Source organism: Thermobia domestica, chromosome 15 (assembly GCF_964235325.1).
Source record: "Thermobia domestica chromosome 15, izTheDome1.hap1.1, whole genome shotgun sequence".
NCBI classification, from domain to species: Eukaryota; Metazoa; Arthropoda; class Insecta; order Zygentoma; family Lepismatidae; genus Thermobia; species Thermobia domestica.
In genome coordinates this window covers 88,897,181-89,041,359 of record NC_137468.1, presented here as the reverse complement: position 1 = coordinate 89,041,359, position 144,179 = coordinate 88,897,181, and the positions used below count along the sequence as shown (strand labels likewise).

Sequence of the window (144,179 nt, the reverse complement as noted above, 5' to 3'; positions counted from 1 at the left end):
CCTGTCAAATTACCGCGGTTGTCCGGTATTTAAATCTTACTCCGAGGCTCTAAAATTGCCGGCACAGCAGTCGAAGAAACACTCAGATAAAACCAAGGAAAGTTTCGACAATCTATTAGCAGAGACAATTTCCATTCCCACTACTGCCAATACCCAATCTGTGGCTACGGATGGTGAAGACGCTGAAGTTCCCACTTCTTTCCACATCAAATCAGTTTCTGCTCAAGAACAAGAGAGCCCTACAGAATACCTGGACATAAAGTCCGTTCTCTCATTCCTCAAGGGCATACATTTCCGCAAAATAATAACACATATCAAACGTGATATTACCCGTTTTCGACAATCAGTCGCTTCAGCTTCCAAGGCTGCATCAGTCATAGAAGCAATTGCTGAAATGGTTGACGATGGCTGTTTCTAAATCCAGCGTCCTACATCACACACTTGTCTTCGCTACGTGGAATGCAGATGGTCTCGAGGCGCAGAAACAAATGTTTATTAGATTTCTAACACAACATAAAGTTGATGTCATGTTTATACAAGAAACACATTTTACTGGTCGGTTCACTACTTGGCGACTACCCAATTACATTGTGTATCGACAGGATAGAGTGGGCAGACAGAAAAGAGGATTACTACTTATAATCAAAAAGGCATTCCCATTGAGGTTGATTACAATACCACCCCTACTTACTTTGGAGGCAATTGCTGGTCAACTAATAACTCCAGGCGTTTCATTAATATGGTTACCGGGTACAGGTACCCGGCCGCACAACTAGAGCTCACAGACTTCGATGTCATTGCTAACTTAGGGTCAAGAATCATCTTAGCTGGAGATCTTAATGCTAAATATGGAGAATGAAACTCTATTACTCCAAACACTGCTGGAGATGCTTTACATCTATATCTACTTACCTTCAACTTCATCATCAGTACACCACCTGATCCAACCCATCATCCAAAATTCAGCGGACAACCCGATGTGCTTGACGTCGCTCTTTGCAAAGATGTATCATTTACTGTCCATCCTTATGTCATTTCGGATTTAGATTCTGATCACGATCCAGTCATTTTACACGTCTTGCACCGCAGCATCGCTTATTCTGCCCCTATCTTCAAGAACATAGATACTGACTGGCATCTTTTTAAACAAGAACTAAACCTAAAATTCTTTTTAGGTGACTTGAACCATGTGGCTTCAGTGTTGCCAGCTAGAAAAAATCATGAAATTCGGCTAGGGAATTTTTTTTTAAAAAATTTCACTCCTACATTTATTCAATAATCCCTCCCGTTAGCAACACTGCAATCTAACTTACACCAAAAAATAGCCATGTCCCTCTTCTAAAATACAAGACGTAAACGATATCAATCGGGCTAACAGTGTTTGGGCAATAAATCATTAACTGAAAGTCTACGAAAACCCCAAAATCGATTTTGTCCCGAAAGGGTTAATGAGATATGCGCGCCAAAGATTTCGGACTCTAATTTAACGTGAGCAGCCCCCCCCCCAAGTTTCTGGGCCGGTCCAGAGAATGAATGGCCTACATAGTACTGTCTAAGGGCTGGATGGGCTACCAAATTTCAGCTTTCGTTCCCCTATAGTTAATGTGATATAGGCGCCGAAAATGTGGGGGCTAACTTCACCAGAGCCTCCCAACTTTCTGGGCTAGTCGAGATAAAGATCGACGGGCTAACAAATTTCATCTTTTGGGCCAATATAGTTAATAAGGTGTGAAAACCAAAGTTTTGGGGCGTTAACTTAACGTGAGCCCTTAACTTTTTGGGCAAGTTGAGATAATGGGTGTACCAGGTACTAAACTTCATGGGCCTTCCAATCCATTATTATTTAGCATTTGGGGCACTCAAGGAACACAGATACAGGGTCTCCAAATGTGAAAATGAAAATGCAATCTTTAAGTTTTATGTCCGACTGTCATCCTGGGTAGACTAAAGAAGACGCAGATGATGAGAATAAATGGAATGGTGAAATGATAGAGTTGTGGGAAAGGGAAACTCCGAGAAAATCCTCACATATGGTGTTTGTTCACCACAAACCCCACTTTGCGCAAGTTGGTATAGAACCAGGGCCCCGCATCATGTGTGAACCCTCTGCCACTAAGCTACCGCGGCCCAGAAGTCCTCGAGACGAGACACATAGGCGTATACCTAACGTGTAATTTGTTCGTAGCGGGAATTTCTGTTGTGGTATAGTTAATTACAAACAATGAAAAACCGAAAATGTGATGTGGACAATCGCGACTGAAAATGTAATGTGGACAATCTCGAACAAGCAATAAACAATCTGCGTGATTTGTTTTAGATTTCGGAAAATAGGTTCTGCCAGATTTACGCTTATCGACTGTAATCGTTTATTTATTTATTTATTTATTCATTTGGGAGGGAAGCAAAGTATAATACATTTCAGTCATTACACATGTAAAGAGATGTTTTATGGTAATTGTTTTTGCTGAAATATATCTTCGGTATCTTTTATACGTGTTTAGGAGCTGAGATTATTATCTAATAATTATAAGGAAGATACAAGTTTTTTTTCTTTTTTTTAGGAAGATACAAGTTTTTCACCTTCGTACAACAATTCATGTTTAATAGGCGTATAGAAGGGGCTCATGCCCAAAACATTGGGACTCCATTTCTGGGACCCCATGGTGGGGGCCCGGTTCCTGACCACCACTGTGCTGAGGGGAATCGGATCTTTCCAACGTCACCATCTGTATGCAACAACTCCATGCTTAAACGAGAAATAGAGTGGACTCGAGCCCAACATTTCGGAACCACATTTTCTGGAGCTTCGAGGCCAGGGCCCAATTTCTGACATTACCGCTTTCGTTAATCGACCCCAACCTTTCAAACGCTAACACTATAGTACAACACCATGTTAAATAGGCAAATAAAAGAGACCTGAACCCAAACTTTTGGGATCTCATTTCTGGAGTCTCAGGTCCCGGAGCTTTCCAACACCATAATACCTATCCAATAACTCCATGCTTAAAAGAAAAATATAATGAAGCCAAGCTCAAAATTTCCGGACACCATTTTTGGACCTTTGAGACAAGGGCCCAATTTCTGACGTTAACACTGTGCTCAGACGACCCGAACATTTCCAACTTCACCACCCACATACAATTCCATGTTTAATAGGCGTATAGAAAGAACCCGCACCCAAAACTTCGGGACTCCATTTTTCTGGAGCCTCATGGCTGGGGCCCGGTTTCTGATATCACCACTGTGCTCGGGAGACCCGGACTTTTCCAATGCCACCATCTGCATCCACTAACTCCATGTCTAACACGGCTTCCCCATTGTAGGAGGATTTTCATGAATTTTCTCCAGATTCTTTACAACTATTTACAACGTTTCAAACTATTCATAAGAAATGAAATTTCAATACATTAGAAACTATGTTATTATAAATTTTTCAAAATGGATGACAGCATTGATTTCCAGTAATAATTGTAAACTTTCGTAATTTTATTCTTTATTTGAATACTAGTTAAATTTCGAATCTTTTACGGTTAAAAATATTTTTGTGAAATGTAACGGAATACATTGAAATGCTCCTACTCCCACGGGTACGTGTTCCAATTATAAATCGATTTGAGGTTCAGTGTACAAATGAGAAACTCCCAAAGCGAAGAACAATATTGTTACGTTGTTGACATACATATGAATAACTAGTGATTAGGTCGTTAAGCTGTACATAAAATCATATAAATTTTCATTCATATTACGCAGACAAGTACACACAGAACAGCATAGGAATCTTTATCTGACTTTTGTTTCTCTAACTTTCTGACAGCCTTTACGAAATAATATCTTTACAATCGAAATATTCGTTAAACATTATTATTATTCTTATCCTTCAATATTCATCATACATCATATTCTTCATTACTTTAAATTCTTCATATTACATAACTATTTTAAATTATATTCCGTCGAAGCTGTTTCAAAATTAGTATTACACTTCTGACATAGTCATCATTACAAATCATAATTGATTCTCAATCCATACGCCTGTAACTTGTCATTCCTACCTGCAGTGTGGATCCTACGCAGTTTGGATTCTACGCAGTTTCGATTCTATGCAGTTTCGATCGTACGCAGTTTCGACCGTACGCAGTTTGGATTCTACGCAGTTTCGATCGTACGCAGTTTCGATCCTACGCAGTGTGGATCCTACGCAGTTTCGACCGTACGCAGTTTCGATCGTACGCAGTTTCGCTCCTACGCAGTGTGGATCCTACGCAGTTTCGTTCGTATACAGTTTTGATCCTACTCCGGTTTTTCCCTATATAACTTCAAAAAAATACTGTTACTTAATACTCTGTGATTATAAAATAATGGTTTTTTATTGTTCGATCATATGACCTTATCTGTTTTCGATCCTACGCCAGTTTTAGTTTCGATCGTACGCAGTGTTGATGCTACGCAGTGTCAATCCTACGCATGTAACCCTGTGCACTCTCTTCACCGTTGGTGTATCATTTTGCAGATGGTCTTCTGCACTGAATTGTATCATATTGAACGCACTTCCTCAGAGTTTTGATGCCCAAAGTTCTTTCTTTCAAATACTTATAACTTAGAAGCATAACCAACTGATAGCCTTTATTACTTACAGTATATTCCATCTTTGTTCAAATTGATCTTGAACCTTTAAGCTGTTGATTAACTTCTCAATTTGCAATTAAAATATACGTAACACCTTTTTTCCTTCTTTCAATTCACTCTAATGAATAAATCAGACTAGTTCAGTTTCTTAGCCTAATACCGTACTGTATATAATTGCAATAATTCGTGTTCAAATTGCATTGCAGTAATATATAGAGGTGCTGAAAGGAGGGACAATGACAGAGAGAGTTTAGATGAATACCTAATTTCTGTTTGAGGTAAAACAGATTCACGAGTATAAAGGACACGTTATAATTAAGCCCCGGATTTTTATGATTTACACATTTTTCCTTCGTATGTACGTTGGTGAAAATCAGAAATGTTGGAAAATTACAATGTGCGAAACCACACAAGTCAAAATTACGTTACACACACACATATATATATATATACATATGTGTGTGTGTGTGTGTGTGAAGTCTGTTGCATATTTTCCGTCTACTGTACATATTTTTACATTTTGCTGATACACTAAATAATTTTTAATTAACTCCAAATAAAGAGGTGGCATAAAGGAAACATTATACTTTTATTATAATTTATGCGTAGAGAAAGGATGTCATTTTGCATTTTTATTTAAGGTAGAAACAAGTAGTTAAGAGTTAAATTCTACTTAAAAGCAACTGAAAAACTGACTGCTGATGGTAGGAAAAAAGTAACATACTATTATTATTTGGGAATATATATAAGTTCTGCAAAGTTAGCAATGAAATAAAATTTTTTTTCGTTCTCATGATGTTTTTTCCCCTGGTTTCACTCAGTCTTACAAGGCAAATGGTGCCTTGTTGAGTCTAGGGCAAATTTCTTCCCATATCCTTTGCTGACCAGTCATTAAAAGCCTCGTTGATATATGGAGTTAATTCATCTACAACTACCAAACAAATTCAATTTCAGGTAGAGTTTAGCTAAGAATTTAAGTATGTGTTTCATTCGTTGTATTGAGCCTAATGTGTTTATTTATTTATTTATTTCGTATACTTTGGGCTATGAACCCTTTGTACTTACATTTGACGAGCCAAACAGGAATGGAGGAAAAAAATTTACGTGAATAAAACGTTACACTGGTAATATGCTAAATTAGATGAAGATTTCTGCAATTTCTTATTCTTTAGATAGATGTTCCTTCTAATTTCCTTAACCTCCTAGTTATTGGAACAATTCGTTCTTGCAGTTTATGGTATTAGTATTAGTTCAAAAGCACATAGCTTAAAATACAATATACATATTCTAAAATATGTCCAGAATTACAAAAATAGTGTATTGAAAGCAATAAATTGTCAGATCATCAGCGGAACAAAACAATCGAATATAAACAAAATATGTGACATGGAAAAATGAAATGAAATCTTTGAGTTTTACGTCCCACGGTTATGCCAGTTAGGCTAAAGGAGACGGTGATGATGAGTAATGAACGAAATGGTGGAATGAAGAAAGTGGGAGGAAACGGGAGAACCCCGAGAAAACCCACGCACACGGTGTTTGTCCACCACAAAGTTCACTTGGCGGGGGCTGGGATCGAACCCGGGACATATGTGACAGGGAATATATAAAAATTAATCATACATTTACTATATAGACACTACATGTTGTATAACAGCATTAAGTCGATCTCAAACTGAGTGAGACTTTTCCACATTGCGAAGGTTGCACTAAATATGGTATTCCTTGTGTTACAAAACCTGCTTTATAATATATCCACCATATTCTTATTACCATATAAACTGTTTTCCTCAGTCAAGTTAAATTTTGTTGTAATGGAAATGGTATTTTGTAGAATCAAAAAATATTTATCACCATATCATGGATTTTGAAAATGTTTAACTGAAATAGTTTCAAACAGTAGAGGATGAAAAACTGAATAGTCATTGATGTGCATGAAATGAAAGTAATGCTTAACCTATTACCTCCCGGAAAAACTTGCCAGTTTGCAATTCATTTACTATGTTATAATTATATTCTTCCTTTATTTACTTGGTTTTTATGGAATCAAGCAAAAATTTTCTGAATCGAATTGTTCCTTTAATGGGTAACATTGTGAATACTTAAAGAAATTGGAATTCAATTAGTTCTGCCTGGTATTATTAACTAAAATCATACTAAATTGAATATAAAATGTATATATTGAATAATTTTTGATGCTTAATACGGGTTAACTATCTGAGATGGAAGCCCGAAATACAAAATTTACGAAGAAATGAACAGAGTCGAACGAAACGTCAGAAGAGAGTAACAAAAAAGTAATGAAGGTCTTCAATGTACGATGATTAATTAAGAAGAAAAACGAAGTTAAATTCTGCACAATATGAGTTCACGTATTGGTTAGCCCTTAATTCTATCACAGTAGATTTTATCTCAAAATTTCCAAAATAATAATCGGTTATTTTTAATAAATAAATATATTTTAGCGATATTTGTGATTGCCCCTAGTACTCTTGTGGTAAAACATAAAAAATCTAAATGATGTAGATATTTTATATTACTAGGTTTCAAACCTAATTTATGTATTCTACGATAGCAGTTTGTAATGTTTCAAATTCTGGCAAAGCGGAAAGATACATGATTTCCATTTTTGTTTTGTAGCTTAATTAGTGTTATGATTGTGATCATACAACCTACATCCACATCTTCTGTTTATGAAATTGGAGTAGTTAGATTGATTTGTAAGTTGCATCGTTAAATATATCTCGATCAATTTAGTCCTTAAACATAATAATATATTAGTTTCAGCCACATACATAGTGGGCGAGAATTAACTTAATATTTAACATTGCGTATTACTTTATAATACTTAACCAATTTTCGTGATACAGAAAGCATTTTGTTGGTTACAATAGTAAAATTGTTATGCATTTCTAGAATTCCTCTAAAAACGCCACCATTATCAACCAGTTTTCATAAGCGTTTTGTGATGCTCGCAAAAGACTTTTGTAGGTACTCCAGCGGTACGTTTGAAAGAACTTGGTGATTATCCTCTTCCAATTCATCAAGAAGTTTTGGTTTTGTGTGATAAAATTCCTCTTCTGCCCACCCCCAGAAGTAGAAGTCGAAGAATATTAGATCAGAATTGTTTGCTTGGTATTCACGACGTAATAAACAACGCACTGGAAAATGGGTATACAGGATATGTGAAATGAGATAGGGTTCCACCTTGCATAAAGAAAAGGTCATCATAATTGTTCCGCGAAGATATAATACCTTTAACATAATCTTCAAGCATAGTAAGGTACCGTTCTGCAGTCATTGTGTTCTAAATACCCGTGGAACCACAACTTTCGTGGATGTCATGCTGCTTACGATATTTGGGCGAATTTTTTCAGCAATCAACCTCTGATTCCCCTGCACAATAGAAACAAATGTGACGATTAAGAAACTTCAAACATGAAACAAGGCTTCATCTGGTCACAAGATATTACCAAAAGACTGGACCAGTGTTCATACAAAGCGAGCATCACCTCTTCATTCCCAAATCGATTATCACAATTATTCCTGGCAGTAATGTGGTTTCCACGGATGAAAAGTCTTCCTTCTGAAGAGTTCGGATTATGTGTTGGGTTAAACCATTTTCTCAAGATGCCTGTCTTTGAATGTTCTTATGGCGCGGGACTCATCGGGTGGAAGAGCGTTAACTATAATGTCTAGCAGTTCGGCCTGAGAGGGATGTTCAGCTATCAGAATTCAATTATCTTCCAAGCATAGTCCAAGAGGGACCCATACTTGGAGCGATCATATCGGAGTGATTGCAAGTTTCTCTTTTGGAGCCGCTCGATGTGCTCATTACAATACTCTTCTTTGAAAAGGATCAAAAAATCACTAAAGGTTCGAATTTGATATTTGACGGAGGCAAACCATACACCTGAAGCAGCGATTAAACACTTTTCGACTATTTGCAAACGTTCCCCATCAGTGAGTTTATACATGTCGAGATATTGCTGCAATCTTTGCAGGAAAACTCGGGGTAACCCGTTAGCAACGTTTCCATCAAAAGTGGGAAAACGTTTAATATCCCGAGGGAAACCTTAGAGCTCATACTATACGGGGTAGAAAAAGAATCTATTGGAATCAACGCGTTATCCTGAGCGGTTGGGGTTGTCACCGGATTTGCCACCGACGGAGTAGTCACCGAACTGAACGCTCCCATATGACCAAAAGAGGTTTTATAATTAGTATCGACCATCTGAGGTTCGAACTTAGGACCCACCATGGCACATCTCTCTCCGCCTTTCCTGGCAGCACGCTGTAAGATTGTACCATTCAAAGGTAGGCCTAGAGTGAACATTTACGCTAGTGACTGTTGTAGTCACAACACTTGACTGCATCGGTACATTGAAATTTCTCAACCATGATTTCGAGGTTGGCTGGTGCGGGGGACAATACATTGCTGTGTCCCGTGCATCAGGCAACACTTTACTCTTTACCGGTTGAATGTTACTCGTTTCTGGGAAAATTTTCCCTGGGGAATCGTTACCAGGAAAAGGATAGAGATATCAGACTTGACTAGTTCCAATTTAGTAATATTCCCCTTAAGACTGTCTACTTCAGTTTGAATTTGACTAATCCTTTGATCAACCGATTCTAGTTTGGTTTCTATTGATAGGTTGGATATTGTAACATTTAATTTATTTACTTCAGCCTGTTGCTGTTCAGTCTTTTGTTCCATGTCACAGAATCTTGTATTTGTGTTCTCAAACTTTACATCCACTTCACGTAATTTTGCATTTGTTTCCTCTCTGAGCTGCTCGGTAGAATGTTGGGCCTGATATCAAACCTGGTCTAGTTCAGTGGACGTTAGCTCTTTCAATTTGCTAATTGAAGAAGCAAAGTCTAAACAGATCTGATCAACTTTGTTGTTTAGTACCTCGAATCGAGCGTCGGTCTCTCGTTTCGAGGTATCAAACTTTTCATTTATCTCACGCCTTAAGTCTTCACTATTCTGATCTAACTTTTCATTTATCTCACGCCTCATTTCTGTATTCTCACGTCTATTCCATATTATTTTGTTCCGTGTTAGAAAATTTTTCATTTATCATTTGCATCATCTGGCGAATTAATGCAGACGTGTTAGACCCTCCAGATGACATTCCGTCCTTCGGGTTTACCGTCTGATCCCGAGAATCACTGTGATCTCCATTCTTTTCATCATCGAGGTCAGATATCTCCGCTGGAGATATTTGGCCTCGGTCTTTTTTACAATCATCACAGTATTTTACTATTTCGCCGGTTTGGACTTTTTCTGCATTTTCAGCAGTATCATCCAGATTGGTGCAAGCAAAGTGGATCCATTTTAGTCCACAACCGGTGCATCTTATTAATCTCCGCGGGGCGCGAGATCTTTTAGCGTTATCATCTAACGTGCATTGAGTGCACTTGACTTCACATTCGTCCTGTGACACAATAACTTTTCTATTTGTTGCCATAGTTTTGAAACACTACACAAAAGACAAGATATATATATCATAAATACACATATACAATACACATATACTATGAAATACTTATTCACTATCAAGACAGGTATTATTCATGAATTAAAGGACTCCCATTCTCTTTCCTTCCTTGACACCCTTTTAGCGTTTAGTTCTAATTTAGAAAAAAAATTTGACATTCCTTCCATTTTTCCCCTTAGGAAAGGAAACAAAAATGACAGAGTAGCTAACGACTCTAGTTGTCCCACTTGAGTATAAAATTTCTCTTATTAATTTCCATGTCGTAATCACTTCAACATGCCTTCAACCTCACTCTTTGACATTTTTAGAAAAAATTTCAGATCTACCGGTCGCCATTTAAACTGAGATCCGTTGCCATGGGAACAAACGTTGCCATGGCAACCATCCTTGTCGCGGTTCGCCAATCTAAAACTGAAAAGTCCGTTGCCATACAAACCACCGTTTCCATAACAACATATCCTGTCACGGTTCGCCAATCTAAAACTGAAAAGGAAAAAAAGAAAGAGAAAAAAGAAAGAAATTAAGAATACTCCACTCGCTCTGTAACAAATGAGATGCATGGAATAAGTCGTGAGTGGGAACCCTTCACCCCTGATGGGGATATTCATGAAGCTATCGGCTTATGTCTAATTATATAGGAATATATTATCCATTTCTTACTTTCGAACATACAAGGTTAAACCAAAATGAGAAAACTTTTATATCGGACTTCCGAAGAAAAATAAAATAAAATAAAATAAATACATGGCCGTGTTTATTATATATAGAATTCCCAGTCACGACCCCCTTTTTAGTTTTATTCACAATAGGAGAAGAAGAAGTTGAAGAAAGGAAAAGGAGGATATGATAGGAGGAGAGAAAAGAGGTAAAGTAAGAAGGTGAGAAAGAGGGAAACTGTTACTGGATATTTTGAGAAATATGATAAACGAATGTGAATAATTATTAAATTGGGATCATTTCCAATAGCTATTGGGTGAGTATTTGGTATTAAGGTGATCAAAGGTAGACACATGTTAACCCATACCCCCAGACCTAGATCCATGTAACCCCAACTACCGAATTATCCCAATCTAGCTCTGAGATAGATGAGAAAGTTTAATTTAACAGTATATTCAATAGTTTCGAAAGTTCTTGACTAGTATCCAGTACTTGAAGTATAAATGATGAAGTTAACGGCATGCTATAATAGAATTTGACCACAGAGAAAAACCAAATAAAAAAAGGTAACACACAAGTTTGTCGAATATTTTGACTTTCAAAGCTCTCCCATGATAATCATTCGTTCAGGCTATTTCCGTCCTTTTTGCTTCCTTTATAGAGTCAACTTAAATTGAGTTAGTATTGACTTTCAACGACTTTAATTGTCAACTACCATTAATTATAGTAAGTCACACATATATGTTAAAAGAATTGGTGCACTTAATACTAAACCTACATTTCACTCACACACACACACATTCATACAGGACAATGTATACTTCACGTTGCATTTAGTTGAATTAAACTAACCTAACTACATTTCTATAGACATTTTTTACATTTCAAGAAAACTTAATTCGACAGCACAGGAGAAATTTTGATACATGGAAAGAAAATAATACTGGTAATAACAATATGGTTTATAAACATGCATAGAAATTTGTTATTTTTCAATATCTAATAACACATTTCTCTTTGTAGATATATTAAAAGTTGGATTACGTTTTAAAAAAATCGACAAAACGAAAGACGAAGAGAGAAAAAAAATCAATAGTTAACATTAAACATATTTAAGATTCAGTACAAAACGAGTACATATCAATGCGAAAGAAGAAAGAAAAAACATTGGTTAATCATTTAAAAAAAGCACTTTGGTAGCATTTTTATTGAGTCTCTGTCCCAAGAGGAGAAATTTCGACATTTTATGAGTCCTTTTCTCACGTCTATAATAACTCCTTTATCAACTCTCTTTATGCACTAGATTGGTGTCCATGAAAGTAGTTAGTCGTTTTTCTTAACTACAGACAAAATAGTTGCTTCACATTATATATATATATATATATATATATATATATTATTTCGTCACTTGATGCACTTGGTATGAAAATTCAAAATTTCAAGAGATTTAAAATATCGAATCCAGTCCCAAACATTGGTAACATATTTCCATTCTACTATACGATATCTCAATGGAGCTAGGTCTTTGGACCTATCTAGGTCCTGTATTCACATTACTAAATTATTAACCACATATCAGTTCAAATTAAGATGACTGAAATTAACAATTTTATTTCTGGTTTATATCGTGGAGTCAGAGATTCGAGTCACTGAACTGACGAATGACAAATAGTTTTGTTTCCAGTCGTAGGGGGAGGATTTGGGGCACACTTTTATAATTCACTGATTTCGCTATGGTCTCGCAAATTTAAACTTTGGAATACGGAATTAGGGTCATTTTTACGACCTGTTACTCTGTTCTATTTACATGGCAACATTTAACATAGTATTAAAAGTTTAATAGTTACGAACATTAAACTCAGTAAGGTGTTATTTATTACAAGTTACGCGGTAATACTCTACCAAAAAAAAATAATTGGTCAATATCGGGTGTCAAAAATCTATGACAACCTAAACAACCAGGGTAAATTACTGAGCCCTTTACATACATACTCGCATACACACATATTATTCATATTACTCAATATAATAAATTTTATTCTAATATCAATCTTAGTATTTCATCGACACTTAATTCTCTACATAACCTTTTCATATTTAATAAGTATTCCACATTTCTGGCTCAAAATAACAAAAACCTGACTAACAAAATTATTTTTAATAAGGTTGCAACATTGAAATGTATATACAAACCCGATAATCAATAATAATTCAATTTACTAAAATCCGCGTATAAAAAAATAGTTGATATTAAATAAGTCGATACAAGAAGTGGAAATACAGCAAGTAGAACAGGCACGTAACTTTTCAAACTATGTAAGCATACATATATAAATGTATATACAGAGAAAGAAAAAATCAAGATTATTTGAAATTAGTGGGTCCAAACTACTAATACATACACACCATATAACCAATCAATAGAAAGAAACCAGAAGTCAGTAATCAATGGGTATAGTTTGTACGATGGATGATCAACAATCAAGTTTCTGGGAATCTGAAATCGTAGTGTACCTTCTCGTCAGTCCCTCCCATGGTGGGTTGAGTATCGTGAAAAACGGTAGTAAGTTGTTCTGAAATACCTCCACGAATTGTATCCCTCGATGCCTCAGTTAGTACATACGATCGAAATAAGTGATATGAACATTGTATGTTTTCATTAGTTTCAGAACCGGGGGGAAGGTTGAAATTTAAAAAAAAAATCTTTAGAGAAGGAGTAGAAGAAAGAATAGGTAAAAAGAGAAGAGACAGAACACTACAACTACTAAAGATAATTGGTCGAATTTACGTATACAACATACTATAACCAAATATTTTCTTGTATGCCAAAAGGAGTTCAGCTTACCAAATAAATAGCCGAAAAACAAATATCTTCAACAACGAGACGAGTCTGCCCTCGATGGGATTTTCGGAAAGACAAAGGCTTTAGGGAAATCCCACCACTCACCGTATCCGGTCAACGCCATTGAAGACCCCGGGATTAACGGGAGGTTAGAGTTGGCTCTAATTTAGAATTTCAAAAAGAAAAAGAATCATCCGACCTCTCAGAAACTAAGAAAGTCCAGAATAGTAATGAAACTAGAGTAATAGCTAAGATATCCCTAACGAGTAATTTGCCAAAATAAAAAAAATAAAATAAACTAAATTTAGGATCAGTGATTTCAGTGACCAAACAAGACCGATGGCTACCCTGCGCAGACATGCCAAGGTCTGGGATGTCGTTAATTTCCATCATCTAATTAAACTAAGAAAAGGAACGAAAATACTTAAGAGGGTCAGGGGTCGACATCCGGGTACGTAATGGACCTAGATATTAATTTAGTAGCGGTTGATTTAGTTGCATAGCCCGATCTGAGCTGTTAGCTATATGAACACTGCACAGTAAATAAGGTAAGCAACGAAGAAGAAATCTCGGAGAGTCAATGAATGTTAAAGGTACAATTGACCAAACTTGTACTTTCCGATGATACTAGGATATAGCAGTTATTCTTCTTAATTATCATTTTCTGTAAACCTTCAAAAGTAATTCCTACATGATGCTACCCTATCTGATGAAATTCTTAAGAACCGGAGCTGTTAAAAAAGATTTACTTAAATGTGAACATATAATTCCCAACTACACATTACTATCCAATAGCAAACTCGGTTGGATGAATGTATCGGTGTAAAAGTCAAAACGCGAGAGATTTTCAGTAAACGTATTCATATTCTCAATATATATTATATACTGGGCCTATTCATTTAAGTACAGGAGTCCTATCATCTCATTCATTTCGTATTATAATTGTATTATTACTATATCGTTATATTTATTCATTATTTACTCATTTCCACGCGAAGTAATATTTTACAGACACCCTATTACATACATTTACACGCAGGCCATACACAAATTACATTATGCACTAATAAATCTATAATTATCACAACCCATCACGCTTAAACTGCTACACGATAACATTCATCGACCACGGACTCTTTTTTCCGAAACACCAAAATTATATTTACTTCGCAGTTTTAAAAAAAATCATACGTGTATTCACTGAAAGTTCAATTGTCAACGATTATTTTATTTCTGATTTGCTGATTAAACTAGAGCAACAATGAAATCTCTCTACAGCATCGGGAAAAGAGAATTCAATATTGCATTTTGAAACAAACAGTAACATCATGTAGGCTTACTTCTATTAAGAAAATAGGCATTCTTGTTTTCAGTGGATATTTCGGTTTCTAGTTGACATAACAATCTGTAATTTACAGAACAGTAAGATCTCATGCTATTTCATTGAAACGTACACTCATATGAACCGAAAACCATGTCCACGGGATGTAATTTAAGAATAAGGGGCCAAAATCAAACAATCTAGATCACTAACTCATGCAATGACGTAATGTCAACAAACAATTTTTACCGAAAACGGACACGATGGCGCTGTAGTAAGGAATAATCTACTGTGTACTAAAATACACCCTTACACTTATTAATCAAACCTATAATATTTATTCTGGTTTAGTTATTTTAGTTAGGAAAATGGTATTGAGTTCACATACGTACATACACTGTCCTCACACAGTAACGTCACACATTCACACAACACAACACACATAACAATATATATACTAAAGTACTAAACCAAACAAGCACCATTTAATTACATGCATGTTGAAGAAAGTAACCTAACATATTAGATTTAAAACACATTACTCCCTTGTCGGTATATAAATTTGGCTCTATTGAACTTTAGGGGGACAAAATGAGAAGAGTAAACCCTAGGTCCAATTGTCCTGGCCAATTGTTTTAAAAAATGTTTACTGGAGTTTGAAGCCCCGGGGGCTCCTTAACAACGTTTATTGAGGGACCTTTCCCCTGAGAGGGGAAAAGGCCCTAAAACAAACAATAACTAACCCATCCCCCGCTAGAAATGGTTCAATTTGGAGAGAGAATAGGAGTCCTTTTAGTTAGCTTAAGCTGCCATCGTGATGATTAATGTTACAGCTATGAAACCTACTATGTACATGCAGTTATTGATTAATTAAAACAAAATCACATTTATCAAATACACGAACGAAACACACAGAATAGGTCGTATTTTCCCTAACCCCTAATTGGATTTGAAACGATCAAAAATCACTCTCCTTTCTGTCCATCCTATCTGGGCAGCAACATGGCGTCCTGTAAACCGGATTTTTCCTTGGTTTTACAGTTCTTTCAATAAAAGTATAGGTTTTCTGGCTCCTAAATGATCATATGGCGTTTACTACGGCATTTAATCTGATTTTTACTTGATATTCACTAGAAATTTAAGTCCTTACCAGCAAATATAGAGTAGTTGATATCCCCGGCTGTGCTTGTAGAATCGTCTGTGTTGAGAATAATAACATTGCGCCGAAAACGACAGGGGTAGGAGGATTCCTCCAATCAAGGCGAAATCTTTCAGCCGCGGAAATTACAAAGCAAATAGAAATTGGTGAAATCCAGATATAACCGGATCTGAAGGTGACTATGGACTAGTGAAAGGCGGTGAGGGAGGATTTAGTTACCTGGTCAAATTCTACATTGGTCTGAAATTAAGAAATTTTATATCCAATGACGGAACTATGTTTCGGTATGATGTCAGCATGGTAAACTTTGTTACTACTCAACTTTTATATGCGAAAATGGGATTTACAATTAATCAAAATATAAATAAATATGTTATTCAGTGAAAATATGATTCCTAATGAGACCTTTCGATTCATTACATCCATTTGAAGTAAAGAGGATAAATAAATTGTGTAATTAAACCGAAATCGAATTTTTTTTTAAAAAAAAATTTCACTAGGGACAGAATGACAAAAAAAGTTGCCATTACTCTCAACTGTAATGGTACATTACATTCTGAAGGTTTCGAGTGAACGTTTCCTGAATCACTTTAACATTTTTCTTCCGTCCTGGATGTTGAGGAGCGACTGTGTCTCCTAATATACGCTACTGAACCTGTGTCCAGTACCTTCAAACAGCATTTCTATGATTTTCGCATCTACCAAAGCACGTGGTCCTTTCGTACTTCAACACTATTCTTGTACTTGCACCAGAGGCAGCCATACTTCGTACCAATTGAGCCCGCGCACTCACCCATTCGTACTTGGAATAACATAAATGAAATAACTTATTATAAATTGTACCGTTCCAGGAAACAAAGTGCTTTCTGGTCCATAAAAATTGTTTAAGTATTTAAAAAGTAATAAACAATTTTCAATAGGGAGTTAATTATCCCCACCGTGTATTGCAAACAAATGATAGCTTTGAAGTATGATGAGTGTTGAGTATTACATATTATATATGAGTTTGTCTTTATAAACAATATTCTCTTCAGCCGACCTTATTTATTCTTACGAGTGCATGTGTATTGATCAACTTATAGAATACAAAGATAAATTACGTCAGATTTGCTGTACAAACAACAACAATATAGATTTTCGTGTAGGTTTTAGCCTAGCTTTTACATTAGAATAATGTATTTTATTATGTTTATTATATATTGACTCACAAAAGGAGCAACCATAGATTGTATTAAGCAATGTCATCTAAACTTGACCTTTCTAGGAATGGCTTTGGACCATTTTGAACCAATGTTAACGTACTTATTGTCCTATTTCAGTGAATAGGTAATCTTGATCAGAAATTATAAAAACGATGGAGTACATTTTGATCATGTTGATTATCATCATAAATATCCTGCCACTGCTGGCTAATCATTCCCGGCAACTGAGACCATGATCATAAAAAAAAAAAAACTCTTCGTCATGACGGAGGAATTTCCTTTTTTAACATTGTAAATTAATTGAGACCTCATTCGAGAATTCATTTTCTTTTTGTACCACACCATCTATCACGTCCCTCAGGTCAAAGATAATTATTTATCAGTATTTTTATCAATATTTTTCTCTATTTTTATATTAGAATCTTATCGGTGCTGAGGTTGTCGCCTGACCGTTTGCAACCCAGATAATTTACCTGCTTCACTTCAGATATTTCAATTGAGCCCATAGATATAACACGTGACAATATTAATAGTTTGCAACTATTTTACTCACAGAAGAGGATAAATAATAAATTTACAGTGGTATATATTTGACCTCTTCATCAAATTTTATTTTCCACAATCTCCAAATTTAAGGGATAGACCAATATACCCCTCCAAAACTTTGAAAGGGGTGTTCCAATATACCCATATCTTATGAAAGGGAATTGATTTCCATATTTATTTATATAATCATATAATATAAACTCACTTCATACTGGATAAATTAGATCAAAATCCTCCAAATTTGGAATTTTTGTAATTTTATACGCATGGTAGGAAACAAGATGGGCCAAAAAAATTTACAGAGGTACGTACCTCGGTCTTATACAACTATATCAATTTTTAATTTGATAATCAATATATATAATAAAAGTAAATGTGGTTTGTCCGTGCGTGCCACAAAGGCTCCAAAACCAAGCCCCGTGGAAGTTATATGGTATTGTAGCCCTGTATCTTCCATCCATGAAGAAGGTTTCGGTTTGGACCAGCAGGGGCCCTAGAGGGAGAAAACGCCCAAGCAACGGTGTTGCTGTGCTAAAAAAAAAAAAGGATTAAATTTTAACAATGCGTGCATTTTTTAAGCTTCAATTTCAATGTTGCTCTTCTTTCTACACAAATCATTATTGATCAAATATTCCAGAATGTTCTAGAATTATCAAGAACCTTGGAAAAGGTTACAGACTGTTATAGAAGTTTCCCAATGGTTCCAGAATATTCTAGAATTTTCAGGATGCTTTAGAACCTTCTAGAATGATCCAGGTTGTTCTAGAATTTTCCACAATGTTCGAAATTGTTGTAGAATGTGCCAGCATGTTATATTATTTTCCTATAGGTTCGTAAATGCTCTACAATGTGCACCACTAGGAAGGTACACATTAAGAATACGGGATGATTTTTATTAGCGTTTACAGGTATCATTATCATTATGCTCAGTTTGTTCTTAACCTATTTAATGTTTTGAAAGGAAAATGGTGGGATTATGTCTAGATGATGGGAACCAGACAACAGAACCTATCTTAACCTAAATTAACCGAATCCGAGCTACTACTACTATTTGTACTACTACTAGCACTACTAACTACTACTACTACTACTACTACTGTTTGTACTACTACCATTTGTTATACTAATACTACTGCTACAACTATTACTACCAACTACTACTATTACCATTTGTACTACTACTACTACTACTACTTCTACTAAAGGCTGCCTCCCATATCTAAACACAATTATCTCTGTGGCGCCCCTGAAGTTGATCTGTTCGAGGTTGAGTATCGCCATTCGCCAACACAAGGAGAGTCTATATACACAGTAGCGACACGATTTCCACAAGAAACGTGTTTTAGAGTTACGGTAAGAATTAATCATTCAGACGCACAATTAACTACAGAAAGTTAAATACATGCCAGTTTCATCTTCAAATTACTTAATGCTCTTGACACCAGTGTGCTCAAATAGCACCAATGAAAGTTAACAGGCAAGGATGGACCTGAGTCTGAGCCATTATATTTATTTACTGATGGTTTCAGAATGATCACAAAGTACCTAAAATGCAAGTTTTTCACACAATGAAAATACATTTATAGGAAATGAATTACTCTCTATAAGTTGGGAATTAAATATATGCTAGGGAAACTTTTATAATATGAGATCGGATCGATACGACGATATTAATTTAAAAATTCAAAACAAGATTTCTGGCGAGGAACGAATATGTAAATCAATTGAATCTATGGTTGATGAAAATGAAAGTGTTAACTTTCCCACCGAAATTTTGAATTCAATGCAAGTGCCAGGAATGCCTTTGCATTGTTTAAGATTAAAAATAGGATCTCCCATAATTTTGTTGAGAAATTTGTATTCACCAACATTATGTAATGGAACAAGAATGACCGTGAAACAGTTATCAAACAATATAGTTGAAGCAAAAATAATGTCAGGAAAGGAAAAAAAGAAAAACAATAGGCCTATCTATTCCAAGGATTCCGCTTATATCTACCGAACTGCCGTTTTAATTCAAAAGTCTGCAATTTCCAGTAAGATTAGCGTTCAGCATCACTATAAATAAGGCACAAAGACAAACGTTAACATATTGTGGTATTAATTTAAAAGTATCATGCTTTTCTCACGGTTAGTTATATGTAGCTTGCTCTAGAGTGGGAAACCCAAAGAATTTTTATATCTACTCACCGGACAGTAAGATAACAAATGTAGTTTATAAGCAAGTATTGTAATAAAACAACTTAGTTAAGTATGAAATAAAATGAAAATAACATTAAATACAAACCAGACTTTTCTTTCACTACAATTTTCTTCATCTGAATTCAATAGCATTATTGTTGCTTTTCTTTTTAAATGAATTTCCGTTCACCAAATTTTCCATTCTTCCATAACCGTGCACTTCATACATAAAAGTACGAAACTTATTAAATAGTCACAAATCATTTTATAGCGAGTCACCTATCCCCTATAAACATATTTCCCCCGTGCGATGAACGGGCATTTCAGCTAGTCTCTAAAATTTAAAAGGGTGGTCTTATGTACCCTTCCCAAAATTCAGGAGTGTACCAAGGCACCCTTGCCAGAATCAAAATGGCATTAACCCCTATGACGTCATATCGTGTGGTGAGGTCACGTGATGTCTCTCAGCCAATCAGAGAAAAGAAAGATATTCAAGAGCAGTGGTTCTCAACATAATTCCAATCACGACCCCCATTTTATTACATCCTCTTCCCAGCGACCTTCTTATAATTTCTGGTTTGTAATAAGCTTGTGTGGGATTTTTAATATACCTATTGCAGATATCTCACGATATCCACCTATTTCTATAATAGTAGAATCCATTTCTTGTATATATGGGATACAGTAACAGTAATATATTCCCTATGATGAAAATGCTAGGGCATCAACGCAGCTGATCTAAGCCTACAACTTCTTGACCAACTAATAGAATTATCGTGCCACTAGTCCTTGCAACTGGTTTTCTGTAACGAAGACTTGACAAGTTCTGGCTGAAGAGGAGAGAAGAATATCCTAATCTGGTATCTGCTGCTCTAAAAGTAATAATTTCATTTGCTACATCGTACACATGCGAAAGTGGTTTTCCTTCCATGGGAAGTATTAAAACAAAGACAAGAAATCTCTTTTTAGTTGAAAATGGTTTGATAATGTACATCACGAAGATTGAACTAGACATTGCCGCACTATGAAATCATACCATGCTCAGGTATCTCATTAGCTTTCGATTTTTAATTGTATTTCAATATGCAGGTTTTCTTGCATTTCTATTTCTCTGGTATTTCAATATGGAGTTCTGATTAGTTTCATATCGATCTTCTCTCATTTAAATTGATTTTAAACAACTCTGTACCTGTTGAAATTGTTAAGTACACCTACTTTTTGTTGTTCTTAACAGTAGATATAAAAATATGCCTATCAGAACTAAATTCAAAATAATATTTTAAAATATTTTCCGGTATTAGATTCTAATTATATTTATTTCTTCCGCTTCTCTTAGCGACCTCCATGAAACCCTCTCACGACGCCCTAAGGGGTCAATATCCCCGGGTTGAAAAATCCTGGTCTAGTGTTTTTTTAAAATCTAAACGGGAAAGTCTTAATACACAATATATTTAGAATATAAAACTTAAACAATATCTGGGAGGAAACTAATTTATGGTCCAATTTAGTTTCGTAACAAAAATGAATATTAATTATGCAATAACACTGTATATCCAATGGTTTGTATTTATGAGAATAGAAAAATGATATTGACTTTTTGTTGTATTGTAATACTCGGCCTTCGATTTACTTCAGTTCCCCACGCAAAGGTATGCTAGCTTCAGATTCCTGGAATAGATAAATATTGTTTTTAAAGCGTCAGAATAATCCGTCAGATGTATAGAGAACATCGAAATTGTGTGGTGAGTATTATAAATTATTCATGAGTTTTCCTCAATTACGACGTTATCTTCAGCTTATGTTACACAATTATGTTATACTGTTGGATTTATAAGACAGAAAAATATATTACATCTGGTTAGTTGTGAGCAGTAGAATATTAGAGTTTCTTGTACACTGAAGACGGTGAGTTTAACTTTTAGATTAGTTCCTGAGTATTATTTACGTATCATATTCTACATACGTTGTTTCACAAAACTAATTAACACTTTCAGGATTTTTGGTAACTTTTGTTACCAAGGCGTAATTCGTCTTTGACCGTTTATTTAGGTTCTATAACAGGTATTTAAGCTGTTTTTTATTGGTCAAGTCAAGCATGGACCAAAGAACACTCCAGATGCATTTTGGAACCGGATGGTGAAGTTGGCGGCGCCAAGTGGGGGCGTGATTTGTTTACTTTTTCTTAAGGCAAATTTCAAAACTTTTTCACGCCTTTAGTTTTCAAGATGTCAGATTGAAACTTTGTATACCGACTGTGTTTATCTTTGGATATTTCTGAAAATTTTTGAGATCCCTACGTGAAACCAGACCGGGCCCCAGGGTCGCATGTGTTTCGAGGGTATTATTTTTTCAGGAAAATTTCCGGTCTTTCCCGTTTTTTTTCCCTTTCTGGTGTATGATACGGGCATGCGAGTGGTACCGTGGAAAAGGGCTTGTTATGATGAAGAAAATGACATTTGACTCTACGCCAAGTAGTAATGACGCAGTAATTTTTTTATATGTATATGTATGTGTATATTTACATATATAGGGCCTAAAGTCAGATTTTCAACAATTATTTCCGCCCTTTGTTTTCAAGATACAAGATTGAACTTTTGCATATGTATTATTTACATAGCAACGTTTTTTTTTTTTTTTTTAAATAATCAGATCCCTACTTCAGCTCAAGCCTGAGTCAGAGGGTAAAGTGTTCGGGCAGGGTTTTCAAAAAAATCCGAATTTTTCCCAAATTTTCCGGTTCAGGATATATATATAAGGAAAAATGGGTCACCTTCACACTTTAAAAAAATTTCTCCCGTTCTCAGTTTTCAAGATACAAGATACAAGAAATTTTCCACACATATTATATACATAATAACGTATTTTTTAAAGAAAAATTCAGATCCCCACGTGAATCCAAGTCTGGGCCAGAAGGGCTCAAACATTTCGATTTTTTTTCGAAAAATCTAACGGTTTTTCCCAATTTTCCAGTTTCTGGTGTATAATACGGCCAAGCGAGTATTATACCGTTGGAAAGTATGTTTTATCATGAAGAAAAAACGAGGTATGAACCATGATCCTACGATAAATAGTAAGGATGCAGTAGCTGTTTGAGTGAAAGTGTAAAATTTACCTCAAAATGTGGAAATCCTAAAAGGGTTAAGAGAGACCTTCTTTAATTCCTCCTATACAAACTTTCTGTTTCTCAGAAAAAAGATTTGAGAAAATTTCATCAAAATTTAATGTCAGCGTAGTTATAAGCCTACTTCGATGAATAAGATCAACTGTCCCGAGTTGAGTTTAGTTGCTTTTGAGTTTAACGTTCCGTTCAGCAGCGATGTCATATGAGACGGGACATACTGATTAACTTGGAATCCGAACCACATGAGCTACGGGAATCGAACCCGCGTCTCCTACACCAAAGTCGCGCACGCTAACCACTTATCCACTAAGGAACTTATCAATTGTTCCGATTCCGAGTAGGCCTACACAGCAACTAAGCTAACGGAAGAAATGTTAGGTTTATCATAATCAAAAGTACTACGTCGTTACTATCTAAGCACTTGCTGAAATCTAAAAGCATTGTACCTCGCTAACCCTTACCTCTTGAAATTATTATTATCGTGAAAGCACTATGAATACCATTCATTGGTAATAACTAATGTCTGAACCAGTTGCCATTACTATTTTTGTAATTTAACATAAATTTATTCTTATTCTCTCTACTACTATTCCCAGTAATTTGTAATTGATTTTATGTTCATAATAACAAATGTTCTCTATTTTCCTCTCCACGCAATTCAAAATATTTTATTAATATTTCTCCGCTTTTACACAATATTTGTATTTCTTTCTCATCGATATTCCAAAACAAATTAATATGTTTTTTCGTTAACTATTTATTTAAAGACATCTTTCTTCAACCTAAATTCCTATTCCCCCAAAACACCGGAACAAGACAGAAAATGAAAAATGTCTGCACGTAACCTGATACCTACGGGAGAAGGACATGTGCCCAAGAACACCCCAGTAGTGTCACACAAAGCAGTATTGTCATCCCAGCACGAACCTATAGAATTCCAATAGAACGTATACCATTTTATGGCACTAAAACAATTTGCGTAAAATGTGAAAGAAAATAAGCAAAGTTTGGGTTATCAGTGTTGTCAAATAAGGGAGATATGAGTCTCAACTGTAGCAAGAAGAAGTCCCATGTGACATAATGCTGAAATGTAAACACTAAGTCTTCCTGTAGCTCAGCAATTCGAATGGCTTTTGTGTGGAATCGATATCTCTAATCGATAACGAGAGCTATAAAACAAACTGTCTTAGGGTTACAAAATTGTATAAAGTCCTGCATGCCTTCCAAAGCACAGAAACGACGGTATAGCGCCAGAAAAGAGTACAGAAAAACAGTAACACGAAAGGTAACAAATCTGTGATTAGAAAATACGTCAGAATCGATTCGCAAAGATTAATGACCTGTGATAGGTGACAGAGGAGAATATAGGAAACGTTAGCATGTGAGACAACTTCGAAGACAAAACATACTCCATTCAGGTTCAGTAAAATACAGACGCAAAATATTTTAACATAATGCACCATTACATACAACAAAAAAGGCATTGATAGTATGGTAAAATACATACATTTCTCGCCCTAGCCGCACGCTCGATATGACTATCAAGCCAATTAGTAACTGGATTCAGTGCAAGCTGTGTCGCTACTATACATTTGTTCCTCCTGCAATCTTTCTGCTGTTTTACATTTGTTCGTTTCAATGTACGGATCCCATAATTTCTCAACTTTAGAGCATCGTGTCTCTCTCATTTGGCAACACCGATAACCCACCTTTTCCTTATTTTCTTTCACATTTTATGCAAACAGTTTTAATGCAATGAATTCTATAGGTTTGTGTTGGGATGACAACACTGCTTGTGTGACACTACTGGGGTGTTCTCGGGCACGTGTCCTCCTCCCGTACGCTTCAGGTTATGTGTACACATTTTTCATTTTCTGTCTTTTTCCGGCGTTTTGGGGAAATAACTCGGGACAGTCTCACCGCTATGCTCTGTATACGTATTATACGTAGCGGGTAAACAAGGCATTTCCGCACTCACTGACTATCATCACTATGATTAGCGATTTATAGTTAGTCAGGGAACCAATTTTCATAAATATCTAACTATCACGGTTCGCATACGTTCCTTGTTAGTAATAATATTAGCATCAATTACCCGCTTCGCTGGGTTTAAAAATATATAAACAGTAATATGTTTCGCTAGTCAGTTACTATTTACAATTAATAAAGCGTTCTCTGATATCAGTCATTTCCGATTACTTTTATATTTCTCTCCCCACCTTCTCCCCATGTTGCGTGGATGAATTTCTGTTTAAACTGCATCACAAGCATCACTGTTCATCTCAACGACCCCGAAAACTATGGTTTTGGCACTAATATCTGTCATTTTCGATGCTCCTCCCATCCTCATGTTGTGGGGCATGGCAGGGAAGTGTCACTGTTCATCTCAGCGACCCCGAAAACTATGGATTCGACACTCATATTGGGCATTTTAGATCAAGATTTCAAAGTGATATAATAAAATCCATGTTGTCCGAACCTCATCCATGTTGAAAATTTGATCGAAATCGATCGGGTGGGTTCAGAGTAATGAAGTCACAAAAACACTTACTTTCATTTTCATTATGTATATATACCTTATAATGCCGAAAGTTTTTAGCTCTGACCACAAGAAGCATCGAACTGGAACAAAACATTTACAGTTTTTCAAAGTACTCTCGACGCACACGAATACACTTTTGCATCCTTTCAAACCACTTAGAAAACTGTTCATTCCACACACTTTCGTCTTCTGTCCACAGACTCCGAATAAGCACCAATCACATCATCATCCGATGAAAAGCGACGTCCACGCAAGTGTTCCTTCACTTTGGAAAACACAAGAAAACCTCACAAGGCTAAGTCCGGCGAATAGGGTGGATGTGGCAGCACTCTGACTCCTTCCTGGTTCAAAAAGTCTACAGCTCTTGCAGCACTGTGGGCGCTTGCATTGTCATGATGCAACAGAAGATGGACGAGTTTTGATCTTGGAAGTTGGACTTTCCATTTCTTGAACACAGTGGGAAGACAACAAGTACCACTCAGCATTCACCGTACGCCGATTGTCAAGTACAACAGTCGCAACATGTCCTTTCCGTGGGAAAAAAGACGCAACCATTTTCTTTCCAACACTCCGAGGACTCTTCACTTTGGTTAGGGGATCTTCATTCTCGAAGCACCACACTTGCGACTGCTCCTTCGTAAGCGGATCATAATGATAAATCCACGTTTCGTCACCCGTGACGATGTTTTAAACATCACGACTTGCCCCTTAGTTGAATTTATTCAACATAAATTCACACCATCCCACCTACCCTTTTTTCCTTTTCCGTGAGTAAATGAGGGACCCAACGACAGCACCTTTTCCTGAGACGCAAGTGTTTATGCATAATTGTCTGCGCTGCTGTTGACCCAATGTTGAGAGTCGCTTCGATCTCCAGGGAAGATTCATGGAGGTGATGTTTCACCATTTGCTCACAGCTTCGATGTTTTCGGGAGTCACTGCAGTGTTTGGCCGTCCGGAACAAGGTTCATCTTCAAGTGAAGTGCGTCCCCTTTTAAATTCCCGAAACCAATTTCCAGCACTGGTTCGCGAAGGAGTAGATTCCCCAAAAGTATTCACCAAAGTTTCAAGGAACTGTTCCGCGGTTAAGCCCTTCTTGTAATCGCAGAAAATCATAGCGAGAAAGTCACGTCTTGACAGCTCCATGGCTAACTAGACAATGGGTCACGCGCGCTTCCTTATCTCTCTTATCTTTGACCATGCTATCACAGATTCATTGTTGCCTTTGATGGCTAAAAGTCACAAAATATCAGAGTGTCGAATGCAATAAGCAAAATGTTGCTGTGATGTTAGATTATTGCGCTGCTAAAAACTTTCGGTATGACCCTCGTATATGTTGAAAGTTTTATCTAGATCGGTCGGTTGGTTCAAGAGTTATCAAGTTTTATTCATTTTTATATATTTCCCCTCCTCCCTTCCCTTTCCCCTAAGTACTAAGTACTACTGTCAAAGTGAATGATAAGAAAAACTCCCTAGGTTTGAACATCATCCATGTTGAAAATTTGATTGAGATCGGTCGGTCGGTTCAAGATTTATTAACTCACGAACATAGTCACTTTTATTTTTATATATATAGATTTTCTTATATCTCCCTTCCTCCCCCTCCCGTACGATGCTCCGTCAAAGTGAAATGATAAAAAAAACATCCAAGACACGAACCTTATTAATGCGGAAAATTTGATCGCGATCGGTCGGGCAGTTCAAGAGATTAAGAGTCACAAGTTTTATAATATAGATTAAAAATAAATATAAAACGCAAAGAAATTTTCGGCCAACATTTTACTAAAATATTTTTGAAAACAATAATAATTACAATAATGATTAACTACCGGTGAGCAATTAGCACTCTCCCACATGGAAGCATTATTTATCAAAATTGGACTAGATCTTTTGATCGCGATTGATCGCAAACAATTATCGATTGATCGCCACGCGTCGTGATATAATACGCATAATTCGTAGAAAGTTAACAAGTTAACCTGTTCGGCCCGAGAAAAGCAAAATTGATTGAATTTCTGCCAAATCGTTTGGTCGTCGCTTGATCTCAATTCAGTATCCACAAAAATCCTTTGATCGCCATGCATAGTGGCTTCATAAGCATATGTATTTTGTAAAGGGGGAAATAAGTTAAACGGTTCGCCCCATGTAATCAAAATCGATCGGAATTGAGTCAAGTCGTTTGATCGCCAGCAACAAGCATTTGATCGCCACATATTGTGACATAGTACAAACCATTTTTGAAAGTTGACCTGTGAGCCCACCATGTAATCGTAATTGATTGAAAATGAACCAGATTGATTGCACTCATATGCAAGGTGTAGTTGTTTTCAAGTGAAGAGGTGTACCGGAATCGATTTTTTTTGCAGATTACGAAAATGACCTTCAAAATTGTGTATCACGTCAGGTGTTTTCACAAATCACGAAAATGTCAAAATTTGAAGAAGAAAAATACGTATTTTTTAACCTGTAGATGCGTGCCAGGGAATTCATATCTTGACGTTGTCATCCTCGGTGCCTCTCCTAATCGTTGCAGAGACATGAACGACCCCTTGTTGGAAAGCTAATAGACCAAATAATGCAACGAGCTATATTTGGTGTATCTGAGCTCACGTCATTTTTTGAATTTCCGGCCACGCTGGCAACACTATAAGTTATTCTACATTGGTAAAAAAAAAAAAAAAAAATAATAATAACACAAGTTTCTTACATAGTCATATCAACCATATAGAAAAATGAAAGCCGTAGCTACAATAGGAAGCGAGGGAAAAAAATCAAAGTGCAACCACCTTTTATAACATTTTTTGGTTCGTAAACATCCACGTTATTACCCCTGGCGCCTCCTAATTGTCACAGAGATGATCGACACCTTGTTGGAAAGGTAATAGAGCAGGAAATCCAACGAGGTATGTTTGGTGCCCCTGAGCTCCCATTTGTAGGAGAAAAAGAAATTCGAAATATTTGTAAAAAAAAATGAATTTCCGGTCCGCTGACAACACTGTTAGTAATCCCACACTGATCAAGAAAATTAATACGAGTGCCTTACATAGTAATACGAACCATATAGAAAATGAAAGCCGTAGCTACAATAGGAAGGGAGAAACAAAACTAAGTTCAATCACCTGTATAAAATTTATAATTTGGTTTATACGCATTCACATTGGCAACCCTGGCGTCTCCCCCACTCCTAATTGTCACAGCGAAGATAAGAATGACATCTTGGTTGGAAAGCTCATGAAATAGGGAATACAACGAGGTATGCGTCGCACCCATAGTCTAATAGTCATAGAAGAACGGTAAGAAGAAAGAGAAAGAAAGAAGATAAACATAAATGCATAGTTTAAAACATACATACCTAACATTCGTAACCGGGCTTCCCTTGAAACTTCTTCTTTTGGGATTTTCGTTGGTGTTCTTTCGTACAGTCTCTTTTTAACATCCAACAATAGTCGGCCATCATATGGACAGTCCACCTCCTTGGTATATATCTTTTCCATCACTTTAATGTCCTGATGGAAACGCTCGCCATGTTCTTCCATAAAATCACCAAGATGGACAGGAAAGTAATTGAGATGAGCATAAAGAAAGTGAACTTTGACGCTCATGTTGCAGCCAAGCAGTTTAAAAGATTCCAACATCTCGTTGATTAAAACACTGTAATTTGCAGCCTTCTTGTTCCCCAAAAAGTTTTGTACCATATTTCTGATCGCAGCTCATGCTTGTAATTCTATCTTACTCCTACTTTCCTCAAATGTTTTGTCCGCCATCAATTTTCGGATTTGTACGTCTGTGAAAATTCCAACTTTGATTTTTTCTGAAGCGATAGATGGAAATTTACTTGCAAGGTACTGAAAGCATTTACTATCTCTGCTTAAAGCTGTCACGAATTGTTTCATTTAACCTAGTTTTATATGTAACGGTGGCGACAGTATTTTAGAGGGATCAATCAGTGGAAGTGAAACAATGATCTTTTTGCCAGGTATGAAAGTACTTCTGAATGACCACTGCTTTCGAACCCAATGTTCAGTTCTTGTTCTGGAGTCCCACTCACACAAAAAGCAAGGAAATATTTTGTAGTTCCAATGATTTTGAAATCCCCTCCCCCCACACCACTCATAACGCTTGTATTACACTTTTTCCAGCAGAAATCGAAGGCTTTCGTATGTCTCTTTAATAACCACTGAATATGCTATTGGAATGGACGGGTGGACGTCAGTGTTGTAATAAAACACCTTTTAAGCTGGATTTGCTGGGATCAACGAACAGCCTCCATTCTCCTGAATTACCATTGATATAGAATTTCATGACTACTGGAATGTCTTGACAATATACCAAAACATTTTCCTCTGCAAAAGCGGAACTAATTCTGCCTCTTGGTGTCTGTACCAGGAGAATCTCGTATTCGGACCCAATAAATTGTTTTCATGAAGTCGCGATCCTAACAATTCTGCTGCGTCTCTAGGTAAATTAAGGTCACGAACCAAATCATTAAGTTCATGCTGGGTAAGTACTTTTGATTTTCTTTTTATCAGTGTAGGATTACTAACAGTGTTACCAGCGTGGCCGGAAATTCAAAAAAAATTAATATATTTTTACAAATTTTTCGACTTTCATCTTTCTTTTCTCCTACGACCGGGAGCCAGGGTTACCAAACATATCTCGTTGGATTCCCTGTTCTATTATTATTATTATTATTATTATTTTGCTAGCCGAGGCTGGCTACCCGCCCGAGGGTTACACCCTCCATGGGGAAAGAGAAGTTTGAGAATTGGGAGGAAAGGACTGGGAGATGGTCTAAGGGAATTTTCATTATTTTATTATCACTTTATTTCAGAAAATTTATTGTTATTCAGCAGGTGGATATTGCTATCTTTGCGATAGCAATCATGAGGTAGGGGAATGTCGGTATTGCATGATTGATTGTAAGATTGGACAATACCTCCTATATGGGAGAAGAGAAGAATGAGATGACTATGAAATGAGGTGCACTAGACAACACAACACGAGGGTGATTGTTAGAGGACAGCCCTATTCTATTAACTTTCAAACCTTTCAAACAAGGTGTCGATCATGTCTCTGTGAGAATTAGGAGGTGCCAGGGGTAACAACGTGAATGTTTACGAATCAATATATATATATATATATATAAACGGTGGTTGCACTTTGATTCTTTTCCTCCCTTCCTATTGTAGTACGGCTTTCATTTTTCTATATGGTTGGTATGACTATGTAAGGAACTCGTATTATTTTTTTTTACTAACGTAGAATAACTAACAGTGTTGTCAGCGTGGGCGGAAATTCAAAAAATGACATTTTCTACAAATATTTCGAATTTCTTCTTCTTCTTCTACGAATGGGAGCTCAGATTCACCAAACATAGCTCGTTGCATTACTTGTTTTATTAGCTTTCAAACAAGGGGTCGTTCATGTCTCTGCAACGATTAGAAGAGGCGGCAGGGATGACAAACGTCAGGATATGAATTCCCTGGCAGGCATCTACACGTTAAAAAAATTCGTTTTTTTTTTTAAATTTTGACATTTTCTTGATTTGTGAAAAAAAAACCTGACATGTTACAAAACTTTGAAGGTGATTTTCGTAATCTTCAGAAAAAAATCGATTCGGATACACTATTTTATTTCAAAACAACAGAAAAAATTTGAAAATTTGCAGATCAGTGTTATCGTTTGGTCGCGTTCTGTCGCCGAGAATCACTGTTTGATTACCACCCATAGTGACCTAATAAGCAAAAATTTGCCGGGGAATTAAGAAGTTAACCAGTAATTTCCAATTGAATCAAAATTCATCGGAATTAGATAAGATCGCTTGATTGTCGTTTTATAGTCAACAACAATCGTTTCATAGCCAAGCGTAGTAACGTAATAGGAACAATTGAGTAAGAGGCTAATACTTTAACCTCTTAGCCCTCCACCATAATAGAAGAGAATTTTATCAAATATTGCTCAGATATTCCCATTGTCGATTAGTTGAGTTTGATCGGCAAAAATCAGCGTTTGATCGGCGCGTACAATTACGTAATACGCTATTTTTTTGTAGAAATTAACCCATTCAATACATGAAAGCAATATTGAACGGAATTCAGCAAAATCGTTTGATCGTCGTTTGATTGCGTTTAATCGCCAACAGTCGGCATTTGATCACTACGCATAGTGATGTAATATGCATGGTCTGTAGAAAGTTAACAAGTTAACGTGTTCAGATTCATGGAAGAGAAATTCAATGTAAGTTGCAAAGATCGTTTAGTCGTTACTTGTTTGCTAACGACATCATTTGATCGTCACATACTTTGTAGGAGGAGTCAACAAGTTAATTTGTTATCCTCGCATGAAAGAACAATTGATCGTAATTGAGAATGATCGTTCAGTCGTCTTTTGATGGCGTTTATTCATCAATAATCAGCGTTCTATAGGCACGCATGGTGACGTAATATACACAACGGAAAGTTAAACAAGTTACCCTATTGGAAATTAATGCAAGCATAATATTGATCGGAATTGAACCAAATTGCTTGATTGTTGTTAGATCGCATTCAATCGCCGAGAAACGTCGTTTGATTAAGAAGCATGTTTATGTTATAAGCAAAAATTTATAGAGGGTTAACAAATTAACCTGTACGACTTAATGATACGAAATGGACTGGAATACGGAAAGATCGCTTCATGTTTCTGATCGCGTTTGATAGTCTAGAACTATCGTTTGATCACTGTGTGTAGTGGCGTAATGTGAATAATTTTATAGGGGAAGTCTATAAAAGTTATCCTATCATTCTCCCGCTATAGAAGCAAAATCTATCTGAATTGAGCCACATCATTTGATTGTCGTTCGCGTGCGTTTGATCACCACGTGTAGAGACAAAATAAGCATAAATTGTAGAAAGTTAATAAGTTAACCTCTTTGACCCCATGCAAGCAAAATTGATTGAAATTGGATCACATTGTTTGATCGTCGTTTTATAGCAATTGATAGTAAACAACCATCGTTTGATCGCGTAGCGACTTAATACCATATTTTGTAAGAGCAGCTAAAATTGATGATCGGATTTGATCGCCGATGATCTACTAATCCTCCATGTAAGCGTAATTGATTGAAGTTGAACTAGATTGTTAGATCGCGTTCGACTGCCGAGAATCACTGTTATATGACCACGCATAGCGATATAATAAGGATATATTTTTAGAAGGATTATCAAGTTAACAAGTAAGTCCCAATTGAATCAAAATTCATCGGAATTAGGCAGGATGGCTCACCTGTTCACCCTATAAAAGCGAAAGTTTTCGGAACTGGACTAGATCGTTTAATCGTCATTTGATCGCCTTTGACAGACAACAATCAGCTTTCGATCCACACTCATAGTGAGGTAATACGCATAATTTGTAGAGAGTAAACAAATTAACTTATTAGTGTCCATGTAAGCATAAATGATCGGAATTAAGACTGAGTGTTTGATTGTTATTCGATCCGCTAACAATCTACCTTTAATCATCATACCTAACAAAGTAAAAAAGCATAATTTTGTACGGGTTAACAAGTTGGCCTGTAAGCCTCCATCAAAATTGATAGGAGTTGTGTTAAATCGTTTAATCTTTCTTTGATCGTGTTTGATTGTTAACATCCATTTTTCGTTTGCCACACATAGTGATGTAATACGCATATTTTGCATAGGAAGTTAACAAGCTAATGTTTTCGCGCCATTCATGAAAAAATTGGTCGGAATTGATCTGGATCGTTTGACTGTCATTTGTTTACTAAGAATTAGCATTTGAGCGGCACGTGTAGTGACGTGACAGTCATAATTTGTAGAAAGTTAACAAGTTAATCTGTTCGGCCCCTTGGAAGTAAAATTGATTGAAGTTCGACCAGGTCGTTTGATCGTAATTGATCACCGACCATGATAATTTTAACGCCACGCATAGTGATGCAATACATAGAATTTGCAGAAAGTTAACAATTTAAACCACTAACCCTTCATGTAAATGTAGCCTAATTGATTTCAATTCAGTCAGCTTGTTTGATCGTTGTTTGAGTTTAAAAGCTAGCTTGTTTATCCATGGAAGCAAAATTTATTGGAATTGGGCCCGATCGTTTGATCGTCGGTTGAATGCCAACAATCAACGATTGATCGTGACGCGTAATGACGTAATACATATAATTTGTAAGAAGATAGTAAATTAACTTGCTCGGGTGGAAACAAAATTGACGGAAATTTGGCCAGACCGTTTGTTCATTTTTGATCTCTATTTATCATCAACAATCAGCGTTTGATCACCAGGCGTAGTGGTGTAATACGCATATTGTGTGGAGGGAGTTAACAAGTTAACCTGTTTACCTCCATGGAATCAAAATTGATGGAAGTATGACTATATCGTTTTATCACTTTTTGTCGCTAATAGTCAGCGTTTTATCGCCACGCATAGAGACGAAATGCGTATAATTTACTTATGGGATATCATGTTAATCTTGTTAGCTCTCCACGTAAGGAAAATAATTGAAATGAGACCAGATCGTTTGATCGACGTTTGATCCCATTTGATTAACAACATACAGCACTTGATAACCACGCGTAGTAACGTAATACGTATAGTATTGCAAGGAAGTTCACAAGGTGTTCTCTCAGTCGTTCATGGAAGCTAAATTTGTAAGGAGTTTGGCAGATTGTTTGATTATTGCTTGTCATATCGTTTGATTGTCGAAATCTCTCGAATCTCGTGGGTAATGCTATTTATACACTATATTGTGTCAAAATTGATTTTTTCGAAATAAATGAAAATTGTAGTACCTACAAGAATTTTTTAAAGAGAAGGCGAAAGGGTATAATTTAACTGTCGAAATCTTGATTGATTTTAAATGAAATGGTAGGAATTACTTTGAAGGCTCTAAAAAAATATTCCATTATTGAATTAAAATCGCATATTTTTATGAAGTGAAACTTAACTTACTATGGAACGTTATTTCTGATTTAGAGCTGTAATTTTACACAATTTATCGTATCTTTTATAATATCATATCATTTATGATAACACTATCATTTATGAAAACGAAATTTGTTTTTAAAAAATGAACCATTTAAAGCCTGCTACAAGTATTTGAACACGGTAAATTCAATTATTCCGATTTTAACTTATGCACATTTGGCCCGAGTTTTTACATGTTTTTTAGCAGCTATAATTCTTGGCTATTTAACATATTTCTTCAATCAGACAACTTTCCCTTTTAACTTTACACAAGGTTTTACGTGACGTACGGCTGCATATAGGTGCTATTCCAGTTCGATTAGGCATGTCTCGTTCGAGTATGTCTTGTTCGCAAAGCAGGTTTCTTCACCATAAGGACCCTGATCGGAACGTCCACTACATGGACTGAGAACATGAGAGGGAGGACGATACCTTTTGTTCACTCAAGAAATCATTCTCTCTGTCATCTATTTAAGAAAATAAGATCTACTGTACTTCATTTAGATTCAAATTTACATGATATTCTTATATGTCCATCCTTTCTTTTCTACTTCAAAGCTTGTGACTTTACAAGTCACAAAAGCTAATTTTGGATATCGTTCGAGGCGGAACTTCATTTATATGATCAGAGCTTGGTGAGGTGTCAGTCTCAATGCTATTATCTTTTTTTCCCCTGAATACGGAACTTACGAGCATGCTCACGCCATTTCATCCTTCGCCTCCTATTTTATCTTTCGGAAGTAAATTCATTGACTGTTTTTTTTTTATCTTCCATGTATTTCTGCTACGGTCATATAGGGTAAGTTTGGGTGAATCCCGACAGTTCTGATGTTTCTTTTACTACCACCCCGATAAACGAAAATATCCAATAATTCGTCATATTATTTATTGATATGTTGGTATGCATGTACAACTGAAATAGTTTTCCTGGAATGGCGTATTAAGAAATAAAAAATAATTTTCTGAAAGTTGACAAAATCTTTGATTTGCAAATTTGGAATGGTGCATCCGGACAGTAGGTTGGCGATTCCGGACACTAAACTTTGAAGGAGGAAATATACATGATATGTATATTTTAGCTTACTATCTTGCTTAATAACATTCTAACATGATATGTACAGAATATAAATAGAAATAAGTCATAAATACATACAAATTACTAACATAGTATTTTTGTACTACTGTAATTACTGTTGAAATTGTAAGCTAAATGCACAATAGTGTAACTACCACTAGCAGCGTTTAATCATTTAACATAGTAATCACATTTGTTTCCATTACAACTACATTGTACTACAATTTTTTGTTAGTAACAACTAGAGTATTAGTAAAAATCTATAATATGTATGTACTGAGACTAGCATTTATTTTTCTTGCAATAATGACGTCTGCCAGTTTAGTGAAGCACTAGTCACAATTCAGACACATCGTCCACAGTTAAAATACAGTTCCTTTCACCTCCCACACATCTTTCATGAAACCAGGTTTTACACACAGTACAGGACACCCAGGGACCGTATTTGCTTGCTGATGGTGCATTATAATTTTCCCCACAAAATCCACAGTTCGTTTCATCCATACCTTCGATTGTGTTTGAGACAGTTTGAAACAAACTGCATTTCGTGATATTTAATCTTCTAGCAACGCCGGATCTTTGGGATATGGGTTTGCGAGAAGTAACAGCAGGAAAAGATAGGAACTATTTAACTGAGGACTCTGAAGGCGATTGAGACGTGTTTGCGGATGAGTCTGATGACACAGAAGAGGAATTGTTTGCAGCTACTGGCAGATCACGTTCATTCGACAAAACAAATTCATGTTCCTGAACTTATTGTGGAACAAATGCGAATATACCAGATGATGCAGCCATTCAGTAGTGTAGAATTTCTGAGCACCTTATGATTAGCATTTTGTAATTTAGTTGTGTTAATAGATTCTAACGTAAGATAATTTTATAGCTTCTTCTGGTGATTCCTCGGAGTCCATTTATGGCAAAAATGAATAGACGCTAGATATAAACAATAGACCTCACGTATTATTTCACACTCATAAACATGAAAAGCGAGAGAGAAGAGAGTATTCTGAATCCTCTTAGTTCATTAATTACATTGTCCGGATTCACCTTAACGTTATAAACGTGTCCGAATTCACCCTTCCATAAACGTCCGGATTCGCCCGTTTTGAGCACTGTAAACTTGTGTACCCGTAAAGCAGGCGCGCGCAAAGTAATAAAACTCTTCCAATATGCATCTAGTAAAGTAGGATCTTCGCTTCGATATATGTCTTACTTAACCATTTGCTGACAACCATTTCTGTGTAAAACCTTAACATATTCCACTAAAAAGTTACACCAGTGCAGCAACTTTCCTGTTTCTTCTTCTTTCCCCCCAACGTTGAAACTATGTATAACACTCTTTGCACTTCCTAATCAGCACTGAACTGTAGGAAGGTACGGTGCTTCAAATGGGCTTAACAACAAGTCTCCACATTACACATGCGAAGAATTTATTACCGTAATCTTAGGATGTCCGGATTCAGCGACTGTCCGCAATCACCAAAATTTACTATATTTCTTATTCTCTCCGCTTTGCTTTTCCAAATTGTTGAGGACCATTTCTCTTATGTTCCATTCTTTCTCTCTCGTATTCCCTCTTTCCGAGACCTGCGCTCTAATTTCTCCTCATGTTGAGTGTTTTAGTCACTCTGAAATGAAAAGTACGGCCCTGTGTGAATTGTCGTATTATATATGATGTGATTGTCATATTTGATACGTATTCTATTGTTTAATTGAAAAGAGCAAGTGCAAGCATTACATATGATGAGACACATTTTTAATTACAATCGTTCACACCAAGCACCGAAGAAAATCTGAATATGTAGCAATTGTTTGTAATTACTACCCAAATTGTTTGTAATTACTACCCAAATTGTTTGTAATTACTACCGTACAAAGCAGATGATTGAATTTTTCTCATTTGATAAACATTCTAAATGAGCTCGAACAATAATAAGAACAGGCTCTAGTTTAACTTAAGTTCCGTTCCACTAGATCAAGAGTGATAATCGCATATGTCCAGAATGAGATTCGAATTTGAAATTTCTAATGGCAAAAGTAAATATCGGGCTATACACTAGTCATTTTAAGTTTGCCAACAAAATTAATTTTCAATCACATATAATAATGATTTCAAAAAAGGGGAAGCTTAGATTCGTTTAAACAAGTTCTCTTAAATGGCGAAAGATTTCCTTAGCTTTTAGTTATTATTTCAGTAGGAAGCATTTTCAAGTAACGGAAACAAGCTTTTTTCATTCCATGCCATAATATCAGCTCCGTGTACATGGACATTACACGGGGTGAAATGGAGTTGATGTCGATGGAGCTGAAGAAATCACCAATGACTATTACCAAGCATTTTGTTTCTCAAGTAAGAACAACGAATTGGTACACAATATCTTTAGATGACATGATCTACTAGTAACATTTCTAATGGTGAAAACATCTACTTTATAAAGTGTACCTTGGAGCTGATGTGTGCAAGTATGACATACCTGACATCTTACGTTTTATATCCTGCAGGAACTGCACCGATCAACAAATTCATATTGTTTCACTAATAGCGCATATAATGTGGCATCTTACTCGAAAATTATCTTCCTTATTTCTTTAACTACAGCAAACATTCGTTCATATGAAATCTTAATGGACCAATGCTATGAAGTGTCCCATTTCTAGAAAATAGCCCTGAACTAAGCAAACTATGTTTCAACATCTTCAGTTGTAAATTATGCTTCCAAAACAGAAATGATACTTTTATTTCAGTATCTTTCAGTATCTTTATACTAAAATTTCTTATAACACTTCATACTTATTTTGAAACAACAATCTGGAATATGCTGCAAAATTCTTCGACGAAGAAACAACGTTTTTAAATATATATATATATATATATATATATATATATATATATATATATATATATATATATAACAATTTTTTTCATTACACACCTCAAAACACGAAGAATCTTAAGAATTACACACACTACAAAATATTTAACGTATTTCATCCTCTATTTATCTAATATTAACATTTTAATTCTTTTTCGCAAATTTCTAACAGTTTTCTAACAGCTTCTGAAGTCCTTTTCTATTTTCATAACAGCGAAATGTTATCTGCAAACCCTATGCTGCTACTCTACAAAATACTGTCTCCCTTATTCAAGTTTCTCTCTCTCTCTCTTCTACACAGAGGTTAAACAAGATTGCTGGGATTCAACACCCCTTTTTAATACAGCTTATAATTTCATTATTTCTTTCAATGTATTCCTGATTCTCAAAGTAACTTGTTGGTACAAATGGAAATTTCTGGTGAATCTTCCATACTATCGTTTCAACCCAAGTTTCTGTAGAGCACCCATTCTGAATTACTATTTCGTACTGTCTAAAGTATCTTCTAGATTCATAAATTCCAAGTAACTTGTTCCCTTACCTTAAACACTTTACGTATATAATCGAATATAATCCTTGTGCTCAAAACCGTCTCTATTTTTATTTCATACTACAGTCTTCTCGTCAGTATGAAAAGCGTACTTGTGAGTTGAGTTGATTTGTAGTTCAACTTCCCTTTGAGCAGCGAGGCTATGTGAGACGGGACTTACTATTAACGGTTGTGTGTGGAATCCGAACCACATGAGGTCCCGCCGGGAATCGAAAGCGGGTTTCCCACGCCAAAGGCGCGTACGCTAACCGTTTAGACATGAAGGAGCTCAAAAAGTGTACTTTTAATGCGATGTAAGTTTTTTTTTTTAAATATATATAAACAAAATTATTCGTAAGCAAGTTAGTGTCGGCTGAAAATAAGATATAAGAACGGTCAACTAGTAGGTGGTCATTACAAAGAGAAGAAAATACATTTTGTTACTCGACAGGATATACTACCATTTTTTCTACTTTATATTATTGACAATATTTCTTAATGGTCAAGGATAGTTCTTTTAGTAGTTTTTAACACCTAAAAGAAGTAACCAATTGAAAAGATTCTAAATACTTGTATAACTACTTTCAAGAGCTTTAATTTTATTTTTGACTGTTCGGGGTTAAATTGTCCTATTTCTAGATTTTGGGAGAGAAAATAGTAAAATATTGCTAAAAGTCAATATTTTGCATTTCCAATACCCGCACATTTTCCATAAGTTATTCAATTTTATTTCTAAAATCGGAAATGAACAAATTATCTATTTGTACAATTGCGAATTATATGATTTGTGCCAATAATAATTGAAAGAAATGTCTTTTTTTTCGTAGCGAGAAAATTCTATTTCACAGTTTAACACTGGATTCGATTTACAGGTATTAAAATTCATAATCGGTTATCGCTTGTAAAACCGTTTATATGCGTATATTTCATTTTAGTTTATCATTTCTCTTTCTTAAGAGTTATCATTTGAAGACTACAGGGGAAAAGGGAGGTAAGCCAAGATATGGTCGAAAATGAGTTAACAGCAGAATAATGTAGCCTGAAAGGTGTAGTTTACATGCACTAAATCTCACGGTAAAAAGGAAATTAGTCACTAAGAAATTTAATGCTAAAGACTTCGCCTACAGGGGAAGAAGTAGGTAAGTCAGTGGAAAAAAGGTCAATTGTGTAAAATCATAAACAACTGACTTACCTCCCTTTTCCCCTGTAGTCTTCAATTTCTCTTTCTTAAGAATTAATTATCTTAGTGTTCAATAGGTGTATGTGTTGTGTAAAAGTATTACCCAGAAGAACAGTTTGAATTAAATTCCATTTGTAATGTTATTTGCATTTTCTAGTAAAAAGATACATGTATTGTCATGATATTATCCAGTAAATGTATTTATGAAACAGAAAAGAATCAAGAGTAAAATAAATCAATATTGATATTATTTATTAATGAAAGTGGGAATAATTTTCTTCTTGTTTTAGGATAAAGTGCTTCGAGAGTTAACGTAATTGAAGAAAATATTGGACAGAAATAGTCATGAGTTATTTTGAGAATTTCTTTAGCGACTCCTCGATTCCTGGTTTCAAGCATATCATTGATAAGCGATGGCCACTTTGTCTGAGGTAATAATAAATCAGTTGAAATATAAACTACGTTGTATTAATTTACGGTAGTATACAGGGTCTCCGGCACCTACATTACTAATAAAAAGAACTTTTATGACCAGAAGTAATAAATTTATTTGAATGCATTTTTCTAGAAAGAAAAACAGAGCAACTCAACAAGTTTGTATATTGGCAGCTCTATATGCCTTGTACCGTATAAACATAATGTAACTTATTCAGTTGTATGAGGTCTTCAGTGTTTGTTGGATGGGAAGTGGCGACTCATAGCTTGGTCTGTAAGATCCTTTCATCTGTCTTCTCTGACTCTTTTCTTTAGGGATAAACAAAAGAAAATTTTTATCGATCTCCATCACCGGATTTGATTGTTTTGTGCCAGAGGATTGTTAGTGATTGTGCAACCATTATGCTACAGAACCTGAAAACAAATGCGAAGGATCGAACTCCATTTGGACGTTTGTAGAACAACACGTTGTGCGCACGTGGAAGAGGAATTTAAAGTTTATTGGTATAAAAACTTGTAAAATTGTTTTGTCTTTTTTTAAGAAAAGGCATTAAAATACACTGATTAGTTCCTGAGTCACAGAAACCTATTGAATTGGTAGCGTTGGTACCGAACGTATTATTATTTGTTAGAGCACAAATGTACTAATTATTTATTCGCTTGAATTAAAATATACTATGTATGTTGTATACTATACTAGTTGTTTCCTCGAAATCTTTGACTCATATAATAGGAATAACCAAATATTTCGCAAAATTTTTGTTCAACCTGTAGCTCTTAAATGTTTTCAAGTTTGTGGAATATTGTAGAAATTAGAATGGGGGACAGAAGGAAAGAGTTTACATTATATCGTATGTCCTATATATTTCCGGTTGTGCTTATATTCTAGATCTTATTGTTGTTACTGTTTTATTTATATTTGCTTATATAGGTAATGTGCTAGGTTATGGCTACGTCATGAGCCACTGACCATAGTAAACTAGGACAAGATTTGATTCAAGACGAAAAATTTATTTTTATTATTAAAAAAATCTTAAGAAAATATTATATTTAAGTTATATGCCACCTTCGTCAAATTGTGTGTCTTGTAATAATGAAACACTAGAAGCATAAGTATTCTGACTAATATTTGAAGACGTTTTCTAGGAGTCTTAAATGAAAGTTGATGAATATTATAATGTCTATCCCTTAAATGAAAGAGATCGTTACCCGGCTCCTCCAGCATGTAATGTCTATGTGGTACAGTCAATAACAGTCCAGGATTTAACCCTTCACCAAATTTATTTATAAAAATATTACAAAACTTCTTTACAAGTACAAAAAGAATAAATTAGTGTATTTCCTTATCACATGTTAAGGTGAAGGAATGAGGTACTTTTGCACGGGAACCTCTTAGCTCATGGCAGCCTGCAAGGTGTCTGTAGTGACTTTAGGATATGGTATTATTGGGGACCTCCTTACCTCATGGCAGCCTCCAGAGGTTTAAGTTGTATTTAGGAATACCCTTAGCTCATATCAGCCTCCAGGGATTAGGGGAAGGACGACATCAGGAGTAGGTGTAGGTATGCGATCAATGGTCAACTGATAATTTGGTCCTCTCCTGATCGTCTTTTTTAGATTATGCCTCGGTGGCTCGTTCCTCGTCGTCCTTCGTGATGGCTTCGTGTCTTTCTCTTTACTTCATGTATATCGTCTGAGGGTATTGAGACTATAATCAATAGCACGTATTTCATAGATATAACATGTGCTCAGTTAAATAATGCACACGAAAGGTGGGGATCCTTACAACATATTTTTCAAAATTTTATAACCACTAATTTGGAATAACGAAGAGTTCAACAAGGATATACAAAAAATACAATTCTTTTCCATTCATTAAGTACTTCGGCTCAATTAACAAGAAATATAATTCCGAATTCGTGAAGTAAAATTTCAACAGTTTTGAGAATTATATCAAATAATACAATCATAAAAGGATTTTAGTTTATAATATTAGACTATTGCATTCAAAATGATTAACTCATATATCCTTACAACAAAACAAATAGCAAAATAATTTACTTAAAGAAATAACACCAAATTTAACACTCACACCCCAAAACTTCTGGAACCTTGTACCCCCTTAAATATTATCTTTCTCACCAAGATAAATATTTAAACCAGAACTTACTTCACAAGAAATACGACACCGATTTTGCATTTCCAGCTACTCCAAACCAAATATTGTATTCATGGATGAACACACTTTTCGATTTTTCTAATGATTAATAAGCTCTCTTTGAATTACAACGTCATTTCACAAGAAGCGAAATAACAGGCATTGTCAGTTTCTAACTATCCACTTCGACAAATCAGTTACCGTAGCGAATATTCGAAAGCACAATGTTTTGGAAAAGTTCCAAATCTGACACTCAACTTAAATAATCTTTTCTGGGTTGCATACTTAACAAGTTATCAAGCTATTTTTTTAATGTCTGGAAAAACTTTCAGCACATACCGTGTTTACTTTGTCTAGATTTATTTTTCTCTACCTTGAACCCACCTTTAAGTACAAACATATCTGAGAAGTCGTTTCGAAGTTTGCCTGTGAATTGTTTTTTTTTTTTTTAAAAAAAAAGAAATCCCGTGTAAACCCATTGCAGATTGTTGATATATATACTTTCCGATGTATGTGTTACTTCCATTACAACATGAGACAATAATAGGTGGGAGACCTTGTTCGATTCCAGATAGGAGCTCATGTGGTTCGGTTTCCATGGTAATCAATAGGTCAACGTCTCACATAACCTTGCTGCTGAACGGGACGTTAAACTCAAAATTAACTCAACTCAACTCAGATGAATAATAAATAAATCGTCTCTAATAACAGGAAAATATTACATTTTACACAGATCTCCATGCATACTCCACTTCGTGAAAACCACATAGGAGAGGCTACACCCTGAAGTGTCGATATTCTAGTGAGTACTTCAGTTGAAAAATGGGTAAAAACCATCGTTAAGGATAAGAGTATTAATCTCTTTAAAGACTTCCGTTAATTACTTATATGATTGTCAATTCGGAGGAAACTTCATTGATGATGGTACCATATCAGGCATTAGTCAATCAACATAGATAAATTAATTCAATAACTAAATCACATAGGATACGGAAAGTCTTTTGCACAAAACATATACAACGAACAGATGGTGATCGGGCGAGGGAAGAAATCTGACGCAACAACTGCATGCAACCAAGAATTTTGGTAATATATTGGGAATGAGATATGTTCAATATATGAATGTTAGCCGTCAAAAGTACATTCAGCTGTGTGTTTATCAGACAAGTAGTGTATGAAGTGAAGTAAGAAGGAAAGACTTGAGAGAGTTCATGATTCTGGTGGGAATTCAGAAGTCAGTTGTTTCAATTCCTAATGATTATAGCTGAAGCTGTTATGTTCACTGGATAAACGTAATATTCAGAAGATTTACGTTTGTGTCAAACATATTTCGTAGGTTAATCACCCTAATTTACGCCTAATTCATTAGGCGTAACTTAGCTTTCCACTGTAAAGGATTTTGTTGTATTTAACAGACTATCGGGTGATGTTAGCTTGATACCATGCTATGAGCAACACAAACATTTTTTGCATGTATTGAGTTAGAATTATGCCTTTGGCACAATATTTCCCTTCTGATGCTGACACATCTTTACAGCTATGAGCTCCAAGAAACGTATTTTCCGATGAAAGAATCGAATATCTCTTGATGTGTTGAATATTTATCCTTGCAGTTTACACAATAAGGTTTCGAAATGGTGCCAGTCCCCGTATAATTATTTACCTCGCTGCTGTTCAGACAAAGAATGGATGTTGCATTAGAACGACGTGCTTGTTCTCGAAGTGCTGATACTTAAAACAGACAAGAAGACTATCTATATAGGGGTGCACTCTGAAGGAGTGTTATAAAAGAGACCCTTCTTCACGAGATTCCTTCTAATATAATATTTAAGTAATTTCTATTGAACTATTGTTTAAATATCGCATCCTAATGGTAGTTCATCATCTTATCTGATTTTACTTTTACTAATTCGTGCAGTATTGAGTTTTCTCTTTGAAAAGAGTCCTCAACATTACAAAATAGGAATGAAAATCCAATGACGATGTGTACGAGAGTGAGAAAAGGTGAGAAATGATAAGAATATACATTTTTGAAAGAAAAGAAGAAAAAGGGTAAGAGTATTATTTGAAACTAAATCATGTTATTCGATATATGTGGCAGAAAGTTTTGTGAAAGGCAAAAGGGAAGACCCAAGAATACAACACATATTGCTGGATACTGATAAAAGGGGGTTTATTCTTATTGTGGGGGACCAATACAAACCAAGAAGGTTAATATAAGCTAAAGAACCGAGTACTTTGCTTTTGTCCAAATTGTGATAAATGTCGAAAACAACGAAACCTCCTCCGCTCGCTCAGCTATATTTAGTGAAGTAAGTAATTCTCGGCCCCCGTAATTAAAATTTATCCGTAAAAGGTTTTACTCTTACATTGAAACGAAGATATTATGGACGACCTTAGTACTTTGCCCATTGCAACAATTGACTTACGAATAATGTAAAAATATTCTTGGCAAAGATAATACGTAAATGATTTAAACACACAATTTTATTTGAATCTAACATGTAAGATAAATCTTGCTTATTATCAGTTTCCAGTAGATACTCCTTTATTAGTAATCAACTCACGATAGTTTTCAATAAGTCAGGTTATTGTTTCCAGTACATGCTCGTTTATTAGTAACCAACTCACGATAGTTTTCAATAAGTCAGGTTATTTAAAATCTAGTCTAAATAACTAATAATATAATGTTTCCCTGTTTTGTGATAGAGCCATAATTTTGTTTAAACGTATTTGAAAATCATGAAGAACATAATGTTGCATGTAAATGCAACATATCGTAGTAGTTTTTGATATATTTACCATTATTGTTACGTCCTAGTACAAATACAATTTATGCACTCTGTGTTTTCTTTCAGACTGTTCTGGATAGCTGTAGTAGTTGGAAGTTTCATCTTCTCAACATTGTGTACCCTCGAAAGCTGGCGGAAGTACCAAGAAAGCCCAACGGTTATTACTATAGACAGAAACTATGTGGACTGGAAATTACCATTACCAGCGGCCATTTTCTGTTCGGAAAATTTTGTTGATCCTCTGCCAATGAAACGATACATTAAGAAGTATGTCAGATGTTTCTATTAAAACATGTGTTTTTGTATTTAGTCGTTACTAACGAACTCCTTATGTGTACAAGTGCACATGTTCGACTGAGTTTTATATGTTAGTAAGATACATTCAGAATTTATCGTTTTCGGAGTAGAAAAGAATAATTTGCTCTAATTTAGAAAAAAAGCGTATCAAAATTATGTTTAAGAGGGATAAGGTATTTAACTCGTATGTACTAGTGACCATATTGTCACAGTACATAGCATTCTATAGTTCAAACTGTAGGTGCCATTTCTTTAATATTATTTTTCTCCTACCTCTATCTAGCTTTCAAAAACATATGACTTAACATCCTAACGCACTTCAAGCGGTTTCTAGGTTAAAATCCTTCAGTGGCATCAATTGGAAATTTGAATTATTGTTCCTTCCTCAGAACTAACAGCTCCTAGGAGATAGATGGTGTTATTTTTACCTTTCCAATTTTGCAGTTATATTTTACCTTGTCAATATTTATACTAGAAACATAATGTTTTAATTCTGTTTTGTCTGTTTCATTGTTTCTTTTATACTAACATAATAAAGAGGAGTTTTATTTAGCGTGACCATATGGTCACGCTAGGCCTTTACAAGTACATTTGTTCATTATGGTATTCATCGTTACACTTATGTTCCTAAATTTTCACAGTTTGTCAAAGATTTTACAATACACAAATGAAAACTTTGGAAAATCCCTAGAACATTTGTTAGGTTTCATTGACAATCTTCCAGTATCAGTAAAATAATTACAATTTAGATTTCTTTGTATTTGTTTACGAGCATAAATTTACTATTCATTTGAAAAATATTAGGTATGGCGCAACTGGTACTTTACCGGAAAATCGCATCTGAGAGGACTGTCCCTTAACTAAAGCCAATAAATGAAAGAAAGTAAGACCTTCGAGAAACGTTTCAGTATGTAAATGATGATAAAGGTAAGGGCTGATCTAGAATGAAAAAAACTGAGGGAAGGGACAGCTAGAACCCAAAATACGATAGGTATATTATGAGTTTACTACAAAAATTCAAAAAATTTATAAATAATAGCTTAAACTATTTTTGTCACACAAAAACTGGGGGTGTAATCCCCCGGCCCCAGGCCAGATCCGCCAGGGTATAATTGCGAAGTTGTAGTAGTTAAATGGATGGTAAATTCAGCAGTAACGATTGCATCCATTGTTCATGAAGTATTCCGAAAGTATAAAAGCAACCGCTAATCTCGTTTACAATGAGAGAGAGAACCAAAGATAGATAGGGAGTATAACAAATAGAGAACGCAAATTTATTAGTAGAACCGACCAAACGAACTCAAATATTGGGTGATATAGAATTTTTATCGTCACCTAAACAATTCCACAGGTAAATTGTCAGCCACAACTCAGCTTTCGAAAAGACATTGTTCAAACATATCTAAGTTTCTCTAAAGAATATATTTGCATTAGTGCAGACATGCAAATGTGAACACCCTTATACTTGCCAATTGAAGTTTTATTTGAAATTAAAAGGTAATGAAATAGTAAGGCAAAGAAATAGTAAGACTCAGCCGGATGCAGTAAATGTGCGAGATATACAGCAATTATTTCAAAAATTCTAAACGTGGTACTTAATTCTCTAAGACACACAATGTACAGCCTCCAAAACTTACAGATTTTGAGGTAGTTTATATGACCATTAATGACTATAAGCACATAGTAAAAAGTATTAATTTGCAATGCTTAAACCAAAGGATACTTTGACCTACTTCGGAAAAGTTATAAAGTAGCTATATAATTTAAAATTGCCTGAAAGCCATACAAGAAAATGACTGTCTTAATATCCTGTTAGTTAGGGTCCGTTTTTCAACTGAGTTTTGTCATGTAATATAAAATTGGTTTCCTATTATTCCACTGGTAAGATGTGACTGGTTTTCATCGTACGAAGTTAGTAACGAGTAACAAATTCTACCTTTATATTAGAATAACTAAAAGATATTGCTTTACTTAATAGTATGCGTTGGAATCTGCTTCCACCTGGTCAGACAAAGATCGTAGCTATGTATTCGCAACAGGTACACACAAACAGTTATACAAGAACGGAATAATTGCAGAATGCATCCAAGCTCACATTTGTACGCACAAATAGTTACACAAGAACGGAATAATTGCAGAATGCATCCAAGCACACATTTGTACGCAGCTCACATTATACGTACGAATAATTATAATTCTGGTGTACTCTTGATTAAGGTCTTATGAGGGATTTGATAAAGTTGGTACCACTTCTATGTAATAGAAATTTGCAATCAGATCAATTCAAAAATATACCGATGTAATGAACATTTTGACAATGTACGTATTAAGTAATACTTGATATACATCTATTATTTCAACAAATTACGACGTATTTTGCTATAGTGCTCAAAGTACCCTTTACTCGAAGAACAATATAAACTGAAATATTAGCACAGTCCAATATTGCCATTACATGGAACTGGATTCAACTACATATTTACACATGGATTCTTCTGCTTGACTATATTCAGAATGGTATGTAGATTTCCTTCATGGTCTTGGAACAAAGAAAAGCACAAATATTTGTGTACTTCATTGGATATGGTTCTGGAGCTGGAAGATGTTCTTGTCTTTTGCTTTTCTCTGTTTTCAAAAATAGTCTTCAAGGATACCGTCCAGTTCTTAAAAATATTCCAACCCATTAGATCACTGAAAAATGACGATTTACTATGACATTCCGCCATAATCTTAAAGTTTAGCAGTACCAAATACTTCATTATTGGATCCGGTTCCGGAACCGGGTTTTCGAATCCAAATCTGGAACCGGTAGCTAAGATTCGGGTTCGGAACCTGGTTTTTGGATCCAGGCCTACAATCGGTTCTGAAAACCGGATCTCCAAGAACCGGTAACCGGAAGTTTGTGGCCATCCCTACGCTAAAGCCGAGCTGCTATCAGACTGTGAACAATGTTTTAGGGGCCGTCTACATATTATGTAACGCTATTTCCGACCAATTTTTACCCCCTTCCTCCCCCTTGTCACTTCGAAACGCAAGGCGGAACCCCTCAATCTTTTGTTACGTAACTTACTGATTTTTGTTTTTTCACTAATTTTGCTTATTTTGCGGGTTATTACAACAAAATACTATTTTTAATGTAAGAACCTTTTTTACTACAAAATGCTTGTACTCCGAATATATTTGTAGTGTTTTTCGCCAACAAATCAAAATATTAGAAAATAGTAGTATCGTAATAATCCCATAAGGTTGTTTAATTAACCAGTTTTAATTCTCCGAAATTGCATACTGTAGTTTTCCCAAAGAAATCGCACTCATCCTTTTTAGGTCACTGGTGATTGATAAGGAGAAAATACTGCCGGAAAATGCAGGTGAAACAGGATCTAACCGACATCTACCTCATTTTCCGGGATCCAGTATGCTTCGTGTATTTGAAGTTCGCCGGTGTCGACGATGCAAAGAAATTCTCTTCCTCGTCGACCACAAATTCGAAGTGACGGTATACATGAAGAAGTAGTGACATCTTTAAGAACAAGCTCTCGAGCATCTTTCTTTTCTTTTGACTTCAGTTTACCCCTTTTAAATTCTTCTTGCCCTAGATCAGTGCTAAAATCCGAATAAACTCGATTTCACCAGAAATATCCAAAATACAAAAGTATAAAAATTCAGTACGAATATTTTACGAATTAGGTTTTTAATATCTTATTTTGCTCCAAAACGTGGATCGCTCCGTTGCGGAAAATATTATATCACGAGGAAGAGTTTCTTCCTAATTCATATGCGAAATCCATTAAAAGAATAGAGTTGGGTAATGATTCAAATTTAGAGTTTTAAATAATATTCTCAGAAATAGCGATACGATTAGAAACGCGAGGGCATTTTCAAGCAGTAGTTCCAAAGACTAAAAACTAACTTCAGAAAAGCGTGTGCCGTAAATGCAATGCTGCGATAGCCACAAAACGGAATTTTCTTGTATTGTAATACAAGCAGAGTTCGTCAACAGTCATGCTGGTGTCTAGTGCAATCATCGAATCCCTTTCGCATGATTCAATTTATATAGGCTACATGTTTGCAATTTCCCAAAACAATACATATATTTATTTATAAAAAAGAAAAGAACCGAATAAAATTATTTGTTTAAAAGATTGCATATAAACCTGACAAAAATAAATAAATAAATAAATAAATAAATAAAAATTGCAGCGAAAAAACATGCGTTACGAGAACGTAAACTCCCTCCACTCTCTTGTCACACTTCGTAACGCAAGGCCGAACCCCCTTTCCCCTTTGCTTCATTACGCAATATGTGGACTATCCCTTAGATGAAATTGTGGAAGCGACAGGCAGGTGCCCAGACGGCGGCTGCTTGTCTCATTTGGCTAAACAAACTGGGTAACTGACAAACTTATTGGCTAAACGGGCAAACTGGCAAACTCATTTACCTAAACACCCACTGGTGGACCAAATTTTTTTTCTGGGGGGTACAAGCGAGTCTGGGCCGGAAGGGCACAAGCGCGTGGTCCTTTTGCATTGTTTTGAAGGTGAACTTTGTGCCTCCTTTACGGGTCTTTGGGAGCTTTCGGATCCAAGTCTTGAACCGGATTTTCAGATCCAGGTCTGGAACCGGTTCCGGAACCAGTTCTGAAAACCGGATTTCAAAGAACCGGAAATCGTAATAGTTTAAGTAAAATACTAAGGATAGTAGAAAAGAGAGTACGTAAAGGGATTTGAATATTCACAATTATTAAAGTGTGTAAAAATTGGCTTTTTTAGAATGTGGCCCGTGAAGGCATCTACTGCCGAAGTTGTATCACATATTGGTAATAATAGTGTTTGATATGGTCATATTTTGTGTTCACTTAAATTTTACGCACTTCCTAAGATAGAATGAGCAGAGCATCATTTTGCGATAATTACCTTCGAATCTAGAAGGAGAGTGTATCACTGGAGTTGAAAGTAGATAATGTGACTGAGGAAAGTAATTATTATATAGTGCTGTGTCTCTATCACAAATTATAGTAACAAGTTTGCTTTGTTCGGATTTTACTTCGACTTACGTTAGATTTTACGTGTGTTTTGAGACATGTAATTTTATATAATGAGAAAGGTTCCCTTAAAAAAAATAATACAATACAGGATGAAAAGTTGCATTATTATTGCCTATATTTCTCGATGCCTTCTATTGAGCGTTGAATTAACTTTTTTGATGTTATTACTTTACGTTTAGAATGCTTTGACTGATCTTTATGTCATTATAGGTTATTTGGGAAATTAAAGAAAGCTGACAGAGCTTTTTATGTGGAATTCATGTACAACGTTGCCAACATGAACTTGTCCAGCTTGAACAGCTTTGTCAAGTATAAGCATAATCATGTGCTAAGTAATTTATCTCTAAGTGAAACACAATTACAGGTAAGTTGAATAGAATTCAGTTTCCTTACCTTGGTACTAAAAGAAAAACAAACGTTTTAGGTATTATGTACTTCTAAGTTTTTATGAAGTTTATGCTTAAATATCTTACTTATAAATGAAACAGAGTAAAGATATTTAAGAATAACAGATATTTATGGTTGAATAATAAACACAATTCTTTGAAAATTGACAAACTTTTGAACTACGGATGAACAACTATTGATCTGAAACAACCAATGTAGATTATTGATCACATGTGTGTTGTTTACTATATTGCAAGTACTTCATTTCTAATTCGAACGTATGTAACTGAAAGCAATTAACACAAATATAATATTTTTAAATCTTCAAGGTAGAAAATGCCAATATAGAGTTATTTCATTCATTCAAATATGTATTAATGGATACCAAGGTATCAACCGGTTAGTTAAAAGCAGGGTGGATGTCATTCTAAGACTAAAGTTGTCATTCCATAATCCCGATTGAATTGAAGTGCAATTTCCGTCTCTCTCATTTCTGGTGAGACACCTAACAGTTTAGAATGATTTGAATTCTATTGTCGTAAAACAAATCCTGTGCTCCTGAGTAAAGTAGTTAACTCCGATGGAAACACAACCATATTAAGACATCATCACTTCTAGATAACAAATCGTCAACACAGAAATCACATTAGAATACTTTAGATGTTGCTCTATAGCGCTCTGACTCTTCTTCTGACAGTAGCTGAAAGCATCTCTTTGGCAAATACGGTGTAGGTCTTGTCTCAAAAGTTACAGTTACCAATTCAAAAGTTTAAATGGGTTCTTTAATTTTCTCCCTAGTATTCTTTGTAAGAGCGTTTCGTCCAATACAATTTGAATTGGAGATGGATTGCAGATAAGAGAGGGATTACTACTGTCCAGGTATCTGGAAACAGGAAATTACATATGCTTAATTTTTTGAACTTCAACTCTTGAAACCAAGGCTCATGCAATGTATCCTTAATACGAAAACCTAGGAGAGACTATTTCAGTCTCAAAATTGCTTCTGCACTTTTTTAACTAATGATGGCCAAAACCACTTCAAATTATAAATATCGCAATACAGATGATAAATTTAAATTCAGTTGCAGAAGTTTTTGCAACTACTTCTCATTATTTCTGAATTGCGAATAGAAAGGTTCTTACTATTTAATTATTCTGCTTGTAATATACTAGTATAACTACAATCAAGTATATTATGATATTATTATAAGCTGTTTGATATGAAGATTACATTAAGAGATTCTGTTAATAAAGAGAGAAAAATGAGCAAGACATCATATTCTTTACTTTTTTAAACCTTTTTAATCATTTAGCATTCATTCGTGTCATATAACAATGCAAAATCCATTCCTTTACTCTGCAGGTGAGAAAACTTCAAGGTGCCATGTTTGATAAAGTAGACAAGCAATCAATTCCAGAAGTATTTATGGGAACTGAATATGGAGTCTGTTCCTCCTACAATAGCGCATATGTGGAAAACTTGAAGTAAGTATCAAGTAGAATAGAAATAAAAATTCATGTATACTCCGCAAATTTATTTATTTATTGTCTTCAACAGAGAATATATTCTCCAATTACAGAAGACCTGTACAATATTTTTTACAAGTTTACTATTGTAATAGATTTAAAAGAAAAGAATAAAAAAGTAATAAGAATAGGGTTATTTTGTGGAATATGGGCAGTCCGATAATATGGGCAGAGCTAAGCTTTTCATTAGCTGATTTAACATTTAAAATTTATGTTAACGAGCGCGAAAATGAATCAAATATAACTACTGATTATTGAATTTTATTTAAAGGGTAGAATATGAGTGGAAACAAAACCATGATTATAGAAATTTTAAGTATTATAAAATGATGCCCGCGGAGGTAGTTTCAGCATTAATTAAGCACGAAGCAGTTTCATTGACCGTATAAAATTATTAAACAGGAAAATTAATAAAATTATTGCAGATTATCGAATTTTGGTTTAATAATAATATGTGTGTTAAGGTACATAAATGGTAAAAATGATTTCGTAAAATGTAACGCAATTCGTTAATAAAATTAATAACAGAAAATTTCCACCGAGCTGTCCAAAATCACTTAGTGCTTATCAGGCATCGCTTCCGATATTTCTTCCTTTAAATATTTAATTCATTTATTACATTAAGTCAATGGTTCCCAATCGGTGTGTCGCGACATACTGGTGTGTCACAACTTTACGATTTAGATTTCTAGACTTTCGGCACCTAAGGCCATTTAGTCCGTCAAGTATGAGGGATGACGTCCCAAGGGCGAGCACATTATCTGAGGAAAGGGAAGGAAGGAAGCAGCGTGAGACCTATAAGTTAGATACCACACCGACATTTACTTGGGGTGAATAAGGAAAACCCAGGAAAACCTCATTCAGGATGGCAGGCCTGAAAAAGCTTTTTACACTTGTTAGACCGAGTGCAACCACAGGAAATCGAACATGGACCACTAGCACCGAAGGCTAGATCGTTAGCAACTACGCTACACGGGGCCACCTAGTGTGTCACTGACAAGTAGCACTTCCAAGTGCAACACTCCGATTTTAATAAAATTTATGCAGGTAGATACTACACGTAAAATAAACGAATACGTGTTTTCTATTTTCTGCGGAAAAAACGGTTTTAGGGGGCAAAAGCCTACATCCAAAATTTTGAAAGTTGACGCCCTAAAGGCAAAAACAAGTGAACCGAAGTGAACGAAATAGTGCACAAATATTGCAGACGTAAAATGAGGGAATACGTGTTTCGTATTTTCTGGAAAAAAAAAAAAAAAAACAGTTAGGTGTTGCACGGACCACTCCAAACCTTTGATTATGAAATATCAAAAGTGCTAGTAAAAGTATGTCAGATATGTGTAAAGACATGAAGAATTGCAACGAAACCTTTTGTGTGAACAATACTCAAAAAATAAATGAATAGGTTTTTTTTTTATTTTCTGCGGAAAAACGGCTCCAGGGGGAAAAAGTCCCCATCCAAAATTTTGAAAGTTGACGCCCGAAAGACAAGAAATGAACCGAAATGAATGAAATTGTGCACAGATATTGTAGACATAAAATGAGGGAATACGGATTTCGTATTTCCCTGGAGAAAACGGTTGGGTGGGGCACGGACCCCTCCAAACTTTCGATCACGAAATATCAAAACTGCTAGTAAAAGTATGTCAGATATGTGTAAAGACTTTAATGTTGTTCTTTCAACTACAGAAATGTTCACACGCATAAAATCAAGCACTGAGAATTTAGTTGATTTTAGTTTAGCGTCCCTTTCAGCAGCGAGGCTATATGAGACGTGGACCTACTGAGTAACGTGGAATGCGAACCACATGAGCTCCCGTCGGGAATCGAACCCGGGCAAGCACTGAGAAATAATAACGCTTTATGCAAGATGTGGTAGTGGAAGTGAAAAATGGATATGGTGGATTTTGATGCTAGCCCCCTCATATATTCTGTCGTACACGTTAAAATGTATACTAGAACAGTTACTACACTATGACAGTTGACATACTCTAAAATGTTTCTGGGATATAAATACCAAACGTGCAAACAATGTGTTAACATTTCAAACATTGATTTCACAAAGTGAAGGTCAATTGACATTAGTACACTTACATTTTCCTGTTCGGAACAACTAACTAACTAACTCTATGGCCTATGGAACCTGGAAAAGCTCTCCACTGACTTCTATCCTTAGCCAACTGGATCCAGTTTCTACTTTGTATTCCTGTTTCTGCGAGATCCATCTTAATATTGTCCTCCCATTTGCAGCTAGGTCGTTTTCCGATTGGTCTTCCAGTCAAGACTTTGAAAGCGTTTCTACTTTTTTCCATCCTAGTTACATGACCTGCCCACCTAAGCCTCCAAGACGTGATGGTCCTAACAATATTTGGTAAACCGTATACATTATGTAGTTCCTCATTATGAAGTTTCAACCATTCCCCATTCCCATTTCTGTTGGGTACAAATATTCGTCTCAGGATCTTGTTCTCAAATACTTTCAGTCTACGTTTTTCCCTCAGAGTAAGCGACCATGTTTCGCAACCATACAGAACAACAGGCATTCATGACAGAATTTGCGACGACAAGAGATTTTGGAACTGAATAATAACAAGAATTCTCTGCCTTTAGTCAACATTTAATTTCTTCGTGAATATGATTTTCGTCTATTAATATTGATTCTAGATATTTGAAAGTATCCACTTTATCAAAAGTATTATTTAATATTTCAACGCATTCATAATTTGCCATATTACGGTCCCGACACACTTCCATGTATTTAGTTTTTTCAGCATTTACTTTTAAACCCATTTTCCTGCAAACATTTAATAAGACCTCTATATTTCTTTCTATTGTTCTCTTATCATCCCCTATTAAATTTACATCATCAGCATATGCCATAACCTGGTGAATACCGTTCAACTCTAGGCCCTGATTGCTATCTTTGATTTCCCTTATAGCGTATTCCAGCACAAAGTTAAATAATAATGGCGACAACGCATCTCCTTGTTTCAGGCCATTCTCGACGTGAAACCTCGTGGACAAAAGTTTTCCTACCCGGACTTTACTTTGGGATTCATTTAAACATAACTTAATTAACGTGTTGGGTGTAACGGCAATTAAAAATGTAAAGAACCCTGTCATTTCCAAATATTAATATAACTATGGGGTGGAAGATGCAATTTATGTTTGGATGCTCTAAGCTTATTTTAAAAAAGTGTTATAAGTTCATGTATTTTGATTAAATATGTTGTGACATGGTTTGACTTTATAGAAAAACAGATGATGACTTTGAGCTCTCGTTGACAACTAGTATTATGTAGTATAATTCTTTAAGCAAAACTAATGCTTTTAAACTAACTGAAAGCTTTCTGATGGCACTGAATGTTTATTTAGTTGAAGGGGGAAGACAGTCAGGAGCAAGGGACTTCCTTAGGCTCGTCAAATTCTTAGCTCGAGAAACCGTTCAAGCCATCGTTGATAAGTTCATATATATTTTTTTTCGGTTTCCAAACGCCAAATAGTAGGATTAACATTTGAAGAAGTTTTATTACGTTAACTTTTTGGTTGCAAGGAGGATTAGAAAACATTACTGAATTCTCACAATTAGGACTTTCCAAAAGAATTTTGTTATTGTACTTGGCGCAAATGCAATATATCGAAAAAAAAATGTTATCAAATTGGAAAATGCCTTGTAGGTGCGAATCCTGATATTAAATTCTCGAGGGTGATGGCTTTGTCCCAAAGCGGCGTAAATATTCTTAATTTCAACGGCACCTACCGACTCCAAAACAACTAGCAAACTACTGTTACTTGGCGACAACATTGCAAAAGACATGTGGAGCTACACCTTGATACTTTACAGATATCTAGTACACCTTGATATCTTACAGAATAGACGAAAATTGCCATAAATGTGACGAGTGGAGCATATTGTGAAACCGGGTCATGATCAGTGCCCCTAGTTTAGTTAAAATCAATAGCGAGGCAGCCTGCACAATTCAACGTCTCAGCGGCTGCAACAATGTTCAGTACTACAGAACCACTACTTCATGGAAACGTACATTGTGAGCTAGTGGTCTACTATGCCACGCTTAATTGCATGCATGGAGAGCATGCCCGCGACCGTTCGGTCTATTTAATGACGGGTTCCGCAAGAATGTAATGCACCCCGCCCGTAGTTCCTCAATATACGCTATTGTTTCTCATGCACGAAGTGCACCGTCAAGATTTGTCCCTTAACCTTGACACCTAAGTGTGTAACCCCCATTCACTGAGGGAGTGGAATACGCCCACTGCGCGGCCAGACCGAAGTCCTGAGTGCCTACCAGTTGACCTACTGGTGGAGGCGGTAATGCTAACGAGTCAGGCCCTACCATACTCTGCAGGCATGGTGCCCGAGCGTTATAAGGCAAGCTCACCTCCCGCACATGTTCACCGTTACCTAGGTCCCTGGGATTAGCTCCCATGTGCTACCGAATCCCACGGTATGACCACAACCCGGCAGAGTCCAACCCAATCCGGGAACCCCAGGCAATGCCCGAGGGGGCTCGTGTCCCGGCCCTGCCTACCTCTATCGTTCAACTGGCAACCGCCGTGTGTAGAGGTACCACACACACGTCGAGATGCTGTGCATCTCATCCCGGATCCAATGGTACATGTAAGTCACCATTTGAGTTTGGAACCGGCCCATATCCTGCAGGGTTATCTCCCTTTCGCGGAATTAGTACCGTTGCCCAGATAACTGGGATTGGACCTTTCCCGTTTCCGTTTGGTCCTTCTGCAGGCAGGAATCCGACTCTCCCCTCCCGGTTGGATCGTCCAAGCAATACGGGACTACCTCTCTTTTACGTGTTGAGGTACCACGTACACGCTGAGATACTCAGTATCTCTTCCCGGACCCAACAGCACGTGTAGGTCGCCATTTGGGAGAAGGGCATGGCCACTGCTCTCCCCCGGTAGGGTCGCCCTTAGGACTACCTCACTTTTTACCGTGTTGAGGTACCACGTACGCTACCAGACCCAATGGGACGCGTTAGTTTCCCATTTGGGAGTCAGCGGGAGACCCATAGGAATCCCTCATCCCTTGGCAGGGTTGGGGGAGGAAGAAGACTTAGAGAGTCCTTTCCTCGCGGAATGCAAGCATTCCTTGTCAGTTGTCTGCTGTGCGTAGGAGCTCGTCATCCGGATCCCTCCGAATTGGAGTTCGTTTGGTACACGATATTTACCTAATTTACAAGGTTTCACTCCTGCTGCAGACGCTCGTCAATTCCATTGTGTTCCTGTGGGAGAATTCCACGCCTCTCTCTGAGAAGCTCGCAGTATCTTTCCTTATAAAAGGAAGACACTGCGGTGGTGAGCCTTCCCAAGTCGCTGCATAGTGCTTCAGAACGCAAGGCGTCCCTCAGCGGTATATGCAACAACCTTGCTCGCTCAGCCGGTTGAACCTGCTGAACAAGCGCGCACTCGATGACAGTATGTTCTGGGGTGCCCAGGGCATTCTCACAATCACACTGTGGCGCTCTAGCCAAGCCCAATTGATGAAGCTTAGCATTGTACAGACCATGTCCTGTTACAAAGTATACAAGGCCTTTCCCTGGGCGCATGTATTCCATTTGCAGCCTTTCGGCCACATCCGGGAGCACGTCATGGGTTCTCCTTCCCTTTTCGGAATCATCCCATTCCACCTGCCACCTGCTCACTACCCGGGCTTTAGTCTCTGCCTTTGTTAGACACAGACGGCCGAGTATATCCACTGTCTTCTCGGGAAGATTCTTCCTAATCCAGTAGTTAGCAGCTCGTTCGAGTATCCTCAGATGCACAGGGACTATTCCCAGAATTGCACAGAATGCGTTCCCGGGGGTCGTCCTATATGCTCCACTCAACCGCATGAGGATCGAGCGTTGCACTCGGCTCACCTTCCGGATGTTGTCATCGCGCACGACAAGCCGATGTGCCCACGTGCTAGCACAATATGCCAACACTGAGGTCCACAAGCTGCCATTGTACACTTTGACGTGGCCGGGTTGGAGTTGGAACTTCCTTCCTCCTACTGATTGGCTATGCTACTCTGTGCTATGCTACTTGCTCGGTTACAGGAATACTCAATATGCTTCTGCATATTGAGTGATTCATCTAGAATCACTCCGAGGTATTAGGTATGCCTCATTCTTTTGATGGTCTGCCTGCCGAGTTTGAGCATATAGACCGTCTTGTTGACTGAAACAGTCAACTTATTCCTGCTACACCAAGCATCGAGTCTTGCTAGGATAGCATTTCCCTTCTTGCCTCTATTTCTCTGCGGGAGTCTCCCCCCGTGAGTACGAGCAAGTCGTCCGCGAATGCCGCGAGATCTAACGTCTCCGGCATTCCCAGTATCTCCGTTAGGAGTGGTTCAGTCGCTACGTCCCAGAATGTTGGTCCGCACACAGATCCCTGGGGACAGCCCTTGGTGCAGGTTTTGCAGATGCAAACATCTCCGATCTGGAACCAAGTGTTCCTGTCCCTGCAGTAATCTCAGAACATCTCATAAAAGTTCTTAGGGCAACGCATCTCCCTGAGGCGCCCGAAAAGGGTTGGCCACCAGAGATTATCGAAAGCCCCAGAAATGTCAACGAACATACCAACGGTATATTTCGTTGGAGACCCCTTGATCACCTTGAGCGCATGGTTTATTGCGTCCTCAGTTGATTTCCGAGGTCGGAAGCCGTACTGATTGGCAACCATCCCAGTTCTCTGGCGGTGCAGAGTCAACCTCCGGATAAGCAACTTTTCTTGCACTTTGCCAAGCACATTTAATAGGGAAATTGGCCTGTACGATTTCGGATCTTGAGGATCCTTATCCTCGTCCTTGCTGAAAACGACCATTTCTGCATTCTTCCAGATAGCAGGCACTCTCCTCTGTTCCAGACATGCATTGTACAAGGTTGTCAGCGGGCCACCAAGTTCATTAGAACATTGCTTTACAACTTCGGGCCTTATCCCGTCTGGACCTGCAGCCCGTCCGGACCGCAGCCCTGAGATTACCTCCTTTACTTCTGCCTCCGAGAACATGGGAATGTCCTCTTCGGCGTCATAGTTGTTGTTGGCTTCATCGCGCATCCTTCTTTGGTCTGCATCTTCCTCTTCCGGATTGTCATCCGGGAGGAGAACCTTGAGCAGAAGTTCATCCGTTTCCTGCCCTCCCTCCGTGAGCAAGTTAGCACTTTTTTGGAGGGTTTGCATGACCTCCGGTGCTCGAATCTTTTTGCTGACACCCCAGGGATTCGTTTCCAGATTGCTCTGGACGTAATTCTCCCATGAGGCAGCCCTTGCAACGTTGAGAGCCTTTTCGAAGGTCCTCTTCGCCGCCCTATACCTTGCTAGTCTGTCCCGTCGGACGTCCGGGTCTGGTGCAGACTGGTACAGCCTCCTTTCCCTTCTGCTGGTCGCTTGTAGCCTGGAAAGGCGTCGCGTCCAATAGGGCATGGAAACTACACCCAGCGGGTGAGGTGGCTGCTGGCTGCGTTCAATAGCATTCACAATGGCTTCTTGTAGTCTGCGTCTACCGTGGGTGCCATGACGTGAGTCAGATCCAGCACATCCCTAAGCAGCTCCCAGTTAAGGAGCCTAGGGTTGTATTTTGGTCTCTCAGGAACTTCTTCCCCTTGGACTTCATTCCTTTCAATTGTCAGTGCGAAAGTAACCACGTTGTGGTCGCTATGTGTGATAGCGTCATGCACCTTCCAATCCTGTACCACGCCGATGGCTGGTTTGTTGACTAGAGTAACGTCAATGTTCCCAGTAGCTCCTACTCTATTTGAGTAGGTGGGAACATGACTAGGCCGGTTTGCCACAGTCAGCCGAAACTCGTGAATGAGCTCTTCTACTAATTCCCCCTGTTATCCAGCATTCGAGAGTATCAGAGGGGCGACTTGGCATTGGCATCAGACATGATGACTACCTGCCTTCTGGGAAATACAGCTAGTATCTCCCGCACCCTGTCTAAGAACGGTTCAATGGGATGGCTAAACTGAAAGTACATGCACACTAGAATGATCGTCCCTTGCGGGCTCTGCACTTCTGCGCAGATAGTGTGCTCATCCGACAATTGTGAGACCACCGTCATCCGAAGACTCCGGTTCAGCAGTACCAGTGCAGCTTTCAGCTCCTGTCCTTTTATCGCTACCTGAGCCATAAGAGGCAAGGCCGATAATTTCCCATACTCTGTATAGGGTTCCTGCAGAGCGACAATGTCTAGTGACATGTCTGCCGTAAGTTTGCGGACCTCATACATAACTGATCTGGATCGCATTGCGTTCAATTGTAATACCTTGTAGGTATTACGTGCTCTGACCCCTCGATTTACAAGTTGTGTTGCCGTATTAGCCAAATTACAGCCCATAGTCGGTGTGATCGACTATCCTTTGTAACAAGACTTTCTACATGGCGCAATCCTTGTCTTTCCCGGAGCAAGTTCGCTTACGCTTCTTACATGGGATGCAAGTAGCTTCACGGTTCTTGCGAGGACATGCTTCCTTTTTGTGGTCTTTAACACCACAATGGGAGCAGACCTGCTCCGACCTACAGTGTTTAGTGACGTGACCTAGGTCCTGACACTTGTAGCGCTGAGGCACGACAAGGAAATCCTTGACTGTCATGGACTGAAAACCCATAAAGATGCGTTTTCGGACCAATAGGTGATTCCGCATTTTGGCCGAGACCTCGACCACGTGATGAGCTGTTGGCTTTCCCTTCGGTCCAGCTTTGAACCTCGGCCTGAAGTTCTTTTTAAACTCAGAGAGAGGCAAGTCATCACCGAAGTTTTGGCTGTGCACCTCTTCTGTGAGTTCCTCGGAACTTTTGCCCTCCGGTACATCATAAATGATGACCAGTGGATCCCGTTTTTTCGGAAGCTCAACCCTAAGCTTCGCCGAGAGTTCCTGATTGTCCTGGATTTTCCTCAGGTCTGACACCGATTCAGTCTCAATGACGACGCTGTTACCTGCGTTCCTCACCGCCCTGATCTTAATTGCTTCTTTCGCAGGGTTAAGTACCTGCGTCAGGGTCTTCCTGATGTCATTGGGGGTTTCATCAGCTTTTGGTTTGTTGAATACCTCATGTAGCGGCTGCGCCACTGGTTTTGCCCTATTGGTCTGTCCCTGCACGTTTGAGACAGCCCTGGCAGCTACCTGTGCAAAAGACACAGGTTGAGGTTGGCTCTCCTTTGGTTGAGTAACCAATTTGAGCGTTAGCTCGTGGTTCATGACCTGCAGTTGCTCGATCTTTCCCAGGAGCCTGCCCCGTTCGATGGCTCATTGAATCAGCCTGTCCTTTAGGCGACGCATGGTCTTTTCGGTTACTCTTTCTCCCACTTTGAGAGTGGAATCCAGAAATTCCGCGCTCTCCATGAGTAGACGGTGGGTGTTTGGTACACTTTCCACTTCCTCCGGTTCAGAACCCGACGAGGAAGTGCTTACCTCCGAGCCACTCTCGCTGACATTGCTGTTATTGAGAGGCTGCTAGGGTTGTCTGCTCGGTGGCTGCCTTGTAGCCATTGGCTTGCTCTCCAAGTTTTCTTTTCTTGGAGCAGTGGTACTGCCACTTTTGTTGGCAACTGGGTTCGCCTTCGGGTTCGGTTTGGAGGACTCCTTGCCAGTGGCTCGCGTCTTCCTCCCCTTGTCCTCCGGCTTCCCCCTTGAGGGTGCCATCCTTGACTTTGTAGGCCTTCCATCTCTCGTGGATAGATTCCCGCCTATCTACGATTAAATATCCCAATTGGGACGCTAATCACTTTGCCAGCTGTGGCCTTACAGCTGTTGCCCAGAGGAACCGACGTGGACGTGGATTAGCGTGCTGTAGTCTCGCCTCCCTTCAAAGGATTCACCAGATTGGGCGGTGCGAAACCCACAACCCAATCAAGTACTACTCCTTCTAAAGATAGGTTTAAGCTAAATCGCTCAGTGCACTCACGCACAAGAACCTTGGGTAGGGGAGTGCGAAACCTACACACCACCTGCTTACGATACCTGCTCTCTCTTGGAAGACGAAGACAGTATTAGTCTTCTTCCCCGGTACAGTATTAGATTTACTAATTTATATTATTATATAAGTAAAACCAAGTGACTGTATCGCAGTGTCGTCGGCACTCAATAAAATGTGTCGCCAGTTAAAGAAGGTTGCAAACCACTGCATTATGCCAAGCAGTAAATCATCAACTTAGTTTCCGGAGTGTTCTTACCTGAGTTGAGTCCCTTGCAATGTGATAGTGCACATACCGTGAGGAAACATGTTAAAAATTTGGAGATAATCCGAGATGTTAACGGTCTAACCCGCTAAAGATAAAAGTTAGCAGCTTCTTCTTGATTATTCACATCGTTTCGGTATGAAACCAATCGCAATATGTAAACACTCTTTCTCAATTTAAGATATAGGTAGGTTGTAATATACTGAGTGTACAATTTGATTTTAGTTCAGTGACTTAATATTCATTCATGAACTTGCAATTTCTTTTAGGAACTCAACCAAGAACGGCTATAGCACGAGCACAGTGAAAACAATTTATATCAATCAATATAAGCAGCTATTTATGGTGTTTTCGCCTCACCCACGATCAAAGGTAAGTCTTCATATAATTAAGATTTAATTCTCCTCAATCCTCAATTTTATAAGGAATAATCTTTCTACGCAAACGTATATAATACAATAAAATAATAAAGTGGAGAAAATTGGGTATCACTTTTTAAAATATTGAGTAACAAAATATGAAATAAGATTGCTGCGCACACTATTCAGCTATTAACAATAAGAGATTTGTTTTATATGAGCATTAAATATTCAATATGACGTGTTTTAATAATTTATTATTTGTATCATAGGTTTTTATTATATCTCCTTACGAACTACCTGGTGAAAAAATTCCGTTCGTACGTTATCATTTTCGAGAAAATGACAATGCCGTAGCATTTATGATGAAACCTTGGAGAACTGTGAGCACACCAGCTGTACGAGATATTTCAATTAACCAAAGAAAATGTCTTTTTCATGATGAAATGAAGTATGATGTTAATAGTTTTTATACCCACACTGCTTGTAAAATGCAGTGTAAATTGGGTGACGCAATGAAAAATTGTAATTGTTTTTTGCCTGGTTATTATGATTCAGGTAAGAAAACACTTATTTTGTTTTCCTTTATAAATATATTATCCTTGAAAGTTTCAATTTCTTGAAGCAATGATATATATATATACATACAGGGTGTTCATTTATTATATAGCCAAAATCCACAGGTGAAATCCTCCTACCTAAATAATTTTAAAAAATCCGTATGAACATGTGGCGGAAAACGCGTTGCTTCAAAGTTACGAGATGCCGAAATCGAGAAAATGGTAACTTTCAGGCTGTATAGCTCGAAAACTACATATTAGAGGCATATTAGACATATTAGAGGAACTATTATGCTGTTTATCTAAATAACCATGTTTCGGAGTTGGGTTTGTACCGGAGCATATGATTTTAGAGAAAATGGAGGAAGAGCGGAATCTATACCACAGTTCCGTTGCGCCGATACGCCCCGACTCTAAAACATGGTTATTTAGAGAGACAGTGTACTAGTTTCTTTAATATGTCTTTAACCGCCGTTCGTATCACTTATATGTAGTTTTCGAACTAGGCAGCCTCAAAGTTACAATTTTCTCGATTCCGGCATTTCGTAACTTTAAAGTAACATGTTTTTCGCCATATGTTCATACGGACTTTTTTCGTTTTTAGGTGTAAGGATTTCACCAATGGATTTTGGCTACATAATAAATGGACACCCTGTATAATTACTAAATTGCTACATGTGACTTGTATCTCTGTCAAAATTTTTTGGGGTGGTCCAACCCATACCAGTCAAACTGGAGGGAATCCAAAGTACTGATGTTAAAACTTTTTCTTTATGTTTTTTATACTCTTGATAATGACTCCATTATAAAATAAAAATTCATTCTGATGTTGCTCTTGCTGAAGATTTGAGTCTACTCTACTATGATGCAGTTTTCTTTACATGCGCTCTCGAAACTGGATTAACTGGTTCAAAAAAGTCAACATATACCTTTCTAAATTGAGTTGATCGGCCTAAGTAGAGGGTCACTTACGTCTGAAGTCGTTTCTCGGAAGGTTAGAACAATGACACCCAAGATTTTATTTCATATAAAGAACCCGAACAATCTGTAATCAAAATTTTATTAGTCTTCTCGTTTCATATCTTGTATCTTCCTGGATGTTCAGTGTTGTGGGGAATATTGCATTCTAAACTTGTCGAGGATAGCATAGTGTACAGTCAAATGCTCAAATATTGACAAGAGGCCTCTTGAATAGTAGCGACGTATGCACAAATTATTTATTTCCTATAGGGTAACTTCAGTAGTACGTAAGTTCACTACTATTAACTTTCGATTATCTGTAATGAATGAATCAGTGACACTCTTAGCGATTACAGAGATTGATCCTTAGAATACGATGACACAAAAAGTAAATATGGAGGTTTTGGCGCATTAGTTGTTACCCTCCTAGAAATATCTTACAATTTTAATGTATTACTGCTTTTGTTCTAGATACCGATATTTAAGTTTTAGTCGTATGATTCCTTAAAAATAAGCTTAGTGTTTTTCAAGTAACCCATCAAGAAATGTTATCAGGTATCAAAGTAGATGTAAGGTGGATATTGATTATTCTGCGAGTTGTATATTGTCTTACGGCAATGAAAGTCAAAATGGCAGAAATACGGGATATGATGATCGCTAATAGCTATACAGGCTGCTTAGTGTGCACATATACTACAGATAAGGCCGCAAGAAGTACCTCTGTTAAAGCATTACAATCTCCTATAAAAAACCTTGCGAAGTTCACCAATTGCCCGTAGTGAAGGTATTAAAGCTGAAATCCGTCGTCCGAGGGCATTCTATGCATTCTGAAAGAGATTGAAGTCCGGTGACCGCACCGGACACTCGAGACGCGTGATGTATTCATACTGCAGGTAATCCTCCACCAACCATGTCCTATCTGGGCGTAGGTTATAAGTCATAAAACGGAGTTCAGAGCCATATGCATTACGGAACAGTCGAACTTACTGTTCAAGAGTACGTTCTTGTAGACCTCACCTGCTAGAACACATGAAATGATATACAGACATCTAACATAATGTCACCTCACACCTGAACTATTCAACTACATCATGGTGGTAGTAACGTGTTCCTCCTGATAGCCAAGTATACAAACGGTGATAATGACTCTTCAAACTGAATCGTGAATCATCAGTGAGTATACAACCTCACTCCAATGTTCTGGAGTCCACTGAGAGTGGGATATACACCACGAACACGTGCTTGGTACTGTTGTATTTAGAATGCAGCTAGGACTTGGGGTGCATGCAATGTGCATTAGCGTTACCGCCCATATACAGTCTCACGTGATACATTTGTCCCAGACGTCTCGAGCTAGTTTACGAGCTAGACCGTATGCTCACTAACACTGAAGACTTACTACCTCTCTGTATTAGTAGGTATTCGTTAGGCATTTAAGTCAAGATAATGATCCACATGCAGTGTTGTTGCACGTCGACAGTCTCCATCTTACTACCTTTCAATGCTTTCACCAGCAAGAAATCAATTACACAATTGCAATACAACAATGCGTGAAACATTCAAGTCCCCGACCATGCCTGTTAACTTTGTCTAATTTATAATGTATTGATTATCAAACCATGCCTTGCATCATTCACATATGTATTCTGGGTGTGTGTTCTTAGTACACCTTTATTATATCTGATATCAACTGCACAATCCGAAAACACAATTCACTGATTACATGTTTCTCTAGCCACGTACTTTCTTCGTATTATAGCAGTCATAAAGGACACTTTTTTCGCCGAACGGCTGGTACCTGTCATTTCAGTTAGACGTACCACCTTGATATCAGATATCTGGTATTCACAGGATTAACTTATTTAAGAGTTACACTTCAAAATTTACATTCTCTTAAGTTTCGGAATGCTTGTATTAAATTAAATACGAAAAACCAAAAGTTATATCCATATTGTGAAGTATATACTAAAATATAGGTTTAATGAATGTCAATCATTGAGAAAGAGCAATCAATAAAATGAAAATTCAACTTCAATCCATCGAAAGTGTAGACGGTCCTGTATTTACAAATCTGATGAAACATGATTGCAGAAATTAGACCTAGAAAAGAAACAAGTGTAAAGCGTTTTAAAAGCAAACTTAGTTGAACTCTTAACATGTTTATTTTCTACCCCGAAAAAGTAAACAGAGAAAATCATCACTATAAAGTACATATAACTATCTATAGACAGCACAATGGAATGACCAAAATTAACACAAACAATACTTATAACAAATCATATAAATTGAAACTAAGTGATAACAGCTTATCTGAAAGTTAACCTAATTGAATCTAGTTTACAATGCTTTACGATAGTCTTTTATATTCCATTTTAATTTGTGATCTACCCTACCTAAATAAAGTATATCACTTGACATATATTGCACACCCGGTTGAAGACTGTTACAACTCAAAAAATGGAAAATTTGAGTTATCGTCGCTCAAAAGAGAATAGAGTGAGAGCAGTGAGCTCTACCTGGTGGTATTTTTGCATAAACGTATCTAAACAAATTAATCCCTAGATGGCAGAAATACCAGTATTCCAGTGAGCGATTTTGATAGAGTGACAAAATTTAAAAGTCATGTTCCCACAAATGTGCAATTTTGACTTCTAATAGTCTTCCTGCAGGTGTGCGATAATTGCGATGTCAGTACAGCTCACTTGGCAGTTAATGAGCTAATCAACTACAATCGACCTTACTGTATTCTACCCTACATTGATTTCCTATTATATTAAATTATTATAAAACGTGAAAATTTCTAAAAGGATTGCTAATGTATTTCCTAGATAATTAATTAGGCTTTGTATTGTATTGTATTATATTGTATCATTAAAAATAAACACTAACATGAAATGCCTATTCTCTATTCTCAAATTACAGGAAAATACAAGGAATGTAAAATTGAAGGAATATTGTGTTATAATCAATATCTGAGTAAGTAATTCTAAACATAACATGCATTGATACTTTTAAAAGTATGTTTACTTCGTGTATTATCTTTAGACATAGTCAGTAGAAAGAAATCAGAGGAAATGTAGACATGAAACAAATTTATTTTAATTTACAGTAAAGGATACTCTATAATAGTAAATCATTTTCGATTAATTTTTCTAAATGTCATTAAAATATTCAGGTGAAATTATCATGAAGTATGGCAAAATAGTATATGATCTATATTATCAAATTTCAATTAAATGAGAGGAAAATTCAGTTTTCTTGCATTAATCATCCCTAAGTCTATGTGTTCTTTGCCTACGCTTTCAGCCGAGAATCGTGATTCCTGAATCGCAGGTGGATAATTAGATTTTCAGAAGAGAATAGTCAATATACACATATTTGTGCAACTGAGATGTATATTTACCGATTATAATAAGCAATTTTATGACTCAAGTGCTTATTTTCTCTATTGTTTTGCTTAATAAAAAACATTGGAAGTAAAATGTAATATACCATTAATGTTCAAATCTGCAACATTCTAATTTCTTTTATGTTTGCAAGTTTCACTTCTGTTAATACAAGTATAGTGTCCGTCTCTGTCTACTTTACCTTCTATGTAATTGTCTTTTGTAGGGAATTTGTGCTTTCGTGAAACTGTTATTCCCTATAACCACGTCGGCCTGATGTCGATAATATAATGAAATATTGCGAAATGTACTCCTAGAGAAAGATTACAGTTCTTTGTGGTAGTGCATGACATTTCAACACAAATTCGCCAGCATTTATGCATGTCGTATTATGTTCGCTCTACTTTGGAAATGCTCAGGCGTAGAACCATGCAGATTAATAACGGAACTTATTTTTTTTAAAACCATTATTGCATTTTTTGTAGTCTATGAGATTTCATGTACTTTTGACTGTTCTTCTGGACATTTGTACTTAAAGGATATGCAACTTTTATGAATCATTTTATTAACTTGTAACTTAACAAATCATGGAAAATTAATTTTAATATCTTTTCCTATCCTTTATATAGCAAATCGTTCACAGTCGTTGCGGGATTGCAATTGTCTAGATACTTGTGATAGTATGGACGTTCTTCTCACGCAAGGATTCGAAGGAAAGTGAGTATTATATAGGTTGTCCATTAATTGTATGACGTTTTATGGTAGATTATTATAAGAATAGTTGAGGTATCGGATTTCACTCAAATTTCCATCTAATATAACGTTGTGAAGGTACATATTTAAAGAGTGGTCTAGAAGTGGACGTACCCCCCCTTTAGTTTCAAAAGTATAGTGTTAGTTATGGTACAATGCCTGTACACAGTTAACTTGAAGTCTTAATAGTCATAAACATCGGTATGATCACCATCCATGTCGTCACACTGCTGAATTCTGTGCCAAGTTCTCGCAGATATTTTGCTTAGAAACTCCGGAGACACGAGGGTGAAGGCGTGTTCCACAGCTGCTCGTAATTCCTGCGTTGTGTGATATCGAGTGTTTCTTACTTGTTGCTTTATGAAACCCCAGAGAGCATTGTCTGGTGTCGTTAGATCTGGACTTCTTGGAGGCCAGGCAAAGGAAGCTGGTAGAGATATACAACCTCTTCCACTCCAGCGGCCATGAAACGTCTGATTGAGGTAATTGCGCACGTGAATTGCAGAGTATGCTGGTGCTCCATCCTGCTGTATCACAACAGTGTCTTTGATACCATTTTCTTCCAGTTGTGGTACCAATCACTTATTAAGCATCTCCAAATGTGGGTAAAACATAAAACGTCAGAAAACACCAATTAGGGATACGCCCACTTCCGGACCACGGTGTATATATGAAAGTATCATTATTAACGAAACCGGTAAAAATTTTATTAAGATGAAAAATATACGAACTTAATAATAATTTCAAACTATAAGATAAATATTCATAATTAGTGCCAAAACATAAAATACAGGACGGATGTTAGCAAATTGTCCTCACAGGTGAAGATATGTGCTAAACTATTGCTATATAGGCAAATTGAATTGATTTCGTAAAACTTGGTAGCATTTTATCCCATAAATTTATCATGTTAAATACATGACTCAACACATCTCTATCATTGTCATACATTTGAACTTTTTGAGAACTGTTAATCATTACATACAGTTTTCAAGAACGTATTTGGTTTGTTATATTTCTTTCATGTAGACTTCAAAATAGAAATTACAAGTTAATATTTAAACCACTCCTTAAAATCTCTGACATCTAGAGACATGTCTATTTTGTTCTACATTTAACTCTTTTTAACTGCAATACATTTTTCTCTGCATTTTATTCAATTTATATATTTGAATGTCTTTATTTCATATTTAATAGCCCTAACTACTGTTGTATTCGATCGCTCATTTGTTTTTGCTATATACATTAGGCTTGGTTATTCCGTGTACTTTGATTACAATAGTTCGTATTCTACTTTAAACTACAGGTGCACATCTCATACTTACGGATGGAAGTTAGTAAGATATCAGCTTCCAACATTTCATAAAGCTCAACTCTCAGCTACTTCTATAAAACTATCTCAGGTATAAATCAGTGACTCAGGTCATTTAACTTAATTAATGTGTGCTGATTTCAAATATCCAAACCGTTTTTGCCTACTACTCACAATTATGTTGCTATATGAAATTGAAATTTTACATATTATTTTAATATCAGTATATAACTAGAGTATACAATTTGTGCCATATGAACGGAACATTATAACCGCTTTCTGGAGTCTGTCCTCCGTTGTCCTGCCAATGAGTATTTTCAGAAGACCTGGACTTATCTGGGTAAGACGTTGAAGGACATCTCCAAAAAAGGATTACAGAATCGTTCCCAAATTGTCTGCCGGTGTCAATAACGAAATGAGCAATAGGCACCGAGAGGTTCGTATGTCTCGCCTCGAAAACCTAACAACGATCAGACGGTCACTCAGACCACAACGCACACAAACATTATTCATACATACAACAAAAACACACTGGACTATACGACACTATGCTTATTTATTAAAATACTATTAAAAATAACGTATTAGAAAAACAATCACAACACTCAACACTGAATATATATAATTATTTTCACTAATAAAATCACACTTTGCTTTTTCACTACACTATAGCCCTTTATCACTTATATATATATATATATATATATATATATATATATATATATATATATATATATATATATATATATATATATATATATATATAAGTGATAAAGGGCTATAGTGTAGTGAAAAAGCAAAGTGTGATTTTATTAGTGAAAATAATTATATTAATATATATTCAGTGTTGAGTGTTGTGATTGTTTTTCTAATACGTTATTTTTAATAGTGCAGTTTAAACGTAGTCTTCCATGTATATATATATATATATATATATATATATATATATGGAAGATTACGTTTGAGATTCCACTGTCGATATTTTTCTCACATCGTTAATTCACATGGGGGATTAGCATTGTGGGAGGGACATCGGGACGATTCCACGAAGTAGTTGCTGCTCAAAAAAATCTTAGGAACGACGTTAGTCTTCCGAAAAAAGTCACCAAAATGGAATGGAGGGCGTGTTTATAACTAACACGCACTAGGTATGTGAACCTGGGGTTTCACTGATTGTGGCTAGGTCCTTGAGTGGCTAATAACGTATAAGACAGCACATCATACTTGATGCCCGATGCAACTTACATGCTTGCTGCTCACACTTACGGAGTAAGATTCCTCTAACTCAGAGGTTCGAGATACGAACTGCACTGATCGCCTGGTCAATGTTGACAGTTCATTCCAAAAACACTCAGGTTAAATCACCTGTATGTATATGCAAATAGAACACAAAAAGGAATTACCGTAACATTAATTTTAGTCCACTAGCCACGACGCTCCAGACATTGCGATAACTTGATTGTGGGAACATTCAGATAAGAAACTGGTAAAGCGATGTGGCTGGCGTCGTTCTAGCGCTCAAACACCTTTTGTGCTCTGGGTCGCAGTATTTCCATAAATGATTGGAAGAGTCAGAGAGAAACACTGAGAACCTTCGTCGCTCACTAAAATGTTCTCACCACAAAGAAACGATTTAATTATATCTTTGAATAAACGATGAAAAACTTCTTTGTCCTGTTGCGTGGGAAGAAAAACATTTCCTTCAAAGAAAGAAGTTATTACGTCGGAGAATAAAGTATAAATCGAAAAATAATTTACTGTCTTTACAAAATATACAGAGCGTCCACAAAAATGTTTCTATAACCTGGTGACGGCTATAACATGATAAAATTGCAACGAATATACAAAAACACTACTTATGTAATAGGTTCATTAGTAAAAGATATGAATCTGACCAGAAGAAAACTATTTTTTGCTTCACTTTGATGTGAATGAGCGCTTAGTTGATTTTCGTTTGTGTTCCTGAGCAGGGTTAACTTGCATCATACACCAGCAGTAATCTGACATCATAGAAGCGTCTCATCCCCCCTGATATCTTTGTACCATTTCTTTTATGTCTTGATGGAACTGCTCGCCGTGTTCCTCGCTGAATACTACTAAATTATCAGGAAATAATCCAGATGACTGTGAAGAAATTTAATTTTAAGGTGACATCCTAGTTTCTAGAAGGTTTACAACATGGTTTTGACAATCTGTTGGTATTGTCACCTGTAACATTACCCCGGAATTTGCTGGAAACATCCTTAAATGATTCACATGCCTGAAGCTGTGCTTCGTTCATCGTAGTGAATGCATGTTCTTTCATAAGCTTCCGAATCTGGGACCGTCAAGAACCCTTCCTTAATTTTGGCATCCGACAGTCCTGAAGTTTCTGACAAAGGTACCGAAAGCAGGGACTATTTCGATTCAAACTCTTAACGTAGTGCTTCATCATTCCCAGTTTTATATGTAATGGGGGCAATAACACATTTTGAGGATAAATTAATGGACGATTTAATGTATTTTACTAATGGTACAAATGTTTCCTTTTGACCACTCAGAAATGAAACATGGTCTGTCCTTGTTTTTAGAGTCACATTCACAAAGAAGTCAAAGGAACTTTATACATTCTGCTTGTTGTCAAAACCACACACTTTTCAATGACAGAATAATAATCATTTGTTTTCATTGTATTTCACTTCGTACAAAACCGTGGCTAAATTGTTGTAGTTTTCACAGATAGATGTAGAATGGGCAACTGGCGCTGAAGAAAGTTTATTCTGATTGTGCAGAAGAACACCTCTGAGACTTCTTTTACTCAAATCAATTAATAAATGCCAGTCCTTTGCTTGGTAAACAATTTCAAGACGACGAATCAAGCCAGTAATATCACAACAAAACACAAATTATCTTTCTTGAACAAAAAAATTACCTGAATTCTTCTTATCGATTTCTCTAAAGAGTAAATTTGTCCCAGAAAGTAAGAGATTTCTGTTTTTTAATCGTAATCATGAAAGTTCACTCTCGCCTTTAGTAAGACCCAAGCCGTGCAAAAACTCATTTGAGTCGCAGTGACTGAAACGTCGAGTTTTATTTTCAATATTAGGTATTAAAGCATCATCATCACCATCTTCCCCACTTGAAAATGCCGAAGATAGATCCTCTGGTAACTTTATTGTTGATTCTGGAATAGAAACATAGGGCCCAGATTATGGCTGGATACACAAAGTACTTTTTTGTTTTATTGAAACAAGACACTTTACATACAGAAAGTTACAGGCGTCAAAATAAACCTCTTCTTCCCTCCAAAGCATTTGAATTACGAATGGCATTGATGGAAATAACCCGTGGTACTATTACTTCAGGTTTTCTACACACGTTTTACACACACTATGAGGTACAAAATTCTTGTCCACATCACCTAACTTTATGTGGAAATATATCCAAGTACACGCTTTTTTTGTAACGGCGTAATATTTTGCTTGTTCCTATTTTTATTGTATAATGCCAATATACAAACAGAAAATGTTTAGATTGTTCACACATTTTCGCCTCCGTTCACCACTGCCATTTACCGTTCTCTTAAAAACAACAATCCATTTACCTATCAACTTTAAACGTACATTGTAACTTGTAGACAAAGGTGTGATACACGTTCCCAGAATCCCCAATCAGACCAAAAGAAACGAAATCTTGGCGCATTGACCTTGTAGGAAACACGCACCCATGAACTTCAACTGTTTTATTGGTTGTTAAGGTTTCACTTGATCATTAGCCTCCCCAGAATAGAGGAAATGATTGCTTTTAGCTCAGATATTTTGATATCAGCATTTCAAACACCCCATGCAAATCTTGTAGTCAGAAACGAAGCTCTTTTAGCATAAACATGCCAGGAGCTTGTGAAAAGCTGTGCGTGTTATCCAACAACTTCTTCTTTTTTTTTTTTTTAACACAGACAAAGTCTAACTTATATCAAATAAAATTATTCTTGTAAGAGAATCTTCGCAGGCCAGTGATGCTGTTCTCATAAACAATGAAACAATGTAAACTAAATGAAATTTTGAAGAAGGTATGGAAGTAAAAAGTGTTCTATATTCTCAATGAATAGTTTACTCTGATCCTACCAAAGACTTTTTTTTTCCACACCTGCAATTTGATAGGAGTATTCCTGAAGTACAATTAACTCAACTCTGGTTGATTGTTGGACGTCACTTAACCGGATCACATTTTGTGAGTATAAAAAAAATTGACAAGGTAGTATAGGACCTCAAAATTTGGATGGACCAATTTCTTTCCTTACATGGGCAAAATATCCAAAAATGGAGATTTCGGAAGTTTTTGATTTATTTTACTTCCCACAGCTACTTAGAGCCGAGTTAGCTATACTCCCAGAAGTACTATTGATATACATACAATTTGGCATGGACTAAGTGAAAAGCGAATAATTTAAAAATAATTGATCGTTGTTTGTTGTCTTGTTATAATTTTCGGTACTTTTCTCCTTTTAGTGTGAATTCTGTTGGAGTATTTGCGTATACCATGATATATAAGCCTGATATAGGCTACAAGAGAGATGTATTGTTTGGGAAGCTGGAGATGATCGGTAAATATACACTTTTCCTGGATTTTAGCAGTATAACTAAAACAATCAAGTATTTGTCTCACCATACAACAAGTAACAAGCTGACATATACTTTGTTATATGCAATATAGTGTAAAGTATTACCTTCATGGTAATTTCTGTGTTGCTAATGATGTACATTTCTAGCGACGCTATGACATTCCATAAAGTATGTAACGTTAAATTAGTAGAACAAGTTAGGCCGTTACGGAAAGTTAATATGCTCGAAAGTAAAATATATTTTAAGAAGGTCTTGAAAATCAGGAATGTTACTAGCCGCCGCTATTGAAGCAAGGATACACTTTGCTGCTAAGAATTTTAACCTGATAATTACAGGAAGAACTAATTAAAGGTCATATTATGACTACTTTCTTTGCAGTCTCGTATTGAAGCTCAGTTTTAATTCGGAATAATTTTCCTTGCCGTTGTGAAATTAACATTTTGCAAAACTATATTGTTTCTGAACCTGATTGCTCAATGTTAATTTCAAAAGACAATAAACCACAATTTGAATATGTGATTCGTCATCTGCTATAACGTATTCTCTAAATAACTAAACATTTTCCCCTTCACTCCGCAATGATTGGAATCCGTGAGTAAAGGAACATACTGTAGTACTTGTATAGTTAGTAGCAAAAATATTTTTCCTGATTGCCATAACTCCATTAGATCCGGAATCGTAGTTTTCCTCGTATCACAAACGTCTGGACAGATGCAACCCAATTTACACCTAACATCTCAAACATATGATGGCAGTTGACATGTGTGTGTGTGTGTTTGTATATGTGTGTTGTATGTCATTCTTGAAAACAAATCATGATGTTATACTTAGTAAACACTTTCAGCACTTGTATTTGCAGAATATAATATACTTGACCACTACAATGTTAAAGTTGTTAAATTGATTAAATCCATAAATACATTTTTGTTTTCTCCACATGTCTGAACATGCATGTGGAAACAAAATGAAGTTTAGAACTCGTGTACATTTCAATACGACCTTATACTAGTATATTTATTTTAAATGTTTAAGTTATTTATTTATTGTAATATATGTTGTAGTTTTTTACAGTTGAATGAAATATATATATATATATATATATATATATATATATATATATATATATATATATATATATATATATATATATATACATCTACTATAATATTACAGAAGAGAAAAAAATTAAAAAATAAGTAAAATACATTCAAGTGATTCGTAACGACGAAACATGTTCTGCTAAATAGAGAACTCTCAATTAAGTTATTGTCAACTTTTGCTAGCATATAGATCTCAGTGTGACTAACTACCAGAGTGAAAAATCAGATAACGACGAGAAAACGACATATTATATCTTCCATTCTCGTATTTTTATTCTATGATATGCGATTCATCACGATATAATAGATAGAAACTTTATAAACACACAAAATGTTTCAAGTATGTATATTTGATTATAAAATACAATTTTTCTTTACAGTTTCCTTTGGAAGTGTAGGCAACTTTTTCGTCGGCTGCAGTCTCTTGGCAACAATTGAAATTGTGTATTTTTTATTTATGATTCTTATATCATCTATTTGTAAAATATACAATATATTGACTGGAAAGAAGAACAAAGTACTGGCACAAGACGCTAAGGAACATCGTATGTCAATAAAATTGTATTCTCGGAAGAAGTCTCCAATTTCCCTTCTCGATGTCAAAGGCTCGTCAAGCGTACCATCAAACGATCAAAATTATCCTCTCTTTATAAGACGACAGCAGCTGACACGACCAAATGATCACGACATACGATGTGGGTATGTAATTGGAAGCAAAGTCTTAAAATATTTGTTCTCTTAATGAGTTAATATTTTGTGAAAGAATAAATCAACTGTACAATGTTTCTTTTTTGTATAAGATCCTAGTGTTGATATAGAAAGCATTGAATACTATTACACTTCGCTGTGTTACGATACAATGGAAATATATTATTCTTCAAAATCTATAATTAACATTTTCACGTAAACGAAATAAAATAATATAAATAAAATTAGGTACGATAGATATAAAACTATAGTGTGTCAAACTGTAATATCTGTGTTTCAGTGTATAGTGTATAATCTCTTATGACACATATTATTTTACAAATTACTGTTAATGTCCAGTAAATATATGGGAAACGAGCCCGAGGCCGCCCAAAGAAGAAGCGGAGAGAATGTATTAAGAAAGATATGGTGCAAAGTAGTGTCACAGCGGATAACTGTAGATGGAAGTAGGTGGAGGGCAGCGATTCGAAAGCTGACCCTAGGTAACTGCGAAAACGACTTAGAGGATAATGGTAGAGGAGAGATCAATAAATAATTGAGGATGAGATTTTTATAAAACTAAGGACTATTTTAAGAAAGCAGAATCGGAAATATGGAAACATACTTTATCACCTAATAATGTATTGATTGTATTCTTCGTTATTTTTAAATTAGGACAATAATCAACATATTAAACTCACCTGCATTTTTTTCTTTGTGGCTTAATGTCTTTCTCACTTTTTATCCAGCAAAGAATATCCATCATTATTTATTGTCTCAATATTGAATTCGATAGACTATCTTACGCTACCATTTATAATGAAATAATGCCATGACACTCTGCTAGTGCCATACAATATCAATAGAGAGGCAGCTCAACACTTTAAACAGCCCTCGTGTGATTGCATATAATTATAAATTAGCAATGATATAATTAAATCATTTCTATTAATAGCTTCATTCTTTTCTACTCTCATCAAAGCAAAGTGGCGAAAACTCTTCAGGGCTTTCCCGATTGTTACAACAGTGCTTAAAAGAAACTTTTCATGTGAAACTGATAATTCAGAATTATGATAAAAGTGTGAAAGGTTATAATTAATTGTTCCAACTTAGCAGTATTCCCAAAACAGTGTAAACTGAGTAAATGTATATTTGCTTTCTTAATAACACAACATCTCACTCTTCCTCTCCACCGTTGTGTCCTGTGCAGTTGGTGTTACATCAACACTTCAGCATTTGAAGAGAAAAGAGGAAATGGAGTACATGTTCAGGAAAAAGCAGAAGTAGTTAGCTTCCTGTGCGTCTTCAATCGGCGCTTCATTTTATAAAATCAGTTTAATTTTTATCAATGTAATACCTGTATGCATCATTATAGGTATTCTGCCATTATTGGCAGTTTACTTGCTGCAACTTAGAAGCTCCCATGCTCCACAGTCTTCCGTTAATCTCTTTGTCTTTATGTACGATTTTTCTGTTTTGATATCGTCCATTAACTGTTGTCTCCTTCGCCCCCTATCTTCCCTTCCACCATACCCTCTTGTATGTCTCTCATGATAGATTTCCTTCTTAGCCAATGTCGTACCAGTTTATCTTTCTCTTCTTAATAATATTTAAAATAATTCTTTCCCCCCACCATTTCTAAACCCCCTCATTCGCTTCCCGCTCGAATTAGCTAATTCTTTGCATTCTTCTCCATACCCACATTTCGAAAGATCCCAGTTGTTCTATCATAATTTTTGTGTAATGCCCATGTTCCAGATCCATACAGTACAATATTCTACATGAAGTATTTTATGATTCTTTTCCTCAATTCTTTATTTAAGGTCCCACAAAATAGGCCTAGTATTTTCTTTCTCCTAAAGGCTCTTTTCGCCATTCCTGTCATTGCTTTTATTTCGCGTTCACACTTCATATCATAACTAATAATACTACCCAGATATCGAAAACTAGTCACCTGTTCTATTTTCTCCCCTCTTACTTCTATATTTGACACCGACCACTGCGTTCCAATCTCCATAGCTTTTGTCTTTCAAACGTTTATTTTCATTCCATGTTCTTCATAGCCCTTCTTCAACTTTTCTAACATCTTATTGATTTCCTCTTCAGATTCTGCAACAAGCACCGTATCATCAGCAAACTGTATATACCTAATCATTCTACCTCCTACAGAAATGCTGTCTTCATTTCGTAGGCTGCTTTTTATTATCTCTTCTAGATATATATTAAATAAAGTAGGCGAGAGACAGCATCCCTGTAGAACTCCTCTTTCAACTGCACTATTCGCAATGCACTCTCCCTAATGTAATATTAGTGCAACAAAAATATACTCATCGCTCGAAATATTTTTTATACTGCTTGTTTGGGGTGTAAATCTACGATATATTCAAGACATTTAAGTGGCAACCAGCCAAAGTGAACATGCTGCAGAGAATGCAATTATTTCAATGTGATGTGTAATTAAGTACATCTCCAATCATCTCATCTGATATCCAGTCCTATGTATAAGAATCATGCCTGAAAAACATCATCATTATAAAACAACCCAAGAATGGTATTATTTGAAAGATATTATTTTGCGTTCCTGAAATATCCTAAAAGTTAAATCGTGCATCCGCTATGGAAACTTGTGAATCAAGAAGCTATAGATGAAAATATAGAAAAATAGATATGTTAATGTTTAATTAAAATATAAAATAATCAGTGTACTTTATGCATTAGTATTTGGTGTGTATCTATAATATTTGGTAACGTGTTTACTATGTTTTAGTCATAACACATTTTATATATATATATTTCCAGTAATTGTTTATTAATATTACTACATATTTCAAAGCTCCTTAAAAGTCATATTTGTTATGTTTAAAATTTAATTAACGTGTAGGTATTTTACTGTTACATTTAGTGTTATACAACTAGAATGTATTAATATCCAAGTTATTAGCTTGTACTTGCACAGAAAAGGTGTTCCTGCAGTCAGCCAGTGACTACAATTTCGTTGCATTCAGTAACACAAACCTTACGTGGACCCTAAAAGCCTAATTAATCTCTTTAAAAGAACCGTTACGAGTGGTTTGCCTTTAAAAGGGATCGAATCTCTGAACGTTACAATACATACAAACGTTTCTACACTGAATTTCTTGGAGTTCTTCAATAAAATTTAACACTCTTTCAAATTATATTTACGTCTATATTTTACTACAATAGGTGTTAGGTATTGTAATTTGTAAACATAATTGAGTAAGAGATAGACAGTATCTAATGGGATTTGTTGAAATTTGAGAACTTCAGAAAATGGTTTCCTGCGATTTTTAAAAATATTGTCTGGCAATTAATTCGTGAAAATAAAATATTATCTGTACTACATTACGTTGCCATCGAAGATATACCTACTTGTTTGAAACACTAATACATTTGGAAAGTATATTTTTAAAACATTAGTTTCCTTATTGTTTAATTTTAATGGAACAAGTGCTCAAACACTAATTAAAATGACACATTCGGCTGCTTATTATGATGATATTCAGTTTTTATGTTAAGTTTCTGAATAGTCTTTTTGGTTCTGTTAGATTTGGTTTGCCTATATTTATACATTGTTATTTGAAAGTACAAAACCAATCTGTAGTTAATAATATCGCTTTCAAAATTTGTTTTAGTTTTACAAGAGATCTTCACTAGGCCCTGAACCGCCTAATTAAATTTTAGAGCATACCTCAGAAACAGACAAAATACTACCATACATTGGCAAATTTCACGTTATTAAAGCAAGGAGTCTATAAAAAGATTATTTTCCTATGTCCATGAGTATATCAGAAATTTGGAACCCCATCTTATAACTTTATAATAAAATAACACTAACGTTCATCCAATATTTAAAAATTTTTAAAACATCTATTAATGCACGCAATGTCATTTCATAATACTAACTAGCTCATTTCCCGAATTTTTTTCAACGTTGCTGATATATTAAAAAATATATGATATAAAGAGGTATGTGTCTGTTAATAGTATAGGATCCGAAATTTGATAGTTCACTTTGAATACGACAAGTAACAATTAACTTTGCCTAACACTTTTCTAAGATACCCTCAATCTTTTGTTTTTAAGTACTGTGCCAAGTTATTCGTTACAATATTTATATTTAATTATTTTTTTCTTGCAGGAATGATATCACATCTTCTGAGAAGTTCCAAGCAAGCAAGAAAGAGAAAACATTCTATCAAGTTACTTGCATGACTATAAAAGAGTTCTTCGTATACTCCAGCTTGGATTCAACCACCTACATTGGAAGGGATTCTGCAAGTTTCATTATCAGGTAGGCGTACACAGACTGATACAAAATGTAGTATTAGACACATATTTTGTGATTTTACGTTCCTTCTTAGATTTCCAAATTATTCTACCCATAAATGTAGAAAGTCTTATAAAACAACTTTGTCCGTTCGTCCGTCTTCCGTCCGTCTAGCGACATGTATCAAACCAAAAAACTGTAAGATATATCGAGATGCGAGTTTCTGCAATCGATACAGCGTCCCAAGAATATGTTCCGTCTTTTCAATTAACCTTCTATTCAAAAAGGAAATGGTTCAAATAAACCATTTCAAGTTTTAACCTTTATCATTATAGAACGAGAACGGTAAGAGACAGTGAGGAGCGATTTCTGCAAACAATTCAACGTTTCCAAAGAAGGAAGTCATTGACATTTACTACTACTTGTGGTTTCAATATTGATTTTCATATAGCAAAAACAGTAAGAGGTATCCAGATGTGCTCTTCTGCAATTGATCCATACGTTTCATTTCACCGTTAATACTCTTCTCGAACTGCAAAAGGTTTCAAATTAGCTATTTCCGATTTCATCGTTTACAGCCATAGAACAGAATTTTTTATATATAGCGGCAAACATTTTTCTGCAATTATTTCAGGGTGTTAAGAGAACCAAAAAACCGGAAGTTGTTGGAATTTATTACTACTTCCGGCGTTAAAACTGCTTTCAGTAGAGCCAAAACGGTAAGAGATATCGAGATGCTGTTTTCTGCTATTGATTAAGCTTCCCAAGAGTAGGTTATCTCTCCTCTCTTTGCCATCTATTCAATCCAAGTTTGGTTCAAATTAACAATTTCTAATTCCAACCTTTATTGTCATAGAATAAAAACAGTGAACCATAACGGGTATTTTACATATGAATTCAGCATCCGATTAACAAGTTCTATTTATGATCTTATTAATATATTGCAGCAAGTAGTTATAGATGTAGTACTTTAAGTTTGAGTATTGCAATTGGAAGTCTACTGTAATTTCACACTGTGAAACGAAACTCTCCTGTTTAGATCTAGATATCACATAAAAGAATGTTTAATGTTTTGTTTTAAATTCTACAGCAGATTTTTAAATCGAAGTTGGCGGTCAAAAGTGTATAAATAAGTACCATTTTTTGCACTACAATAGCTAGCCTTTACACAGTGTGCCCTTTCCGTGTTTTTCCACAAATTACTGCTATTCGGAAAAATCGAAATACCTCTCGTAGAAACACCAGAGAAAAGTGCTGACAAAATCTTGCAGTAGGTTTAATGATGTATGAGTTTATGAGTATTTGAGATAAAGAAAAGGCAGATAATGAATTTTCATAGATTGTTTTTAGAACTTTGAGCAGAGAAGTTGCTCAATAACACTGAAATAGAAACACATTTTGGAGGCCTTATTCAGACAGAGATGTTTCTTATAGGGAGATGTAAAGACATGTTTTTCACCCGTTGATTTTGACCGCAAAAAAAAAAAAAAAACTTCCTGATATTTCAAAAGAAAAAAAAAGGGTTAAAAAAATTGTTTCAAAGTTGGTGGTAACATTATCATTTAATGTTCCTTTTCTGCAATAAGGTTGCATAAGACGAAGTCTACTATTAAAATGTAGTCGGATCAGCATTCAATACAGGTACCCACCATGAATGGAGACCAGAACCATGCACTTTACAGGTTGGATCAACAACTTACACTGAAATAGTTTATTATATTACAACATAATAATAATAATAATAATAATAATAATAATAATAATAATAATAATAATAATAATAATAATAATAATAATAATAATAATAATAATAATAGAACATAAATTGAAAAATATAGAGTACGATTACATCGAAAGATGTAACCATTCTGAATAAAAAATCACAGCTTATATGCATTGAAAACATTTAATTAGATTGAAAACATTACGTATCATAAATTAAATATACAATTTTTAAATTGTATTGTGTTGTAAATTTATTGTTTATTGTCTTTAGGATTTTTTGGTTCATAGTATTGGCAGTATTTGCTTCATTGTGTGCATTTGCTACCTGCTCTCTGTGGAACACATTCTACTACAATTCAGTGACCAATGAAATTATTCCCAATGACCAATCATGGAGATCTCCTCTGGCATCTGCATTCTTTTGTGATGTGAAGGAAGAAGTGTGGAAGCTGTAAGTTATATAAATTAAAAGTTTATTTCAGATGAAAATAAAAGTAGATGACAATGCACGGCATTTCATTAACGAGGAAACCGATTCAAGTGTGACACGAAATTGTTTACGAGTTTATGCACAAACGAAGTGTTTTGGTGTACAATTAAACCCATTAGGGGGAAAAGCCCTCGATCTAAACTGTTCCGGAGATATAGAGGAATAAGGGAGAGGCTGCCGCTATGATATTTTGCATATATATATATATATATATATATATATATATATTTTTTTTTTTGAATATATAGCGATAGTACAAGTAAAAGAGACTTTCAAAAATGAGGAATTCCTTCACTCACGAAACTTTAGTAATACGTCGCATTAGACGTGAGAGTTACAAACCTGAGAAGTCCATAAAAATTCTAAAGGAACAATGCTTTAGAGGGTGAAGGAAAAAATAACGGAGTTCCATTATTGACTGAAATAGGCGTGTAAGGTGTCTATATATAGGTTTGTTGGTACGCTGAATCGAATAAAAGCATCAGGTCAAATTGGATGCAAACTGTAAAACAATGGTGTCCGTATGAACTTAGAAACATTTTATATTTTTTTAATTATTAAACGATCAGAACGAAAAATGGCACATAGTGCGTTTTACTATAGAATGGTCGAGGGTGAAAGTCGGAACGATCAATTGAAAAAAAAAAAGAAAATGGCAGTCATTTAAAGTTTCCAAATAATCGTAATTTCCCCAATTATCAACCGATACAAATCAAAGTTGGAACAAAAATGGGTGTTTGTAGTACATTAGGTGATTAGGAACATCAGCATAATGCAACAATTAAGTTTCAAACTGGCAGCCGTTTGTAATTAAAAGGATCTACTTGTCTCTTGCAGCCCTGTGTCAAAATGTGAAATAAGATTTGTAATTTTCTATGTGACTGGCGATGCTGATTTAAATGAAATCATTGATGGTCAACAATACGAACACTAATACAGTAGTTGGTATTTTTGTGGGAATTACTAACTGCTATTCAGATATTCGTTTTAAAGAAAGGTTTCAGGAAGGAAGTCAAAAGACACGTGAATGATCAAACAGATACAGTACGTTGTCGGTCGTAGTGTAGAAGAAAAAAGAGGGATACGCTGCTTTTTTGTACAAATACAGTTTTCTTGTTTTCTACGAACTAAATACATTATATATTAGCAAGTAATATCATAAAATTCTGTTATTCGTGTTAATGGCCTTTGTTATTCCTATTAACCCCTTCTTTTTCCGACCTCGGTTAAAAGCTACGCCACTAACGTCAATATTCAACATCACTTTTTTTCGCTTTGGTGCATCTTTCTTAACGTTTAAATACAATTTTCAAACATATTCACTCCCAACATAGTCGAAAATCCACAAAATATCAGAGTAGGCCTACCAGCTTTCCCCTTACCCCCTCTATATCTTTGAAACGGTTAAAATCGAGGGATTTTACCTCTGATGGAATTCATTGTTCACTAAACCACTTCGATTAGGCGTAAACTCGTCCACAATTTTGTGTTACACTTGAATCGGTTTCCTTTTAAGACAAAATACTTTTTTATATCAAATTTCATATAGGACAGAAAATTTAATTGTAATTTAATGAAAATATATTACCACAAACGTGAAAGTGAATGTGTGATATGACAAACTTACTAACGGCACTCAAATTTCAAGCAAACTCTCAAGTTGATGGTCGTCAAATCTTCTGTATACTTTCCGTGCAAAGTTGGTTGAAACGTACATATCAAACACTCATGAAAACTGACGTGTCAATGTTGATTGAAATGTACAAATTACAAAGATCGTCAGATTTAATGTGTGAAAGTTAATTCAAATTTCACATGACTAAAATCCATCAAATTTTAGATGTCAAATTTGGTTGTTGAAATTTGTACAAGATTTAACATGCGCCATTTTGGTGGTACTTTACGTTAGACGTAAACAGTCAATAACTTTTATATCGTAGGAGTTAGGTACGGTTGATAACGGATTAGAAGGACGTTGTGACACGTCTCCCTCCACATGCAATATAATACTACTTTTCTACTTCTTTCTTATTGAATCTCCCTAATTCAGCAACTTGTATACCTGACTTGGTAAAACTGGTCAAAATTTTAAGAAGCTTAATTTTACAAGTGAACTCGAAGTTACGTTTTAACAAGAATCATTTTCTGTAGACTTGTTATTATAATGTTGATAAGAGATCCATAATAATAAGAGCTCTAAAAGTGAGACAATGTTTGCGAAATTTCTGATAGAGTTGAAAGAGTACTAAATTTATTATGCTCTTGTTTTATCAAATTCTTCATGTTTACAGCAGAGAGACGTTTGAAACTTCTCTGATTACATTTAAGAATGTTAAGGCCAAAACTCCAATAGTATACACATTCTTATTTCGCAATAATGCCTCTGTTTTCCCATCTTACATTAGGCTCACCATCTATACATGGATTTAAATCAGAGAAGCGTGATACGAGAGATATGGCTTGAAATATGGTTCAATTTCAAATGGTGATACATTATTAGTGCAGCGTATTTCAACTTTACTATGTATTGTTTCTTTGACCATAGTATTTTACTTTTAATTCACATAGCTCCTGATTACTTTACGAATGTCGGTCAACACAAAAAATATGTGGAGTCAGAGAGGATAGAATAAGGTACAGTCCGCAGCAAAAAACCTGCAACAAGAGCATGTAAGTTTATTGTGAAAGTAAGCCTAAGAGCGCAGGAATCAACATAACGTCTAAGTGGCACGAATCATGCTAGGAGAAACATCGGCGTCCTCCCCTGCACACTTATTTTGGAGAAAAAGACTTCGTGGTTTCACAACAAACTTACATGCTCATGTTGCAGGTTTTTAGCTACGGACTGTACAATGCATGCTAAACACTCGGCAAAAATAAACTATAATTTAACTAAGTATGAAAAACTTTATTTAGTTTACCAAATTGAGCAGTGGAAAAATCAACATATGAATACTGAAAGTGCATCAAAGTACATGTACCAATTGAAGATAGTTCAACTTATTCCTGTTCTTGTGAATTCCTGTTCGTCCTTCTGTTTTATATCAAACCTTTCAAAATTGTGAAAACTGTGAAGAGGAGCGCGAGTGTTAGCAACAGCGTACTCATCCTTATTTTAAGTGTTCTTGGTCAAATAAAAATACAATCAAATTTATTTTACAATCTTGAGTAACAATCAACAATTAACCTGCAACAGTGCAAAGGATTTTTAAGCGCTATAGCTTGAAAATTATTGGACCAAACACAGCGACCTGTAAATTTGTGTAGAGCTAGCAATCAGCTCTATAAAAATCCACTTATCTACTTATTGATATAATACTGTACAAGTAGTTATATATTGTCCTGTGATAGTGAGAAGAACACATACCATTGTTAACAATAATATTATTAGTATTAATTTTGGTTACTATGTTCTTGTTGGTACAATTTCTGATAGGACAATGATTAGAAGGTCCAATGTATCCACCCAATATTGTAGATAACTGTCATCAGTCAGTTTCAATCAATAAGCAAAGTGCGAATTTTTTATTTAAAATGCCTCTACATAATCTTAGTTTTCACCGTGTTTGTGTTTACTTTCTGTAAGAGTGTGGAGATTGCAGCCACTCACACGAGAATATTGTGTATGTTATACTCCCTTCAAGCTAGGAGATCTTTCGTCACTGAAATAAATATTATTGAACACCTGCTCATGATTAGCTATTATCTATGGCTTAAATTGGCCACATTCAATAAGCCTATCATCATAGATTTCCTGTAGTTCTTGCTTGATTTCTATTCTGTATAGGTGAAACATACATTTCTAAACGTAAACTGAGAAAACGTTACGAAGTATCACTTCCGTTATGTATTTGTTACCTAGATCCTATCTGTTTCTTGCACGGAATCCCGTGTTCAACTTCTTATACCAAAGGTACAATTTGAAGACATTACCCTTTTAGGATACAACCTTAAAACTGTAGGTCCATTTGCCTGATATAAGCTCAATACAGAAACGGACGTTAAACTCCATTCCAGCCAATTAAAGAACTCCCCCCTAGTGAAATAGTTAGCATACGCGCATTCAGTGTGGGAGATCGGGTTTGGTTTTCTGCGGGAGCTCAAGTGGTTCAGATTTCACGTTAAGTTGTAGATCCACGTCTCATATAATCTCGCTGCTCAAAGGGATCCTAAACTCAAAATCAAATTATATCAAATATAACGATCTAAACAACTAACACATATTAAAATAACACAAATCATACGGGATTAGAAATAGTAAATTTTCTATCTTAAAATAGAATTCATCTCAGAAGAAGAACAAGTATTGTTTATTGGTTACCTGACATTTAAAGCAACACATATGAAATACATTTGTGAACAGTTAGGATGGCAATTTATAAGATAAACTTAAAACGAATTATAAAATAGGAAAAGAAAATAAGAATATCGGTAAGCTGTTTATCTAGGGTTGAATCATTGGGAGATCATGAACGTGAACTATTATAAGGAATAAGTAATAACGGATAGTTTTAAATGCCCTTAAATTGTACAAATCTGGATTTAGATAAAATTTAGTTAGAAATTACGTATTTTCAGTTGATGCAACACCACATAGACAATTATTACACTTTATTAGACATATAGTATATAAACTTTGCATAATATCATGTGGCTTTAAGAAATTCTATACCTCCACTTTACTATGAAAGTTGAGTTCAAAGTTATGCACTCATAAACCAAAAAAAAGAAAAAAAGAAGAAGAAGAAGAAGAAGAAGAAGAAAAAGAAATATGTGTAGAATGTATCTAGGACCAAAATGACTAATAATAAAAAAGTTGTAATGGCTATAAATGAAATTTGATAATGTAATACGGATTTTACAAAAAAAAAAAAAAAAAAAGGAAAAAAGCACAATCAGTTATCTGAAACAAATCCTACTAGTAATCATATACAGAAAATGCAATTAATTTCAATTTTGTATATATATTTCAAACTATTCTACTCTTTAAAACTCCTTAGAGCTATCATTTTAGAGATTTTACAGCTATCATAACCATATTTGATATATCATGTCTAAAGCTCTTACTGAAAAGAGATAACGTATCATGAAGAACCATTCAGGTGAATAAGAACCAGACAACAAAACTAGTATAACCTCCAAAACCACACACCACGTTGAAATAATGAAATACACTATACACTGTTCATTTGTGTTTGGTTGCCACTCAAATATCTCAAATTTAACATAGATTTGTAGTTCAAACAAACTGTATGTTGAACGAATTTAACGATAAGGATGTTCTGGTTGCATTAATATTACATTAATGGAAATGAAATTCATTTTGTAACGTAAATTTTGAAGTGAAGGCACACATTAACCTCAACTGTTATTCTCCCTTCAACTGTACGTGGTACAACGAGAGGGAGGAGTGATGTATTGTGACACTAAGAAAGAAAAATCACATTTACTCACTTTTCACAGTTTTGGAAATATTGAAGTTTGAAAAACGATTAATTATAATCTTTCATAAGTTTATTATAATTTTGAAATATCCATTTCACATAAAAATTTACTTTTCATCGCTGTTTATCTTGGAAAGTCATGAAAAGATTTAGCCTTTCTTTTTTTTCTCTGACGAGAGCGGAAAAGACAGAAGTTAGTTTAAGAAATGATCTAATTATATCATTGGTAACTTTAATTATACAAAAACACGAGGACTGTCTAAAGTGTTAGCTTTTTGTGAATGGATATTTTATGGCATTCCCACAGCATCATAAACATCTCCCTGAGTGTTATAGTTACCAATGAAGCATGCATAGTTCTTATGCATCGATCATCTTAACGAAGTATGCATAGTTTTCGATATGGTGTTGTATTTTCTTTCAATTGACTCAACAGCATAGTCAGATATTTTGCTAGTGCATATGATAACGAGTTTATAGAGTGATAACCGTGCAAAGAGAAATCTTTTGTTGGTGAATTCTCTAAGTCTATATAACAGAGCAGGGACATTTTATTTGAGAGTAATTCCCTTTTAGACATCATCATAAATACGACTTGATTATATTGCTATATTCACTCATCTTTATATAATTCGTGTTGTAGCTTTTCAAAAAATTCTATACTTTTCAATCTACATCAGTTATTTTGTTTTTTGTTTTTTTTTTATCACAATCAGGATTCAATTACTAAAGTCAAATTTAATTTATTTTCACTTAAATCACAACATTTTTAGTTACCCTAAGTGGTTTAAAAGTTTGTCTTTCTTGCATAGAAAATGTCTTTAATCGTTAAAATAATATTATCAGTTTCAACTAGAATTGTATCAGCATGTACTGGAGGTAAATTCTCTATTGCTAATCCTCTTGAAGACATTAACTCCTTCTTACACAAAAACCTACGATTTGGCGCGAATTTTAGACCTTTCGAAAGTAGACAATTTCATTCAATTCATTTGATTCATTCAATTTTACTGTGAACAATTGACTATAGACGGCTTAAGTAGATACTCGTTTCAATCTAATATTGATATTTTGTAAGCCTAGAGTGCAAATTGGATGTTATAACCTTCATTATAGCAAAAAAAAAAACGTTTCTAATCTAATTCTGTGCTTAAGGCAGGTGTATTATTCAGGACTAACAGCTTCGTACATTTCCTTATTACCAAGGCGAATGTTTAACAGGAAGTTTTGTGTTGGTGTTCTTTCAGTGGATATATCATTGCCTCTGTTGTATTATTTTTGTAATACTTCTATAACTCTGCAAGAATCAAAAATATATTTTTATCTTCCAGACCATGCTCGGCAGTGATACTAAACTGTTCATTAAATGGAGAAGCTTTCGAATGTTGTAAATATGTCGGGAAGATTTCAACGGATCTTGGCCCGTGTTATGTGTTCAACTCAAGACAAGCAAGGTAAAACGTGTCTATTACGAAACAGCTTAAATAATAGGAATTCGAATAAAAACACAAGACAGATTGTGTTGGTTATCACTCTCTTTTTTCAACTAATTTGCATCTTTATTTGTCATGTTGAAAGATATGTTGATGTAAAACATTGACATCTTTGGTTCTATTTATTTAGTAGTAAGATGATCACTTAGACGTAGTTTTGTGCCTCTTGGTCTGTGAGTTGCTCAGTTAGGGTTCATGGTTCTTGGAAAGGGTACCATGGTCCAGGATGCCGTAGGATCAACCAATCTAACTTTTGAAAATCAGTATGTTGACCCACTCCCTTCAATTTTAGGAGGAGTGTCTTGGTTTTCCCTTGAATTTTGAGAACTGTCAAAATTTTAGGTTAGGTGTGGTAATATATAAAGGTATGCACATCTGTAAGTTTGGTTGGACATATCGTTCCCTTCTATGGGCAAATAAATTGTCAAAAATTTAAGTTTGAGAGATTATTGTACATGCTTTATCGTTTTAGATGAGGGTTAATAACGTTAATACCCTCTAGCCTGAATGAGTAGAGGGTATTTCGTAAGATATGGGTGCATAGTGTTTGCATTTCTAATTTCGGGATAGGTATGTTGCCTAAAATTAATAAGTTAATAAAATTATGGCAAATAACTTAAAGTCATTGAAATTTTCTTAAAATTTAGAAATTACCAAACTTAAAAACGGGGTATAGTAGTGCAATAATTCTATTTTTTTTGGGGGGGGTCAATCTCGATTTCTTCTGTAGATAAGAACAACGTCAGGAAAATAATTTTCTGAGGTTTTTGGCCGAAACGATACTCCTCGATGAAGTTTACTCTGTTCAATGATTTGTTCAGTTGTGCTATATACCCCTAGAATATGGGTGCAAACAGAGTGTTTTGTTTTGTGTTGGTCCTCTGGAGGCGAACATACTTTCTGACTATTTTTGCTTTTATAAGTAAAAGTCATCTTAAAACAAATTGGAAATTGAACAGGTTCGAGATTGATGATTGTATTCTTAATATGTTAGCGTATATGTTACAGCAATTTGACAATCCTGGGTTCGATACTGTTAGCGAAGCCCTGGTTCGATTGTGCTGCTAACATATGTGGTTCAGATCTCACGTTAAGTAAAATATGATATCTAATGCAGTCATAGAATGAAAAGAGAGGTAAAACTTCAAATGAATAATTTAATTAGAATATTCTGTAATTTCATTTTAGGTTTGTGAAATTCTTTCATTTCTTACATTAAAAAATGAAGACTTTTTTTTAAAAAAAATTAGAATTCTTTATTAATTTTTTCTTCTTAGTAGTAGATCCACAATCTTAGTGGTACAATAAATAGACTATAGGAATAGAAATAACATAATAAAATCTCCAGAAATGTAGAAAAGATTGAGCATATTTGGTTTAGATTATGCCACAAAAAATGTCTGAAATCACTTTTACATTATTAAAAGTGCGCTTAACGCTTGTAGTTATGATATTGTTCGGTTGTCTCTGTTACACTAGAGAAGAAACACCTCTTCCATCTCCCTTCTGGGCAGCAAGGTGTCAAGTACTGACGAAACGATGCCACGCTGGATCGCAATAGATATTTGTTGTATTAAAAAAGATGTTGAATGAACATCTCCAGAAACGACAGAAATGCGTCTGCCTTCCTCTCTGATAAAATCCAGGCCTCTAGGACCCCATGCCCCACTAGTCTCAATGGCTATTGAAGCAAAAATAAATTTATCTAGATTATTGTATTTCCTTTCCTTTTCTACTTCTCTACGTCTAGCAACTTCTACAGCATTCATAGCAGTCAATGGGAGACTTGAGTGGGCAAATGTGTCTGGACAAGTAAAGTTCCATACAAGTGATTTGCCTCTCATCCAAGGTATTGTCATGCTATCGGGTCATTTACAATCGGAACGACAACAATCCGACGGTTCATTTGTGGAAGGAATTCCGGCCATGGAGAGGTTCGCAAAATTATATCATTAACAGAGGAGTGCCTGGAGTTTCTATCAATGTTCTTCACGAATGAAAGTAAATGCAGGCCGCATTGGGTAACTTGATCCCTGCAGGCTGGACAGCTATGTGGCTCACAAACAGTCTTAAGGCTACTGCGATGCGAAATGTTTCATTAGACATGTGAAGACCTAATAGGGAGGAAAGTAGTGCATTCAACCGTGCCTCAGCATGAGCGGATGAAGTCTGACTTTTCCTCTGGAACAGCAACGGATTATAAAAGACGTTCATGGTATAATGTGCTGCAATTGGCGTTTACCAAGATGCCTAAGAACCTCTTTGCTGATTTCTGGAATCTGATTTCTGATATCTGTTATATTTTTCCATTTGTTAAAACCTTCTTGAACTGTTCCATATGGGTCTAGGTGGTAACCTTCTGGAAGTAGAGCCTCGACTAAAGAGATCCGTGGTAGGGCGCTAAAAAGGTAGGAATAGTCATATCAACGGTTGGTCGAATACCAAGACCCCCTAATTTAACAGGTAAGGACGCTTGCATCCAAGAGTCGTCACTTAATGAGCAGTTCAAAATTGATTCCAGACCCATTTTGAGGATATGATCATATTTCTCCAGTAGTGGAGTCTCAATCCAAGATGGAAAACACCATAAAAAGTAGTTTAATCTTGGGATTGACAAAAAAGCACGTAGAAGATAAAAGCTGCATGTGCTAAAATCGAGTCAAGACGAGACAAAAAATATTCTAATTTGGATATTTTGTTTAATAGCACATTTGTAAATGCTTGCTTTGTGAGGCAGCACCTAGAAGACGCGCATCATGTTTAGTTACGAGACGTATTCCTGGGGCCTCTTCTTCAAATCTTCTGAATAATAGGTCGAATGTGGCTTCATCGGATTCAAGAAAACCAACTCCACATTTTGAAAAATTCAAATTTAAGCCTAGAGCAGGTTCCTTCTCATTTATATGTGTTAACGTTGAAAGAACTGCTTTGTGTTTGTCAGCAATAGTCCCATCATCCAAATACCAGACGTTTAGAAGACATTTTATTTTTGTATATTAGTTGTGTTGTACGACTTTTATATGAAATATCCTCAATCTTGATGATCATTAACGATTGCCCTTGGACAAAACATTTTAGTTTTAGCGGCTACCATATGATCCTTTCAGTACAGCGATAAATATTTTTTACGTTTATATTAATAATTAGAATTTAAAACGCTTAAAACGTAATGCAAACATTACTTTATTGCTAATACAGTAGAGCGTCGATTATCCGAACGTCGGTCAACCGAACGACCGCTTAACCGAACTGTGTACTCGCTCGCACCTGTTACTCTCCCACCCTACCGTCCATCATCCCCCTCACTCCCAAACCAAGTTTCCCACAGAAGTCACCGCACTGAGCCACCGCTGGCGGAACATTGCTTCTAATGGGGCCTTCATAAGGCGCTACTGACCGGCCAAGCCGCCAGTCGCTGTTTTTCAACAATCAGCACACTTCTGTCGGTTTGGCACTGGCTGTAGAAGTAGCGGCAGTATCAAAGCTGTTCACAGCAACAGCTGCGCCAGCTTAGAGTTGAGGCGTGCCGCTCCGCGCATGGCAAATAAACATGTACAGTTCGATTATCCGAACAAACCAGTTTTCCGAACAACCATGTCCCCCAATTACTTCGGATAATTGACGCTCTACTGTACTTCTGAATTCATAGTTTTTGGTTTTGTGTCTAAAGGATTATTTAACAGCAGATGATATATAAAATGGACGTTAAATTTACTTATACACCTGATTGTTCAAAAGGTTATTATTGTTGTCGGAGACAGAGACCTACGAAAGTAGTAGTATTGCTATTGTTTGGCTTTCACATTAAGCTGTAGCTCAATGCAACATTAAATGGAGTGTTATAATGCCACGTTTCACACGCCACGTCAAGACGAGCTGCGAATATTTGGCCATTTAGATGGACTATCACTGGTGGCCACATGACTCGTATTATGCTCAATTCCAGACTTTCTCTTAGTTCTCATGCACGAAGTAGACTTTCAAGGTTGTCTTTCGATCTTACTTGTCCGTAGGTATACAGTCTCTAGACATACGGGGAATGGGATACAACTGAATTCTTTTGTGCCTACTAGTTAACAAACTGGGCGAGGCAACATTGATAGCGAGCCAAGGCCTACATGCTCTGCAAACATGGAGCCTGAGCGTGGTAAGACAATCTCACTTCCCTCTATACAGGTACCAACTACGGAATCTCGCGCTTTGACGAAAGACAACAGAGTAAAACCAAAAATCTGGGAGCCTCAAATGAACGCAGGGAAAAATTTGATTGCTCCCGACAATCCCTAGCCCTATCGTTCAATGGCCGCCGCCATAAATGTAAAGGTACTCCGAATACGTTGTGATACCCTGTATCTTATGCCGCATCCAATGGTACAAGAACGTCACATTTGAATTTGAGATCAACTCTTACCTTGGTTGAATTCCTCCCTTTCTCTGTGTGCAGAAACTGGTACGCATATCACTAGTATGGGTACTTTTCCCTATTTGCCCTTCGGATACCTTCCAAGCATAGAATGTCTCCCTGCAGTAGAGTCACCCAGACTACCCCTTCTTTTACGTGTTGAAGTATCACGTACAAATTGAGATACTTGTTCTCTCCTCCAGGACCCAACAGTGTGTGTAAGTCACCATTTGGGAGAAATGCCAACACCATAATAATCAAAGAAACATTAAGATTTAAGCCAGCAGCAATCAATCACTAAGAAATAATGTTTGCGCAATTTTTGAGTGCTGCAATCATTAAATTATTTTTTATAAAAAGCAATGGATTTACCTCATCAGAGTGGAGTGATTTTCCCATAAGAAAAAATTAGTTTGAATTAGTTTGAACTTTTCTTTAAAAACCTGGAACACAGAACTTTTTCTTATTCAAGTTCTGGAAAACTATGAGAAAGAATTTTGCTTCTAACTTTTTTCTTATACATTACCTCTGATCATTCTGTATTGCAAACTTTTCTTTAATTTATAAAAAGAAACTGAAAGAGAGTCTTTTGAGCAGGGTTTTTAGTATTAAGAAAATAATGTTTCCGAAATATAACTGCACATGTAATATTTTATTGGTAAAGTGTGTTTCAGAAAGATGAATCTACTTCGTTTTTCAGGACGTGAAATAAAATATACAATTTTTCAAACAACACATATATTTTTTACAAAATACTTTTAAGTGCTTCTAGTGTACAGTTCATTTCCGAAATCTTGAAACTGAGGCGAACGTTCTCTTATTCCTCCTCGATCGTGTGCGTGGTAATGTACACAGTATGTATGCAAGTCCATTTTTCATTTGTTAAGTGGTTATTGTGTATTTGAGATTTCTCTTTGTAAATGTTAGGTGGTAGACATATAAGAACTTTCCCCTTCCTTACGTCTGTAGCAGAGACAATTGAATGTACAGGAATAAAGCTTTTTGCATAAACTACTTTTAATTTCAAAATGACTATTGATTATGTAAAACCAAGGGAAAGTTGAATTGTCAATCATTTTACTACCTTTAAAAATAGGCTATGAATTATCATATTTCATGAAAATCTGGCTCGTATTCATATATATGAAACTAAAATTAATTTGACAAGCCTATCTAAGTTGGAATGTCAGTTCTAGATACATCTAAAATCTGCCTGTATATCTTCTACTACAATGAGTTAAAGAAAATTTATGGATATAAAGGGAAATTACACTGTGCAACACGAAATCTGTCCTTCACTTGGAAATATGTTTTCTTATGTATTTCTGCGTGAAAAAGGCAAATATCTGATTACATGTCATATATCACGTACCAATTTTGTGAAAAATTGAAAAGTTTGAAATTTTGTACTGTGAAATCCCGTATTTTTACGGGATGTGATGAAGTATGATCAAAGTTTGGTTTGGTTATTGGAATTTAGCGTATCTTTTTAGCAGCGAGGCTATATGAGACGTCGGATTACAGTTTAAGGTTAAATCTGAGCCTCCGTGTCGCTCAATGTTATAATAGCAGGAATCAAACTCGAGAGCCCATGCACCGAAGGCGCACATGCTACCCACTAGATCAGTGGGGAAGCATAAATGTGTTTAAGATAAAATATTTTGCATATATAATATACCTTACAATATACGCTCATTTAAACATCATCCAAGCGACAATTTTTCTTCTTTACAGAAGGCTGCTTAAAAAGGAGTTCTCCTTATCTCCAATTTTCTCCTACTGCGTAAGAGTCTTTTTCCGCGTTATAATAGGGAACAAACACTAGTTTCTCATATTTCTCCTCACTCTTTATCTTCCTTTCAGGTAGTACCCCATTAACATCTAGTGATAAGCGAGTTCAGATTTGTGTTGCCTAACTCTGCTACCAGATGTTCTAGCATTTGAGTAATTTTTGGTTCAGTTGTGTTGTTATTTACTAAATGTGTTTCGTTTGGAGTGGTCGGATTTGTCGCGTTGTGTCTTTTTGTGGTAGTGTTTATGCATCTGGATTTCAAGAAAGTGCAATGCAGTGGAGTGCAGTGGAGTGCGTGCATGTAAAACAAACTTGACTTATTTTGTTATATGTGTGCTGAGATTAGATTTAAAACTCAAAAAAGTAGCCTTACACATTTAGTGAAAAAGGCTTATGAACTGTACTTTGGCTGTAGGATTGGAGATCAGGATAAGTCTTGGGCCCCATACATATGTTGCACTACGTGTTTCAGGAATTTGAGAAGCTGGCTACAAGGAAAACGTATTTCTATTAAATTTGCTGCTCCTATGATATGGCGCGAACAAATGGATCATGTAACTGACTGTTACTTTTGTTTGACTAATTTAAAGGGTTTTCCCTCTAAATCTAAATATATGATCCAGTACCCTAATTTAAAGTCAGCTACCCGACCAATTCCTCATAGTGAAGATCTTCCAGTACCTAAACCTCCAAAACATTACATAATTGATTCGGAAGAAGATACCTCAGAATTTCCAAGCAGCACAGAAGATTAGGACTTTGAGCCTTCTACATCCCAGTCAACATTACCTCATTTGACCACACAAAAATAACTTAACGATCCTGTACGACACTTAAATCTTCCTAAAAGAAAAGCGGAATTGTTGGGCTCCAGGCTTCAAGATTGGAATCTCTTAGATCTAGGTGTTAAAATAAGTTTATTTGGAGCACGACAAAGTAATTTTGAGGACTGTTTTGTTGAAAATGGAGGCATTGCTTATTGCAAAGATGTAGATGGCTTATTTCAGTCTTTAGGACATGAACATAGCCCAAACGATTCTCGCTTGTTTATTGACAGCTCGAAACTAAGTCTGAAGGCAGTGCTTCTCCATATTGGAAATGTTCATCCATCTGTTTCTGTAGCATATGCGGCTCATGCAAAGAAGACGTATGAAGTTATGAGTGCGATATAGGAATTCATTGAATACAGAAAATTCAAATGTCATGTGTAGGGGGACTTGAAAGTTATTGGTATTCTCACTGGAATGCAACAAGAATACATCAAATATTTTTGTTTTTTTATGTGACTGGGATACCCTTGACAAAGTAAACCACTACGCCCGTAAATACTGACCTCAAAGACGAGATTTCATTCCCGGCCCCAAGAACGTATTTCGTACACCAATTGTTAACCCTCAAGATGTATTCTTGCCACCACTACATATCAAGCTTGGGTTGATGAAGATTTTTGTTAAACCACTAGATAGAGAAGGTATTGCTTTTACACACCATAAGGAGAAATTCCTAAACTTAAGACGTGGGGCAAAAATTAAACAAGGAGTATTTGTTGGTCCACAGATTAAAAGTCATGCAGGCTGAAGACTTTGAAACTAAACTCTCTGAAATTGAGAAATTAGCTTGGCTGTCATTTAAATCGGTATGTTCAGGTTTTCTTGGAAATGTAAAGGATGAAAATTATGAAGCTATTGTTAGTGACATGGTCCGCAGATGTCAACTCATGGGATGCAATATGTCATTAAAATTACACTTTTTGCATTCACATCTCGAATTTTCCCCTCATAACCTCAGCGCAGTAAGTGATGAACACGGAGAACGGTTTCATCAGGACATTGCCACATTTGAAAAGTGTTGCTGTGGAAAATGGACTCAAAGTATGGTTGCTGAGTATTGCTGGTCTATTGTCAGAGAGATTCCAGAAGATGTCTACAAGCGTAAGCGACCAAAGAAAGTATTTGAAATGGTAAATCAGCAAAATTTAATATTAGTATAATACGAATTCATAGCTTACATTGGATAGTAAATATATGTAAATATGTAAATTTCGTATAACGTGTTTTGGCTTGCCCAACAGAAACATAATCTGATGGAACATTTTGATTTTTACCCATGAATTCAGCACCTGTCATTTAGTTAAAATCACATAATTTCATTTGAAGGAAAGAAAAAAGTTTAAGTTTCTTGCACAGTGTTTTTAATGAATAATACCTATTCTGTTATAGTGCGTATTGAATCAGAAAATGTATATTAAGATACGTATGAGCATTTAGATACATTTGATTACCAAGAAAATAATGAACATGAGTTCAAACAGTTGAACAAGGTACAAGGAAAATTTAAAGATAAGCTAAAAGATTTTGTAATAGAAAAGGTTTTAGATCTTAAATCAAAATTGTATGCTAAACTGTATGTACGAAAACGGAAGATAGAGATAATGAAGAATATGCAAAGGAAAGGAAGATCAAGTAAGAATACCAGAAGAAATAAAATTTAATATTGTTAAATTAGAAATAGCCTTGAAGAATTGTGAAGATGTATCTTAGAAGGCAAGGAATTGTTCAAAATACGAAACACAATTCGAAGTAAAAATCACAATGTATATTCAGTAGAAGGAAAAAATAGCATTAAGCTCCCCTGATGATCAAAGATACGTATTATAAATTGGAATACACATTCTAGCTTGGGTAGATTTTAAGATAGGTTTAAAGAAAGAAAAAATAATAACAAAATTAAAAGAATTAGAACAAGGCAAGAAAAATAAAATAGAGAATAGAATAATTAAATTAAATAAACGTGTTTAGGTTTAACTCTTTAGATATAAGTATTTTATAGCTGTAGTTTATAGCAGTGTTGGGCAAATTTCAATTGAATTAACAATTAACAATTAATCTGTAAATTTAATTGTTAATTGCAATTAACAATTGAAATAAGTAATGGTTAATTGTTAATTGCAGTTGGCCATTAAAAAAGGAGAATCAATTGCAATTGATCAATTGATTGAAAGTAATTGCAGTGGAAAGTAATTGCAATTGAATTCTGTAATTCAATTGCAATTGAAATTAATTGGCAATTGATTCAATTGCAATTGATTTCCACAGCAATTACTTTCAATTGATTGATCAATTGCAATTGATTTTCACTGATTAATTTTCAACACTGTAGTTCAGAGAGGGCGTGGGGCAATGAAAACTTTAGCCACGACCAATTGACTCACCACCAGTCGTGACCCACGACCCACCGTGACCCACTCTGACCCACCACCCACCATAAACCACTCTTACCCACTGTGACCCACAGACCCACCAAAACCCATTGTCATCAACTCTGACCCATGATTCATGCCTCTACTGACTAAAGAGTTTAAACTTGTAATAAATCAAGCCTATAAAATTATCACTCATCGGAGTTTGAATTTTTACGATCAATAGCTCAAGCACCGCACTAATACAATAACGGCGGATCTGACCTTTCTAATATAAATAAAATAAAGTTTGTTCGTGTGTCTATCTGTCTATCTTTGTGCGACCTGTGGACGAGACGAGTGGACCGAAACTTTTCAAAATTTGGTCACGGGTAGCTTGGTCTAGGCCCCAGACCAAGACGAAGAGTTTTTTTTTTTTAATTCCTTACTAGGGGGTCTCCAGGGGACGTTTACCGGGACCGGGCTGGGGACCAGACGAATCGACCGAGAGTTACCAAATTTTGGTCAAAGATACCTTGGTTCAGGTCCCACACCAAGGCAAAGCTTTTTCGAAAAAAATCGAACCAGGGGGTCTCAGGGGGGCGTTTACCGGGACATGTAAAAGTAGTAGAAAATGACCGATATCAGTGTCGATTTCATAGTTTTCGGGGTAGCTGAGCTCATTGGTGAAACTCAAGACGGCGTTTACTTTCACATTTAGCCCCCATCAGATAAGAAACGGGGGCATTATAACGGGGATCACGAGACATGTAGAAATAATCCACAATGACCGATGTCAAATCCGTAGTTTTCGCGGAGGCTGAGATCAATGGTGATACTTTCATTAGCGAAGATTTTCAAATTTAGCCACCATTGTATGCGGGCCAGGAGTCACCGGGGGTGGGGAATTGTGAGACATGTAAAAATAATGGAAAGTGACCGATATTAGTGTCAAATCCATAGATTTCGCTGTCGCTGAGATGAATTGTGATACTTCCACAGGCGTTGACTTCCAAATACAGCCCTCATTGGCTGTGGGCCAGAGGCATTGTTTTTTTTTTTTTTTTTTTTTTTCAAAATTGGAACCAGAGGATTATAGGGACTTTTACCGGCATATGTAAAAAGTAGTAGAAAATGGCAGATGTTAGTGTCACATTCATAGTTTTCGCGGTATTAGTTGGGGGTTGGTGGGGACCAGAGGAGATTTTTTCACAATACGAACCAAGGGGGTCTGAGGGGGCGTTCACCGGGACATGTAAAAGTACTAGAATTTGTGTCGAATCCATATTTATCGGGGTTGCTCAGACCTATAGTGACACCCCCGATAGTGTTTACGTTCAAATTCAGCCCCCATCGGCCTTCCCAATGAAAACACATATACGTTGTTGGATATATATTCACACAAAATATATCCAATGTTAGAAATGTTTCTTAATTGTTCTCCCGTTGTTCAGTTTGTTTACATTGATATTTTATCTGATCCGTTCGAAGAACGAGCATAACAGCTAGTACGAAATGGTAAAGTGTTTGTTATGGACCAAATTACAATGAATTCAATTATATAGATAATTATTATAATTCGAACTAATAATTATTTCGTTGTTGAACTATAGAGCTCGTCCGTGGCTAAGCGGTTAGCGTACGCGCCTTTGGCGTGGAAGACCCGCGTTCGATTCCCGGCGGGAGCTCATGTGGTTCGGATTCCACGTTAATCAGTAGGTCCATGTCTCATATAGCCTCGCTGCTGACCGGGACGTTAAACCCCAAAATCAACTCAAAATCAAATCAACTTGTTGAATTATACATACTTTTCAGTGGAAAAATGAATAAAATTTAAAAGACCCAAATCAAGTAAACAAAGTAGACCAACGTAAAGGAAAAATGTATAAAATTTTCCATATAATTAAGCTTACAAACTTAAAATTTCCTTGTAATTAAAGCTAAATTTCCATTTTTGTGTCGTTTTGTGCGCCTATTTCCTCGTTTTCTGCGTCACCGGAAATGGGTCAATGTTATCCTACAAATATGGCGGAACAAGTTAATACTGTTCCGTCAGGAACGATTTCGAGGTCGTTTCCTTCACATCGTCTTGTGCGTGTTTTCTACCGTTTTGTAAGCCTATTTCCACGTTTTGTGATTCAATGGTAGTGGGTCAAAATGGGCATTCAATGTGGGAAGAAAACTGATCCACTCTCCCACCAGTATCAAATTTCAAGGTCGTTTTTTTCGCATTGTTTAGTGCATATTTATACCGTTTCTGCGCATACTTTCACGTTTTGTAGGCCAACGAAAATGGGTCAAAGGCGACCTACAAATATGGCAGAGAAAGACATATTCATTCCACTTTCAAGGTCCATTTTGACCCTCTCCCACTGATGCACTAAGCGACACAAATCATGTATAAAAATGTGAAGGAAACGACCTCATTTGATGGTGACGGAACAGCATTAAGTTATTCCGCTATACTTGTAGGCCATTTTGACCCATTTTTGTTGTCGCACTAAATTGGAAATAGAAGCACTAAAGTGGAAATAGGAGCACAAAACGGTACAAAGCAGGCACTGTACGATGCGAAAGAAACGACCTCCAAATTCGATAGTGGCGGAACAATGGCTCTATTTTCTCACACATTGATGGACCATTTTGACGCATTTCTGGTGATGCTCAAAACGTGGAAGTAGGCGAACAGAACGGTATAAAATACACACTAAATGATGCGAAAGAACCAACCCCGAAATTCGATAGTGGCGGAATAGTGAGCCATTTAACTCCCACTTTAAAGGCCCGTTTAACTCAGTTCCGGTGACGCACAAGACGAGGAAGTAGGCACAGAAAACTTTTTAAAAAATAATCACTAAACGATGCGAAAGAAACGACCTAGAAATTCGACAGTGTCGGAACAATGGGTCATTTTGGTCACACTTTGGAGGTCAATTTTGACACTCTTCTGGTGACGTGCAAAACGTGAAAATAAGGGCACGAAACATTCACTAGTCGACGCGAAAGGAAGGACCACGAAATTCGGTAGGTATAGTGGCGGAGCAGTGGGTCATTTTCGTCCCACCTTCGAGGCCCATGTTGACCGTCTTCCAGTGACGCACAAAACGTCGAAATACGCGCACAAAAGGGTATGCAATGTGAAATTAACGACCTCGAAATTCGATAGTAGCGGAACTCTTGGTCATTTTCGTCCAATCTTGGAAGGCCATTTTGACCCACTTCAGGTGACGCATAAAACGTGGAAATAAGGGCACGAAACGGCACGAAAATCCACTAGTCGATACAAAAGGAAGGATATCGAAATTCAGTAGTGGCGGAACTCTTGGTCATTTTCATCCCACCTTCGAGGCCCATTTTGACCGTCTTCCAGTGACGCACAAAACGTCGGAATAGGCGCACAAAAGGGTACGCGATGTGAAATTAACGACCTCGAAATTCGATAGTGGTGGAACAGTGGGTCATTTTCGTCCTATCTTGGAAGCCCATTTTGACCCACTTCTGGTGACGCACGAAACGTGGAAATGGGGGCACGAAACAACACGAAAATTCAGTAGTCGATACGAAAGGAAGGACCTCGAAATTCGGTAGTGGCGGAGCAGTGGGTCATTTTCGTCCCACCTTCGAGGCCCATTTTGACCATCTTCCAGTGACGCACAAAACGTCGAAATAGACGTATAAAAGGGTACGCGATGTGAAATTAACGACCTCGAGATTTAATAGTGGCGGATCTCTTGATCGTTTTCGTCCCACCTTGGGGACTCATTTTAACCCACATCCCACGACGTACAAAACGGAAGTGGACGCACAAAACGATGTGAAGGAAACGATCTCGAAATTCATTGGTGGCGGAAGAGCAATAACTTGTTCCGCCATATTTGTAGGCCCATTTTGACCCACTTCCGGTGATGCACAAACTGTGGGAATAGGCGCATAAAGCGACACAAAACACGCACAAAAGATGCAAAACAAAGTACCTTGAAATTCGTTGGTGGCGGAACAAGTTAATGACGCCGTGAGCACCAATATAAGTATATACTGTAGTTCTTACCAGTTGGCGTGGTGGGTCAGTGGTAGAGCGTTCACCTCCGGTGCTTTAGGTCCCTGGTTTGATCCCAGCTCGCGCAGTTTGTACTTTGTGGTGGACAAACACCGTGCTCGTGGATTTTCGCGGGGTTCTCCTGTTTCCTCCCACTTTCTTCATTTCATTCATTTCCTATCATCACCGTCTCCTTTAGCCTAACCGGCATAATCGTGAGACGTAAAACTAAAGATTTCATATCAGTTTTTGTAATTCTTACCATCAAGGCTGAGAACTGCACGGTCCAATTTTTTAGCCAAAGTAGAAGCCCAACCGGAATAGTGATGTCAACCGACTCGGATCGGTTCAACTGAGCGTACAGCTTGAACTGGCTTGGTTGGGATTACGCATCGACTGGGCTCAATTGAGCCAATGGCTTGAACCGGCTCCGTTGAAACGAGTCCATAGGCTGGGTTCGAGTCAGCTTAACTGAGCCGATGGCTCGAACCGTCTCGGTTGGGGTAAGCAATCAGCTCGGTTCGGCTCGGCTCGTGTGAACCATCGGCTCGAGCTGGCTAGGTTGGATGAGCTGTTGGCTCGGCTCACTTCTCGTTTCGGCTCGATAAGTTAATAAGCTGTGAGCGAGCCGCTTGAGCTGTTGACAACCCTAAACCCGGGTCGAGCAGTTTTGAACATGTTTGGCTGGAGTCGCATAACTTTTAATAATTTTTGGCTCGAGCCCGAATATTTGCTCCTCCTGAACTCAAACCAAGAACCTCGTGACCGATGTCCTTGCCTCCTGAAGATTTCTTGACGACCGAGATCGACAGTCAACTAATTTTTAGTATTCCGATACAAACCGCCTATATTCCATGTATATACAGGTACACAGTGTTATAAGGATAATAATTAATTATAGTAGTAGTAGTAGTATTATTGATAATTATATTGTCTATGTAGGATACTTGAAGAGAGTAGTACTTGGAACTACACAAAGAATTTAGCTCGAATTGGCTCGACTCGACTGGAAACTCGATCCGAATTCGAGTCGAGTTAGGGGAAATTTTTCGAGCCGAGATCTCAAGTCGAGCTCAAAGATGTCTGCTTCGAGTCGAGTCGAGTTTTAAAGAAAACTCGCTCGAACTCGCTCGTGCCCATTCCTATTGTACGCATGACGGGCATATAGAGTTCTTTCGAGGGGGATAGAACCATAAACATAATATATTTTTAAAAAAATACTTAGTTTTCCGGCTTTCTTCCCATGGGGGGGAAGGGATGGTAGGTATCCAGCATTTCTTATAAGTACCTTATTTGAAATATGTAAAACAGTAACAAGTGGACAACATAATACACACACATCTTCTTATCTTCAGTTTTAATTGCTGATTTCAATTGCAATTAACAATTACAATTAACAATTACAAGTTTCAATTGTCAATTGCAATTAACAATTAAATGTTTCAATTGCACCCTTTGCAATTGACAATTAACAATTAAAAGTTTCAATTGCCTGGTGACCAATTAACAATTAACAATTGACGAAAATTTAATTGCAAATTTTATGATTGAATTCAATTGCAATTGAAATTAATTGTCAATTACAAATTGAAATCAATTGCAATTGAAATCAATTGCAATTGATTTTCAGAGCAATTACTTTCAATTGATTGATCAATTGCAATTGATTTCAATTGATTTTGCCCAACACTGGTTTATAGTTAAATACTTTATAGCTGTAGTTCTGATTGTCTATATTTCTTCTTTAATGCTTTTGTGCTAAGATAATTCAGGTATAGTAATTTTCTTAAAATGTCTTATTTATTTTTGTGTATAAAATTATAAGTACTAATATTTATTTATGTTCTAAAATTATTGTATGGCTCAATTGATTTATTTTAATGTATTTGTCTGATACAATTATTCATGCTTTGAGAAATGTATCATTAAATACTAAATCGTTTAACCGAAATGAGAATCAAAGCTACGACAATACGATTAGTTGCCTTGCGATTTACCACTGAACTAACATGAACAATATTCCCGAATTTTCTGAAGAAACTTCACTAAATTTACTAGCATATAATATTAATATCCTCTTAAAATACTATTTTCCTCGTTGGTGTTCTTTATTTTATTATGGATGCGAGAACTATGTTTGTCCTTTTTCCTTTCATTGGAATGTTCGTTTACGTATGGAAATGTAGATTACAAACCCAGTGTATGTTCAAACGTGTAAATAGTTTCGAAATACTGTATTATTTCGTATTTCAGTGAAGTTAACTTTTCTACACTTTGTAATATTTGAACATGACTTATTACATTTAAAAGAAGAAACACTCTTCTGAACAAGTTTTTCTCAATTCTGAAAGTTCACTCTAAACTTAGGGCTATGAACCTGGCTTGTATCGTTTACTGTTTCCGAAGATAACCGATCTTAGAGTTATAGAATTTTCAGCTCAAAATAGGGTGTAAATACACTAGTCCTGTACTACGATACCAAATTTTTAATTTAAGCTGTTTGAAAGTTTTGAAAGCGAACTAAATGTAGCTCTAAAAATTAAAGGTGGTAGCGTACTCTTACAAAAATATTGATGGGTCATTGTAAGTCCTTATGACCAGGGTCTCCGCCCAGGGACAGTGGATTCTCAGCCAAGGACACAAAGGCATGAGCGCTGTACCTATGTATTATCAAATATAAAAATATGTACGTAAACGTAATAACTTTATGTTAATTTGAATATATTTACCACACTTTCTAGTATAAACAATAATTATTCTTAATCAATAAGGGATGTTATTCTTTTTCTTACCTAGAATCTCACTACTGAACGTAACGCTTCAACCACACGAAAGAGTGAGCATTGATATCAAAACTTTAAAACTAAAGGGTAATATCGAGGTAAGTATTCACACCGCCTTTAAAATTAACTCTGGTTTTATTTAGTTCATAAAGCATTAAACTTGATTTGGGATTTAACTCAGTAACAGGAGTTACTGTTTTAAACTCAGTAACAGGATATCACATGAGTTAAACCTGTAGCGAGTGGACATCTGCAGTTTTCTGATCACCTAAACACATTGAACCATTTCTGGACAGAATAATGACAGGGGATAAAAATTGGGTAATCTATCATAGCACAACACACAAACGTCAGTCTGTTAAGGCTAAATAATATTATTAAAAATACCATCTACACTAAAACACAATAAGATTATGCAAACTAATTGTTTCCACAAAACGGGAAACCAGCTGGAAGCAAACAAAGTATGCCACAGAGTAAGAGAAAACATATGCTTATAAAATGTGAAGAAAATTGGCTGAAATGATTTTGAGAAAATCTCAGAAGGGAACACAACACAAACCCAAACTACCCCATGTAGATTTTTCAGGAGATACGCTTACTACATATAATAGGGTTATTATTAAAATATTGATTTTAATATGTACAAGCAAATGCAATAATTATAGTTTCCTTGAGGACGAAGACTTCAGTTGTAGAGCCTTATCCGAGAAAATCGCTAAAAAACTCTCCTTTCAATTTTGGGGATAGTAAGAAAATAAAAAGAAAATTTTGGAGTAACTTATTAAATCTTAAGTTGAAGATTTGTTACCTATAACTTCAATATGATATGTAGACTAGTCTACATACTTGCATTTGGAGATATTTAGATAGACATTCCAAAGTTCCTTTTACGTCATGTGTTTCCCATGAAACATTTAAATCCGTTATAACCTCGATTTTAACCATTTTACGGTCACTATTTTCCCCCTATTTTTCTAAAGTAAACATTGATTAGGATTAGACAAAAGTAGACATTACGTTTGAATAGATTTTATTATTTCCTTAACAGAAAAAATATTAGAGACTTTAAATTTACTACATCAACAAACATTAAGTTACGTTCACTTCTACATAACTGCGATACATTTATTAACAAATTATATTTGTAAAGTATATGTAAAACACAAATATATTAATTATTACTTCGATACTATGTTGGATTATCCGTAAATATATTATGCTTCGAATTTACAGTTTAAAATCGAAGGCTGCAAAATCCAGAGAATGAATTTGTTTATACAGAAACGTCCTTATTTCATGTGCTAGCATAGTCTGACTTATCTTGGGTATTATAGAAACGATTGTTTTAGTTTTACGTTTTATCAATATATGCTTTATGTTTTACACTTTATGTATGTACGCTTTATGTTGCTTTATGTTTTACGCTTCATGTTATTACTGTAGTAATATTGTATATTATTCGAGTTTCCTATTTTTGTTTTATATTTTACAGTTTACGTAAGGAAAATAATTGTTTTCCTCTGTTCTCTTTATAGACCAAATATTTTGTTTTATATCTCCTTCATCTACGGTTTAACGTCACCTTTGCTACTAAATTCGACAGATTTTCATAACAGTTATAGTACCTTTAGTTTCTACTTGTAAAACAGGCAATACCGATAATATTTTCTTTCTCACCTTAGCCGAAAGACGCAGATACACGGAAACGGTACATATACACGTATACCTCCATGTTGCAAATTTGAAAGGAAGGAAATCAATTAATTCTTCAAATCTAATGGAGAAAATCTGAAGTACATATAGAATAACTAATGAAAAGCTACAGAAGAGTTGTACATATTGCATGCGTAGTTTAGTTGCATTAAGCATTACGAAAGCACAAATAACTTTATTTAAAGTATTTAAGCTCTTAAACATAACAAGACATTTATCACGTATACAATACAATTTTAATTATTAATTATTTTCATTAAGGACCTTTACACCACATAAATCTAATTTTTAAAACGTTCTTTTTTCAGTTAACGTCTAGAATGGGATACGATATACCTCTATTTTCCCGTCAATACAGTGGCGATCGCTATCCATTCAACTACATAAAGTCAATAGTTTTCATGCAAGACACCAGCGTTGACGTTAATGTCCGTTCTCTTCCAATTTTGTCCAGAGGCTGTAGATTCCCTGATGAGAATGAGGGATTGTGGGCATTTAAGTATTATAGCTACTCAGCTTGTATCAGCCAATGTAAGCTAGAAAAGAAGATTCAAATGTGTAATTGTACAGACAAGCAAATAGGCTATAACATAGGTATTATTCTATTTATTCATTTGAATTCCTTTAAATTTCATATATGCCATAACGATTGAATAATAATTGTACATTTCTTTTCACAGAAATCTAAAAACCTTTCAGAGACTAAGCCCAAAAAAGTGATTATAATACCATCACAATTCCCACAGAATTGCATTTTCCCTTCGTTCTTTAAATAGACACTAGCTGCAAGATGAACTTGTGCCAACGGTAGCCGAGTGTGATGAGGCACTGAGTCTTTGTAAAGAACTGTCTAAGAACGTAACGTAATTAGCAAACAATTGATGAATACACAAGACACATTCTTAAAGTGGATCAAAATTATTACTGATAAAGAACAAATGTTATTCCAACTGATAATTACCAACTGAATGTTGGATGATCTATTCATATTCATAACGGTTGTCTCAAACTTTTCATTCACACTTTACTCCACAGCATATATCTATGGTTTCTTACATGTGGAAATTTCGAACACCTTTTTGTTAACATGTTACCAAATATTTTCAAAATTGATATCGGATGATTATTTCGAAAAGGCGCAAATGATATGGAAATTCTTCATAAAGCTGGAAGCACAACTCTTCATTTCACAGTAAGTTATGAATACCTACATTTGTGATAGTAAAGAAGATAAATTACCTTTATTGCAGAGTGTGTACTCTATCTGAAATATTTTTTAATTTATCGGCATTGTATCACTAATTAGATATCAAATTTGTTTACAGTAGAAATGTATTTTATGATATATAAAATTAATTTGGCGTATACATATTTGATTACATGCTTATTTGAATTAATTTCAGTCTAATGTCACACCCATCTAAGTGTCACTGATTATTCTAGAGATTTTAAACTGAGAGGTCTTATAAGTATTTGGTTTGGAACTAAAAGTAAAAGTAAAAAAAAAAGAGAGAAGCAATATAGACAATACATACCAATTTTAATACCAAAGCATTAAACTAGAAATTTACATGTGTAACGAATATTACACTCTTAATTATTTTACCATATCTTCATGTCTAAAAATAAATAAAAAGCATCTTGTGTTGAACCAACGATTTTCATGTTTCATAAGTTCCTTAAGAAGACTACAATAAACTACCACACCACAATAAACTACCGTTGTCAGAATTACTTTCTTGCAGCTAGTGTTTATATAAAGAACGGAGGGAAAATGCAATTTCCTTGGTACGAATCTGTGATAATTGTAAGACTCTATGTTCATTTTCATTTTGGTCTTAGTCTCTGAAAGGATTCCTAGGCTTTTGAGAATAGAGGTGTTCATTACGAAGTTCGTTAATATGATAAATAAGATGGGTTTCAAGTGTTTTTCATTGTTTATATACTGATATTTATTAGATTTTTATAACTCGTATCTTGCATATATTTTACAGATAATCACACGGTTCATTGATGCTCGTACCCTAATTGTATAAACAATTGCTTAAACGTAGTGTTGTAAATAGATCAAAAACTGTTCGTATTTATTTGAGAAGTGTATATTTAAAAAAAAAAAACATTGCCTCTCATTTTTTCTCAATTTTGTTTGTTTTTCAAATACTGTACATTACGGACTATAAGACACACTTTTTTCTTCGAAAAATTGCTTCGAGGTGCCTCTTATCCTCGAAATTAATATTAAAATGTCCAGTGTTTGATTTATTCTTAAAAGTGGTCCTCTATTCGATGCCGTGGGAAACCTACCTCTATCTGGTAACATTGGATTCAACTGGCAGCAGCAGTGCACCGATGCGACGAATATGAGTTGTGGTGATTCACAAGCTTGCGAACACTCTCTGGCTTTGCAATCTAATAACAACAATGATTAAAATGCTACGGTTAAAAATAATTGTTTAAAAATGAAGGCTCCTCACATACTCCATAGCGTCTTATAGTCCGTTACATACGGTAGTCATTTGTATTGTATCTAGCATATATATACGTAAGTAAGAAGTATTTTTATGTAAGTAATTACCATAAAATACAACATAAATTAAACGCTGGATGCTGACGCGATACAAATACTTAGAATAGCCTAAATATCAAAATGGAAATGAAAATGAAATGTTTGAGTTTTACGTTGCACGTTTATGCCGGCTAGGCTAAAGGATACGGATACAACATAGACTATATGAGTAACATACGTACTAACAATCCGGGTTCCAGCAGTGTTTCACCAATATCAACCAAGGAATAAAAGTATAAATGAAAATTTGTTTTTTCGTGAAAGCAGGCATTTAATAAGTGCGAAAATAATATCACGCACAATATAAAATGAAAATAACTTGTCTAAAAGTAAACACTAATACTAATTTGCTTACTACTATTATTTTTCTAAATATCACACATAAATAATTTGTGTACTAGATATATATGATATGCAGGGCCGGCTCTACCATATGTGCAACACGTACATTTAGCACGGGGCGGTAAGTTTGGAGGGGCGGCAAAATCTGTCATAAGTATATTATTTAAATTAAATATTTCTTGTTGGAATCAGACTTCATGATGATGGTAGTTAAGTTTACTAAGCTGACCTTCTATTTTGAATACTACATTCTTAAATCACGTTTATGTCGCATTAGTTTCAAGGTCACATCGACAGTGCTAAATCAAATGGTCAAATAAATCCAAGCATGAATTGCTTAATTATTGTCAAATAAATAAACTCAATTCTCGAATACTTCTTCCATTTAGTTTGCTTTCACAGATCTGATGTGCAAGCTGGTCTTGACTTTGCCCCAAACAAGTTCCTTATCATTGAAGGTGGAAACAAGTATTTAAAAAAAATAACAGATGGAGAAGGAAAATCAAGAAATAAGGATAAGAAAGCTAGTTGGGTTGGAATTACAAACTGATATATTGAAATTGAATCTCGATATTGAATTCCTTAAAAGAAGCTTACCATCTTTCAGGTGTGTTTGCCTTTCACTAACATAATAGATTATTATTTAAAGAAAAAACACGCAACGAGATTGTATTTGCAGTACTTAACAGTTTCTGAGTGCGAGTGCATTTTCCTTCCCCTTTGTTGTTTATGCTGGAATAGCATACTTAAAATAATGACTTTTAATATTTGTTCTTTCTGGAGAATGAGGTAGGCGTTAAGTGATGCTATTGCACGGGGCAGTAAATAGAATGACAATTTGAAGCAATGTAGGGTGTTTCAAAATGAATTAGGGTTTTGAAACTTTGTAGTGTCAATCAAAATTAACTTAAAATGATAAATAATATCAAATGAAAAAGCAACTAGCTCAAACAGGTTTATACACATGCATGTGCATGCACTGTTTCATCTGTCTGCCGTTAGGAAGTGCTAGTATCAAAGACGGCGCCTAGAGAACAGAAAGCTTTTTGTGTTTTATTTTTTCCTGTTGTTACAGTGCAACTGTCTGTGTGAAGAATTTTAACTGGACGCTTACAACTACGTCCTTATGTTTGAAGTTGTTACAAAGTTTAAAGTCTACAGACTACGGTTTACGTGCCAACTTTGCAAATGAAATATTGCTGTATGACGATGAAAATTTTCTGGATTGTGTTGTCTTCAGTGATAAAACGACATTTCATCTAAGTGCTAATGTGAACGCCATATGGCACCGTACATCTGGGGGTCAGCAAATCCTCAGGACATGGTACAGTTGCAACGAAAGTCCCTTAAATTGAATGTGTTTGGTGCCATATGGCGGGAAGTTTATAGGCCTTTCTCGCCTATCGACTCGATGTGTACTTGTGACGAATGGTGCTCACATTGAACACTTGTAGCAAAAACTGTTTCCGTTGCTCTTTTACTTGATGTATTGTTTATAATTGTACGTTAAATGGAATAAGTATTACAAACCCTTTAAACCCGAATATTAATTTTGAAACATCCTGTATTTCCCAACAACAATATTGGAACTAAAAATGTAAAAAAAGGGAATTTTTTCTTATGAAAATATTGTTAACAACAACGAGACTATTACTAGTCGAGATTATAAATACAACAACATAACTAATAGTGAAGAAAATGTAATCAAATATACAATATAATCACACAATTTTGCTCGTATAGGTACAAAGAAACAAAAGATTTGTAATTTACGAGTGCTTCGACTCTAGTTCTGCTGATTATTTCACTTGTCTGCAACATAAATCAGTAAATAATAGTTACCAGATAAAAACAGACTTTTGAAAAAAAAAAAGAAAAAGATCAATGTTCTTTATTTTTTAAAAAAACTTCACAGAAAAAACTATTTTTTACAACACTACTTAAAAGAGACGTCTAGATAAGACATTTATTTCGAGCACCAACCCTGGTACTTCTACGTGTAAAAGGAAAACAATATTCACTAGTCACTACGATAATCGATTATAATATTTAAATGTGAATGTAGAACAATTAGCATATGATTATAATGTCATCATAAAAATTGCTGGCACAATCTCCGTGGTTCTCTCATGTTGAGTATCATCATTCCAGGGAATGGGTGGGGTAGCAGAACGACTTTATGTGTTTATTGACTATTTACTGGATCTCCTTTGCTTCTGTCAGTTGCAAAATGAATGTCAGATTTCCAGCCAGCTGGTCTTACGGCAAAATAATAATTAGGAACCTTCTTGTACTAAAACGAATACACACCCGTCTAAACGCGTCTATGTATGAGAACATAGTTTGTTTCGTCTGATGTATTCTAAAGAAAACCTATCTTGTTAAAAAGATCCATGTCATCTCTTATTTTATAGGTCTGTATTTCCGAGTACTATTCTTTTGTTCATTAAGATTTTTCCCTACGTTTTTGTTTGCCTTTGTGAACTTCAATGTCAGCTGTTTAGTCACATGAATGATGGTTTGTACATATTTCATTCTCATCAACATGTCGACCAACCCCACTCTAATTTACTGGGAAGGGCGTATCTCCTTAGCATCTATGCTTTAGTCAGGCGAGATATTGGTCCAGCGAAATTTTGGCATGCGAGGTTTTGTACCCAAACCATCTCTGTGTAGTTTTTCCATTCTGGTTTATTGGTATGCAGAGTAGATCTAGATCTAGATGAGAGTGATCATTTCCTTCCTATGAATCAAAGTTTACCGTTACAACCCATCTAACTTTAAATCTTCAATGTAAAGAGGGAAGATTCAACAACTATTCGAGTGTTTTGTATGTTAAGTCCATTTCTCTTGCAACATAGTATTCCTGTAAAGTTACTGGAGCGGACAGTTATTAATACTGTTCAATGATTTATTCGAGACTGTGGAGGTGACTTTTGACTACGACGAGTATTGTGGCGCTCTGTGGAAATCCAAGAAGGTATCGTCTCTCGTCTGTGAGCGCTTTCCGTTTTTAATATAAAGTGTTTAAATTATAAGAATCTTAAACAAGTTTCACTTTCTTTTCAATCCGTGCTCGAAATCATGTTAATTCTTGAAAGTGATAAACTTGTAAAGTTTAATTAACTTTTCTCACTTAACATTTGGGATTGTCTTTGGCCTTACAAGTGGTCACAGTTCTACTACTCGTGTGTGTAGTAGCTGGTCTGAAAACCAACTGCATGGATAATGCTCACATATTAGACCGACACTCTTCTTTATATCTGATTTGGCGTACTATTCGGTCGAATTTTATCCCTTTCTTACTTATACCGAGAGGAATATTTTGATTTTTAGTCGTACTAATTCGGAAGATTGTAAGGTCATTTGCGACTTCCTACATTTTCTTTACTACTTTTACTTTTACTTACATGTAGCAGCCAATACTGCTGCAGAGATTTATCCACAGTTATTTAATTGCATACGATTCGAGAGACGTTACCATGTCTATAACGTGTGATTCTGATTCTTCCAATCTTTAAGGCAGACAAGCCTGCAACAACAACCACGATTGCTCTTGCCGGTTATGTTTGTGTGTTTCTTTAATGTTTGGTGAACAAATGCTTTGTGCAGTACCCGTTGTCAAATCATCTTGAAAGCCGAATTCACAAAACCTTCTTCACTAGCATAAACCTTGTTACTACATTCTTCTATTTTTGAGACGATTAATGCCACTATGAGATGTTACAGAATATGAAAATACCTGTATGTGTAAAGCTTATGTGGTTATTTCTTAGTTTTCTTTACTACTTTGCTTGATTTTGAACGAAAGCTTAAATGTGTGAATAGTAAGTGGGGAAATTAACATACGCTGTACACTCCGCATTAACAAAATTGCGACAGTTAACGCCATACCGTTAGGCCATCCAATATACATCTTCTTATCCCATAATTGTGTCAAGTAAAGAGACCCCCTCCCTCTACTCTTTTCTTCTCTCCCATACTAAAATTTGCTAACAACATGAGCTCAATTCTGATTTCATACTACACATGTATTAGTTTCGATAAAATGAAATAACAAAACTCAGAAGAAACAACATTCATAAGTTGATGTAGGGAGGAACCGAAACACACACAATGAAAAGTTAAAACCAATGTATGTCTATTACACAGAGATTCAAAAATAACAGAGACAAAAAAAGAGAAAAGAAAAAGAAAAAGAAAAGGCAGAACAGATAAAACTGGAATTCAAACGTAGTAAGAAAAGAACCTAACATTATAAAGTTCCGTTTCCAGAAATCAACAGTAATATAGAAATAACGTTTCTTTTTACAGATTTCTTCAGAACTATTCGAATATATAGAGGATGATTTAAACATTCATCATGTCACTTTCGTAATGGATAGCATACTCAATTTCCAGTAGAACTGTATATCTCCGAGATACATCTAGGATATGTCAAACGTATAACACACATGCTTTGTTTCCGAGTGGTTCGATTGCAAATTCCAAAGATCAGGGCTAAAGTAAGTAATATTTGGCTTGTCCCTTCAGGTGGCATGCTAGTGTAGGTGTAATGTAATGGCCTTATGAGTAATACAGATATCTAACATAGGTTAAAATTCTGTTCACGCCAAAATTAACTTTTTGCAAAGTGATTGTGAAGGATCGACTTATCATACTGGACAAACAATACGTAAGAATGTGGAAGCAGACACATATATCATGAGAAAGGATTTACGAATGTTGGTTGGGAAAGGGCAAGGGAATTACCAGGACATTCACAAGACATCATTGATCTGCCGCATACACTTTTCGAGTTATCGTTCTCAAAAAGAAACACTATACCATTTGTTAAACAAAGTTTGGCTAAAGCAATCGGTGGTGTAGTGGTAGCGTGTTACACTTCCAAATGAAAAATCTTGGTTCGATTCCCCATCAGGTAGTATGATTTTTTCGCACTAAATAATGCACAAAAAGAGTTTCATCTTCTGATGGAGAGCTTACAAAGCATCACTAACGATAATTTAAATAAACAGCGTGTGCGTTCTACATCATACACTGCAATGATAAGTATGTTTCATATTTATATTCATTCCCCTCCTCTCTGTCTTTTTCTTGACGTTTTCCTATCCTGTCTTTGCATCTTTCACTTCTCCCCCTCTCTCTCTCACGCGCACACGCACTTTATGTTCCAAAGTTAAAACGGTGCAAGAGCTCGATATATCTGGTTTGGATAATCTAATTAACTGTTAACTTCGGCGTCGTGTTTTTCGTGCTCTGGGGAATAGCATCCCCAGTTCTGGTCATCTCTGAAAGAAATAATATTTAAACGCAAGGTAATAAGTAAAATCTCTTTTTTATCCTTTGGGTTACCAAGTCTCAGTCAAATTACCGGGTCACTACGGATTTGAATCCTTGACCCAGTGGTGATCTACATCATCCGACTGACACGATGATCCGTTTGAGCTCTTAGCGTATTCATTCTATCCGTGCAGATTACGTTATATCCTGAAGAGATGAAATCAATGCTGGATGTTCGGAGTAGATAAATCTTCGGAATAGACTAGAAAATAGTAGCCTCTTTGGTTATTTGGAAACATTTTATTTATACTAGTTCGACACAAATTTTGTTCCCATCCTATAATTCAATGTGTTTTTATCACTTTGAAATTCGAAACATGCTACATCTATGAGGAACATAAACTTTTCCTTTCGAACATTTATAATTTTTCATTACGATACAGTTTAAAGTTTTAATATAGGGTATTTCTGATAGAAATTTAGCAGTAAAATAGCACTCTTCAATTTTCTTTCTTTCTTTATATTTTCGTTTCGTTTTTTTTTTTTTTTTTTGTTCAGTTTGCGTTGGTAGTCTGAAATGGAGGATAGATAATCTGAAATGGATAGCGGGTATATTAGAATGTGTTTTGGATCAGTATGTCAAATTAACACTACCAATTTTGCAATCGAACCACGCGGAAACAAAGCATGTGTGTTAAACTTTTGACATGATCCTAGATGTGTCTCGGAGATATACAGCTCTACTGGAAATTGAGTATGCTATCCATTATGAAAGTGACCTAATGAGTGTTTAAAGCATCCTCTATATATTCGAATAATTCTGAAAAATATATATAAACACAAACGTTATTTCTATATTACTGTTGATTTCTGGAAACGGAACTTTATAAACTAAACGGAACTCTAGTTCTTTTCTTACTACGTTTGAATTCCACAATTTTATCTGTTCTCTTTTTTCTTTTTCTTCTCTCTCTCTCTTTCTCTCTCTCTGCCTCATTTTTGAATCTCTGTGTAATACATATTCATTGGTTTCAATTTTTCATTGTGTGTGTTTCAGTTTCTCCCTACATCAACCTATGAATCTTGTTTCGTCTCGGTTTTGTTATTTCATTTTATCGAAACTACTAAATGTGTAGTTTGAAATAAGAATTTCTCTCATGTTGTTAGCTAATTTTTGCATGGGAGAGAAGAAAGGAGGAGAGAGAGGGAGTTTCTTTACCTGACACGATTATGGGATAAGAAGGTATATATTGGGTGGCCTAACTGTACGGCGTTAGCTGTCGCAATTTTTTCATGCGGAGTGTGCATCTTTCTATTATAGTCGTATTAATCGTAAAATTAAAGAATTCTAAAGAATTAAGTATTTTTAAATCTTTTGTTTATCTTTTCCTTCAGATCGACAACCTATTTGTGATGAGAGAGGAATAAAGTGCATTCATAATATTACAGGTAGGTTATGAGTTAAACATAAGATATTCTTGGAAATATTCAAAATTTTATCAGATTTCGTTTTACTTTAGTAGATAATCCAATCTAAACAAGAAGCTGCATATACTGTAACGGCTCTGTGAAGAGAAGGTAGTATTTTATGGTGTTCCGTACAGTTGTAGAAAAGACGTAATATTAGTAGAAAATGACTCAATTCGGCTACCTAAAGTAAGTTACAAATAAATATGTGATGAAAACTGAAGTGCGTTCTTTACTAAAGAAAAATAGAAGATAAAAGTTTGTTTGAAGTTCAATGTCGTTTCCGGTTTTTGGTGTGCATCACTGTCCGGTGATATCTCTATACAGTAGAAACAAACCCACCATGTAAGTCTAATAGACAGCAAATTCCACTGGTTTTCTTTCTTAGTTCTTAGTGCAAGAAACATGGCAGACAGCGCTAATATCACTTTAAACAGTCATTTGTTCACAGTGGGAATCAGATTCCGTTGATTTTGAAAATGTATATACAGTATATATACTTGATTCGGAACTTACAATTCGTAGTTCTGCATTTGATAGGTCGTACTGCATTCATAATTACGAAAAGTTTCACTGCTTAACATTACTGTATTCGTTTCAGTTTTGCATATTGGTTGTCGGTTTTAACAACCGCGTACCCAGAAATTTTTGTTCGGAGAAGTTCAAAAGTTTTTAGGAGTGAGGATCAAACACTACGAGACACTATGTCTATGTAATGTTCAACCGTTGTTATTCTATCCACAGAAGATGGTTAATAATTGTTAAGTACTCCCACCTATATTCTGAAGGAAAACCTAGATTGTATATTAGAAGAAAAGAGAAAGTATAAACGAAGTGTAAGGCTAATTTTTTTATGCTACATCAATCATTTCTATGCTAAACAAGGGTACAAGGTTTCTGTAGTTTTATTAAGAACGTGTACAAATGTATTTCGAATCACGAAGTATTGTGGGGTGTTCTGGACCCGGTAGCCCTGCAGAGGAAGTTGATATGAGTCTTGAATGTGTAGACGGAACACGTCATAGAAAGGTGTATGTTGTTGTTGGACGTAAGTCAACTTTCTCGTACCAAACTGTCCAGATTTGCAAGAAACACTGCAAGATATGTGTTGACAACCTGGGTTGCTACTCATTTAAAATTCAATTTGGAGTGTAGCTTTTATCGAACATTTGGAGTACTTCCAGGTTGGAATCATTAGCTCAAGATGCATCCTACATTATTCATAATACTAATGTTAAATGAATACAAGGTAGTTTGGAGATCTTCACCACTGTTTTGAGACGAAAAAACAGACGCGTGTGTATAGAAGAGAAACACGAGTTTCAAGTAGTAGTTAACATGTATTATTTCTCATTCTTATGTTTCTAAGTGTATGTTTGTGTAGCGAAAGGCTGTTACATAACTAAAGTGTTTGACAATTCTCATGCTACAAGAGGGTAAGTTAACTGGATCATACCTGACGTAGTTGATGATGTCGATCAAATCAGCAAGTCCATTAGATGAGTGCAGCTGGCTTTGTTGTACACAATAACAGCCTATCAGAATAACGTTGTTGAATACTTAATTCTCAACTTGAAGATTTAACGATGAGATACTAGACCAATGGGTCTCTTAACAACTTCTCAAATAACTGACAGGGGGCCGCGGTGTCTCAGTGGTAGAGCGTTCACCTTTAGTGCCTGTGGTTCCGGGCTAGATCCCAACTCCCACCAAGTGAACTTTGTGGTGGACAAACACCGTGTGCGTGAGTTTCCCCGGGGTTCTCAAGTTTTCTCCCACTTTCTTGATTCCACCATTTCATTCATTTTTCATCATGACCGTTTCCTTTAGCCTAGCCCGCATAAGCGTGGGACGTAAAACTCAAAGATTTCATTTCAGTTTTCAAATAACACTTCAAGACTCCTATCGAAACTAATCCAGAGTCCAATTCTGACTGCCTATGGTGAAATAAACTGAAGTATTTATACAACAAAATGTGCTTACAGTGCAGCTTGTGGCTCCCAAAATTCGGGTTGAAATCACTGTACATGCCTATGAGATTTATCTGAAGAAATCTTAGTTAATCAATACTTCTTAAAGATTGAGCATCATATCGACACTCAGAATTTTACATAACTTACATCACGCTATCCGATGCAATGCGTTTTTGTTAATAACAAAATATACAATTATAAAATGCTTACATTAACAGAAAACCTTCAGACAACTTACAACATTAACAACATGCACAGACTGCGTTTCGTGAAATTCAAATAACAAACCAAAACCAAACAAAACGTTGATAATCTTCCGAAACTGAAAATTATCCTACACAATATTTCCAATAATTGTATTAAAATATTAAGACTCCTTGACATGCCCTCTGGAAGAAAACTCATTGCTTTCCTACGTCAACGAACATAACTTCTTGAACATCCTATATATAAATTACAATCATGTAAGAATCAAAACTGTAATAATAAGCTGAAAATTTATTGAATTTATGAGTACAAATTGAAATCAAAGTATGAAACATCATTTCGTATGCTCTAAATTGAATATTAATAAACATAAAATAATCAAATATACATAAATATATAGATGAAAAATCTTTTTGAAAGTGTTATAAGCGTACCCCTGAAAAGTCCATCAGAACGCTTTTGAAGGGGTGACCTGACTCAAAATTCACTATTTAATATAATGTTCATCTTCATAAAAAATATTTACGAAATTCTATTTTATTGTCTTTCCACTACTTAACTTTCTTTTAAAAAGTCATTGTGAGATATATTGATACAGAAGTCTTTTTTCGTGGAATATTGCAGTGATTGAAAACATTATGAAAAGCTATATCTAGTTGATATAATATGTCTAGTATTTCGTACATTACAAAATATCAAAAGGAATCGTTGTTGATATATTCAAAAGAAATAATTATTATTTCGTCGTACGCAAGGCTAATAAACATTTGGTTCTATGTATTGAATATCAAGCATGGCGAAACATTATGTTGTTTGTGTGATGTTAATAGAGCGTTGTAAAGTGCAATGAGTTACTTTGGCGAGTAAAGCGGAAACTATTTTCAGAATTGGGTCCCTCAATTGTTGGATTTTTCCTCTGATGAACAGATATGAATGGTCACCTCAATCTAAACAGCCAGAAAACACGAGTCACATTGGTTCTTTTCGTAATTGAATAAATCAATACTACATTTCAATTAGTGATGACTTTGCTTAGAAAGCAACATGTATGGAGTTCACTCGCCTCTTTGAAAGCAGTAATACCTGTTAACCGTGTGTAACACGCAGCCGCTTATGGTGCCACGGAGAGAACAAAATTTGCTTATTGAGGAATTTATATGTTTGGATAAGAGAAGTGAATATTTGACTGGTATATAGTATTACAAAAAATCCCGTTATTTTAGGAATATATTTCTCCTTAGCACGTTTATGTTTTGTGATTTATATAGTATTGGAAGACCACTTAGTTTGCTTGCAGTGATGTTATAGTAAAAATCAATTGTTTGTACGGTGTTATTATATGTTCCATTCCTAAGTATTTTGACCAAAACAGCAACCATGTAGTATATGTTGTAAGTGAATCGGTATTCGAGTTGAATACTTACTAGCATATATTTTGTTTATTTAAAATTGCTAAAGAAATATTTTGATTCAAAACTAATAGACTTTGGATATCATTGAAAGTAGATATACTGCTGACATAAAAATACCTGTCATCAATATAACTTTAACTGAGATGATGGTCTGGTAAACATGGATTAATGTAAGTATGATATATGTTACATATGTGAAAAGTAGAAGCAAGATTATAAATATATAAAACTTGACATGGTGTCTTCTTGAATAGTCCCATTACGTAAAGATATGGCAGTGCTCAAGCCACCATTTCTTTTTAACGGAATTTTGTTTTATTAAGTACTTTGAAGCATTGAAAACTAAGTGTATTTAAATCCAAATTTGTGAAAAACTTTAGAAAGATAACTGTTAATGGTTTTGAGAAATCAGTGGATAAAATGGCAATGGGATTGAGAAATACAGTATCATGATACACTATAAAGTCTATTACTTTAGCTAAGGTTCCAAAGATTAAAAAGCGTGTAAACCGTATTGACAGGAAGTCATCAACTGTCCCACATAATGTTTTATACAAAGCGCTAGACATCTTGCTAATATTTTAAATTCGCATAACTAATCAGGCCTTAGTTATCCATAAGGGTATATTTATGCTGTTTATATATTAGATAGTAATATTCATATAATGAACCTCTCCTAAGGTGTAATTTTCTTGTTCATTGAAGAGCTTTTCACAATTTTCGAGCTTTCTAAATTCCCGCAAGGGCCTTAAAACTAGAGATGTAAGGGCTCGGAAAAAAACCGGCTTTTTGGAAAAAACTCGGTTTTTTCTGCTTCGCTTTTTTGCTTGGGAAATTTTGGGCTTTTTTCAAAATTCTGCTTTAAATTGATAAAACAGACTTTGTTTCGCTTCTCTATAACACAAAAGTCATTTAATTAGTGGTTGATGCTGATAATAATATAAAACCTCGAAAATAAACAATGAATTTCGAAAATACATTTCAAACAATTTTACTTCAACATATTTACATTATGAATTCCAAAGGATTAACCAATGTATATAGTAAGAAGTTTTTAACTTCCTATATAAAAAAGTAAGCAGAGTTGGCAAGAACCATGGTTTTTTTTTGAAAATGCCAAAAACCCGTTTTGGGGGGGATGTTTAAACCAGGCTTTTTTGGTTTAAACCAGGCTTTTTTGATTTAGATTTTTTGCTTTATGTATTTATATTACATATTGACAGAAATAAGTTTGTTTCGCCTTGGTGTTGTTATGCAACAGCGGGGTTATGCTGGAAGAAGTCCCATAAGCTTAAAGAAGTCCGGTCAGTAAATGTCTTAAATTGAGAAGCTCCCGCCCTAGCCATCGGGAAAATCCCGTCATTACTTGAAATGTAAAACAATAACGGGAAAATCCTGTTATTGCTTTGCATGTAAAATTTAAAGGTCAACGTTTCATAATCAGTACGCTAAAACTGAGGTATTAAATTACAAATTTAGTATGTAGATATTATTGAAAGTCCAATCCAAGCTTATGTTGGTAGCTACCTAGGCAATCGATAAAGTTGCCAATTTCTACCAATATATTTAAGCAATCTTGGCTTCTTTATAAAACAACAGGCATTTAGACATGCAGAAATATACAATTTGGTTTCGTTTCGTATGTTTAGGCTTAACATCCTTACGTAATACCGAGGTTATCAAGGAGAAGACTTTCGCTTAAAGTGACATCCGAACCGCTACTTGGTTTACGCATGAAAGAAGGGTTGTGGTTCGACCGAGAATTGAACATGGGACACCTTGATTAAAAGGTGAAAGGGAAATAAAACTAATGCAGGTGGTTTGATATGTGGAAACGTCACCATGAAGTTCACACGATTCGCATTTTTCGTTCTTTTTATTTTTCTGGTTTAAACCAGTTATTAAAAAAAAATTAGGTGTAAACCAGCCAACCCTAAAAGTTAACACTTCTTTTTCAAAAAAAATACATATATAACTAGCAAAATTGTATGTAGTATTTTTACTTCAAAATATTCCATAGCCTCTTTTTGAAACAAAATAAAATTAAAATAAAACATAAGAGAAATATTAGGCTGCACATCTAGAGCGTTTGGTTCTGTATATTCTTGAAATTCTACAGTTAAGTTTTATATAACCACCATCACGGTTTACCCAATCCTCAAAGTTTTTTAATTTTTAACAAGAGGGATTCAACATATCATTACGGACCCCCCCCCCCTCACAAAAAGGACTACGGAATATATTTAAGTTAAGCTAAATACAACTGGACAACAAACATGACTGAGTGGTTAGCTTTTGCGCTTCTATCGGGAGTCCGGGATTCAACCCAGCATTCGACCATTCTGACAAAGCTTTTCTTCATTCCATCTGTGAATGTAGAAATAGTGCGTGTACTGTGAGTTGGCCGACTTCCTTTCTTATTGTTTTTAAATCGTTATTATTACTAATTACCAGCAGAGACGGTTTTGCGAAGGTTAGGGGGGCGGTCTTTTGGACTGAAGCCTGTTCCCCAAAGTTACGGAATGTCTGCAACAAACGAAATATTTATTAGTTATTTTTACTCATAAACTTTAAGCTCCCGTCAAATAAAAATTACGAATGTTTAGAAAAACTAAAAATTAGTAAGAAAAACCCCTCCCAAAATACTTTTCTAAATCCGCCACTGATTCTCAGTATAAAATGATCCGGAAGATTATTGCTAAACATATAAATGGAAACGAAATATTAGTTATGCCTGTACTCATAAACTTCAAGCACCTCCCAAATAAAATTAGGACTTTTTAGAAAACGAAACAATCAGAGAAACCTCTCCTAAAATACTTTTCTGAATCCGCTACTTGATTATTTGTATAAATTGGTATTCAAGGTTGTTTGGAAAATTATTGCTAAATCACTGCACAGCTACATTATAACATAAATGTGGAAGTACGGTTTGACGGATATATTGAAAACGTACGCTTTGACGAATATATAGAAAAACGTAAGTTTAACTTTTGCGCTAGAAGCTAGAGTACTAAGTTCTTAGAAATGAAACACGGATGACAAATTGAAATTATCTAGAGAGGAAAAAAATGTCGAAAGCTCAAAAGTTAAAATAAAGTTAAATAGCCTCTAAAATTGCCCTCAAATACTACATTCTTCATGTTAGCTTTAATTCGTAAAACACGTGCTCCATCCATCTTGCTGGTGAATTTCAGAGCGAAATATCGCATTTAGGTCATGGAACCCTTATCTAACTATAGAATATACTATAAGAAAGCTATTTAGATAGAAAAATCATGAAAATGAAAAAAGCCAAAATTTCCAAAATTCTCATTTTTTCCAAAAAGCCGGCTTTTTATGTTAAAAAAAACATCGATTCAAAAAAACCGGCTTTTTTGCATCTCTACTTAAAACACGAAGTATACTTCAAATATATAAGATTCGTTTTCAGATACAAATATAGCACAGTTGATGTACAATCTTAATCAAGAATTAGTTTGGGGTTTTCCCTGCCGGTTTAGTGGCTACCTCATGTACGTTTGGTACACACGGCCCCAGGTTCGATCCTTAGTGGTAGAAAAATTTAATTTCGTAATCATTCGCTTTCATTAACCATCCGTTTCTTTTAGCCCAGAGGTCATAAGTGTGGGACGTTAAGCTAAAAAATGTCGTTTCATTTCAATATTTGGACTGATTATTCGATGACAAGTGCTTTCTTTCCTTAAAACGAATAAATCTCTTAGTACATAAATATAAATTTAAGGCTTGTTTCAATAAGTAGAAACTTCGTATTTTGCGCTATAAATTTGTTTCACCCTGATAATTCAATATTTTTGTTCATAATCTTTCAAGATAACATCGATGGAAGTACCATGCAGAGGATGCACCTTTACCTAAGGGAAATAAAAATAATTTTAAAAAATGAAAATATCACTTACATGAAGAAAGGGCAAAACCCTTTAAAAATTTCAGTTGGAAGCCTAACAAGGTATTACTATTCAAGCCAAGTACTTCTGAAGCTAATAAACTGTGTATTCTTGGTGTGATTTATAGACAGTGTTGATTTTGTAAATACATCAAATTATTTGGCAGTAAGTTAATAGTTACGGATCTTGTAGGTTCATTCAAACAGGAAACAAATATTGGATTTTATTCTACAGAAATGCAATCTATTTTACAATTATTACTTTTTATCCCATAACGCGATTTACTTTTGCCATAATGTTTGGCAATTTCATGATAAGCCAAAGGTAATAAGCTAAAGGTAGAATAATAAACTTATCTCTGCACGTAACAACTGAAACTACGTATATTTCAACACGTTTTAGATAGCTTAGTCGCTGAAAAGACATTAATATAATATAAAAAGAACGCGGACGCTACAGACACCCAAACGAGGTAAGGCAAACGTAAAACACTGAGGAAGGTACGTATATTGATTTAGAAACGACATTATTTCATGTAAATTTAGTTCCATATTACAATGTGTATGTTATATGTTTTCTCTAATTAATTAGTACATTATAATTAGAAATACTTTAATACCACGTAGGATGTAACTTTTAATAGAAGTGGCATGCCAAGAATTAGCGTAAGATAAATGTTAAATATCTTTCAAATTAATTTTAAACTGTTTAGCATTTTTTCAGGATGTGCTTGAAAAGAACATGCAACACAGATTTCAATATAAAAAGAATTGTAGAAAATGATTCTTCACTCTCTTAAAACTGAAATTTTCAAAATACACTATGACATGTGTCCTACTCTTTGTGCAACACATTCTTCAATCATCTCTACTTTCCTACTCCATCTTTATTCAAAGTGGGTGATTTTTTTTTTTACAATAAATACATTTTAGAAGATTTATTAACAATTTAAATTATTTAAATTCTTACAGAAATGATAGAAGCCTTTAACACAAACAGGACCAAAGGAATTGTATGCAACTGCCTTCGAGGTTGTACAGAAGGAAGAGTAGACGTTATTTACGGACATGGAGAAATGTAAGTTTTGACTTATTGATATTATGGTATAGAATATTACTTTAGCATAGGTATGGATATATGCCAATAAAATTATAAAATACACTAAATGAAAACAATGTGATATACGTAATTGTAACATATTTGTATAAACGTTCATTTTACATGTATTTGAGTACCTTTTGCATCTGAGTAATCTAGGGTATATTTAAGTGATAATTATAATTACCTACAACTATAAAATTGTATTTGTGGTACTTAATAGTAACCAGTACCGATTTCTAATATTTCTTTGTTATCCAATAAAAGAAAGTGTACATGATTCAGGAAATACTAAAAAAAGCATTTTAACGATAATCTTACAAGTAAAACCACGAAAGTTTCCCACTTTAAGCAGAACACCCACAATATGGTATGAGTGCGCATTTGGAACTAGCAACTTGATTCATTCTGGAATCATCACTCCCTCATTACAATGTGCGTGAAATGCAGTGAAGCAGATGATTAGCATACAGTTCCGTTTTGATAATTTAAAAAAGGAAAATTGTTACCAAATATGGCTCAATTATTAAGATAACTGTTGAAACATAGTTCTTCATAAAATTGACGAATGTCAATGTTTGATTTCATGAATGATGCTGACAAAGAATGCGTACTATGACTATACATATGTAGTAAACACATGGAAAATGATATAGCAGTTGATTCCTTTAACCCCTTTCTGCATGATTTTTTTCTTTTAACGAAAAAAATAATCAGTATTGAAAATCCTCATATGGGAACTTGAAGAATGTATCAAAACTTGAATTTTAGAGTTTTCACTTAATTCCGAAATAAGTAAGTGTCATATATGACACACAACTCACAAATAACATGCCAGATGACACCAAAATCTCTTATTGATACACGTCAATATCTCACACAGCAAACAAAACAGTCATTTGGTGCCTTTGATAAATCATAAAAAAGGTAAAGCGTGAAAAGGGTATGTGCCATATATGGCACGGCATGCTGTAAGGGGTTAAGACAAAATGACACTGGCGCTTGATTTACAACATATACTGTAATTATATGTTGGCACGGAAATGTTTTTTTTTTTTTAATATTTGCAACATTTAATCCACAGACGGAAACGACATGAAATATTGTGATACTGAACCCCTGCCCTCCCCTCTTTCACCCCTCAAAGAGAATGGATTTATCTTTTCAGAATGACTCAATTTAAACTATATTTTCTTGCTTTGACAATTAGACACCGTGGTCCTGGTCCTATGAGATCCATCAATCAAAACCGAATCGTAACCTTTTGATCTCAAGAGATAGGTATCTCTCCCAAAGTTTTTAATTTTTGGTGATTAAATGTCGAAATTAGTCTTGGACCATGACCCTGGTTCTGCCAGAAAATAATCTTTCCTTTTGACACCGAAAATATTAGAGAGTGCGTTTATGTACCCTGCTATATGGAGGACAATTAAGAGAGTTTATAAACATCCATATAACGTAATAAACCGCTATGAAAGAGATCAATAACTTCATAGTTTTGCTAACTTTTACACATGAAAGAAAATGAGATGGACCACCCAACTTTATAGTCGATCTTAGAAAACATTTACCAATTATTGATTTTTTTTCGGCAATTCCCAAATTTAAGGGGTGATCCTAGGTACTCCTTCAAAAATTTAAGAGTGAAGCATCAATGTACCTATGACCTATGAAAGGAATTGGACCCACCCATATAACCAAATGAGGTAATAAAGACTCATCAAAGATTTGGTCAGAAAACTCCGAAATTTACATTAACAATTTTTTGCCCAAGAAAGCTAACGAAATGGACTCTCAAAACTTACAAAGGTCCATATCCGGCCCTATACTACCATACCAAAGTATTAGTTTTGGCAATTTCCAAATTTTAAGAGGGCGGTCCTAGGTACTCCTGCCAAAATGTAGGGATGTCGAAGGTACCCCTGTCAAAATTTAGTGGTAGTGATCCTAGGTTCCTCTAGGTCATTGACTCCAGGCCAGGGACCATGGGTCCTGAGGCAGAACCCATTAAGTCATGCGCCAGCGAGTACTACTAGAACCTTGAAATTTTGAATAAATGTAGTCTTTGCATCTTAAATCGGGAGTAAGGCTAAGTTTTATGAATTGCATTTCCTGGTGGATATATAAGGCTTAAATGTTGTTCGATGGCGTTCGCCAGCTTTCCGTAATTATGGGACATAAAAAGTCTAAATTTCATATAAATTTTCTCCATATAAGGCGAAGTTTTGGGAAGTAGATATGCTAAATTGAGTTGATTTTGAGTTTAATATCCCGTTCAACAGCAAGACTATATGAGACGTGGACCTACTGATTAACGTGGAATCCGAACCACCTGAGCTCCCGCCGGAAATCGAACCCGGGTCTCTCACTCCAAAGGCGCGTACGCTAACCGTTTAGCCACGAAGGAGCTCATAGATATGCTAAAGGAAGTCCATAAGCTTAAATATTTTTGAGGTTAGCTAGACGTCCAAAACAGGCGAACACTAGTAGAATTAGACGTAGAATCGTTGATATTTTGTATAAACTTTCTCCTCGCAACTTAAACTACATATTAGAGACAATGAGTTATGTATAAAACTTGTATATGTATTCTTGCACCCTAGGCTGGAAATAAAGGAAATATTGGGAATTGCATATCTTTAGGCGGAATGGGGCTTAAATAGTATTTCGGTGTGTTTGTGTTATTCTCTTGCGTGAGTTTATACGCTAGTTACTCATAAACGTTCCCTGGCGTCTAAGAATTCTGCACATTCTGTAAAAATGTGTCTAACACTTGGTGGGACGCTACAGTGTTCACAGTACGGACAGTTGATGTCATGCACTGCACGAAATAAGGATGTATGAGCTCAGAATATCTGACAAGGAAGAGTCACAGGATCACTTCACGTCTGTGACTATTTCGGGACGAAGTCTGCCTATTGCATAAACTAAGTTTTACAGAAAAAAGCATTTTTGTTAACATCGTTCCCGTTCACTTGATAGTGAGAGAGAGTCTGTTCGAAGGAATAACTCCAGAGATTTGAGCACAGAAGATAATGCTCCATTGCAATCTGGCAAGGCGGCTATTCACTATCGTCACACTTTCAAAATAATCAAGAGCATCATGAAGAAGCCTTTAAATACGAGATTGTTCTGTTTCATACGATATTTATGTATATAGCTCTGATAATAACGGAAAGCATAACGACAGTGCACAACTAAGTAGAACACAAAGATTGATGCTGTCAATTCTTATTATTACGAATAAAATGTACACTTGCAACTAAAGAAGAATTTTCAAGTACACAAACATCAATAGGCGCGTGGGGGAATACCGTATCCCAGCTATTTTAGAACGCTTTCACAGTTTAATTGCTTATTGAACAATGACCTATTTGACTTCAATGGAATATATATTTTATTTTAGGAAGATACTAAATGTATGTAACAAGTATCTAGCCAAGAAATAAAACTAACTGGAAATATATCAAACCTCCACACAATATTTCTGGGATTAATTACAATTTTAGCAAGCTACTGTGTTGTTTGGTTATATATTTATTTACGTCTCGATAAACGGTAATATAATGAATGCCAAATGAAACAGAATTGTCAGTCTCATCCCTTGCTGACGTTAAGTGTCCGATAAATGAAATGATACATCCTCATGAAGATAAACGCATATGTCAAGTTATTGTTCACTATATTCTAAATATGTGCATAAAGTCTGTATTTGGTTACATATTTTATGTACTTATGGAATGACATTTCAGACTTAATTACTATTTAATTTGTTTTCTCATTTTAAAGATACTGAAACCATAATCATTCTGAAAAAGTAGGAATATTCGTTAAGCTGGCTTTTAATTAACTGCTTAATTATAATTTTAAAACGTGAAAAAATAGTTCTTTTAAAAAATACTAATGCTTACTAACAACCATAGTACTACATTTATTCAGTAATGATTCCCAGATTTATTCTATTCGCGGTACTAGACTTTTAAGTGATATGTGTTTGAACGATACTGCATAAAAAGTATCCGTTCTTTGTAGGATGATAAGTTTTATTACCTTGAAACCATGAAATTTAATAGCATGGAGTTGTGAAATATTCTTTTTCCCTATGTTTGAAACCACATTGAAGAAGCCGCTGAAACACATGTTTGCTCACTTTCAATTAAACAATTTATTACACAAATTCAATTCCCACATTATACTTGATCTACGTCTCTTTTCGGCCGTTTTGTATAAAGAATAAAAATTTTAATGTATTAGAAATTGGTCCATTTCCTCCTCTCAAAAGCGTAGAAAACATGAATTTTCTTAATTTTTAATGAAGATGTATTTCAAATTTCAGAAGTCAAAGTTATACGAAATCTCATACTAGACATTATCTGAGTAAGGAAAAGGATATTAATAGAAATTGTCATTATTTTCTTCTTAACAACAGAATTTTTAACAACGCTTAAAACATATGCATTTATTACTAATAAATAGTTTGTAATCCAAATTCCACAACCCAACTGAAAAGAATCCGCACATTGCTTGTTTTCTAATAAAACAATATATATTCCTTTAATATATATAACTTTATAGAAACTCCCAACGTTCTCTCCTTCAAACAGCCCTTCGAAACATTAAAAGACGTTTCAGATAGTTTAAATTGGTTACTTATATACGGGATTTAACTCAATCATGTTAGGGATTACTAAGATACTCTATTTGTAGCAAAATGTAAAAGAAAAATGAAGAAGAAAATTAATTGAACCCTCTTTTGTTCCTACTTGTGAAAGGTATTTTAAATAAAACCCTTTCTTAATCTTGTTTTGTGACAAAAGGAGTATCCTGTACAAAATTTATCACCTTCAGGAGTAGTTGTATGGCTAGAACATTGGCGAATGGTTAACTTCAATTCTCATGTAGCATAGTATACATTACGTAAATGTTGCTTTTTGATTTATATGCTAATAGCTCTGGCAAACATTCTTAGTACTCATATATGTATTTTTAGAGACAAATCTCAACCAGAATTCTTCACTTACAAATTAAATTATCAGTTGAGGATGCAGAGAATGCATATGAGAGAGATGAGAGGACTCCTCGAAATATGTGGTAAGTATATTAAACGAGTAAGATTTAGAGCACTGATAAATACTTGCAATATAGTGGAGCTGTCGGTTTTCTCCACAATGTCTGCTGTCAGAAGAAAAATCTTCGATTGTTGTCCAGGGTGCATGATCCTAATTATAACGTTACAGATGGATCTACCCACAGAATCAGTGGTTTCGTCTATGGAAATGAAAATATTTCTGTCTCCAATCTCACTTCGAATATTTCCAATAGCATCAATATATGCAGCCCCTAAAGTCTTTCTTAATGTAGATTCGCATGGTACTTTTCGTTTTGTGTAAGTTTCTAAAAACTTTACAGAGATGGATTTTCCACTTTAGAAAGAGTGATATCGGCTTACGAACGCACTACACAAATATTACGTGAACTGATTGTAGCGTGAATTGGCTGCACAAAACACTGGCAAGACTTGAGTAGTTTTATCTGCACTGCACTTCTTGTCGGTTAGTGTTTTATGCTTTTTGGAACTTAAATGCTGTGTCACAAAATAACGTTTCTCAGCACAAACAAAGTTTTCAAAAATGGCAAAAGAATATTGATCCATTTGTTGAAAACACGTCCGGTCCAAATTCTTTTACAAAAGTTAGGTATTTTGCCTTTCAGCGGAAATTCAACTTTTTGCATTAGTGAGAGAGTAACAGGATTCACACAACAACACCAGGAAACAAATAGGACTGAATTCCCTTACCTGAAGATATCATTTATCATCGCAGAATCTGCTACCTTCTATTTTTTCCAGGAATTTGTTGGACTTGGTTGGTCAACAATACGTAATTCACTCCTGGGGAGGGCCAGCTAGAAACCTTAAATTCCTGATCTCACTAAGTGGTGACAATGCATTCCACTCTATCAGTTAGCAGCGTGACTTGCATTTCCCGTTGCAAGGAAAAATTAGAAAGAAGAAGCAGTCAGGAAATGGCAAATATGGCAATTAATTTTAAAAATGGCTTTTATCAAAGAACTTTTTCTAAATGGCAAAATATGACATTTTGTCATAATTTCCGCTCTATAGTTATGATAGATAAAGGTTTATTAATCGAAATATGGACGTATGTATGGCTCTGGCGAACATAATATTAAGATATTCTGGTGGAATAGTTATTAGTAGGCTTCGGATTTTTAGGTCCCAAAAAATTCAAATTAGGATTTTAAAAAATACATTTTAGGATTTTATAGGTTTTTAAAAACACCGTTTAGGATTTTTAGCGTTATATTACTGAAAACGGAATATTACTACACTTTAAACACTTTGTTAGCTATTTCATACTTAAATGGTAACCTTAATTTAGTAAGCTTTATGCTAACCAGTCTTCTGCGTAATAAAAATAATAAAACTCTTCTTACCTTGGACCTTTTTTGATAGCTGAAATATAGTTTAACATATGTATGGCATGGCGTACTATAGTAGTAGTTTTTTTTTTTTTTTTTTTTTTTTTGTCAGTTTTGTTATATTTGAAATTTTATACAACACCACAAATATCACTTCACTTTTCTAACGATACACTGAGGAAATACGAATGTTCAAATATTGTTTTTTCGGCACTTTTCATGTTTTCTATAGCGCAAAAAGTAGTCACTTCACTCTTTGTAATGGCACTGAACAGCAAAATATTTGGCAAGAGTTTCTGTTGTGAACTTTTTCCTGTCGTCTGACAAAATTCTCTTGAATGCAGAAAAACAGCGTTCCACATCACACGATGTAAGAGGCGCACATTTCATACTGGCTAATTCCTCGGGATTCCATAGCAAATTTGCTTGGACATTGTCTCCACGAAGAATTTGGTCCACTAGTTGTATCTGTGTGAAATCAGGACTGCGTTTCAAAACCGCCTCCAACTTGTCCGCAATCTTTGTTCCAACTTCCCCAGGTACTTTTTTCTCTTTCACTTCTTGAAGAATTGGAAGAGCTTCTGTTAGTGGAAGAGACTTCTCCAATTCAGTGATGGCTTGAGGCAGATGAGAAAAGTTGGCTTTAATGTAAGTTAGTTGTTGTACGGCAAACTGTGACTTCAGTTTTTTTTTTTTCAGACGTGATTGAAGCGGCTTTAATCTCGTCGAGCGAATCGATGACCTGAACAATGCTTTCAAAATTATCTGCATAGTACAGTGCTACTGAGAGCCACGTTACACAACGGGCTGTGGTGGCAGTGGTGTGTTTGGAAGCATATCCTTGAAGGTATCCACTCTGTTAGGAGCTTTCAAGAAAACCTTCTTTACAGATGAAATTGTGTCGTTGACGATTGGGTGTAATTCTCGAATGATTTCTGCTACACGATGGAATCCGTGTGCTAAACAGGTGACGTGCAACATGCGAGGATGGAAAGCCTTCAAGCATTCACCCATTTTCAACATATACGCTGCACTGTCTGTAACCAACAATCTCAGTCTATCTTTTTCTTCATTTGGGCAAAGCAATTGTAAAGCTTCCTTAACAGCGATGGCCAACGTCGAATGGTTTGTTTTGGGCAGTTCCTTACATAGAATAACATGAGGGAGTCCCGGCTCTTCACAGTCAAATTTTCCCACGATTGCACTTGCAATGTATCTGCCGCAGCTATCCGTTGTTTCATCCACACTTAGCCATATGAGGTTGTCACCAATGTTCTCTCGAATTTCTTCAATTGTCTTTTCATACAGAATAATTTTTTCGAAGAGTTTATTCATCGGGAACTTTCTGCATGCAAAAATCTTCCAGAAACTTTTTAAAAATTGGATTTTGAAGCGATGAAAACGGAATGTTGACTGAAGTGAAGGTTTTACAAAGTTCTAATTTAAAATTAGGTTCGTTTTCTCCGGACTTAAAACCGAGGAACGGTTGCTTGTTTCTCTGTTCTGTTTTCTCTCTCCTTTCTACATTTGCTTTATGAGTGGCTGATTTCTGATGTTGTTGCACGTGAGATCGCTTGTCCGCAGGCACCTGAAAGACATTAAACAGGTACTCTGCTGTTGTATAAAAATAAAAAGTGAGGAAACATCTTAAATATTGCTATCAGAAAAACATATTACAAGTCAAAAGATTAAGAAAAAGGGACAAATATGTTTCGATGGACATTTTACATATCTTGTATTATGGGTTATCATTTCTTTTAAAGACTTTAGTTTAAAAAAATACTTCATTTTCCTACAGACCTTATTTCTCTTTCTGTCTGTTGAAACAATCCCATGAGAGGACAAGAATACGGGGAAAACTGTACAAAAACATAAATAATCTACAGTGATACGTAAAATTATGATGGAAAAAAGACGAGTTTTTAAATTTTTTAGTGAGGGGGTGGGGGAAGGATACAAATGATTCGTTGAACACGTTTTGAATGTCTCCTTTATTTTTTCTGAGCAACCAATGAAAATAAAATTATTTTACGCTATTTTCACTTTCTGCTCGTTTTTTTAAGTAAAATATTTCCGTTAATTGCCGTTTTAAGTTTTAAACTAAGGGAATAAGTTCCTTTTAAGTGGCTGCTTAACACACAAAACCGTAGTTAAACGAATAGACAATAAAACTGCCAGCAACCCAGAATTTAATGTTAGAAGATTAAGAGGCTCTGTAGTCTATTGGTTAGAGCGTTGGATTCTTATTCGCGTGGTTGCGGATTCGATTTCCGTCCAGAGCATCCAGTTTCCGAGTCCGCCCAGCGTCGTGGAGCGAAGAAATATAGACGATATGCTTGTTGGCGGACAGTGCTTTGTAATAACTGCTCCGTTACAGAGGCGGATACATAGTTCCACCATTTGCGAACCGATGACACTGAGGTAGCAAGGTCTGTGACTTCAGTGATTAAACAATTTTAAAAATGCTAGATTACTAAAGGGGTTGCATATCTCGAGGTGAATCGTGATTGAATAAATTTCACTTGCAGCAAATATAAACACAATGAAAAGTAAAAAGATAGATGGAGTTAAATTTTACATTACAGTACCAATCCTACACAATTACGCAAGGAAAACTTTAAACCAGGACTTGAAGCACAGAAACGACTATTTAGATTTTAAACTGAGGACAACATCTGCTATCCCTCAACAGTCAATTACAACCTATTGTAAATTTTTATTGTAGTAAGGTGACACAAAAATAAGTTTACAACCAGCCCATGATTTAAGTTGAAACGTGGTCAGCACATCGTTAGTCTATGGGTGTTAATGTTGCTAGTTTTCTTGACCGGAATTTGCTATTTTTAATTCAAGTATCTGCACAATCGCAATCGCTTCATGATGATTGGCCGAAACCAAAAAAATGAATGTCTAGACTGGGAATCGAATTAAATGCATTCTAAATTTAAACCGAAAATTCAGTACACATTTCAATAATTACAAGGCTTTGAGACAACGCAGGCTAATGCTCTTTAATGTTCATGCTTTTAGTGGGCATGGTCCCGATTTCGACCCTCAATAAATGCACAATTTGAGGTAGCTATCGTGAAGCAACTAAAGACAATAAACTTGCTTGAAAATTGAAATAAGAAGAAAGAAAAAAAACAACAACGAAATTTGGACTAAAGAGCCAGCAACAATAACAATAATTAATGGCGATGTGCCGTTTACCCACCATTTCCACAAAATTCCGTGCGCATAATTTTGTAGGAAGAAAGAATATGCTTAGATCAACTAAAATTAGATGGTTAGTCGAATAGCATCACATGAAGGGGAGGATCCATAACTCACTTAATAGAGTGCTGCATTCACATTCGGGATGTACTCCGTTTGATCTCGTCCACAGTCACCAGACAAATACTGGAATGGTACCTTTAAGTAGGCCTATTTAAACTCAAGAAAAGGTACCATTCCTTCATTTGCCTGGTATGACGGGGAAGAAAGGAAAACATAGATAGGATGGTCGGTGACGGAAACGCACGACTTCCCGAATGCCAAACCAACACTCTATCAACAAAAATAACTCGCCAAGGCCCATTTTTCTTAAATCTCTTTTCTTTGTTGTTTAAAATTCTCATTGTAAAATGGGCTTCCTAGCTATATATGAATAATCCTAATTGTTTAAAAACATTAAAAAATAAAATTCTTAAAATAATAATTTATTAAACTCACCTGTTTGTCACATGCTTGGCAAAAGATGACTTTGCCATCAGTTGTGAAGTTGTTGTCCGATATTATCCATTCTCGAATTAGAGCACTTTTGGATTATTTTTGTTTCGGCATGATCTTTCCTTTTCAATTCCAATCTTCAATGTTAAGAGAACTCGTACAAATTTGATATGATCCAAATGCAATCCCAATAAACACACTTCCTTCTCCTTTCTTACAAGGTTAGAACACTGACACAATGTCCATTGCTGACAGGGAGAAGAGGTCAACACCATCAGCATGAACTTTCTATCGAATGACCGTGCACCTGTTGTTGCTAAAAATAAACTTGCTGCCCCGCTTATTCACAATCGCAGCCGCAAATTACAAAGAAACATGCTGTGTGAAGGAAACCTTGTTATTGCATTGTTGAAAACTGGTTGACTACGTGTTTGAAAGTATTTTTCAAGTTAAAAATAACTATAAAGAATCATTTAGAACGTTATAGGTTCTAAAAGCTAATTTAGGATTTTTTAGGTCCTAACCCCCCAATTAGGACATTTTAAGTCCTATAAAACTAATATAGTTCTACTTATAGCAACTTGAAATGTAAAGAAAACACGAATTTTTTGCATTCACTGTACAGGAATAAAATAGGTTCGAACCTAAGAATCCGGAGCCTAGTTATTAGGTGAAATGTGTTGGTATTAAAACATAAAACAGTATGTAGATAGTTTAATTTCGATAATATAACTGTAGAGGGCAGGGGAAGCTTGTTTAATATATGTCATTGCATTGAGTTGCATGGGATTGTTGCGTTTTTTTCTCTCAATTTATTCGAAAGTTATAAAATGTGATATACCATTATGTTTCCCCGAACCGCTCATACCATTTCGTCTAGAAAAAATGATATGTCTACACAGTTGGATATGAGAGTCTACATTCGTATTTCAATATGTGTTCTGTTGAGTAGTAGATTGTTACACACGTTTTCGTATGGAAATTCAAATTGAATTTGTAAGTATGTCATAGGTGTAATTTCATATTAAACATTAAATACTGTTAGTAAGCGATCATTTTGAAAAATACAGTTAGTCAAATAAACTCGTTTTGCTGTTTACATTTAAATATAAGATCGAGCTCTCAGTAAATAACGGAATAAACTATTAGAAAAAATTTACTAAGTAATTAAAATATTTTCATGATTGGTATTATTTAATTCTGCGATTATTCAGTGCGATACGTAATCCAGGAATCAGCTCCAACCAAGTGGGATTGGTGCTTGCGCTTCCTCTGAAAGATATTTGGGATAGCATTGTGACTCAGTGGTAAGAAGCTTACCTCAGATGTTAGGGATATCTGCTTGCATCCCAAAGTAGGTTGTAACTCAAATAAATAATGCTGATCACTGAAGAGTGTCATTTGTCAATATAGCTTTACGCAATTTTGGATTAACTTAGCTTGATGTACGTACAAAGGAGCTGGAAAGCACAGTGTCTTGATAATAGAACACTCGCCTCAGCTGGTAGGAATCTTCGGTTGAATCCCGGAGCAAGTAAAGTTGTGATGGACAGTATTATATCTCTGAGTGTCACATTAATTAAGTGCAGGATACGGCGAGTCAGTGATAGAGTGTTCATCTTTTGTGCTAGGAGTTTCTGGCTTTATCATGGAGATCTTGTGATAGATAAATTGTTTGCAGACTTTTTAGGTTTTTCAAATTTTTATCCTATCAAAAACTTTGCCATCATTTACATTCTTTATAACAATCAATTTCATTTGAATGCTCTATCACGTAACATTTCCCTGCTTTTTTATATTTACTGATTAAAATTAAACCTTGTCTTCCATAAAAGTATCACTGTACGACATGATGGCTCATTGGTAAGATAGCAACTTATCAGCACTCATGAATACTACAATTTTTTCACTGATTTTTTTTTAATTTACCAGTATAGTTTTACGTACTTTGTTTAGTAGTATGTGCAACTTTCGTTATATAAATAATACGTAATAACTTATTTCTCGTCTGGTCTTATGACTGGGGATAATCATGGAATGTTATACGAGTTTGAACTTTTTAATGTAAATTTATTCTTTTCTACTGTGACACCTATCGAGAGACGGAGGGACGTAAATACTGGTTATATAGAACTGCCATTAGTTATGTATAGCATAGTTTGTAATCCAGAAAAAGAAGCAAACATTCCGAGCAATTTACAAAAATTCTGCGATAATATAGAAAGGTTCTTTTATATGACTATTTATATAAAATATCGATATTAATATTAAATATATTTTTCACTGAATAAAATAGTTCTTACTATCACTATATATAAGAGAATCAATAATGTTAACAATACGTTACATTTGTTTCAGTGTCCGTTGGAGGAGTCTGGGGTTTGTTTCTGGGAGCTAGTGCAATGAGTGCCTTAGAGGTTTTCTACTTCTTACTTTGCAGACCTTTCTTCACACATTTTACAAAGAAGTTCAGCTCTTAAAAGGACAATTGATTAGGCAAATACAATCACCAATTCCAAATGCTTAATTACTTAATCATTTAACGTGTGATATTCTCCATATCTCATTTTGTAGTAAATCGTAAAGTGTAAGGTTTAAATGATGTAGATACTTTAATTAATATCCATTCTTTCTTTAATAATGTTGGCAATGCAAAGTTTATGTAGTAATAGATAACGGTTATGAGTCAGCATGAAATTTTTGTTGTGTATTCCTATGTTCAAATTCGGGAAACTTATATTAACCATGTCGGTCCCGGCGTGCCCCACAAGGGACATAAAATATGATGATATTGTTCTTTCTTTACAACTTTAAAATCAGACTGGAAACATTGAAAATTGCTTACAGGGCATGATCCATTTATCGACGATCTATAGAAGTTGTGTGTCGACCACAATGTTATTATATTTTTAATTAAATAACACGTACCTTTTGTCGTGATTAAATAAAATCCCACTTTCTAATATTATATATTTAGCATCTTTAATATGCTACGTTTAAATTCAACTTAATTTAAAGTTAGCCAATTTATAAATTACAGTTGATGGTTCATGTAATAGATAGGCACCAGCAAAGAAGTTTTATATTCAGCTAAATCATTTGTATATATCGTTTATTGTTTTGTAGAGAAGAATACCAGGTTAAGAAGAAAAGGCTTAAAATAAATTTTCCTCATGTTTTTCTCGGTCACACTATGGAGGCTTTTATACATTTTCGTTATAAAGACAATCATAATGTATTTTATTTTCTGTGTCAATAACTGCAATGTTAACAGTAAGATAATTCCTTAAAAACTACAAATCGGATCAAGTAGTTATTATCTTTGTATATTTTTGTATGTTCTAAGTGATTTAACACATGGTATCAAACATTTATATTTTCTTGTATGATATACTTCTTTTAGCACAATGTAGCTCTAAGTGGAAGAGTGCTTTACTTATTCCTCTATTATATTTGGCTCGAAGTTTTAATTTCATATGTCTGTTGTCGTTATCTAATGTATATAAAATTCTATAATCGTTTCGTGATGAAATGGTTCTATGGAATTGTAGTGATTTTTAAGATTGCCATCTTTCAATCTATGTAAAGTTCGATGATGTTGTATATATAAAGACAAGATAAAAATAACAATATTGTTATAATTAGTACCTGAATTAATGCACAGACTAACATCTATTACATTCGTTCAATGTAATCGTCTCCCATCTTTATTATCTTCTGTCGAACGTGTGGAAGGTATCATACACCGTCAGTGCATCAAACCTTGTTGATGTCCCACAGGAATGAAGTATGGCTGGGATGAGAGGTTGTCTTATGTCTAGTCCTTCACATGAAGTTGTTCCTTCATTTTGGCGAAAAGGTTATCACAAAGTACCTGAAAACATTGTTGTGTAATGACCTCACTTGCCACTTCAATCTTGATCCACGCACGTTGTTCGCCTTTCTGAAACGTCCCTCTCCAGACTAAAGGGCGTATCTCATTTTCTTAACTTTTCCACGAGACACGTTTAAACCTTTTCTCATTATTTATTCTGTCGCCTTCTTTTAAAATTTAATTTGATTTCCTTCGTTTCAGATATATAATTTACGAAATCAAATTAAATTTTAACAGAACACGAAAGAATAAATTATGGTAAGGTCTTTAAACTTGTTCTCTGGAAAAGTTGAAAAATGACTTACGCCCATTTGTCACGAGAGGGAAGATATTATTATGGCTCGTCCACTCTCCTTCTCTACTTTTCAGCTCTACTGCTATTGATTGAATAACACATAGTTCTTACCACTTGCCACACTTTATCGCCTCACATTCCATTATCACGTACGAAACTCTTATAGTACTGAGACACAGTCTTATGACGTAAGATCAGAGTTGCTATTACTTTTTATTCAACCTATGCACACTTGTATGTACCTAATAGTGTTAGTGTTTAATATTGCAGAACATAGTCCGTTGTTAGAGGGATACCTCATTGTAGCCTGTATAAACAAATGAATTTCAATGTATGTCGATAGATAATTGATGTGTTCGTATTGATATGTTGTATCCTCTTTAGGTATTAGAGAGAAATTAATGTGTTCTTTGTATTGATTCACTTAATATAAGGGTTCAATAATGATCTTGAGAGTTATAAAGTAGAGATTGTCTGAGTTGAATGCGAATTATGAAGTATAATGTTATTATAACGCAACACATATGTTCATATCATAGAAGTATACTAGAGATACCGTCTATTTTTTTAGTATTGGTTCCCTTATCGCAAAAAATTTGGATCACTCCGTATATTGCTAACGCTTAAGGATATTAATCGTCCGTATTCTAAATATAAATCTCCGTTTTAATTTAAAGATGGAAATTTTTGAGATTTGTAGGATTTTGAAACTTTTAAGCTATTAAAATTAATAATTTTACATGTATTCATTATTTCTTTACATGCTCTTGTTATATATGAGCATCTCAATTACAAAACTATGATTTTTGCATTGTTTTCCAAGGTAAATCGCATTTCAAGAACTGGAAGTAGATTCTTCAAATTATTTGCCAATATCGTGTTAGATAGGATATTCAAAGTACCCCTCAACCCGAGGAGATACCCATATTTCTGACAAATCCAGTTTGATCCAACTTATACCATTTTTCATTCGATTTTATTCAGCTCCGCGCGGAAAAGCTAACATCTTATTGACAACTTAACGTAACCTCAGTTGTTAGAGCAAAACCATAGTGTCTTTTCTAGTGCAAATTCAACGAGAGTAGTCACGCAGATACGAACTCTGAAAATAAAATGGACTACTAAATAATAAGGTAAATTAGAATTAGAACAGTTAAAATTAAACATTCAACAGCATATTTAAACTGAAAAAAACAAAAATCAAAGATTACCTAAAAGTAAAGCAGGAGAAAATAAAAGTTTATGACGTTTGCTGATCGACCGCCATCTTAACTATGGAAGATTAGGTGCCGTAAAGCAGTGATTTTTCTTTGTGATACAGTTTATCTAAAATAAATTTTTGGAGATTTTGCTCCCCAGTAACTTTCCCTCCCATTTACCAATATTTTTACAGTTACAGTTTTTTATAGTTAGTTAGATTAGTATTTTGTGTATAGGGTTAGGAAGTGTATTTAATATGTTCTTCCGTTTCAGCATGCTTCTCAATATGAACGAGTAAATCTTGTTTGGGTGACTCCTGCTTAAAAACGATTTGTTAATTAAACTATTTTTCTAGTGTTTCTTTTCCCTCAGAAAAGTACCAAATACGTTTTGGCATAAAATTTACTTTTAAAAATGCAGAATTTGAAGTACAAAGATTTGATCGTTTATTTACCTCATTTTTCACACTAGAGCCCGAAAGAATAACATGATTATCTTCATCTGCAATAGTAAATCAGTTCGGAACATGTGTAAGTTTCCATTATATTTATGTGTATTTATAAGTGAAAATATGTTATGTATATTTATATGCATGTAGTGGTATTTAGTGCAAATGTTGAGTGAGTGTGAGGATGTATGTATTAGCAATGTGATACTCATTTATTTATTGCCAAGATTTTTCATCTCTACTTTATGTGAATCCATATTATGTTTTCTATATTAAGTGCATACGCGTGAAATTGTCAAGGAGATATTCAAATTCGCGATGTAATTCAAAAATTTGATTTAACCTAATACGTTCAAGTGCAAGATTAATTTTTCTTTATTTCTTGACCCGGAGTGAGGTTATAATAGAATTTCCGCATGTCGTATTTCATTTGTCATTGGATACACAACTTAAAAGCAAAAGTAATATTTGGAGGAAGTTTTTTATCAATATTACACGTTTTTACCAAATAGTTTAGTTAAGGTGTGTACATAATCATGCAGCAACATTTTTGGGATGCGACGATGTGTAACGTATAGCGATATGATATGTTCTTTTGATCACAATGAATTAAATTCAGGATATTGTACGTTAGTGATTAATGATTAAATGTTTTGGATACTTGTGCTTGTTTGACGAATGACTTACCAAACTTGGACTTTCGGTCGTGACCTCTCTTCTGAATTTTTAAAAAATGAGTTTTGAATTTCTGTTGCATCGTACATGATTCGATTGAGTTTGTTTAGGGATTGAGGTAGAACAGACAATAGTAAACACATACTTTTGTTTATTTCGGTACCTTTCCGAACCAGAGCGCCAGTCCCCACCACTTTGTACTATTATTTTTTGCCTCCAATTATTGTATTAGCTGAAATCCATACCACTCCAGGGTAGTCGCGGCCTCTGCGGTTTTGGGAGTGCTAGCAAGATTTCGGCCTACATCAACTTGCTAGTTCAAACTATCTTTATTTAGATTTTTATTTTTGTCTATCCTATTCGATACCTTTATTCTTTCTTTCTCCCCGTTTTAAAATATTCTCTTCATCTTAATCTAAATTCTTTTTCTTCACTGCTGCGTGGCTTCGGACAATCTTTGGTGTTGTAGAAATTTTTTTAAAAAATATGGGACTGTTATCTATCCCCAGTATGGTCTGGATGAAGCTTTGATGGACTGGACTAAACACATCGAATGGTAAGAATTTCATAGAGTTCTCTTCCTTTGTGAGATTCTTATCGAGGGTACAGACTTCCATCCTTTACATCAAAAGACCCTTGTGTGGCCGTGTAATTTGAGGCCCAAACGTTTCGGCTAATTGAAATAAAATATTTGTCTTCAAAATCGACGCTTGTCGTAGTTTTTGTTGGATCCGAATACCATCTACGACAGAATTTTTTTCCGTTTATCTTCTCTTTCAACGCCTATTTCCTATTTCTTCTATCTTCTTCAACCTTACTTCACCAATATTTTTTTAAGTTATTGCCATACTCCCTCCTCTTTTGAAGTTTTTAAGTTATTAATTAGATTCAATTTATTTTTGATTTCCGGGAAAGTATTAAAGTCGTTTTTCCATACTAAAAGTGGAGAGTGACATTTCTGTGGGAAAGACACCTTCTCAATATATACCTATGTTGGGATGTTTATTTTCACAGTTCGTGGTTTTTTCCTCTCCCGATTGATATCATTCG

The 144,179-nt window shown here is 35.4% G+C and overlaps 1 protein-coding gene across 1 annotated transcript; it reads left to right on the top strand.

The window, feature by feature from the left end:
* The first annotated feature begins 45,180 nt into the window (after window positions 1-45,180).
* LOC145671556 (uncharacterized) lies at window positions 45,181-140,129 on the top strand. The gene is made up of 18 exons (XM_081740744.1): window positions 45,181-45,230; window positions 45,777-45,977; window positions 51,263-51,416; window positions 52,803-52,924; window positions 63,440-63,542; window positions 63,802-64,087; window positions 69,065-69,152; window positions 74,988-75,082; window positions 76,582-76,900; window positions 81,048-81,200; window positions 83,173-83,352; window positions 90,167-90,289; window positions 106,533-106,617; window positions 108,544-108,829; window positions 117,822-117,875; window positions 126,365-126,470; window positions 131,482-131,582; window positions 138,996-140,129. The coding sequence occupies exons 1-18, from the start codon at window positions 45,181-45,183 to the stop codon at window positions 139,115-139,117; spliced, it is 2,628 nt and encodes an 875-aa protein (XP_081596870.1). The 3' UTR covers window positions 139,118-140,129.
* Window positions 140,130-144,179: the final 4,050 nt, after the last annotated feature.

What these genes read in the sequence shown, in the direction of transcription:
- LOC145671556 (XM_081740744.1), top strand. Translation starts at nt 45,181, where the DNA reads ATGTCGAAAACAACGAAACCTCCTCCGCTCGCTCAGCTATATTTAGTG. An exon ending in CGCCTCACCCACGATCAAAG is followed by an intron (nt 63,543 to 63,801) that starts GTAAGTCTTCAT and finishes TTTGTATCATAG; the next exon opens with GTTTTTATTATATCTCCTTA. An exon ending in GATCACGACATACGATGTGG is followed by an intron (nt 76,901 to 81,047) that starts GTATGTAATTGG and finishes TTTTTCTTGCAG; the next exon opens with GAATGATATCACATCTTCTG.